The sequence below is a fragment of the Quercus lobata genome, chromosome 1, assembly GCF_001633185.2.
Source record: "Quercus lobata isolate SW786 chromosome 1, ValleyOak3.0 Primary Assembly, whole genome shotgun sequence".
Taxonomy (NCBI): domain Eukaryota; kingdom Viridiplantae; phylum Streptophyta; class Magnoliopsida; order Fagales; family Fagaceae; genus Quercus; species Quercus lobata.
Genome location: NC_044904.1, coordinates 5,768,563 through 5,893,277, shown reverse-complemented (window position 1 = coordinate 5,893,277; position 124,715 = coordinate 5,768,563). Strand labels below are relative to the sequence as shown.

At 35.2% G+C, this 124,715-nt stretch overlaps 3 protein-coding genes, 3 long non-coding RNA genes and 2 pseudogenes across 10 annotated transcripts; 3 read left to right on the top strand and 5 right to left on the bottom strand.

Annotated features, from left to right (window-relative positions):
- Nucleotides 1-7,727: 7,727 nt before the first annotated feature.
- Nucleotides 7,728-20,194, top strand: LOC115994237 (glycine-rich cell wall structural protein 1.0-like). The gene is made up of 5 exons (XM_031118303.1): nucleotides 7,728-7,760; nucleotides 7,855-7,984; nucleotides 19,596-19,718; nucleotides 19,812-19,994; nucleotides 20,040-20,194. The coding sequence occupies exons 1-5, from the start codon at nucleotides 7,728-7,730 to the stop codon at nucleotides 20,192-20,194; spliced, it is 624 nt and encodes a 207-aa protein (XP_030974163.1).
- An 8,838-nt stretch (nucleotides 20,195-29,032) lies between these two features.
- On the bottom strand, nucleotides 29,033-119,094 carry LOC115994228 (annotated as a pseudogene).
- On the bottom strand, nucleotides 63,313-63,756 carry LOC115976017 (annotated as a pseudogene).
- LOC115976041 (histone H3.2) lies at nucleotides 78,639-79,292 on the bottom strand. The gene has a single exon (XM_031097120.1). It carries the CDS (start codon nucleotides 79,218-79,220, stop codon nucleotides 78,810-78,812), a length of 411 nt encoding a protein of 136 aa, XP_030952980.1. The 5' UTR covers nucleotides 79,221-79,292; the 3' UTR covers nucleotides 78,639-78,809.
- Nucleotides 87,333-91,944, top strand: LOC115976024 (glycine-rich RNA-binding protein 2, mitochondrial-like). 3 transcript variants are annotated; one of them, XM_031097103.1, is made up of 7 exons: nucleotides 87,333-87,545; nucleotides 87,663-87,770; nucleotides 89,753-89,909; nucleotides 90,468-90,536; nucleotides 90,635-90,744; nucleotides 90,859-91,030; nucleotides 91,337-91,944. In XM_031097103.1, exons 3-6 carry the CDS (start codon nucleotides 89,810-89,812, stop codon nucleotides 90,904-90,906), a joined length of 327 nt encoding a protein of 108 aa, XP_030952963.1. In that variant the 5' UTR covers nucleotides 87,333-87,545; nucleotides 87,663-87,770; nucleotides 89,753-89,809; the 3' UTR covers nucleotides 90,907-91,030; nucleotides 91,337-91,944. The 3 variants fall into 3 exon arrangements, with proteins under 3 accessions (XP_030952963.1, XP_030952959.1, XP_030952968.1); XM_031097099.1 differs by having other exon boundaries at nucleotides 89,740-89,909; XM_031097108.1 differs by having other exon boundaries at nucleotides 87,335-87,545; nucleotides 89,740-89,909; nucleotides 90,638-90,744.
- On the bottom strand, nucleotides 93,016-95,864 carry LOC115976057. 3 transcript variants are annotated; one of them, XR_004088249.1, is made up of 3 exons: nucleotides 95,783-95,864; nucleotides 95,566-95,668; nucleotides 93,016-93,057 (listed from the first exon to the last, which is right to left on the bottom strand). It is a non-coding gene; the product is annotated as an uncharacterized LOC115976057 (long non-coding RNA). The 3 variants fall into 3 exon arrangements; XR_004088248.1 differs by having other exon boundaries at nucleotides 95,566-95,672; nucleotides 95,783-95,863; XR_004088247.1 differs by lacking the exon at nucleotides 95,783-95,864 and having other exon boundaries at nucleotides 95,566-95,758.
- LOC115976067 lies at nucleotides 107,620-109,018 on the top strand. Its single transcript, XR_004088252.1, has 2 exons — nucleotides 107,620-108,049; nucleotides 108,750-109,018. It is a non-coding gene; the product is annotated as an uncharacterized LOC115976067 (long non-coding RNA).
- Nucleotides 109,755-114,568, bottom strand: LOC115976053. The gene is made up of 3 exons (XR_004088245.1): nucleotides 114,298-114,568; nucleotides 113,545-113,653; nucleotides 109,755-110,069 (listed from the first exon to the last, which is right to left on the bottom strand). It is a non-coding gene; the product is annotated as an uncharacterized LOC115976053 (long non-coding RNA).
- Nucleotides 119,095-124,715: the final 5,621 nt, after the last annotated feature.

Sequence of the window (124,715 nt, the reverse complement as noted above, 5' to 3'; positions counted from 1 at the left end):
GTCTTATAAATTGTTACATAGTGGGTAGAAGGAGATATCTTCAAACTGATTTAGAGTTAAACTTTTTTCGATATAAAATATAACGTTTTAGGCTAGAAGATGGGCAAGGCCATGTACATGATTTTGCAATTGATTCTAGCATTCCAATAGACTTTTAGAGGACAAAGTTTGGTAGCAAACTTTGTTGTAGCTAATGGCTATCGAGTCTCTGGAACTCAATTTCCACTGGGATTTTTTTTTTTTTTTTTTTTTTTTTTTTTTTTTTTTGCAGCTACTTATATAGTAAACCAGATTTCCCTTCCCCTGCAGCAGTAAAGTAGATCCAGAACACATCACATGGGTAGCAGTAAACAACTAGATACAAGCATATGATAGCTCTACATCAGATGCAAACATCACATGGGATTTTTTTTTTTTTTTTTTTTTTTTTTTTTTTGCAGCTACTCCTGCAGCAATAAACCAGATTTCCCTTCCCCTGCAACAATAAAGTAGATCCAGAACATATCACATGGGTAGCAGTAAACAACTAGATACAAGCATATGATAGCTTTACATCAGATGCAAACATCACATGGGATTTTTTTTTTTTTTTTTTTTTGCAGCTACTCCTGCAGCAGTAAACCAGATTTCCCTTCCCCTGCAGCAGTAAAGTAGATACAAAACACATCACATGGGTAGCAGTAAACAACTAGATACAAGCATATGATAGTGGTTAAAGGGCTCTACATTAGATGCAAACAACCGAGTTAAAATAGTTACTATTCATGGGCATTATAGTTGCCCTCTTAGCACACAAAAACATTCAATACTAGCTATCATCACTTCAAAGGAGGGCCCTGTGGTTGGACTTGCCAAAGTAGCAACTACTAATGAGAAAGTAATATCATTGCTAGCATTATAGGAAAAAGCTACACAACGCAACTAAACGTGACGAGTACAATGGATAGCAAATAGTTCAATTACAACATTTAGCAATAAACAAAATAACAACATAGTCTACATAGTCGCCTAGCACTTGTCCATACTGATACAACATACTCTACATAGAATAGATGCACTTGTCCATACTGATACAACATAGTCTACATAGTCGCCTAGCACTTGTCCATACAAAAGATAACCACAAGTCCCACGTACAATGCCATTCCAAAATCGAGTCTCCGCTCACCTGACAAACGTTAAAATACGGTCATTAGTTTCCAAATGTGAAGAATAAAAACCAAATGAAATTATGAGTATATTATATAAAAACAGTGAGGGCACTTGCCTAGTTTGTAGCACTGCCACTTATCGAAGCCCCATGGGAATTGGGACAACATCTGCGGTTATGCCCATCTTGATGACACATTCCACATTGTTGCCTCGGTTGAATCTTCCTCAAGTCTGGATCTTCCCTCCGGCTTCCCCGTTCTCACTGTACCCCATCCATTTCATTCCTTATTCTTAATTTCACAGGACGACCTTTGGCCCACAACAGCAGTGGGCTAGGCACCCACCGTGGTCCGCGAACGTCCCTCCACAATGACTCTAAACTTGGCACCACAAAATGATATGAATATGTGTGAATTGCGTTGTTCAAACTCTAACATGGGTCAATATAGCTAGTCGCATCGAGGTGTGGACCTTGAAGAACTTTAATTGCATGTGAACAAGAGATCTTCAAGTTTTGCCACTTTCTGCAACCACATGTTCTAGCAAATACATGCACTTCATGACTGTAGTTTCCCTCTCCACCTTTATGGTCGTTATATGGGGAAACCACTTGATATACACCATCTTCATGATTAAAAGTCCTTAGAGTGTGTCCTATGGTTTTCTGCTCATTTTTGTTATAGATCTCCATTGCATAATCACTCCACACCTTACCTCGAGAAAGATCAGAAGTAATTTGTTTATGTCGATCGTGGAAATATGCAACAAGTTTGCATCAAATGAACTTAACCATTGCAACAATGGGCAAACTGCGGGCACATTTAAGTACCCCATTAAAGCACTCAAAGATATTGGTTGTCATTCCCGTACCGTCTTCCACCATCATGTGACTGGGTCCATTTGTCTAGATCCTCACTCACTAGATATGTGTATGGCATATAACGTCCAATCTAGTGATCAGTAGGGTCTACACCCCTCGGTAAATTAATCTCGACCTCCTTAATGGTTTGCATTATGGACTCAAATGTAGCTTTATGAGTTGTATATCCAGCTTTCAAAGCCAATGCCTTTAAAGTCGGGTCATCAAAGTGTGTGTTGAAGTTGCTAGTAACATGTTGAAGGGAATATCGGTGAAATACCCGTTCTCTTCCGTCCCGACCTCTAGGCCACTCTCAAATGGTATATTTGATACCTTTATGTCGATCAGAAATAATGCAAATGCAAAACCTTTTGGTTAGCATCGGTTGCCATTGCAATCATCTATACCCCTTTGTATTTACCATACAAATGAGTTCCATCAATACTGATCACTAGCCTGCAATATTGGAATGCAGTAATGCATGGAGCGAATGCCCAATATACATAGTGCAGTAACGCAGTACCTTCGTGTGGCCTAGGTATGGTGTGATAGCTATACTGGGTACCCAAATCTTGATCCAAGTATGCCAACAACAACTTTCGCAACCTTTGGTAAGACTTCTCCCAATCCCCAAATATCTTAGTAATTGCCTTTTGTTTTGCGTCCCATACTTTATAGTAAGAAAGCTTATGCTTATACTTAGTATGTATGATTTCCCAGAGCTCATCAATACGAGCAGTGTGATTTTGTCACAATTTTCCCACAATTTTTGATGCAACAAAATTAGAATCCATCATTTTACCATCTCTTCACATGCCAAAGTGTATACAAGTGTGTGGACCCAAATAAGACGTGACCATCCATAGACCATTAAGTTTAGACTTCATGAATGCCCTAATGTACCACTTGCAGTTGTCGTCAATGCATGCGGCGCACAATTTAGTTTTGGTTAACCTCTGGATTAAAAAATGTCTATTATCATTTGCAACGTATATTATCAATACATGTCTCACTGCCTGTTTATTTGCAAAAGTCAACCCTTTACAAAAATGCATCCCATCTTCCCAAGTAGAAACAAATGGCATCTGAAGACGTGAAGGATTAACCATCTTTTCCCAAGTATTTGCGTAGAATGAGTCGGAAGGAGGTCTATAGCCAGTGGTCGTTTTTGTATCATGTTGAATGCCAATATCATCGTCTGCATCACCTTCATCATGATACTCCATATTTTCCTCTTCAAAATTGAGAACGACTTCATGGTCATCCACATCATTCTCAAAGTCACCTTGCTCAATCCTCTCTTCATACTCATCCACATCATCAATATTTTCACCATCATTCGCAGCATGATCTTCGTCTTCGTCTTCGTCTTCCTCTTCCTCCTCTAAATGTGTCTCTTCAAGATAGAGGGTTTCACCAGTATTGGCAACATGATCTTGAGATGGAAGCATATAACCTCCCATTGTAGTGCATCCATCATTTAGGGTTGTAAATTGTAAAGATATAGTTGTTTGTTGCACCACCTTAGTATCAACTTCTGCAAGCAGCTCCAAACTTATGTATAACTCAGCAGCATTTACTTGGGGCATTTTCTGGATCCTATTAAACATCATCTTTACATGTTTGTCTTCTTTGATTGCCATATACCCGTAATTTATCTGTTCATGAACTTCTTGTGGGTAACGATAGATAATCTTGATGTCATACCAAGCAGGGTTCAAATTCAATTTGTCCATTATTTTCCTCTTCAAATCATTTAACGTCTTCAACTTACGACGTATCATCATGTAGTAGCATTCGATACCCGGCCCTTTAAATGGGAATCCGTCAATCTCTCTAGGATTGTCAAGGGGTCCACCGTAGTATACATTTAAATCAATATTCTTCAAAGATTGTGAACCTATTATAGAGTCAAGTATAATATGTTAGTGACATATTTTATTTCTTTCATTTAACATCAATTACAAAACCTTTTCTATCTACTCAAAATACAAAAATTACAACTTAAGGCCCCCACAATTGCATATACGCACCCCACATCACATACAAATACACTCAATCATTATCATTTCATACTCAAACAAATAAAGAAACTAAAGACAAAACTCACCCCTATTACAAAATTTCAACTCAGCTCTAACAAAAATATAAATAAAAATATCAAACCAAACAACAAAAGTCATGAGGATGTGCAAATGAATGAGTGCAATTATGTAACATCATTCCAGTGCAAGAAAATTCATGGCATACCCTATTACACTACTATTAATGAAATAACATAGAGCAGGGTTCATTAGACACAAAAAAAAAAAAAAAAAAAAAAAAAAAAAAAAAAACACTAATGTGAATATGATCATGAGCAATCAAAATTAGACATATCATCTAATTTCAACATCAAGGCATTAATATACAGTCAAATATACCAGATGTGATATACAAACTCAAATTTACTCCAAATTATGGAGAAAAGGAAGCAGATAACTTCACCAAAAGCTAGCAAAAAGACTTCCTGGATCATGAATAAAAATATAAATATCTTTCTCCTCACTTTCTAAATATATATATATATATATATATATATACACATACCCGTGATAAAAACCTAACAATATTAATGATTTTCATAGTCAAGCCAAAAAAAAAAAAAAAAACTAAAGAAAAATATCAAACCAAACAACAACAAAAATTCATGATACATAACCATGATAAATTTATAAACTACATTTTTTGTTATTTTATTTTATTCTCAACTAAATAAATGAGTTTTTAATCCATCTATATTTTTTCATCTTTTTAATATTTTTCATCCTTTAACCAAATAGAGCCTTAGAGAGAAAATTTGATATTTTTAGAAAGTCTTAATAATAACGAATTTTGTTACTCAACCATTAAAATAAAGATAAGCTTTCTAATTGAGTTGAATTGGCTAATAGGATTTTGAATATTATGATCATGTTCTCAAATTTTCATTGTGTAATGTCCTTATATTTATTTTGGCTTATTAGATGATTACACCTTTGGAAAAAATCACCTACCAAAAAACTTTCAATAATTAGACACTTGGCGTGAGTTTAGATAGTGGCAGATGAGCATTTTCAGCGTTTGTGTCTTTTACTGGGTGAACACAAGTTATTATACATAATTTTACACACATCTTATTTTTAAACTGAAACTGTGACTTAAAGTCATGATTATGGGAATTGTGACTTCAAGTCATGGTTTCAATTAAAATATGCAATGTGTAAAACTATGTAACAGTTTGTGTGTAATACACACAATCCTTTTATTATATAATATTTACAAATTGTGTGAATTTTTGAACAAAAGAAAAAAGAAAGTTAGAAACTTTATTTATTATACAATTGATGTAGTATTAACTACATTTTTAACCATATCAATTAATAGGCATTTTGTAATAAAACTAATAGAAATTTTAGCATTTTCAAAACATTAATATTTCACTAGCAGTACTAGTAGTTATGAGAAGTGGCAAAATCATCAGTAACACACACACAAAAGGAACACTTCCCCTTACTTCATGAATCAGTTGTAAGCAAACATAGAGACATAGTTTGATCATCAATAACAACTGGGATTGACTGTGTGATTTTAACTGCTAGAGACATAGAGAAAGGGCACAAAACAAAAACTAAAGAGAAATATCAAAACCAAACAAAAAATACATACCCATGATACAAATATATCTTAACACTAGCAAAATCCTACACTATATACACTAAACAATCAACAGACCCTTACCTGACATTTTGGATGTGCAAATGTGCTGAGATTGTATGAGTGAGAGGAGGAGTGAAAGAGGAGAAGATTACAAGGAGTTTCTGTTTGATTGTTGCTGAATGTGTGTATGAGACCCATGAGACCCAGACAAAAAATTAGATCTGATATAGGGACCCAGACATGATTGCCAAGTGGAGTAGTTTTTAACCACAATTCAAAAATCGAGTTTCTGAGACTCGTTTTCACTTTTAGCAAACCAAGTCTCTAAAACTCGATTTCGATGTGGCATCTTGTAGCACAGATATCGAGCAACTAAGAGTCGTCTATAAAAATTGAGTCTATAAGACTCGATTTCCACGTGTGCAGTCAGCCACGTCAGGAAGCCTAAAAGCATGAAAACCGAGCCTCTAAGGCTCGGTTTATAAGCTGAAAATCAAGCCTCTAAGGCTCGAGATGTTAGAAATTTATTTAGTTTCTAACGGCGGCCCACTAACTATATAGTTACAAAAACAAAATTAGTTACCTTGATTCCCCACATGAAACCATTCTGACAAATACCCTCTAACTATGTTCACCTAATCACACAATGTAAACGGTTAGAAGCATCCGGAGTTTGCTATACGGTGTGATACTAAAGACATCATAACAACTCAGAGAGGAGAGAGATAGAGTTGTTGTATTCACACATTACAGCTTAAATTAATGTGTAAGTTTGCGCAATGATCAATCAACTAAGTTAGTTTGGGTTGGCAATTGATACCGTTACTCGGGTTCAAAAAATTGACATTATCACTCAAACGAATAGCAACTCGTGTCCATTTTTAAGAAAAGTAAAGTTACAATCAATTCAAAAGAGTAAAAAGCCTATTGTTAAATTGTTTTTGTTTTCCCGACAGTTGTTTATGTAGGGCTGACATGTAACTCTTCTCTATCTTTTGTGACAATTACTTCCCTTGTGGTTTGTTTTCGAGGGCATTTACCTCCCTTTGTAGTAGTTTTCTTTACAGGGCATTTTCACTAATTTTAACAGAATTTGACGTGGCAAATGCTACATCATGTGACTTTTTTTTTAAAGATATGCATGACTTGTCTATATATATATATATATAAAGATAAATTTAAATTACACCAGGTGTAACTCTTATAAACTTACACATTTTTTACACTATAAATTTATAAGAGATCTAATGGTTAAAAAAACACCATTAGATGCTATTGTTTTCCACTTTATTATCTAATTAATAATAGCATTCTCTCTCTCTCTCTTTCTCTCTCTCCTTATTTATTGCTTTCCACCAAATAATATTTTTTTCAACACAATCTAACAAAAAAAAATTGAAAAATGAGGAAAATTATTAGGTACTCCCGGAGTACCTAATAATTCTTGTGAAATTATTACCCACCATTCATTTTGATTTATGCATTAAAAGAAATTGTTGTGAAATTTAGTACAAATTAATCATAGATGATTTCAGCATTCAAAAGAGTATCAAGTTCCATTTTGATATATCATAAATGATTGAGTTGAAATGTATTAAGAAAATTTTATACATACTTTTTTTTTTTTATTAATACTGAATAAGTGAACTATTTATTTTACTTAAAAATGTTATTATATATTCCTTCTTTTTTAATGATAAAAGATATTGTTCATGTTATGGCCTTCCAAATTCAAGTTCATGAATTTTTCCATGAATAAACCGGAATATCAGGTCGTCATTTGCAATAACCATAAGATCATTATTTCATACATACAATACAATTAATATAAATTTTTTAGAACTTGGATTATAAACTCACATCGCTTAATATAGTTTGATAAATTGAGTGCTTCATACACATGATTCACCAAAGATCTATACTAGAGACCTTCATTATTCTATAAGGATGCATATTTAAAAATACAAAGATAACAAATTTGCCACACTTGACTTCCAAAGAGAAGCATTTATTCTTATAAAATATTTAAACAGAGACAATGGTAGACCTTAAGCATAATAACCATTTAGAGGTAGCAGTACATAGGTGAAGCACAAAGTGATTGTGGTGGTGGCGGTGGAGATTTTGGCGGTGGTGGAGATTTTCAAGGTTGAGTTGATGCCAAGGATGTCCGGGGTGGAGGAGTTGAGGATGGCGGTGGAGGAGGTGGTGAGGGTGGCGGCGGTGGTGGAGGTGGTGAGGGCGGCGGCGGTGGTGGAGGTGGTGGTGAGGGTGGCGGCGGTGGTGGAGGAGATGGTGAGGGTGGCGGTGGTGGTGGTGGAGGAGATGGTGAGGGTGGTGGTGGTGGTGGAGGTGGTGGTGGAGGAGATGGTGAGGGTGGTGGTGGTGGAGATTTTGGAGGTGGAGGTGATGTCGAGCGTGGCAGTGGAGGGGGTGGAGATCTTGGCCGTGGGAATGGAAAATTTGGCGGCAAGAATGGTAAGGGTGGAATAAATGGAAATATAGAAGGAATTGTCTTTTGATCACTTGAGGGGTAGGATTCTTTGCCGTGAGGTGGTGGTGACAAATGTTTTGGGGGTTGATGGTCTTCATCATGAGTTTGTGATTGCAAACCAAAAAAGTAAAGCTTATCAGCTACCACATTATTGGCAATGAGGCAAAATGCTATAGCATAAATCATGTGAGGCCAATGCCTCGAGTTTCCAAGGGCACCCATTTCTAGCAATCCAACTTTAATCACTAGAAAGTTAGTCCTTAAGCTTGCATGGTAATAATGGGAGCTGATCCTTTATATACAAATTCATTGACAGTGATATCTTTATTTTAATCCTCTAAAATAGAAAATAAGAATGCTTTAAATTTCATTAAATTTTTGTTTTTAATTTCCTATGTGTCCTAGCTAGGTAGTCAAATTAATACAAAAGGTTATAGGGCATGCTCCTTTTAATAGGTTATGAGATGTCCCATTAGTTGTGTTTGTATCACATAAAGCAAGTGCATCACACAATCGACCCATACATGCAAAGGTATTGTATTTTATCTTAAAAGCTCTGTTGTGCCACATTTACTAGTCAAAAGGATATTCCATAGGTTATGATTGCATCACATACATTGCATGGCACCATGCAATTTATCCATATATGCAAGGGTAGAGTATCCTAGCTTGCAAGCCCCGCCGTTCCCTTTTTACAAGGTTGTTTGGTTTACCTCTTTTACAAGTTCATGGAGGGTATAATATTAAGTTGTACCTTTTATGGGTCATGAGGCTTGCCGCCTTTTACAAGGTCAAGGGTGTTCCATTAATTATGACTTCATCACATACAATTCATCACACAATCTACCTATATATACAAAGGTGTGGTATTTTGTCTTACAAGCTACATTGTGCCCCTTTTACAAGGTCATGGCTCATGGGGCATTCTAATAGTTATGGTTGTATCACAATATATTACGCAATCTATTTAGGTTACAGTGCAAACACGCCCCTAAAATTTAGGGGTCTTTAAATTTTTCTTCCTAATGTTTCAGAATTTGGATTTGTGTCTCCAACATTATATGCCGTTTTGATTGGTAGACCCTCTTTCTATTTCTTGCTTACATGTCTATGAAATGCCTCATATGACTATCTACGTGGCAATTGATCCAATAAAAACATAGCATATGGGTTTATCTATTATTTGTAATTAAATAACTTAAAAAATCTTTAAAAAACTTAGAATAAATCCCTAAAATTATTATTATTATTATTATCATAAAACTGAAACCTTTGATTTTTTGTTAGCCTCTCCAAAGCTTACCACATTATTATTATTATTTTAAAAAAACAAAATTATTTAACTTTTTTACACCTCATTATAATTTATTTTATTTTTTAATTTCTTCAACTAGATTTAAAAAAAAAAAAAAAAAAAAAAAAAAAAAAAAAAACCACCAACTAACCACGTATATATAAATACATTCTCAACTTAAAAAGAGTCCAAGTAAAAATCAAATACTTTAAAATTCTTGAACTCTACGTTAATACTGTGTATATATCAAACTTTTTTTTTTTTTTTTTTGGGGGGGGGGGGGTGTATACATACGGCTTTTTGGAATAGATTTACAATGCCATGATACTAATAAATTCTATTAGCTTGTAGTTCTAAGTTTATCATACTCCTTCGTAATATATATTATGTATATAATTTGATCTTAAGTCTCAACAACAAGTTATTATCCTAGGGTAAACTTGGCGCTAGGTTCAACCCACGAGTAGATTGGTTCATCTAAATAATTCCATTGTGTTTTAACTGCTAACTTTTTGGTTAATTTTTTATTACATTTGAAATTTTCTTGTAGATTTCATCAACAATTATAGCAATGGATTATTCTTTTAAGGGTAGAACATCTTTTTTTATATTTCTCTGTGTAGTTACTTTTTTTTTTGTTTATATTTTGTTTCAATAATTTGTAAGCACTGAATTTTCTAATTCTTTAACTTCATCTAAATTTTTGGGTTTATTTTTTGCATTATCTAAAACTGTCTGGCATATTTCAATGACATCTTTCTCTTATATTTCTCTTTTGTCATATATTTTTTCAATTGTTTCAATAATTCTAGGTTTAGAATCTTCTAAATTTTTAAAATTATTTTTTGGCATTATGGAAGCTTTAACATCTAACTTTTTGCATTAGTTTTGGCAGTATCTGAACATGTTTGGCAGATTTCAACAACTATACCATGGGTTATTCTTTTGAAGATAACTAATTTTTCTCTTATATTTCTCTATTGTGTAGCCTTATATATATTTTTTAGTTTCAACAATTCCTAGGCAATGAATCTTCCAATTCGCTAATATTTTAAGCTTTGACGTCTTCATCAAATTATAACACAAATTCAAGTCAGATATGAGCAATTTATGGAATGTTATAGTTTCATTATCAATTTAATATTTCATAAAATTATTTTAGTCAACCATGCAAACAAGTAAGTTTTCAGGCATTGCATGAGTTAGCGGTTAGTTATTATTATTTTGTTTCTACAAGCTATTATGTAATGGCATGAACCGGTTGATTATTTTGCCCACAAAACAAAATTTTTCTTCAGAAACAAACACAAATAAAAGAGTCAGATCAACAACAACAAAAAATTCCATATCAACTCCTTCATCAGCATGAAACCCAACCAAAAGCTAAAAGAATAGCCGCAAGAGTGAAATGAACAGCCACAACCCACAAGAATAAATCCCCACGGTGCCGATCTATGGAGAGAGAGAGAACGATTTAGTTTAAAGAGCTTAGTACATGGTTTCAATAATAGACAATAAAGCACCGAAGAACAGGGCAGAAACATACCTTAGAGTAAAGTCCTGCCAAACCAGATCTTATGGCATAACAAAAACTGTTTACTGTATTCTAACAAGTGATTCTGCACTAATATGTATTTGCAATGAAAATTACATAATCATAAAAAAATTAAAATTTCTCTATACACTTCATTCACAAAAGCAGTCTTCAGATATCATAGGATCTATGTTTTGAAATTAAAGACCAAATCACATGATAAGAAAACACATACCATTATCCATCTGACTTGTAAATTCCCTGCTCTAATTCTAACAGGAGAGTTAAAATCTATGTAAACATTAAGATCGAAAGAGACATATGTTGAGTTGCATGTTTGGACCTCATGATTAGAACTATTCCCCTACAAATTTGCTATAAGCTTTTTCTCTCATAAGTCCATCATCCAGGTGTAGCAAGAAAATTGTCTTCTCTTAAGTCACCCTCTTTTACCAACCTTGAATGATCAATTGAAGTAAAAGCTATATCAGATAGACCTTTATGACTATCAGACACATGAGCAGTGACAGTATGTCTTGTTCTTAATACCTGCATCAACAAAGGGCAATGAATAAACATTTTCATCATATATTTTGAAAATTAGGATGTTCTATAATGAAACTCAAGTAAAGAAGGAAGAAAGGTGACATAATTTTTTTTTTTTTTTTCTTTTCTTTAAGGGAGCCATCAAATACTTGCAAAGAACCACTACCAAAGGTTTAAGCCAACCTAAAATTGCAAGTCGAATTGAGTCCCCTATGTTGTCTTCAAAAAAAAATTACAATTATGCATGTAGCGTGGAGTGTGGGGTATATGTTACCTTCGAACAAAAAACGGGTTGGATAATTTACACACCATAAGTAATCAGCTTATTAAGTAATCTACAATGGATAAGGTTTCAATGATAGTGCAATGGGAAAATAGAGAACACAAGAAATTAAATGCCTATTGAAGTTAGTTAGAATTTATGATTCTGGAGAGAGTTTTGTGGTAAAAACACAGAAGATATAAGATAATAAGAGAAGACTTCAACTGGTTCAAAAGAGACATATCCAATGCCAAAATAAGAACTTCATTACGTTTCATGGATGTGCAAGCAACTTAAAGATGTGAACAAATTGGATATATATTAAAGTTAAAATTCCATGAGGAAATTAAGACATACAAACAATTACAAGACAGTTAATCAACCCAAACAGCAGATGCATTTTACAAAATGATTGATATTTTCAAACTATAAGCATCATAGAGAGCATATGTTCCTTTCAATTCCAAGTAAGAAATATCATTCATGGCACTAAGGAAATGATAAGCCCAACACTCATAACTAATTATTCACTACAAACAGTACATAATAATTGTTGGCTAAGCATGAAAGTAGAAGTTTAGATTCTATTTTCATTTCTCAAAATATTGAACATAAAAAGGCCTTGAAAGTACAAAATAATTCAAGGATAACGCTTTTGAGCGTTGATGAATGACAAGGGAACTAAGAATGAGAAAGGAAGAGAATAACCTAAATTGATGATGAAGATTTGAGTCATTTGACCACTAAAAAACTAAAATTGATATAGTAGAAGCGTAACCACGACACAACAGTGTTACAAACCTGATCCTTACAAGATAGAAAATGCAAAGAAATTTTAGCATCTTAGGAAAATGGAAATGGCAATTACAAAATTAGTAATAGCCTCTGAAATTCCAATCATCTTAATGTTAAATGCATGCTGGCCTAAAACTTATTTAATTAAGGTAGTGGAAACTGAAAAAAAGTCTAAAGACAAGGACAATTGTGATAAGTGTGTACTTATGAAGCCAAACTTAATGCATCAACTAGGACACAGATACCAACTCACGACACATATAAAAAGAGGTGGTGAGAGGATATTAATCAAATGACAGAAAGATACAAATGGCAGTCTCCAATTAATTGGAAAAAGGATCCATAGAGATAACCCCCAAATTAATAGTGACTGAGGTGTAGTTGAGTTGAGCTGAAATGTCGCGTACAGTTGAAGGTTAGAAATATAATAATCTAAGAAAAAGTAGGAAGAGAAAAAGTTATGAAGTCCTCATTAAGGTCTCTTCTCAATAAGGTAACTAATTAGCCTACTTCACAAAAGAGTAAAAGAGATCAACATTGCATTTATAGACTTAAAATATAAGATTATTCAAATCATAGAGATAACAACCATCCATTAAAAGATTTACCAACTCATTGAAAAGAAATTCCTAAATGATATTTTTTTATGGATAAAATTTCTAAAGTCAGGTTGATAGCAGGGAAGCATTGTGAAAATTTCAATCATCGGTAAAAACATGTGATGTATTCATATACTACAGTGAAATTTCCATCAACAAGCATATCACTAGCGCAAAGGTTGAAATGTGAACTCCAATGCCACAAGCTTTTAGCGTTAATGCAAGCACAGTGACATTCTAGTGCAAGATATCTGGCTCTGGAATGTAGCATCCATAATATATATATATATATATATATATATATATATATAACACTCCTAAATGTATATCAGTGAAAAGAAGCACAGTTGAATCCATACCTCATCTTGGTTAGCACAATTCCAGCGGACACCATCAAGTTGTTTATGTAAATAGAGGTGCATTAAATGTTTAGCTTCATCTTCCTTAAGCCTACCAGGGATTTTTGTTAAAAAGTAAAAAAGAAATAGCTAATATAACGAAAGATTATGTTTCTTCTTAAAGTACACCACAAAGAGATAGTAACCAAAATTTATATGAGTTATGATATGTCAAAATACATAAATAATACCTTCGGGGATAGATATACTGCCGTTCTATAAGAAACTAAAGACATGAAGAAAAAACTTTCCAAGATTTTGTGGACGCGTGGACTAAGTCAAAATTATTGGGTTATAACTATAGAATTCAAATCAGACGGCAGATTGAAATTCCATAACACTAGAGAGAGGAACGACAGGTCATAGTGCAAAAGTTTGATGTACTAAGCAATGCAACTGCTACAAGTTTTAAAATAATATCCAGTTGTATCGTCCAATTACAAAACATGATACATATGGGGTGATTGGTACCAGATATTAAACAACAATTTTCAGTTTTTAAGCAACTTACACGTATTTTCACACACTTTTTCACCCACACATATTTTTAAAAAATACAAATAATGTTACTAGAACAATATTACCAAATAGGCCCATAAAAATCTGGCCACCGAAGTGAGAGTATTAGCTGAATTGGAAAAGAATACGTTCACCATTTTAAAAACTAACATCTAAGAAGATTAATTACTGACTCTCCCACGCATAAGTCAACTACCAGTTGATCAAAGATTACTAGTTATCCTACACATAGGGTTTTACTATGACTTTTTATTGGGGAAAAAAATGACTTTATAGAAATGATAGCTAGCGGTATTCCATGGATATAACATTTGGCACACAAAAACACTGGTTGAAAAATTGATCTAATGGTGATCTCAGAGAAAATCAAGCATCGTAAAGAAGCACAATTTTGAGTTCTTATAATGGCTATGCTAATTTCTGACAATGATGATAAAGAAGAAGATTTCATTCTATGTTTGAAGTGAAAATCAAGCAATATTTCATTGAAGTTTAAGCAAACAAACTTAACAGGATTTCCATTCAAGCTCATCTCATATTTCAGGAAAAAAAAAAAAAAAAAAAAAAAACCTTGGCAATAGAGGAAGCTTTTAGATGCTAACTGACAAACATGTTCAATACACAAAGAAAAACTATGAACATAATTGTAAGTGGCGGCTTCAAGAATTTTTTTTCAGGGTGTTCCTTAATAAGCATAAATTACACAATCTAATAAAAAGAAAGATTTGTAAATTGACAACAATAACAATAAACAAACACGCAAATACATAAAGTTTAAAATTCTACGTGGTTTTTTCATCAAATATTTGTCCATAATTCTAGCAAAAGAATAAACAATAAACTATAAGTTCATTTGAAATATTAATAACATTATTAATTATTTTTGTTTAGTTGTTTCTTTAATTTGTTTGTCTTTTATAAACTATAATTTGTTATATTGCTGTTTCATTAATTATAAAATTATTAATTGTTGTTTAGCCTAAATAATTTAATTTGTTTGTCTTTTATAATGTATTGGTTAATTAAATTATTAATTATTATTTATTAGTTGCTTCTCCCAATTAATTATTGATTAATTAAATTATTGTTTATTAGTTGCACTAGCACACACCCCTTGTGTAGATAATCTTTTTTTGAGAAACAATAATGCAGATAATCTAATTTGACTCAAGCTATATATATATATATATATATATATATATATATATATATCAATCAATAAGTATCAGAAGAGAAAGTGACATGATGGGAAATTACTTGATAAAAGGAAATTATAAATCCCTTAATTACCCAAGCCCAATCCGATTTTTTTTTCCTTTTTTTACCCTTGTCTAGAATGGTTCTCATCCACACATTTAAACTTCTCTTACTTTCCCAATGCCTTGACTTATACCTTCCCAATTCCTAACTAATCAATCATCTACACGTTCAGAGGTTCTCTCTCTTTCCTATCTTTTTTTTTTTTCTCTCTCGCAAGTCTCTTCCTCTCTACCCTTCTCAGTCTCCTCATTCTCTTCCTAACAAATCTCTTCCTCGCCCTCCTTCTCAGCCTCAGTTACAAACAACAAAAATGCAAGATTTTTTCAATGTTTTGTCATAAAAATCTTGCAGAAACATTACGTCGTCATCCGATGTTGGGCTTGATGTTGGGCTTGCCGTCTGTTGTTTTTTTTTTTTTTTTTGAGAATCCGTGGGCTTGCCACTTGCTCTGTTACATTTTTTTTCTTCAGAATTTAGTTCAAATTTTTTTTTTTTAGGTTTTTTTTTTGAAAGTAGTTCAAATATATATATATATATATATATATATATATATAATTTGAGGGTGTTCCTAATTTTGATTGAGGGTGTTCTTAATTTTTTTTTTTAAGGGTAAACAAATAAAAAAAAATTAATTATTATATATAATTTTTTTTTTTCAATTCAAAATGTTCCTAGGAACATCCTGGGTTGAACGTGGCACCGCCACTTAAATTGTTGCCTTTTTTTTGTTGAATAAATGAGAAAATAGTCCCGGTGGGGCTTGAACATGCAACCTTCAAACATGTAACGATACTGGAATATAATATTGCTTCCAGAACAAATGGTGCTTTCATTTTCAATTTCTAAAGGCAGCATATATGTGTATGTAAGTTTCTAGCTTTTACAAATTTTCACAGAAGGAAAAGAGCATTCACATCGAAGTCACTAAATCGACAATTAAACATGCACATTTAGCACGTGAGAAGCAAAACAAAAAATCAATAATCTTACTCTAACCAGTTACCCAATATTGCATAACATAACCACAAACACTAATAATACTAAGAGTGCGTTTGGATTGGGCGTTTTCTGCCCAATCCTGCGTTTGCGTTTTTCCATTTTGCTTTTTTTTTTTTTTTTTTTTTTCACGCGTTTTGGGTGTTGCGGCTACTGTTCAATGAACAGTAGCCGCAAACTTTGACTTTTCAAATTTTTTTGGACCAATCACAGCACATCGTGTACTGTTCACGGACCCACAAATTTCACTTTTCAGCAACTTTTTCATTAAAAATGGGTCCCACGATACTATTCACACATTTAAAAATTATTTCGCTACAGTGTTTTTCAGTTTTCAGTTTCAGTTTTCAGTTTTCAGCTGTATCCAAACGGACCCTAAAGATTAAATATTATTTTCTTTTTCCTATATTAAAAGATAAAAATCAAATCAAGTCATGTAAAGCCGAAGTATTGTAGTAATACTTATATGTCGCCATTGGATTTTAGTTTAAGAGCAAGTGTGCTTCAATCATGTTAAATAATTCACAGTAAATCTGTCCATAGCCTAAATAAGCCTCCATTTGCCTTAGTCAAAACTCAAAACAAGATACTTGCCAAGTGAGGGAAACAGTATAGCAAGTAGCAGTGCAGGAAGTCACTTTGGCAACGACTCATTACCATGGCAATAAAGAGCTTCAAAATCATGTACTGTTAAACACCCTGATTTTGTCACTGATACCAAATATATCCCCTTAAATAAAGTGAATAAGAGATAAAAAGGTGAAATCCCCAAGCTAAAAACAAGTAAATTAAATATAAATAAAAGTACCAATGCAAGACTCAGCCTATGGCTATAGCTTTCACCTATAGTTGTCAACAAGGATCCTATGGTCGCACTTTTCAAACGTGGCCCAAGACTAGGACCTATCGCCACGGTTGAAACGTGGCCTAAGGTGAAAGCTATAGCCATGTTTAAAACGCGGCCTAAGGTTCTGGTCTTAGGCCGCGTTTTAAATGCGGCTACAGCTTTCACCTTAGGCCACGTTTTAAACGGGGCTATAGGCCTGGTCTTAGGCCGCATTTGAAAAAGTGCGGCCACAGGCCCATCAGTCCTATAGTCACAGGTTTTAGGTCACATGAGAAAAAGCGGCCTAAAAAAACCGGCTATAGGCTATAGCCACGTTTTCTTGACATATAGCCGTGTTTTAAAAACGTGGCCATAGAACCTTTTTTTTGTAGTGATATCTAGAAGAGAATAATGATTAGAAGGGGCTTCACTGACCATGACCTCAAAGTGTCATTTACATAAGTATTCTTAAGTTCATTATATGAGAGAGAGAGAGAGAGAGAGAGAGAGAGAGAGAGAGAGAGAGAGAGAGAGAGAGAGAGAGGGATATATTAAAACAAACAAACAAAAAAACTGCTCCATTTAATAGTAGTTTAGCTATATTCTCATGACATGAGCTGAGACATAGCATAACTAAGAGCACTTAAAACTTTTAGAGTTTAATTTTGTTAGAGCAATATTAAATTTTCTTGATAAAAATTTTAAAAAGGCATGCATGAAACTTGATGACAATCATCCAACAGAATTCAGAATATGAATTTATTTGTGCACAAAATTAAAGCCCTAGAGTGCGTGAATTGGAAGCCACAAGTTTTGTTCAATCTAACAAGTTATTCACTTGAATGGTTTGGGAGCCTCATAAACTCTCAGTTTTCTATGGGAAAAAAAATCATTTAATCGAATCATTCAATTCTTCAAGTCTACAATGAGTAACAAAGTTTTCACCCATTCACAGGGGCAACCTCATACCAGGAATCATATCCTTGATTAAGGGTTTAGACTTGATTTCAAAATAGTTTCCTTTTGTCGGAATCATGCAGGACTAATCTTTTGTAATATCAATTTGTGTTTTTTTTTTTTTTTTAGCAATATAGCTATGCACATACACACGCGCCTATTTTTCCACATGTGTGAATACACATTGTTTGTGACATTTGTGGGATGGGGGGCAAAAAAAAATCTAGAATCTAGAAATCATGAGTTGAAAAATTATGACTAGGCATTCACCTTGTTGTCAAACTCCAATGCAGAGATGCCTTACCTGAAAAAAGGACCACAATATGTAAACACAATAAACATGAAACCAGAGCATATAGGGAAAGTGGGGGAGCAAAAGACATGTCCTAGCATCAATGCACCACTCTGACAAATACATTGTAACACCATTCATCTAATCATACATTGTTTACAGTAGAACTGTAAAAGGAGCAAGAGTTTGCTTTAAGATGTGATATTAAGTAAAGCGATACAGTTTAGGCTTTTGGAAGATTTGGTAATCTATATCTATATATATAATAATAGGTAAAGCAGAGAGAAAATCTAATTAATTTTCAAATTGAAATTCAATTAGAATCTAATTTTGCGCTACGTGTCTCGTCTAATCTAAATTTAGAATTTTGTGCCAAATGAGTTAATTTAGTATAAAAATTGAATTTTAATTAGAGTTTAATTTTGCGTCACGTGTTTTATCTAATCTAAATTTTTGTGCTAAATTAGTTAATTTAGTGTAGAAAATGAGGAGTCCAATATAATAAACCCTGAAAAACATAATCATATGACTAAAAAAAATTCAAATTTATAAGTCATATATATATATATATATATATATATATATATTAATAGGTAAAACTTAAAGAAAGTTGAATTAGAATTTGAAATTATAATCCAATTTTGCACATGTCTAAATTTATGTGGGGACTACACCATAATTATCCACTTAAGCATGTGCCATGTGTCTACTTAAGTTTTTTAATCTTTATGTCAAGTGAGTTAATGAGTGGAAAATACTAAGGATCTAATATTAATGAATTATAAAATTTAAAAAAAAAAATTACATATACTCAATAAAAATCACCGCATGTTTCTTAATAAATAAATAAAATAAAAATCACCACACGTTCTATCTTATTAAAAATTAGAAAAGAAAATGATCATTCTTAAAAAATAAATAAAATAAAAATCACCACACGTTCTATCTTATTAAAAATTAGAAAAAAAAAATGATCATTAGTAGTATTAAATTTAGATAGAGTTGTTGTATTCACACATTACAGCTTAAAATAAGGTGTAAGTTTGCTCAATGATTTTGGTGGTGGAGGTGATGGAGATGGTGGTGGTGGTGGTGGTGGTGGTGGAGATGATTTTGGTGGTGGAGGTGATGGAGATGGTGATGGTGGTGGTGCTGGTGGTGGAGATTTTGGTTGTGGTGGTGGAGGTGATGGAGATGGAGGTGGTGGAGGGAATAGTGAGGGAGTTGGTGGCGGTGGTGATGATTTTGGTGGTGGAGGTGATGGCGATTTTGGTGGTGGTGGTGGTGGAGATGGTGGTGGTGGTGGTAGATATTTTGGTGGTGGTGGTGGTGGAGATTTTCATGGTGGAGGTGATGGAGATGGTGGCGGTGGTGATGATTTTGGTAGTGTAGGAGATGGAGATGGTTGTGGTGGTGGTGGAGGGGATAGTGAGGGAGTTGGTGGCGGTGGTGATGATTTTGGTGGTGGAGGTGATGGAGATTTTGGTGTTGGTGGTGGTGGATATTTTGGGGGTGGTGGAGATTTTGGTGGTGGTGATGGTGGCAAAGATTTTGGTTGTGGTGGTTGTGGAGATTTAGGCGGTGGTGGTGGAGATTTTAGCAGTGGAGGTGAAGGAGATAGTGGTGGTGGTGGTGGAGATTTTGGTGGAGGTAGTGGAAATTTTGGCAATGGAGGTAGTGGAAATTTTAGTGGTCGTAGTGTTTTAAAAACTTCAGGCAGAGGTGATGTGTGATAGCTTGGGGGGTGGGGTTCTTGGTCGTGAGATGGAGGTGGCAAATGATTGTGGGGTTGGTGGTCTTCATGTTGGGCCAATGGTTGCAAACCAAAGAAGTAAAGCTTATCAGCTACCACATTAGTGGCTATGAGGCAAAACACTATAGCATAAATCACTTGAGGCCAATGCCTCAAGCATCCAAGAGTACCCATTTCCAATAATTCAACTCTAATTACTAAAAAATTACTCTTTAAGCTTGCATTGTAACGAAGGGAGCTAGTCTTTTATATCCTGATACCCTTACAATGATATCTTTATTTTAAACCTTTAAAATAGGTTGTATTAATGCTTTAAATTCTATTAAAAATCTCTTACTAATTTTGTACCTTCCTATATATCATAGTTAGGTAGTTAAATTTATACAAAAGGTTATAGGGAGAAAATGGGCATTTTTCCCTTTCGCTAAAAAATTTCAGCAGAATGCCCCATATCTAAAACTATTTATGGAAATGCCCCTATTTTGAAACTTGATTTTCTAAAAATCGAGTTTCAATTTAAAACTCGATTTTTGGACAATCGAGTTATAGCAAACTGAAATTTTTTTTTTTTAAAAAAAAAATATATATATATATATATATATATATATATATATGGAACTCAAGTTCCTTTAAAAAATTCAAGTGGAACTCGAGTTCCATGAACTTGAGTACTTTACATGGAATTTGAGTCTCAAAAAAAAAAATTTCTAAGTCCACGTTCGGTATAACTCAATGTTCCAAAAATTGAGTTTTACATTTGAAACTAGATTTTTAGAAAATCGTGTTTCAAAACAGGGGCATTTCCCTACTTAGTTTCTGACATGGGGCATTTTTTTGGAAATCTTGTGAGAAAGGGGTAAAAGCCCATTTTGGCCAAGGTTATAGACATTCTGCATTAGGCATATCCCTTTTACAATGTTATGGGGTGTCCCATTAGTTATGTTTGTATCACATACAACAAGTCATCATGCAAATGTTTGAAATTTTTTGTTACAAGCTCTGTTGTGCCACTTTTACAAGATCAAAGGCTGTCCACCAAGTCATGATTGCATCACATACATTACATGGCATCACATAAAGTATCCATCTATGCAAGGTTATGATATTGTAGCTCGTAAGCACTGCCATTCCCTTTGTTGAAGGTTACCCATTTCACTACTTCATGGAGTTAGGTAGAACATTAAGTACAATTGCATCATATCTAGTACATTACACAATATATCCATATACCATTTACAGAAGGGTGTCAAATTCTCTTGATGACATGTAGCATTTGTTGTGCCCTTTTGACAAGGTCATGGGGTGTACCCTTTTAACAAGGTCATGGGGTGTTACATTAATTATGATTTCATTGCAATACAATACATCACGCAATCTACCAATATTAGAGCACTCACAACAATGAAGTTAAATGGCTATATGGCTATTTTAGCTTCACCAAAATACAAAAATGGCTCTACAGCAGTGGAGGTATAGCTAAAAATTTTAGCTTTAGAGCTACTGGACGCAGCTATTTTTAGCTACATACTGTAGCTTGAAGCTAAAAAAATAAAAAAAAAATATTACACTTCTCTCTCTTCTCTCATTAAACAAATATTTCCTATTTTTACTCTCTCTCTCTCTCCAGCTTCTCTTCTTTCTTCTTTCTTCCTTAATTTTTTTTTATACTCTAGCTCACCGGCCAACTCCCTCATCTCTCTCATCCCTCAACTCGCCGACCAGCTCCCTCATCGCCGATCTGTTCCGCCGACCAACCCTAAGCCCCATCGCCGATCTCCCCAAGCCCCATCGCTGATATTTCTCTCCGTCATTTTGTCTCTCTAGATCGAGTCCAAGCTCAAATGATCTAATGATTTTCGGTTTTAGTTATCTGGTGGGTTTGGTTGTGACAACACAACAGCGGGGGGTTAGCCATGGCGGGTTAACCCTCTCTTTCTCTCTATCTCTCTCTCTCTCTCTCTCTCTCTCTCTCTAGCCCTCTCTCTAGATTGAATCCAAGCTTTATTGATTTGATGATTTTCGATTTTTGCTGGGTTTTGATTGATATGGTGGGTTCAGGTCGTGATTATGTTTTGGGTTTGTGATTGGGTTTTGATTTGGGTTGGTGGTTTTTTCTTTCCTGTTGTGGACTGGAGGTGGTGGTGGATGATGTTTGTGCTGTGCTGGTATTTTTTTTTTTTTTTTTTCTGTGGATGTTATTATTATTATTTTAATGAGTTATTTGTATTTTTTTAATCAAATAGCTAAAAGTATAGCTCCATTGTTGTGGGGTGTGAAGAGGTAAAATAGATAAAGTGACTTTTGTAGGTGTCAAATAGCTATATTTTTTGCTCCACTGCTGTGGATGCTCCTATGGGTCATTCTAACAAACTAATAGTTATAATTGTATATTTGTATAAATGCCTAGATAAGATACCAATACCATATGTGGATTCCAGTTAGCTCAACTGATAAAGTTTCTGATGGTTGAATAAGAGATCTAGAGTTATAACTAAAGACATGAAGAAAAAACTTTCCAAGATTTTGTGGACGCATGGACTAAGTCAAAATTATTGGGTTATAACTATAGAATTCAAATCAGATGGCAGATTGAAATTCCATAACACTAGAGAGAGGAATGACAGGTCATAATGCAAAAGTTTGATGTACTAAGCAATGCAACTGCTACAAGTTTTAAAATAATATCCAGTTGTTTCGTCAAATTAAAAGACAAGATACATATGGGGGTGATTGGTACCTCAAATTAAACAACAGTTTTCAGTTTTTAAACAACTTACACGTATTTTCACACACTTTTTCACCCACATATATTTTCAAAAAATACATACAACGTTACTTGAACAACATTACCAAACATGCCCATAAAAATCTAGACACCAAAGTGAGAGTATTAGCTGAATTGGAAAAGAATACGTGCACCCTTATAAAAACTAACATCTAAGAAGATTAATTACTGATTCTCCCATGCTTAATTCAACTACTAGTTGATCAAAAATTACTAGCTATCCTACACATAGGGTTTTACTATGACTTCTTATTGGGGAAAAAAATGACTTTATAGAAATGATAGCTAGTTGTATTCCGTGGATATGACATTTGGCACACGAAAAACACTGGTTGGAAAATTGATCTAATGGTGATCTCAGAGAAAATCAAGCATTGTAAAGAAGGCCAATTTTGAGTTCTTATAAAGGCTATGCTATTTTCTGACAATGATGATAAAGAAGAAGATTTCATTCTAAGTTTGAAGCGAAAATCAAGCAATATTTCATTGAAGTTTAAGCAACCAAACTTAACAGGATTTCCATTCAAGTTCATCTCATATTTCAGGAAAACAAAAAACAAAAACAAAAACCTTGGCAATAGAGGAATCTTTTAGATGCTAACTAATAAACATGTTCAATACGCAAAGAAAAACTATGAACATAATTGTAAGCGGTGCCTCCAAGAATTTTTTTTAGGGTGTTCCTCAACAAGCATAAATTACACAATCTAATAAAATGAAAGATTTGTATATTGACAACAACAACAATAAAAAAACACGCAAATATATAAAGTTTACAATTGCCTTCCACGTGGTTTTCTCATCAAATATTTGTCCATAATTCTAAAAAAAAAAAAAAACAATAAACTATAAGTTCATTTGAAATATTAATAAAATTATTAATTATTTTTTTTTAGTTGTTTCTTTAATTTGTTTGTCTTTTATAAACTATAATTTGTTATATTGTTGTTTCATTAATTATAAAATTATTAATTGTTGTTAAGCCTAAATAATTTAATTTTTTTGTCTTTTATAATGTATTACTTAATTAAATTATTATTTATTATTTATTAGTTGCTTCTCCCAATTAATTATTGATTAATTAAATTATTATTTATTAGTTGCACTAGCACACACCCCCTTGCAGATAATCTTTTTTTAAGAAACAATAATGCAAATAATCTAATTTGACTCAAGCTATATATATATATATATATATATCAATCAATGAGTATCAGAAGAGAAAGTGACATCATGGGAAATTACTTGATAAAATGAAATTACAAATTCCTAAATTGCCCAAGCCCAATCCGGTTTTTCCATGATTTTTTTCCTTTCCACCATTTTTTAATTCTCTCATCCTTATCTTCTCTTTTTTTCTTTCCTTTTTCCTTTTTCACTCTTGTCTAGAATGGTTCTCATCCACACATTTAAACTTCTATTACTTTCCCAATGCCTTGACTTATACCTTTCCAGTTCCTAACTAATCATCTCTCATCTACACGTTTAGAGCTCCTCTCTCTTTCCTATCTCTTTTTTTTCTCTCGCAAGTCTCTTCCTCTCCACCATTCTCAGTCTCTTCATTCTCTTCCTGACAAATCTCTTCCTCTCCCTCCTTCTCAACCTCAGTTAGAAACAACAAAAATGCAAGATTTTTTCAATTTTTTGTCATAAAAATCTTGCAAAAATATTGCGTCGTCATCCGATGTTGGGCTTGCCAGCTATAGTTTTTTTTTTTTGAGAATCTGTGGGCTTGCTGCTTGCTTTGATACAATTTTTTTTTTTTTTTTTTTCAGATCTTAGTTCAAATTTTTTTTGGGCTTTTTTTTTTTTTTTTTTTTGCTTGAATGTAGAACAAATATATATTATATATATATATTATTTTTTAATTTGAGGGTGTTCCTAATTTTGATTGAGGGTGATCTTAATTTTTTTTTTTTTTTTTTTTAGTTCAGGGTGTTCCTGGGAACACCCTAGGTTGAACGTGGCAATGCAAGACTCAGCCTATATCTAGAAGAGAATAATGATTAGAACGGGCTTCACTGACTATGACCTCAAAGTGTCATTTGCATAAGTATTCTTAAGTCCCTTAAATGTATGAGTGAGAGAGAGAGAGAGAGAGAGAGGGATATATTAAAAAAAACAAACAAAAAAAACTGCTCCATTTAATAGTAGTTTAGCTATATTCTCATGACATGAGCTGACACATTGCACAACCAAGAGCACTTAAAACTTTGAGAGGTTAATTTTGTTAGAGCGATATTAAATTTTCTTGATAAAAATTTAAAAAAGGCATGCATGAAACTTGATGACAATCATCCAACAGAATTCAGAATATGAATTTATTTGTGCACAAAATTAAAGCCCTAGAGTTCGTGAATTGGAAGTCACAAGTTTTGTTCAATCTAACAAGTTATTCACTTGAATGGTTTGAGAGCCTCATAAACTCTCAGTTTTCTATGGGAAAAAAAATCATTTAATCGAATCATTCAATTCTTCAAGTCTACAATGAGTAACAAAGTTTTGACCCATTCACAGGGGCAACCTCATACCACAAATCGTATCCTTGATTAAGGGTTTAGACTTGATTTCAAAATAGTTTCCTTTTGTCGGAATCATGCAAGACTAATATTTTGTAATATCAATTTGTTTTTTTTTTAGCAATATGGCTATGCATGTACACACACGAGCGTAATTTTCCACGTGTTTGCATACCCCTATTTGTTTGTGACATTTTGTGTATGTAAAATAAGATGAAACAGAAACAGTGAAATATAACCTAATTCAATGGGGAAAAAAATCTAGAATCCCGAAATCATGAGTTGAAAAATTATGACTCGGCATTCACCTTGTTGTCAAACTCCAATGCAGAGATGCCTTGCCTGAAAAAAGAACCACAATATGTAAACACAATAAACATGAAGCCAGAGCATTTAGGGAAAGTGGGGGAGCAAAAGACTTGTCCTAGCATCAATGCACCATTCTGACAAATACATTGTAACACCATTCATCTAATCATACATTGTTTGCCGTATCCTTGATTAAGGGTTTAGACTTGATTTCAAAATAGTTTCCTTTTGTCGGAATCATGCAAGACTAATATTTTGTAATATCAATTTGTTTTTTTTTTAGCAATATGGCTATGCATGTACACACACGAGCGTAATTTTCCACGTGTTTGCATACCCCTATTTGTTTGTGACATTTTGTGTATGTAAAATAAGATGAAACAGAAACAGTGAAATATAACCTAATTCAATGGGAAAAAAAATCTAGAATCCCGAAATCATGAGTTGAAAAATTATGACTCGGCATTCACCTTGTTGTCAAACTCCAATGCAGAGATGCCTTGCCTGAAAAAAGAACCACAATATGTAAACACAATAAACATGAAGCCAGAGCATTTAGGGAAAGTGGGGGAGCAAAAGACTTGTCCTAGCATCAATGCACCATTCTGACAAATACATTGTAACACCATTCATCTAATCATACATTGTTTGCCGTAGAGACGTAGAAGGAGCAAGAGTTTGCTTTAAGACGTGATAATAAATAAAGCATTACAGTTTAAGCTTTTGGGAGATTTGGTAATTTAACATGGTATCAAATCTGGAGATCTCGAATTCGACCCCTGCCTCCTTCACTCTACCTACCATTTTAAAATTTGACACACGTGGGAGAGAGTGTGTCAAAAATATGCAGTTAAATGATTAAATTTATCATTTCCAACAACTTAAGTTTTTGGGACAATGTCAATCAATAATTTATCGTGGGATCAAAACAAGAGACGTTTTACCTATCATTATGTTACTTCAGTTAAAAACAAAATCACTCAATAATTAGCAACCTATGACCATTTTTTAGAAAAGTAAAGTTAACATCCTCTATTATCCAACCTTTTTCCAAAAAAAAGCAATTTTAAAGAAATTAAATAAAGATAGAATTTTGAAAACAAAAAATTGAAGAAGATGCGTTGAGAGTGGTTGTACCTTGGAATAGGATTAGGGTTTTTGGTTTTGGGTTGTACCGGAGCGAGCGAATGAGTTTCGGAATTTGGGAAAAGAGTAAAGGAAAGACACGACCGTTGAAAATGGGACTTTTTTTTTTTATCAAATTTTTTTTTTAATTATGTTAATGGCTGGTAAAGGAGTAGAAAATCAATAATGGCCTACTAAATTTTTATGTAGTGGTTATAGTTATATTTAATCTTCCACTTTCTACTTCAAATGATATTTTTTAATCGTATGTTATCAAAACTAGATTTCACAACAAAATGTGGGTTCTAGTTAGTTTAACTGGTAAAGTCTTTAATGGTTAAATAAGAGATTTGTGGTTCAATCACTGCCTATATCAAAAACTGATTGATGTCTTGGTCTAATAATAATACACTATCGTCAGGGGCAGACGTCATAGGTTGAATCTTTCTATAAAAAAAATAAAAAAATAAAAAAAGATTTCGCAACAAAATAGAAGGTGATCAATATTCTAGCAAACACATTAATTTATTTATACATTAAAAGGAAAATTATAGTGAAATGTATTGCAAAAATAATCATAGATGATTTCAAAAAATGAGTATCAAGTTTCAATTTTTAAAATTTTTTTTTATTAGTGTTCCATTTTTTTTTTTTTTTTTTGGTAACTAGAGAGTTCCATTTTGATATATCATAAAAGATTAAGTTGAATTATATTAAGTAACATTTTATATGCAAAAAAAAAAAAAGTGTACCTTTTCATGCATTAATATATTTATTTTTTTTATAATGATAACAAAATTCGGTTCATTTTTTGCCATCCAAAGACATTCATGATTTTTTTCCATGAATGAACTGGAATATCTAATCATCATTTGCAACAAACATGAGATCATTATTTCATGCACGCAATATAATTAATTAAAAAAAAATAGAACTTGAATGGTAAAGTCACATTGCTTCAAATAGTTTGATACATTGAGTGCTTCATACACAGATTCACGATCTCTACTAGAGATCATTATTCATTAAAATACATATTTGTAAATACAAAGATAACAAACTTGGCCACACTTCGACATCCAAATAAGGAAGCATTTATTCTTATGAGATAATTATTGGTGGTAGTAGTAGAGATAATTTAGTGGGGGATTGGTTGTCATTATGAGATAATTATTGGTGGTAGTGGTAGAGATAATTTAGGTTGTGGAGGAGATTTTGGTGGTGGCGGTGGTGATGATTTTGGTGGTGGTGGAGGTGATGGAGATTTTGGTGGTGGTGGTGGAGATTTTGGTGGTGGTGGTGATGATTTTGGTGGTGGAGGTGATGGAGATGGTGGCTGTGGTGATGATTTTGGTGGTGGAGGTGATGGAGATGGTGGTGGTGGTGGCGGAGATTTTGGTGGTGGAGGTGATGGAGATGAGGTGGTGGAGGGGATAGTGAGGGAGGTTGGTAGCGGTGGTGATGATTTTGGTGGTGGAGGTGATGGAGATTTTGGTGGTGGTGGAGGGGATAGTGAGGGAGGTGGTGGTGGTGGAGGGGATAGTGAGGGAGGTGGTGGCGGTGGTGATGATTTTGGTGGTGGAGGTGATGAAGATTTTGGTGGTGGTGGTGGTGGTGGCGGTGGTGATTGGATTTTGGGTGGTGGAGGATGATGGAAGATGGTGGTGGTGGTGGGTGGGATTTTGGTGGTGGAGTGGTGGAGATGTTTGGTTGGTGGAGGTGATGAGGATGGGTGGTGGAGGTGATGGAGATTAGGTGGGTGGTGGTGGAGATTTGGTGGTGGGAGGGATGGAGATGGAGGTGGTGGAAGGGGATAGTGGAGGGAGTGGTTGCGGTGGTGATGATTTGGTGGTGGAGGTGACTGGAGATTTGGTTGGTTGTGGTGGTGGTGGAGATTTGGGTGGTGGAGGTGATGGAGATGGTGCGGTCGTGATGATTTTGGTGGAGAAAGTGATGGAGATGGGTTGTTGTGATGAGTGGGTGGTGGTGGTGGTGGGGGATCTTGGTGGTGAGAGGTGGTGATTTTTGGTGGTGGTGGTGGTGGTGTGGGGAGGTGGTGGTGGTGGAGGGGATAGTGAGGGAGTGGTGGCGGTGGTGATGATTTTGGTGGTGGAGGTGATGGAGATTTTGGTGGTGGTGGTGGTGGTGGAGATTGTGGTGGTGGTGTTGGAGATTTTGGTGGTGGAGGTGATGGAGATGGTGGCGGTGGTGATGATTTTGGTGGTGGAGGAGATGGAGATGGTTGTAGTGGTGGTGGAGGGGATAGCGAGGGAGTTGGTGGCGGTGGTGATGATTTTGGTGGTGGAAGTGACGGAGATTTTGGTGCTGGTGGTGGTGGATATTTTGGTGGTGTTGGAGATTTTGGAGGGGGTGGTGGTGGTGGTGGAGATTTTAGTGGTGGTGGTGGTGGTGGCGGAGATTTTGGTTGTGGTGGTTTTGGAGATTTAGGCGGTGGTGGTGGAGATTTTAGCAGTGGAGGTGAAGGAGATGGTGGTGGTGGTGGTGGAAATTTTGGCAATGGAGGTAGTGGAAATTTTGGTAGTGGAGGTAGTGGAAATTTTAGTGGTGGTAGTGTTTTAAAAACTTCAGGCGGAGGTGATGTGTGATAGCTTGGGGGGTGGGGTTCTTGGTCGTGAGATGGAGGTGGCAAATGATTGTGGGGCTGGTGGTCTTCAAGTTGGGCCAATGATTGCAAACCAAAGAAGTAAAGCTTATCAGCTACCACACTAGTGGCTATGAGGCAAAACACTATAGCATAAATCACCTGAGGTCAATGCCTCAAGCATCCAAGAGTACCAATTTCCAATAATTCAACTCTAATTACTAAAAAATTACTCTTTAAGCTTGCATTGTAACGAAGGGAGCTAGTCTTTTATATTCTGATACCCTTACAATGATATCTTTATTTTAAACCTTTAAAATAGGTTGTATTAATGCTTTAAATTCTATTAAAAATCTCTTACTAATTTTGTACCTTCCTATGTATCATAGTTAGGTAGTTAAATTTATACAAAAGGTCATAGGGAGAAAATGGGCATTTTCCCCTTTCGCCAAAAAATTTCAGCAAAATGCCTCATATCTAAAACTATTTATGGAAATGCCCCTATTTTGAAGCTCAATTTTCTAAAAATCAAGTTTCAATTTAAAATTCGATTTTTGGACAATCGAGTTATAGCAAACTGAAAATTAAAAAAAAAAAATATATATATATATATATATATATATTTGGAACTCAAGTTCCTTGAAAAAATTCAAGTGGAACTCGAGTTCCTTGAACCCGAGTACTTTACATCGAATTCGAGTTTCAAAAATAAAAATTCTAAGTCCACGTTCAGTATAACTCGATGTTTCAAAAATCGAGTTTCAAAACAGGGGCATTTCTCAATTTAGTTTCTGACAAGGGGCATTTTGTTGGAAATTTTGTGAGAAAGGGGTAAAAGCTCATTTTGGCCAAGGTTATAGACATTCCGCATTAGGCATATCCCTTTTACAATGTTATGGGGTGTCCCATTAGTTATGTTTGTATCAAATACAACAAGTCATCATGCAAATGTTTGAAATTTTTTGTTACAATCTCTGTTGTGCCACTTTTACAAGATCAAAGGCTGTCCACCAAGTCATGATTGCATCACATACATTACATGGCATCACATAAAGTATCCATCTATGCAAGGTTATGATATTGTAGCTCGTAAGCACTGCCGTTCCCTTTTTTGAAGGTTTCCCATTTCACTACTTCATGGAGTTAGGTAGACAATTAAGTACAATTGCATCATATCTAGTACATTACACAATATATCCATATACCATTTACAGAAGGGTGTCAAATTCTCTTAAAGACCTGTAGCATTTGTTGTGCCCTTTTTACAAGGTCATGGGGTGTACCATTTTAACAAGGTCATGGGGTGTTACATTAATTATGATTTCATTGCAATACAATACATCACGCAATCTACCTATATTAGAGCACTCACAACAGTGAAGTTAAATGGCTATATAGCTATTTTAGTTTCACCAAAATACAAAAATGGCTCTACAGCAGTGGAGGTATAGCTAAAAATTTTAACTTCAGAGCTGCTATTTTTAGTTGCATACTATAGCTTGAAGCTAAAAAAATAAAAAAAATTAAAAAAAAAATATTACACTTCTCTCTCTTCTCTCATTAAACAAACATTTCCTATTTTCTCTCTCTCTCTCTCTCTCTCTCTCTCTCTCTCTCTCTCTCTCTCTCTCTCTCTCTCTCTCTCTCTCTCTCTCTCTCTCCAGCTTCTCTTCTTTATTCTTTCTTCCTCAATTTTTTTTATACTCCAGCTCACCGGCCAACTCCCTCATCTCCCTCTTCCCTCAACTCGTCGGCCAGCTCCCTCATCGCCGATCTGTTCCGCCGACCAACCCCAAGCCCCATCGCCGATCTCCCCAAGCCCATCACCGATATTTCTCTCCGTTATTTTCTCTCTCTAGATCGAGTCCAAGCTCAAATGATCTAATGATTTTCGGTTTTAGTTGATCTGGTGGGTTTGGTTGTGACAGCACAACAGCGGGGGGTCAGCCATGGTGGGTTAACCCCCTCTTTCCCCCTCTCTCTCTCTCTCTCTCTCTCTCTCTCTCTCTCTCTCTCTCTCTCTCTCTCTCTCTCTCTCTCTAGCCCTCTCTCTAGATTGAATCCAAGCTTTATTGATATGATGATTTTCGGTTTTTGCTGGGTTTTGGTTGATATGGTGGGATTAGGTTGTGATTATGTTTTGGGTTTTGATTTGGGTTGGTGGTTTTTTCTTTCCTGCTGTGGACTGAAGGTGGTGGTGGATGATGTTTGTGCTGTGCTGGTGTTTTTTTTTTTTTTTGTGGATGTTATTATTATTATTATTATTATTATTTTAATGAGTTATTTGTATTTTTTTAATCAAATAGCTAAAAGTATAGCTCCATTGTTGTGGGATCTGAAGAGGTAAAATAGATAAAGTGACTTTTGTAGGTGCCAAATAGCTATATTTTTTGCTCCACTGCTATGGATGCTCTTATGGGTCATTCTAATAAACTAATAGTTATAATTGTATATTTGTATAAATGCCTAGATAAGATACTAATACCATATATGGATTCCAGTTAGCTTAACTGGTAAAGTCTCTGATGGTTGAATAAGAGATCTAGGGTTATAACTAAAGACATGAAGAAAAAACTTTCCAAGATTTTGTGGACACATGGACTAAGTCAAAATTATTGGGTTATAACTATAGAATTCAAATCAGATGGCAGATTGAAGTTCCTTAACACTAGAGAGAGGAATGACAGGTCATAATGCAAAAGTTTGATGTACTAACCAATGCAACTACTACAAGTTTTAAAATAATATCCGGTTGTTTCATCCAATTACAAGATGAGATACATATGGGGGTGGTTGGTACCTCAAATTAAACAATAGTTTTCAGTTTTTAAACAACTTACACGTATTTTCACACACTTTTTCACCCATACATATTTTCAAAAAATACATACAGTATTACTAGAACAACATTACCAAACATGCCCATAAAAATCTAGGCACCAGAGTGAGAGTATTAGTTGAATTGGAAAAGAATACGTGCACCCTTTTAAAAACTAACATCTAAGAAGATTAATTACTGATTCTCCCACGCTTAAGTCAACTACTAGTTGATCAAAGATTACTAGCTATCCTACACATAGGGTTTTACTATAACTTCTTATTGGCGAAAAAATGACTTTATAGAAATGATAGCTAGTTGTATTCTGTGGATATGACATTTGGCACACGAAAAACACTGGTTGGAAAATTGATCTAATGGTGATCTCAGAGAAAATCAAGCATTGTAAAGAAGCCCAATTTTGAGTTCTTATAATGGCTATGCTATTTTCTGATAATGATGATAAAGAAGAAGATTTCATTCTAAGTTTGAAGCGAAAATCAAGCAATATTCATTGAAGTTTAAGCAACCAAACTTAACAGGATTTCCATTCAAGTTCATCTCATATTTCAAAAAAACAAAAAACAAAAACCTTGGCAATAGAGGAAGCTTTTAGATGCTAACTAATAAACATGTTCAATACGCAAAGAAAAACTATGAACATAATTGTAAGTGGTATCTCCAAGAATTTTTTTTAGGGTGTTCCTCAACAAGCATAAATTACACAATCTAATAAAATGAAAGATTTGTATATTGACAACAACAACAATAAAAAAAACACACAAATACATAAAGTTTACAATTGCCTTCTACGTGGTTTTGTCATCAAATATTTGTCCATAATTCTAACAAAAAAATAAACAATAAACTATAAGTTCATTTGAAATATTAATAAAGTTATTAATTATTTTTGTTTAGTTGTTTCTTTAATTTGTTTGTCTTTTATAAACTATAATTTGTTATATTGTTATTTCATTAATTATAAAATTATTAATTGTTGTTTAGCCTAAATAATTTAATTTGTTTGTCTTTTATAATGTATTGGTTAATTAAATTATTATTTATTAGTTGCTTCTCCCAATTAATTATTGATTAATTAAATTATTGTTTATTAGTTACACTAGCACACACCCCCTTGCAGATAATCTTTTTTTAAGAAACAATAATGCAGATAATCTAATTTGACTCAAGCTATATATATATATATATATATATATCAATCAATGAGTATCAGAAGAGAAAGTGACATGATGGGAAATTACTTGATAAAATGAAATTATAAATTCCTAAATTGCCCAAGTCCAATCCGGTTTTTCCATGATTTTTTTCCTTTCCACCATTTTTTAATTCTCTCATCTTTATCTTCTCTTTTTTTTCTTTTCTTTTTTCTTTTTTCACTCTTGTCTAGAATGGTTCTCATCCACACATTTAAACTTCTATTACTTTCCCAATGCCTTGACTTATACCTGTCCAGTTCCTAACTAATCATCTCTCATCTACACGTTCAGAGCTCCTCTCTCTTTCCTATCTTTTTTTTTTTTCTCTCGCAAGTCTCTTCCTCTCCACCCTTCTCAGTCTCTTCATTCTCTTCCTGACAAATCTCTTCCTCTCCCTCCTTCTCAGCCTCAGTTAGAAACAACAAAAATGCAAGATTTTTTCAATTTTTTGTCACAAAAATCTTGCAGAAACATTGCGTTGTCATCCGATGTTGGGCTTGCCGTGGGCTTGCCAGCCGTTGTTTTTTTTTTAGAATTCGTGGGCTTGCTGCTTGCTCTGATACAATTTTTTTTTTTTTTTTTCAGATCTTTAGTTCAATTTTTTTTTGGGCTTTTTTTTTATTTTTTATAATTGTGGGTGTTCCTAATTTTGATTGAGGCGTTCTTAATTTTTTTTAAGGGTAAACAAATAATAAAATTTAATTATTATATACAAATTTTTTTTTTTTTTTTCAGTTCAGGGTGTTCCTGGGAACACCCTAGGTTGAACATGGCGCTGCCACTTAAATTGGTGCCTTTTTTTTTGTTGAATAATGAGAAAATGGCCCTGGTGGGGCTTGAACTTGCAACCTTAAACATGTAATGATACTGGAATATGATATTGCTTCCGGAACCAATGGTGCTTTCATTTTCAATTTCTAAAGGCAACATATATGTGTATGTAAGTTTCTAGCTTTTACAAATTTTCCCAGAAGGAAAAGAGCATTCACATTGAAGTCACTGAATTGACAATTAAACATGCACATTTAGCAGACGAGAAGCAAAACAAAAAATCATTAATCTTACTCTAACCAGTTACCCAATATTGCATATCATAACCATAAACACTAATAATATTAAAGATTAAGTATTATTTTCTATTTCCTATATTAAAATATAAAAATCAAATCAAGTCATGTAAAACCGAAGTGTTGTAGTAATACTTCCTAATGTACACACTAGTTATATATTGTGTACGTGCATCGGTGCATGGCTATCTATTAGTAGTGTTATGTCGCCATTGGATTTTAGTTTAAGAGCAAGTGTGCTTCAATCATGTTAAATAATTCACAGTAAATCTGTCCATTGCCTAAATAAGCCTCCATTTGCCTTAGTCAAAACTCAAAACAAGATACTTGCCAAGTGAGAGACAGTATAGCAAGTTGCAGTGCAGGAACTCACCTTGGCAATGACTCATTACCATGGCAATAAAGAGCTTCAAAGTCATGTACTGTTAAACACCCTGATTTTGTCGCTGATACCAAATATATCCCCTTAAATAAAATGAATAAGAGATAAAAAGGTGAAATCCCCAAGCTAAAAAAAAGTAAATTAAATATAAGTTGATGGGATTGACCAACCCAACTTACCTGGACGATCTCATCCAAACCAACGAGGTAGCATTGACAGACGGATCAACCAGGTGCCTCCGACGAAGTGGCCACATTACTGACGAATATAAAGAAGCCATTTAATGCAGTCAAATAAATGCCTCAGACGGTTATAGGGACAACTGTACAGACTGTTGGGAGCCATCAAAGCTCACATGATTGACCACGAGGTGTTACCAAGAGAGGCATTAAAGCCGCCATAACAGCCACAACGGCTAGGAGCTACAGGAATGTATATATACAACCCCCCCCCCCCCAACACCAACATAAGGTACATAGACACACTTAGAAATATTTGTTGTTGTTCCACTACATTGCTTTATTTTCTAGAGCTTCCTTGTATTGACTTTGGCATCGGAGACGTTGTGGCAGGCACCACACCGATGACCACTCCGAGGAAGCCACCTTACCATTTCTACTGTTACAGAGACGAGGGCTTGGCTCCATCTAGACGCTTTCTCTTCGACTGGCGAATTTGCACTTCATCATAAGTAAAAGTAACAATGCAAGACTCAACCTATATCTAGAAGAGAATAATGATTAGAAGGGGCTTCACTGACTATGACCTCAAAGTGTCATTTACATAAGTATTCTTAAGTCCCTTAAATGAGAGAGAGAGAGAGAGAGAGAGAGAGAGAGAGAGAGATATTAAAACAAACAAACAAAAAAAAACTGCTCCATTTAATAGTAGTTTAGCTATAGTCTCATGACATGAGCTGACACATAGCACAACCAAGAGCACTTAAAACTTTGAGAGGTTAATTTTGTTAGAGCAATATTAAATTTTCTTGATAAAAATTTAAAAAAGGCATGCATGAAACTTGATGACAATCATCCAACAGAATACAGAATATGAATTTATTTGTGCACAAAATTAAAGCCCTAGAGTGCGTGAATTGGAAGTCACAAGTTTTGTTCAATCTAACAAGTTATTCACTTGAATGGTTTGAGACCCTCATAAACTCTCAGTTTTCTATGGGAAAAAAAATCATTTAATTGAATCATTCAATTCTTCAAGTCTACAATGAGTAACAAAGTTTTGACCCATTCACAGGGGCAACCTCATACCACAAATCTTATCCTTGATTAAGGGTTTAGGGACAAAATGGGCTTCTGCCCTTTTCAGCCAAACTAATTAGTATTTTGCCCTTCTTCCCAAACTAATTAGGGAAATGCCCCTCTTTTGAAACTCGATTTTCTCAAAATCGAGTTTAAAAAAAAAAAAAATTATGGAACCCTATAGTGACGTTTTATAACTTGATATCCATGAAATCGTAACTCGATTTCATGAGTATCAAGTTATAAAACGCCACTATAGGTCTTTAAAAACGTCACTATAGGTCCTTGAAAACGTCACTATAGGGCTTAACTCGATTTTGAAAAAGTTGAGTTTCAAAAGAGGGGCATTTCCCTATTTAGTTTGGGAAGAAGGGCAAAATGCTAATTAGTTTTCCCGAAATGGGCATTTGGCAATTTTGTCCGGGACTTGATTTCAAAATAGTTTCCTTTTGTCGGAATCATGCAGGACTAATATTTTGTAATATCAATTTGTTTTTTTTTAGCAATATGGCTATGCACGTACACACACGCACGTAATTTTCCACGTGTGTGCATACCCCTATTTGTTTGTGACATTTTGTGTATGTAAAATAAGATGAATCAGAAACAGTGAAATATAACCTAATTCAATGGGGTAAAAAATCTAGAATTCAGAAATCATGAGTTGAAAAATTATGACTCGGCATTCACCTTGTTGTTAAACTCCAATGCAGAGATGCCTTGCCTGAAAAAAGAACCACAATATGTAAACCAGTGTTGTTGATACCGTACTGTACCGGCCGATGATCCGGTACGGTTAACCCCTACGTTTCGTACCGGTAAAAATACCGGCCGTACCGGCCAATACCGGCCGTACCGGCCTCGTACTGGCCAATACCGGCCGGTACAGAAAAAAAAATTTTTTATTTTTTAAGTTTTGTAATATTTGAATTTTTGTTAGGAAAGAATGGTAACTTATTTGCATTAACTTATTAGTATTATTTGTTTTTTTAGTATGCAATGGTAACTTTTAAGCTTTCTATTTTTTTTTTTTCCCTTTTAATTGATACTAAAGTTTAAAACCATGAATAATTAGTTTTGAATTGAGGAAATGTTTTATGGTAAACTTTTATATTTATTATAATATATATATATATATATACAAACACATACATACATATATACATATATATATATATATATATATATTTATAAATATAAAAAATAGCGGTAAACCCGAAACGGTACACCGGTATTGACCGGTATCCGAAATATATCGTACCGGTAGCCAAACCGGTACGGCCTCCAGCACAGTATTGACATCCTTGATGTAAACACAATAAACATGAAACCAGAGCATTTAGGGAAAGTGGGGGAGCAAAAGACTTGTCCTAGCATCAATGCACCATTCTGACAAATACATTGTAACACCATTCATCTAATCATACATTGTTTGCCGTCCGTAGAGACGTAGAAGGAGCAAGAGTTTGCTTTAAGACGTGATAATAAATAAAGCGTTACAATTTAAGCTTTTGGGATATTTGGTAATTTAACATGGTATCAAATCTGGAGATCTTGAATTCGACCCCTGCCTCCTTCACTCTACCTACCATTTTAAAATTTGACACACGTGGGAGAGAGCGTGTCAGAAATATGCAGTTAAATGATTAAATTTACCATTTTCCAACAACTTAAGTTTTTGAGACAATGTCAATCCATAATTTATCTTGGCATCAAAACAAGTGACGTTTTACCTACCATTATGTTACTTCAGTTAAAAACAAAATCACTCAATAATTAGCAACCTGTGACCATTTTTAAGAAAAGTAAAGTTAACATCCTCTATTATCCAACCTTTTTCCAAAAAAAAGCAATTTTAAAGAAATTAAATAAAGATAGAATTTTGAAAACAAAAAATTGAAGAAGATGCGTTGAGAGTGGTTGTACCTTGGAATAGGATTATGGTTTTCGGTTTTGGGTTGTACCGGAGTGAGCGAATGAGTTTTCGGAATTTGGGAAAAGAGTAAAGGAAAGACACGACTGTTGAAAATGGGACTTTTTTTTTTATCAGATTTTTTTATTTTAATTATGCTAATGGCTGGTAAAGGAGTAGAAAATCAATAATGGCCTCTAAATTTTTATGGAGTGGTTATAGTTATATTTAATCTTCCACTTTCTACTTCAAATGATATTTTTTAATCATATGTTATCAAAATTAGATTTCGCTACAAAATGTGAGTTCTAGTTAGTTTAACTGGTAAAGTCTTTAATGGTTAAATAAGAGATTTATGGTTCAATCACTGCCTATATCAAAAACTGATTAGTGTCTTGGTCTGATAATAATACACTATCGTCAGGAGTAAACGTCATAGGTTGAATCTTTCTATAAAAAAAAAAAAAAAAAAAAAGATTTCGCAACAAAATAGAAGGTGATCAATATTCTAGCAAACACATTAATTTATTTATACATTAAAAGGAAAATTATAGTGAAATGTATTGCAAAAATAATCATAGATGATTTCAGAAAATGAGTATCAAGTTTCAATTTTTTTTAACATTTTTTTTATTAGTATTCCACTTTTTTTTTTTTTATTATAACTAGAGAGTTCCATTTTGATATATCATAAATGATTAAGTTGAATTATATTAAGTAACATTTTATATGCAAAAAAAAAAAAAAAAAAGTGTACCTTTTCATGCATTAATATATTTATTTTTTTATTTAATGATAACAAAATTCAGTTCATTTTTTGCCATACAAATACATTCATGATTTTTTTTCCTTGAATGAACTGGAATATCTAATCATCATTTGCAGCAAACATGAGATCATTATTTCATGCATGCAATATAATTAATTAAAAAAAAAAATTGGAACTTGAATGGTAAAGTCACATTTCTTCAAATAGTTTGATACATTGAGTGCTTCATACACAGATTCACGATCTCTACTAGAGATCATTATTCATTAAAATACATATTTGTAAATACAAAGATAACAAACTTTGCCACACTTCGACATCCAAATAAGGAAGCATTTATTCTTATGAGATAATTATCGGTGGTAGTGGTAGAGATAATTTAGGTGGTGGCGGTGGTGATGATTTTGGTGGTAGAGGTGATGGAGATGGTGGCGGTGGTGATGGAGATGGAGGTGGTGGAGATGATTTTGGTGGTGGTGGTGGAAATTTTGGTGGTGGAGGTGATGGAGATGGTGGCAGTGTTGGAGAGATAAACACCTTGGGGAGCTTCCTTGAATAATTAATATAACATATAGAGACACACTTTAACCCAAAAGGCCTAAGCCCAATGGGTATGTGCTCAATTATGTTATATTAACCACTCATTCTTCTCATCTTTATTCAATGTGGGACTTCACTCACACGTGTAACCCAACAATCTCCCCCTCACGTGTGAGTCTCTGCCTCTCTGTGGGCTTCAAGACCTCTCTATGGGCCATGAACAAGTCCTACTTACTCCTCCTTGCCTAATGGGCTTTTCACTTCATCAATGCATCATCCATGAGTCTTTCGTACGCCATCCATGGGAACCACGTGTCAACCCCGCACGCACATCCATGGGAACCCCGCACGTCCATGTCCATGGGAACCTTGCATCACACCATTATTTAGCACCATTAGCAATATTCATTTGTTGGGCTCTTTTTTTTCTTCTTCTCCAGGATCTTTATGTGTGGGCTATTTAGGCTTTCTCTGTCCCCGCTAGATAGGGACCATGAACACCTCACCACCTTCGCCGCACACCACCATGGGCTCTGATACCACTTGTAGGGGAGAGAAACACCTTAGGGAGCTTCCTTGAATAATTAATATAACATATAGAGACACTTTAACCCAAAAGGCCTAAGCCCAATGGGTATGTGCTCAATTATGTTATATTAACCACTCATTCTTCTCATATTTATTCAATGTGGGACTTCACTCACACGTGTAACCCAACATATCTCCCCCTCACGTATGAGTCTGCCTCTTTATGGGCTTCAAGACCTCTTTGTGAGCCATGAACAAGTCCTACTCACTCCCCCTTGCCTAATGGGCTTTTCACTTCATCGATGCATCATCCATGAGTCTCTCGTACGCCATCCATGGGAACCACGTGTCAACCCCGCACGCATATCCATAGGAACCCCATACGTCCATGTCCATGGGAACCTTGCATCACACCATTATTTAGCACCATTAGCAATATTCATTTGTTGGGCTCTTTTTTTTTTCTTCTCCAAGATCTTTGTGTGTGGGCCGTTTAGGCTTTTTCTTTTCCCGTTGGGTAGGGACCATGAACACCTCACCACCTTCGCCGCACACCACCATGGGCTCTGATACCACTTGTTGGGGGGATAAACACCTTGGGGAGCTTCCTTGAGTAATTAATATAACATATAGGGACACACTTTAACCCAAAAGGCCTAAGCCCAATGGGTATGTGCTCAATTATATTATATTAACCACTCATTCTTCTCATCTTTATTCAATGTGGGACTTCACTCACACGTGTAACCCAACAATCTCCCCCTCACGTGTGAGTCTACCTCTTTATAGGCTTCAAGATTGAATAAAGATGAGAAGAATGAGTGAAGTCCCACATTGAATAAAGATGAGAAGAATGAGTGGTTAATATAATATAATTGAGCACATACCCATTGGGCTTAGGCCTTTTGGGTTAAAGTGTGTCTCTATATGTTATATTAATTACTCAAGGAAGCTCCCCAAGGTGTTTATCTCCCCAACAAGTGGTATCAGAGCCCATGGTGGTGTGCGGCGAAGGTGGTGAGGTGTTCATGGTCCCTACCCAACGGGGAAAGAAAAAGCCTAAACGGCCCACACACAAAGATCTTGGAGAAGAAAAAAAAAAAAGCCCAACAAATGAATATTGCTAATGGTGCTAAATAATGGTGTGATGCAAGGTTCCCATGGACATGGACGTACGGGGTTCCCATGGATGTGCGTGCGGGGTTGACACGTGGTTCCCATGGATGGCGTACGAGAGACTCATGGATGATGCATCGATGAAGTGAAAAGCCCATTAGGTAAGGGGGAGTAAGTAGGACTTGTTCATGGCCCACAGAGAGGTCTTGAAGCCTATAAAGAGGTAGACTCACACGTGAGGGGGAGATTGTTGGGTTACACGTGTGAGTGAAGTCCCACATTGAATAAAGATGAGAAGAATGAGTGGTTAATATAATATAATTGAGCACATACCCATTGGGCTTAGGCCTTTTGGGTTAAAGTGTGTCTCTATATGTTATATTAATTACTCAAGGAAGCTCCCCAAGGTGTTTATCTCCCCAACAGGCAGTGGTGATGATTTTGGTGGTGGAGGTGATGGAGATGGTGGTGGTGGTGGTGGTGGGGATAGTGAGGGAGTTGGTGGCGGTGGTGATGATTTTGGTGGACGGATGATGGAATGTAACTAAATTATTACTAAGTCAGCAAGAAGGACGGGTGAGGAAAACTTGAATGTATCTGATAATTACTGGGTCCACAATGTGGACGGATGCACCCGAAAAAGTTTATCACTTGTGCAATGATTGTCGGTTTTATCTTCATGAAGAATGTGCCAAGTTGGAGGATGAGGTCGAACACTCGCACCATCCATTTCAATCTCTGAAGCTGCACGGTATTGTAGATGATTGGGATTTCTATTGCAATGTGTGTCAAATGGGTTGTCGGGGCTCTAGCTACCGTTGTACTGACTGTAATTTCAAAATGGATCTTTTATGTTCATTCAAATCAAAGATTCAGTTACCAATTCACAACCACAAGCTAGAGCTACAGGTTGGTAATAATACTGAAACTGAACCATTCTTTTGCGATTTCTGTCATGCTAGATGTTACAGTCATCGAGGACGGATTAAAGCACTCAAACACTCAAGCATAGAAACTGAAGCCTCAGAATACAACACCACAGGCGAACTGACTCGCATGAACTGGCTAAAAGCTGGGAACAACCCAGTAGAGCTCTCTTCCTTATCCTTGGCTTGAACCCTCTGGCTAGACTCAGCATTAGTTAGAAAACTTGGTTTTACCCTTTTCTCTCAGCTTGGCCGTCTCACTAGTCCACATATCCACCAGCCCAGACATGACTAGAAAAATCTTAGTAACAAAAACAGACAAATTGTGAAAGGAGGAAAAGTTGTCAAAAGTTCCTCGAAAATATTTGAAGCTTTTGGGTGGATGATATTTTTGAGATGTGGAGTCAAGTTTAAATTAGAAGGCTGAGAAGTGTAGAAGGGTTGCAATAATTGATATACAAAGCGCACACCTTCTTGTTATCTGTGTGCTTTACTGCTTATAGACACAGTTTGGCCGGTTAATTTTAGTCTATCTTCTTTGTCCCCACAGCCACAGGAAGTTCCAAAACTACAGCAAGCCGGTGGCATATTAAAATAATGTTGAATCTCCAAGTTCAATGCATATCTGATAAGGTTCAGCATACACCGACTATTATATTGTTAAAAAAGGGCAAGTTTGTCAAGAGCTCCACTGGACGGTTACCATGATGACATGCATACTTTTGACGCGTCATCATCCCGTGAAAACCCCTTGTGGTCAATACAACTTTAGCTGACCCACCAAGGAGGTCTCAATGGAAGAGTAAAAAAAAAAAAGGGGGGGGTGGGTATTGGCAAGGAAAAGGAAACAGAGAAATCTCTTTCCCTTCCTTAACTCAGTCACGGCTCCAGCTGAAAAGCTCATCGCCAAATTCGGGGAAGTCTTCTCTACTTTATCTATCCTCTGCTTTTACTTTTCTCTTGAAGCTTGACCTCATTTGGTCATATCAATTTGAGAACCAATGTGTAAATTTGGCTTCACGCATGGTTGCAAGACATTTTTATTATATATTAAATATGGTCCTTGCTTTGTTACAATCACTATTAGCCTTTTCAAAGTCAGCTTATTTATTACGAGCACCTTCAAGAAAGTGTTATGTTCTTTCTAAGCCTTTTGGGCGATGCCTAAGCCAGACTTTACTACCTTCTGCAGCTGAGAGCTTTCATTGGCTTATATTTATTTTCTTCCTCAAGATTCTTGTGAAGCTTTAAGGTGCTTTTAATCACATTCGCACCTGGGTTAAAAGTAAAATATGGCTGTTAATTCGTTTTGAAGCTGATGTTGGTTGGCCTAACGAGTAGCCACTAGTTTTGAAGATGTTTATGTAGTGGACATGACTTATATTACGCGCTTCTATTTGCTGAAATAAATATATATACTCACAGTACACTCACACCATAGTTTTAAAAACCGAACCGGACATAGAACCGTTTTTTTTGAAATTTCCGGTTCAACCCCGGTTTTTGGCCGGTTTTCCGGTTGTTGACCGGTTATTGACCGGTTTTGGGGTATTTAACCGGGTCGGATTGGCTCCCGGTTCCCGGTTGAACCGGTCGGACCGGCCGGTCCGGTCCGGTTTTTAAAACAGTGACTCACACTAGATATTCGCTGTCAAGGTGTTTAGCTTAATTGCTTAAAGATGGTCTCGTCTTCCACATCATTAACAGCGGGAACACTATGGGATTGCTTGCAACAAGCTTTATGTGTGCAGCAACAAGCTCATCACATTTGGCATTATTTCACCAACAGAAGCTGAAAGGAGAGACAAAGATACTTCCCATAGAAAGCTAGCATCCACTTAATGTGAGGGCAGGTTCTTAAAATCTCCAATCTGCGTTTCGAGGGAAGTTTCTTCACTTTGATATTTTCTCATATACGGCTAGAAACATGATTGTTTGAGTTGAGAGTAATGCCTAAACAGTATTTTCTCTCAAGACAAGTTTTGACAAGCTTAATATATGATTACAAGATTTAATTTTTCTCATTATGGTTTGCTGTCCATGGACCTGTATCTACACAAGGCTAAATGGCTGATTTAGCTTTATTTAACTGCAAACTAGTTGTAGAGAGGGAAAATTCCCGACCTATTACATTATCAAGTCCACAAAATACAGCCGATTACAGAACACCATGTATTGCTGCTAGGTTTTGCTATCACTATTCAGAAGCCAATAGAAATTTGCCAAGTGTCATGCAAAAACCAATCACGCATCAGTGCACGTGTAAGCAATGACACAAGCAGCCTCGCACGTGTAAGCGATAACTCAAGCAATCTAGCACGTGTAAGCGTGATGACATAAGCGGACTAATCAGGCTGTGACATGTGTCACCAATCAAGCTCCACCACGTGTCGCTCACCCACCCCCAAACTCCTATAAATAGAAGCCTTCCTAAAGATTCAAGGGGGACCAAGATTTAGAAGTGAAAAAGCTCTACTGGAATCAAATCCTAAAGCCTCCAGGAACTTCAAGAACTTCAACCCCAAAATCGGAGAACATTCGAAACAGAATCATCCAAACCATCTGCCTAGATCCTAAAGTTTGCGGGAATCAAGCTCAAAGGTCCGAAAACATCAACAAATCACAAATTAGTGAAGCTCTACGGATTCAAGCCTCTAAAACCCCGAAGAACTTCCACCACAAACCTTCAAATACAAAGAACATTCGAAGCAGAATCATCCAAACTGCCTGCCTAGATCTCAAAGGTCACTGGAATCAAGCTCAAAAGCCTCCAGAAACCTCAAACAACCACAAGTCAGTGAAGCTCCACGGATTCAAGCCTCTAAAACCCCGAAGAACTTCCACCACAAACCTTCAAAGACGAAGAACACACGAAGAACACGAAGAACGTGAAGAACAAGGGATTTCCAACAAGCTCATAGCCAGAGATTCATTGTAATTCTATTCCAAAGATCTTCGATCCATTCTTCAACCAAATTGAAGTACATTGGGTGTTCAAATCAAAATCACATTACTACAAATCCAATCAACAAGTCTTTTAAGGAGATCGAATCAGAGGATAACTGTTTTGTAATTATAGAGAATTGTACCACACAATCATCAATACAAATTCGCATTTGTGAAACTATTTCACTTGTTTGACTCATTTCGAAATGAGAAATTTAGTCGCTTACACTAGTCATTTAGTGGTACTAATCATGTTCTTGCAGGTTAAGTAAATTATTTTTTATGCCTTATGGCTAATCTCTAATGACGTTACAGGACACTCACAAATATTTTGACTATCTAGTTGTATTGCTTGGATGTCGCTCTGAGCCAATCAATCTAGCTTGGGAAAGATAGTGACAGTACAACTTGTCAAGGCATGAGCCCAAATGGCCTTAAGAATGCAATTAGTGACTACTAACCCAGTGGCAGCATTGTGGAACCTTATCGCCAATAATGGGAATGATCTCTAGCCTCCCGAGCTACAAATTCAGGGAAGTTCCTTGACTCTTTCTTAAAAGCATGAATAGCTTTCTATTGAATCATGGTATCCCTTTTTGCTTAATCGGAGAGTAAATCCTCCCATTTCACATGTTTGGGACAATGTATAGATTTGACTACATGACTGCCTTCAATAATTGCAGTGGCTGATTTACTTGCTGATCTTTCATCACTAATGAAAATTATCTTCGCGAAATTTATACTGGATGAAAGTAATTCAGTCTTGTCTTTTGGCAGTCCCATGGAGGCTTTTTCAAAATAAATACTTTATTGAACAAATTGATTCTGGGTAATTACTAGGGGGCAAATTTAGTTTACCCCTAGTATCTTTCATGAAGGCCTAGATTCATCTACTAACCATATATGTGTGGTATACAATTTACTTACTCCTTGAAATGATATTTTATCAAGCCATTAAGGACTACTGTGTTATACAAAATTTTCATGACAGCCATGACTCGTTTAGCAAAGCTAATTCTTAGCCATTATGCAAGGCATGACCTTACGTTGCCTCTTGGAATTCTATGGATCAGACATGATTTACTTTGAATGGTCATCATACTTGATGCATACTGGTGGCTAAAATGGCTTATTATCATCGCTATCTAGCTTGTCAAGGTGATGGTGATCCCATCTTCCATGAGACATAGCAAACACAAAGGAGCTCCTTGCAGCCCTCTGGGCTCATTGTAATCTCAAGTTACAAGCCACAGAAGCTTCGCCTTTTCTCTCTAGTCTATGACATGGAAGCTATCATCCCCACAGACCTCCATAAGCTAGCTATAAAGCTAGCAAGGATTTCAGGAATATCCAGGGGGGCTACCAACGGCGCTATTCTCTCTTGAACACTTCAAATGATAGCACTTACCTCATTGGTATTCTCAAAAGCCATACAACATGCCATTGGATTGATCAGATGGGAACCCTTACTCGGTAGGGATCTATATGCTCATGCATTGTGCCATCTAGCATGATATCGACAGGATCACCTTAAGCTTAAAAGAAAAGGGGGTGCATATTTCTTAGGCACCACAATTGCCAATGCAAACTTGGGTGATATAAGCCAAGGCGACTAGTCTCACTTTCGATGAAGTCAAAGACTTTGTAAAGGCTTCGCCCTCAAGAACAGGGCTCAGGTTTATATAGAAGGAATGACACGTAAGACGAAGGGACACTTTGTTCCAAGTGATGAGCCACTAGATAAATGCCACGTGTCCTACGACATTAATGACCCTAAGCCAGCTTGTCAAGCTAGGTATGTTTTTCAGGAGACAAATTGAATCGTCACTCCATGGGCCCATCCACTTAGAGATCACGAACCCATGGAGTAAAGGGCAACTGAAGAGGGTAAAATTAGGGATGACGGATCCATTTAAATAAACTTGACGGTGCTAGATCAATGGGCTGATAGTGAACGAATCTAAAGGCCACGTGGCATCCACCTAGTTTTAGTGATCTCCAAGGAATCCTAAATGGAAATAACTTGCATCTCACGATTAACCCTAGCCTATAGAGTCCCAATATGAATAGAATCCTAACATAAGGAGGATCTCATAATATCCGCCCATTAATGATGATCTTCTCCATAAGGAAACATCTTGCTACACAAGAAACGAAGGTCGGTTCTATACTACTACAAAAACCCAAAGGCCCTCAGAAAATAAGGTACGCACAATTTCTCTAAACTTAAACTCTCAAGCATTGTTGGAGCTCTCTTCTGACTTAACCTTCGGAGGGTCTTTGGCCGGTACCCCACCGGTGCCCTTTGATTGGTTCTTCTCTTTTGTTCTTCAGGTGCACCCATTGACGTGTGTGGATGATCAACTCACTGACGATTTTTTGTGCATCATCAGTGAATAAGGTATATCTTTAGAAAGGTATGACAAGTTTCATTTCAAGGGGCCACAAGTGGGAAAAATCCAAGGAATGAACCCAAAAATAATGGAAACAAGTAAACTTTAAAACATGTGTGGTAGCAACGTTATCACACTCATAACTCCCCAAAAACAAAAGCCTTTGTTTTTGTTATTTTTTTCAAAATAATCTAGACGAAAAGTTCTACAACTTGGTTTAATTTGACCCTGTTGATGTGGGCCGTGTGGCTTGAATTGCCAAAGCCCAATTTGGTCATCTAAACCAAATACAAGTTGTAATAGGAAACCTCTTCTGCCGACTTTAATATATATATATATATATTGTATTAAGTGTAGCTGTGTGATGAGTAATTCCTAAAACCCTAGCAGTAGCCGCATAAGAAGAAGAATAGAGTTTTCTTGTCTTGTGGGTGTGAGAGAGAGAGAGAGAGTTAGGGTGTAATTGGGATTTGGGTTTCTTGAGAGTGTTTTTGTGCACTATTGTATCTCCCTATTTTTTTATAGTGAAATTTCTCCATCGTCTCCGTGGAGGTAGGCAGTTTGCCGAACCACGTAAATTCTTGTGTTCTTTGCGTGTGCTTATTATTTAATTTCCGCTTATATACTGTTATTGATTTGAGTCCTGGGGTGCTATCTGCACAACAAGTGGTATCAGAGCAAGGATAGGATTCAATCCTTTGAATACAGTAAAGATGTCAAGCACAAAGTATGATGTAGAGAAGTTTTGTGGTAAGGGAAATTTTTCACTTTGGCAAAGACGAATGAAGGATCTCTTAATTCAACAAGGAGTTCACAAGGCCTTGCTTGGAAAGGAGAAGAAACTGGAAACGATGAAGGATGTAGAATGGGTAGAGATGGATGAGAAAGCAGCTAGCGCTATTTGTCTCAACCTAGGTGATAAGGTCATTCACAACATCTTAGAAGCAAAGACCGCAAAGGAGGTTTGGGAAAAACTAGAAGGTCTTTATATGAGAAAGAATCTGACGAACAAGTTGTACATGAAGAAGCAACTGTATAGTTTGCATATGAAGAAAGGTTCAGATCTATTGGAGCATCTCAACACATTTAACATGTTGAACACCTAACTGTCAAGTTTTGGGGTGAATTATGAGGATGAAGATAAAGCGTTACTCTTATTAGCATCGCTTCCTACTTCTTTTGATCATCTAGTGACTACGTTGATGTATGAGAAAGAGACTATAGTACTCGAGGAGGTGACTAGTGCTCTCTTGTCACACATAAAGATGAAGCAAGAAAGTGATGGTTCTCAAGCTGATGGACTTATTGTAAAGTCTGAGTCGAGCAATAGGGGTAGAAGGAGGTCAAGAGGACGGAACTCCAATAGGAATAGATCACAGTCTAAATCACGTGCAAAGAAAGATGTAGAGTGCTTTTATTGTCATAAGAAAGGGCACTACAAGAATCAATGTAAAGAGTTGAAAGAGCATTTACAGGAGAAGAAGAATGGAAAGAAGCCCCTAGAATCAGCTAGTGCTGCTGAAGAAATATCAGATGATAGTGAAGTTGGTGCAGATTTACTTTCAGTTTCATCAAGTAACAATGTTCTATTGGAATCTTGGGTTTTAGATTCAGCATGCTCATATCATATAACTCCAAAGAAAGATTGGTTTGACACATATAAGCCTTACAACGGTGGTATGGTCCAAATGGGTAATGATGCTACATGCCCGGTTATTGGAATTGGTACCGTGAAGATCAAGATGTTTGATGGAGTTGTGAGAGTTCTTAGTAATGTCAGGCATGTTCCAGATCTTAGAAAGAATTTAATTTCTTTAGGAGTATTAGATGATTTGGGCTATTCATACTCATCAAAGGGTGGAATCATGAAGATTACCAAAGGTGCTTTGTTGGTGATGAAGGGACAGAAAGTAAGCACGCTTTACAGATTAATTGGGAACACAGTTGTAGGAGGAGTTGCAGTCACCACTCCAATGGAGTCCAGCACTGACGACACAAAATTATGGCATATGCGACTTGGCCATATTGGTGAACGTGGTATGTTAGAGTTGCACAAGAGAAATTTATTGAAAGGGGTGAAGACATGCAAGCTAGACTTTTGCAAGTATTGTGTGTATGGGAAGTAGCATAGAGTCAGTTTCAAGACAGGTTCTCATACAAGTAAGGGTGTTCTTGACTATATTCATTCAAATGTTTGGGGTCCAGTATCAGATTCTTCTTATAGCGGTGCTCAGTATTTTGTCAATTTAATTGATGACTACTTTAGAAAGGTATGGATTTATTTTATGAAGCATAAGTCTAATGTGTTTGGCATATTTAAAAAATGGAAAGCACAGGTTGAGAATCAAACTGGCAGGAAAATAAAATACCATAAAACAGATAATGAACTAGAGTATAGAGACAAAGAATTCATAAGATTTTGTGAATTAGAAGGCATTACTCGTCACTTCATAGTTAAAGGAACTCCACAGCAAAATGAGGTTGCAAAGAGAATGAACAGAACCTTAGCAAAAAGAGCCAGATGCATGAGAATGAATGCAAGGTTGCCTAAGGTGTTCTGGGCAGAGACAGTTAACACAACAAGCTTCATTATTAATAGATCTCCATCTTCAACCATAGATTTTAAGATTCCAGAAGAGGTTTGGTCAGGTAGACCAGTTGATTATTCGAGTCTAAAAATTTTTGGTTGTTTAGCTTATGTGCATGTGCAGAGTGGAGAGCGTTCTAAATTGGATTTGAAGTCAAGAAAATGCGTATTTCTTGGTTTTGAAAAAGGTGTTAAAGGCTATAGGCTTTGGGATCCAATCTCAAAGAAAACGGTGACTAGTAGAGATGTCATATTTGATGAAGCCTTTATGTTGAAACAGAATGAAGCAAAGACTTGTGATGATAGTACACAGGCGAAATTAACTGTTGAGGTGGAGTTTGACGAGAATAGTTCACCCAATGATAAGGGTGATGCTGAGATTGATCCACAGCAGCAACAAGAAGAGTCTTATTCAATTGCTAAAGGCAGAGAGAAGCGGGTTCACAAAGCACCACAGAGATATGGCTTTGAAGACATGGTTAGCTTTGCTCTTATAACTAGCGGTGGAGATCCATTGTCTTATAGGGATGTAGAAGAGATGGGGTCACTACAGAAGAATTAGACTTGGGAATCCTCTAGTATGTTGACAAAGTCAGTTCCAACAGATAAGTTCAAGAGTTACTTGGACTTGGTTGATGTTTGTAGCTTATAAGCCCTTAAGGGCTAAGGTGGAGGAGATGCAGGAGTTTGCTCGTGTAGCTTGATCAATTCAAGTCAAGGTGGAGATTTGTTGATGTGGGCCGTGTGGCTTGAATTGCCAAAGCCCAATTTGGTCATCTAAACCAGAAACAAGTTGTAATAGGAAACCTCTTCTGCCGACTTTAATATATATATTGTATTAAGTGCAGCCGTGTGATGAGTAATTCCTAAAACCCTAGCAACAGCCGCATAAGAAGAAGAATAGAGTTTTCTTGTCTTGTGGGTGAAAGAGAGAGAGAGAGTTAGGGTGTAATTGGGATTTGGGTTTCTTGAGAGTATTCTTGTGCACTATTGTATCTCCCTATTTTTCTATAGTGAAACTTCTTCATCGTCTTCGTGGAGGTAGGCAGTTTGCCGAACCACGTAAATTCTTGTGTTCTTTGTGTGTGCTTATTATTTAATTTTCACTTATTTACTGTTATTGATTTGAGTCTTGGGATGCTATCTGCACAACAAACCCTTTCCAAATAATCTCTCAATCCTCGAGTAAAATTGAGTGTAAAGCGACAATTAGAATTGGTAACTGAGTAACGCATTTGAGGTACCAACTTTGCTCATGATTCTTAATCATATGTACAAACAAGCTCTACAACTTCATACATCACTTCCTCGTTGAATCAACACATATCCTCATATTTCAGGGAAAAAAAAGTACATTAAGAGGAATCAAATGTGCAAAGTTATACTAGGATAAGCATACCACCACACACAATTGGCGTGATAGTCACTCCATAAGTATAAATGCTTGTGAGGTTTGAGGGGGTAAGAGCTGGGGTTTAAGTCTTCAAAAGGAAGTTTCACACACATATACATTTAAATTAGACTATAGTAGAATTTCTATCTTATAAGAAAAAAAAATAAACAAACAAACAAATTGAAACAAGCATTAAATGTAGAAAATTCCAAATTCTTTGCGAGAAGCCCAACTTATGGGGGCCATAACTTTTGATTTGGAAATTTGGTTTATGCAAATTTGGTGTTATTGTAAAGATAATTTCATAACATTTGTAATAATACCAAATTTTAGAAAATATATATCATAAAAAATCTACAGACATGGGCAAAATAGGAAAGTGCTGAAAATCATTACGGAAAAATGAATAAAAAAGTGTGGGAATTTGGCATATGATCATCATGGAAGCCCTAAGCCCTAATTAGAGCATTCACAACCGGAAATTCTATCCCATCCTATTTTACCATCCCAAAAAGGCACTTTATCAATTATACAATACAATTTTACAATACTCCCAATATCCCAACTTTTATTTTCCTATTCTACTCATTAAAATAATATTTCTACATAATAAAATAATATATCCTACAATCACCATCATTTACAATACAACACATTATTTATTCTTTCTCTTTCTTTCTGTTCAAAAACCACAATCACCACCACCACTGCACTGCACACACCTGACACCACCACCACCACCACCAGCAAAACATAAAAAAAAAAAAAAAAAAAAAAAAAAAAAAAAAAACACCACAACCCACAATCAAAAACCAAACCCATGCCGCTACAAAAAAAAAAAAAAAAAAAAAAAAAAAAAAAAAAAAAAAAAAAAAAAAAAACACCACAACCCACAATCAAAAACCAAACCCATGCCGCTACACCTACTGCCCAAGTCGTTGCACCGCCAGACCCACACCGCTGCATCCACTGACCACGTCATTGCCCACCAAAATCACACCTATTGAAATCAACCCACTGCCACCCACCAACCCAAAACCCACTCCCACACAAATCACAACCCACCTAACCCACACAACCCACGTGACCCAACACTACCCACCGCGATCTCCATCGCTAACCACTGTGAAGCCACACAATCTTCACCCACAAACACAACAACAATTTATGAAAACCAGATTGCTCAATTCGCCACTGGGTAGCTCGATTTTGTTGAAGCTCGAAGGAAGCGGATTCGCCGCTAGGAAGCTTAAAGGAAGTTGATTTTGTCAGTTTGAAGAGAGAGGGTCATCTACACATGCAAGAATGTCAGTTTGAAGTGAGAGTGATGGAGTGAAAAGTTAAATGGGTATCTAGAGTGTTGGGTTTATGAGATGAGTGAATCGGTAAAAAGGATTTGGAGAAGGGTGAGGGTGAATCAGCATTCGGCAGAGGCTTAGTGACAGCGGCTTGGTGATTCGGGGAGAAAAGCGAGGCTTGGTGACAGCAGCTTGGTGATCGGAGAGAAAGAGAGAAGCTTGACAATGACGAGAGAGAGAGAAGGGATGAAAGAGCAAAAACCCGATACTGTACCAAGAGTGAGAGGGGCTTGAACGGATTAAAATACACTAAATTTTTTTGGCATAGCGCTACAGTACCATCTCATATGAGATGGTACTGTAGCTCTACGCCAAAAAATTTGTCCTCTCCCCGTTTTAGCCATCTAGTTATTGAGTGCATTCTGGGCCTATATGCCAAATGTACTTTACATTTGGCATTTGACAAGCCCATTGCTGATGCTCTTATATATGATTCATTTACCAACTCTCTTTATTTGTGTGCCAGCAAGAGCAACACTTACAATATTCGTTTACCATGAGAAGGTTTTCCCAATCATCAAGACACTTACTCATAGCAGAATAGTCCTTTCTCTATAAGCAGAGTCCACCTTTTGGGCTTAAAGAGTTGTTGAGGTGAGGATTGGCTAAATGATTAGTGTGAAGGAACACAATTGCACCCATTGAGATATTTTCTCCCAACCTTTTTGGTTATGTCTCAGACCACTACTTTGACCACAACTCGTCCCATGATGAGTTATAGTAAAAGTTGTGTAAAAAATTATGGTTCTAGCATTTTTCTTTGTCTCATTGTAAGTGTGTTAGTGGACTTGATTGTGCACATTAAGGCATTACTTACTCACGCCAAGCATATGTGTCCCTTGTGTTAATGTCCACCAAAAATGAATAGTCTCAATGAAGCATGTGTCGTCCCCTATCAATAGTGCATGCATTGTGTACCAAAGATGGAATGCACTGGGACAAAATTGGCAAATGACCTTTTCGGGCAAAAAAAGCAGCATTACGTCCCATTTCCCAAACTAATTAGGGAAATGCCCCTCTTTTGAAACTCAATTTTCTAAAAATCGAGTTAAGCCCTATAGTAGCATTTTTAAGGAGCCTATAGTGACGTTTTCAGGACCTATAGTAGCATTTTGAAACTCGAGCTCAATGAACTCGAGTTATAGGTAAAAAAAGAAAAAAAATTTCATGGAGCTCGAGTTCTAAAATGCCACTATAGATCCTTAAAACGTCACTATAGTCTACTTAAAACACCACTATAGGGCTTCAAAAAAAAAATTTTTTTTTTTTTTATAACTCAATTTTGAGAAAATCGAGTTTCAAAAGAGGAGTATTTCCCTAATTAGTTTAGGAAATGGGGCAAAATGCTGCTTTTTTTGCCTGAAAAGGGCATTTGCCAATTTTGTTCGAATGCACTGTGTGAATGTTGTGCACATTTTTCGAAATATGGTTTTGATAAGTGTTTGGAGTTAACTTTGTGCAAAAATAAGTGGAACCACACATCTTTTAAGGCATGTGTAAGTTGAGATGTTCTCCACGAGGAGATTAATATTATGTGGCCACTTGGCCAAAATTATTAAGAGTGAGTGAGAAATTGTTTCCAAAAGTGTCTTTATGACTTACTTTGAAAGTAGAATTTACTTGAATCTTAGGAAGGAAAGTAAATAGACAAATTGTAGTGTTATATTACCTATGTGTTGGACATTAGGTTGAACCCCAAGAGTCATCCCACTTTTATGGAAGGGAGAGAAGGAGGAGGACTGATGTAAGTGGGCCTCTATACATGATTGTGTTGTTGCCTACACTAAAACTGTTAGAATTCACGCATGTAGCAAACTTCATCAATGGAGTGATCTGCTCAAACATGAAGAAGAGAGGGATTTCTGTATATGCATTGAATTCTCATTGATTGAAATAAACAAGCTCTGCTTCTTATATAGGAAACAGATTGGAGGGAAAAACTATAACCAACTAACAAACTAACCAATGAACAAGTGCCATCTGTCAACTACTCCTAACTAACTCTTCTATACAGTAAAACTATATGTAGCCTAACTACTAATACATAAAACAACATGTAGTTTACCTTTATGTACACACTTTAGACTACTATCTTTACATTACAGATTTACACTAAGACTATATTGATGAATTACAATCTAACATCTAACAAAAACAAACCTAATCAGGTTGGGACGGGCATGGCGCAATTGTGGGTTGGTCCATGTTTGTCTAGTATTAAATATTTGTGTGTTTGTAAATGGACATCCCTCATTTTATTTCAATCATTCTCACATTCTCATTACCATGCATAGAGTAATTAATCAAGAGAAAGATAGAGAGTTTTCACTACAAAAAGGTCCTCTGGCCGCATTTTTAAAACACAGCTATATGTCAAAAAAACGTGGCTATAGCCTATAGCTGCGTTTTTTTAGGCCGCGGTTTCTAATGTGGCCTAAAACCCGTGACTATAGGACTGACGGTCCTATGGCCGCACTTTTTAACCGCGGCTCAAGCCCAGGTCCTATCGCCCCGTTTAAAATGTGGCCTAAGGGTGCAGTCTTAGGCTGCGTTTTAAACGCGACCTAATGTTGTGGTCTTGGGCCGCATTTTAAATGCAGCCCAAGGTTGAACCTTAGGCCACGTTTAAAACGCGGCCCAAGGCCAAAACATTAGGCCGCGTTTAAGAAGTGCAGCCATACCTCCCATGGTGACGGCCTCTGACACTTCTTTAAGCCGCGTTTTAACCGTGGCCTAAGGTTCTAGTCTTAGGCCACGCTTAAAACGCGGCCCAAGGTTTTGGTCTTAGGCCGCATTTAAAACGCGGCCTAAGGTTCTGGTCTTAGGCCTCGTTTAAAACGCGGCCTCAGTTTAAATCTGTAGCCACGTTTTAAGTGCGGCCTAAGACCCCTGAATTCCTATTAGGAATTTGTTATTTCCCTTCTCCTAAATATTAAATGCAAGAGTCTGACTTTAGCTCAATAATTGTATATAATGGTGAAAAAAAAATTGTTTAAGCACTTAAGCAAGAGAATCTGAGGAAACTAGCCAACCAGGCCACAGACCACAAGCAATAACAGCATATTAAATAACATTAAGTATTGAATATAGAGCCAATTACTGCAATTGAAAACGCAGAAGAAAAAGCAGAAGAAAACTTCATTTTCGGAATCGCGAAAATCTGCGGAATTGAAAACGCAATCGTGCAGATATCACCGAGCCAAACACAATCCCGAAATCACGATTCGCGAAACAGCCATTCCGTGCAATATAAACACCTAAACAAATGGGCTCTAAATAGAGAGAAACAGAGACAGAGAGAGATGTAGCTCGAAAATAAACAACAAAATATCAAAGAATCAACAAAAGCCTATACCTTTCAAAATAAAACTATTTCAAAACCCTAGAATTCAAATATACTAACCGCGAAACAAAAAAAGAAACAAAAAATAATCAGAACCGAAAGAACTTTGCCCTAAATTTCTATTCAAATTAAACACAGAACTTAAAACCCTAAATTCAAAAATTGAAAACAAAAAATAAAAACATAATTACCTCTCTTAGCTTCCCTCTCTTTCTCTTCGGCTCTTTGCGTTTCGCTCTCTCTCTCTCACTCTCTTTCTCTGTGAAACAACCGAAGCTTTGAAATGTTCAGAGGTTGGAGATGAAAGGTTTGGAACTGGAGGGTGACGGCTAGCTTGGGATCAGAGAGATGGAGGGTGCGAGTTGAGATCAAAGAGATCGAGGGTGAGGGTTGAGATCGGGATTGAGAGATGGAAAATATTTTTAGTTCAATATTTATACAAATCCTAAAGCCGCATTTTTAACATGTGGCTATAGGGAAAACCTGGGGGTGCGTTTGGAAAATGCGGCCCCATCCCAAACTAAAGCCGCGTGTTTAAAACGTGGCTTCAGACAAAATTTAAAGCTGCGTTTTAAACACGCGGCTTCAGACCAAATTTAAAGCCGCGTGTAAAAAAAGCGGCTTCAGGTATACTAGAGCCGCATTTTTAAAATGTGGCCACAGTGAAGGGGAAAAAAAAAAAAAAAAAAAAAAAAAAAAAAAAAAAAAAAAAAAAAGAGTTTAGCAAAAAATTAAATACGCGGCTTAAAAAAACGCAGCCTCAGGAACATGCTATGGCCTCGCGCATAAAACGCAACTTGAACGTTTTCTTAAGCCCTGTTTTTTAAAAATGCGGCTTCAGTCTATCTTGGGCCGCGTTTTTTATAGCCACGGCTTAAAAAACGCGGCCCAAGGCCCTCGCGTTTTGTAGTGTTTGTTCGTTGTGCTCAAAGATTACCGTGTCTCTTATGTATGTTGTTGATCATTGTTCTTGGGAGATAGACATCCAAAAGACTTAAATTATCATTGTGAGGGGCGAAATCTATCTTTAAGAAATAATGTCAAACACTAACCTTGATCATATCTTAGTTTTTCAATATATATTCATCTAGTCGTTAAGTTTATTTACTTGTTCTATTTAATCACATATTAAAACCTTTTTCTTTTTTTTTTTTGCTTGTTGCTCTTGTTAACAAAGTCATAAGCAAATTATATATTTTATGCATTATACCCAACAATATTAAGATCAATTTAGTTTCCTTAATTTATGATGTGGTTTATGTTAATAAATTTAGCCTGTGCTTAGTAATTCATTTTTTGAGTGTTTTAATATCTCTGAATTGTATGTGTTTTAAATAGTTCAAAATTTTCATGTTCTACATAATTCAATTTTTTACGGTCTCTAAGTAATTCAAATTTTTTGTGTTTTTCATAAAATAATTTTTTGTGTGTTCTATTCTATTTTTGAGTGTCTAATATAATCAAACTTTAAAATATTTTTTAATATATTTTGTTTAACAAAATTGTCCAATAATAATTATGATATGTCAGAAAACTGTTACTGAGGTTAATCCTGTTGTAGTGCCTATCACTACTCCTATTTATATTCCCAATTATGCCACAATTGTGAGGTTCCTGATTTTTTTTCTTTTTTAATTTTATAATTTAAAAGAAACCTAAAGCTTGGTTTGGAGAATGGAGATCCTTTGGGAAATATGTTGTGTGTGTTTATATTTAAAGCAATCACTTATTTTATTATGGAAAAATAAGAAAACTTTTATGAAAATACCTCTTTATTGAATCATCCAAGTAATTACATCATGAATGAATAGTAGAAACAAAAATTTACATGGGTTTGGTCCTAAATACAAGACTATCTATGGTCCTAGTTACATTTTAAGGAAAGTAAAAGTTACATTGTTTTGTTTCTTAGTTACAATCTAATTAAGAAAATTGTAACTAAGAAAGCAAAAATGAGAAAGACTTGGTCTACAAATTTGAGATTTGAATCCAAAGGTAAAATTACGGGATGAGGTATTAAATGCTTATTCTGCTAGATTCATTGATTGGTTTTCAGGAAGTTGATGGCTAGGTTATTTTATGCACTTTTTTTCATTTAACAAGTCATTATGCTAGCCTCAAAAAAAAAAAAAAAAAAAGTCATTATGCATGAAATGCTTGAATTTCAATAAAATTAAAACCAATAAAACTAAAAAACCATAGTGGTGTATGCAGTAACTATGCACGGGTATTAAGTATTAACAAGGTTGGAATGCCTAGATATAGAACCATTAGAATCAGTTCATACTTTTTTTTTTTTAAAGGGTAATTACACTAAACCCACATGTGGTTTGGCCCGAAATCACTTTGCCTACCTGTAGTTTAAACAGTGTCACTTTATCCACTTGAGGTATGTTCCGTTTGTTTTTTGTAACCCACCTCTATTAAAATCAGGGGTAAATAGATATTTTTCCTCAAATTTCATGTCTCTCTCCTCCCAAAAAGAAAAAAAGAAAAAAAGAAGCACAAAAATGCAAGAGAAATAAGATCAAAAAGTGGTGTTGGTCTCTCTCTCAATTCACATAAATCTTGAACATGAAGAACATACCCAAAAAAAATAAAACCCAGATCAACCTACACAAATAATCGAACAATACAATATTGCCCTTCAATCAACCGAACAATACACTATGACCTATCTCAATCAAATATATTATATATACATGATTTTCTCATCTCATTTGTGGGTTTAGTGCAGCTTACATCGCTGAAGGAGATCCTATATAGAAATAATGTTGATGAAATTCATAAATCAAATGGAAAGCTATATCGAGCTCTACTGAACGAAGAAGCGCAATATGTCGTAGTTTTGAATACATTGATGATGATGGAGATAGAAAAGGTAATCGAAAGCAACGATGGTGATATTCTATTCACTCATCCCTTTCCCTGAGTCTCTCTCTTCCTCTTCTGGCTTTCTTTGATTCGAATTAGAAGAAGATTAAAATAAATAAATAAATAAATGAAGAACACGACTTTGCTCAGTGAAAAAAAAAATTGAACGAAACCCAACAACAAACGATCACCGACGACTAACCAACAGTAAAATCCACGAACCCAAAACCACTGTCCACAGACCACTGACCACGAACCATCAACAAAAGCCACAAACCCATCAACAAAACAACAGCATCGACATCAGTACACAAACCCAGAACTTTGTAACCATCCACCACCAATAAACCCAGAATCAGTGATTCAAACCAAAACCCCCAGTGATTCAAACCAAAACCTAGAATCAATGATTCAAACCAAAACCTAAAACCAGTGATTCAAGCCAAAACCAAACCAAGAACTAGTGATTCAAAACAAAACCCACAAAACCAAAACCCATAAACCTCCAAAGCCGACCCACAACAAAACCGAAATCCTCTAACACCGATCCTAAATAAAACCCACAAACCACTGCGAACCCACCACTACAAAGGCGAACAGAGGAGAAATCTACAAAGTGAACCCACTAAATCAAATATTAATTTTCACAAAACCCTCCATTTTGATCTTGTTTCTCTTGCATTTTTGTGCTATCTTTTGTTTTGGGAGGAGAGAGACATAAATTTGAGCAAAAATACTTATTTACCCCCTATTTTAACAGAGGTGGGATACGGAAAACAAACGGAATATATCTGAGGTGGATAAAGTGACATTTTTTAAATCACGGGTAGGCAAAATGATTTCAAGCCAAACTACAAGTGGATTTAGTGTAATTACCCAAAAAAAAAAAACCATTAGAATCATAATATAGCTCAGTTATCGAAACATTATTAAGAATTTTATCTTTGCACAAAACTAATTAAATATATAACACACTTCAAATGAAACAAAGGACGGAGAAAGTATACCATGTTTCGGTAATACCAATTCAGCATCTGTTTTGGTATTTCCTACCCAATAAATGAGTGACACCTATTTCAAAAAACCACATCAGACTACTCCAATAAATAATTAATTTATCTTCCCGATAGTATAGAAGATTGTGATTAATTTATTAGAGTAGTCTGATGTGGTTTTTTGAAACAGATGTCACTCATTTATTGAGTAGGAAATACCAAAATAGATACTGAGTTGGTATTACCGAAACATGGTATACTTTCTCCAAAGAACATCGTTAATTTGTAAAAACCATATGAGCACTTACTCATGCATTTAACACAGTGAGTAATAAAGCCTTTTTAGAACTTGAAATGCAATACAACAGTTGATACAATGATTGTTTCATAGTCCTAGACTCTCATCGTTCATAAGGTCGACATATATTTGAAAATACAATGCTAACAAACTTTTCCACATTTGACATCCCAACGGAAGTATTTATTCTTACAACAGTTCAAATTGATATAAAAGATGACCTTAAGCTTAATAACCACTTGGAGGTGAAGATCACTTTTTGTAGCTAGGAAGAGGATTGAAGTAGTGGAGGTGGAGTAGAAGACAAAGAAAGTTATAGTAATACAGAGGACTTGAGGACTTATAGTGGAGATGGAGGTGATTTGTAGTAATAAGGAGGTGGTGGTGGCAGCGGGGATTTGTTAAGTGGAGGAGGTGGTGGTGATCTATAAATGTAAGGAGTTGGAGGGAGTAAATGGTGATGGAGGTGGAGGTGACTTTTGGAAATAAGGTGGTGAGGGTGGAAAAGGTGGTGGCAATGACTTGTAAACATAGGGAGGTGGAGATGAAGCAGATGGTGGTGGTAGGGATTGGGAAATGTAAGGGGGTAGAGGGGATGGTGATAGAGGTGGAGATGATGGAAAATGTGGTGGTGGTGGTGGTGGTAACTTGTAAACATATGGAGGTGGAGATGATAGAGATGGTGGCGGTGGGGATTTGGAAATGTAAGGAGGTGAAGGGAATGGTGAGGGTGGAGGTGGAGGTGTTGATTTGTAAATGTAAGGAGGGGGAGGGGACAATGGTGGAGGTGGAGGCGATGGGTGGAAATAAGGTGAAGGAGGTGATAGAGAAAGTGGTGGTGGTGACTTATAAACATAAGGAGGTGAAGATGATAGAGATGGTGGTGGTGGGGATTTGGAAATGTAAGGAGGTGGAGGTGGTGGTTTGTAAACATAAATTGGAGGAGGTGATTTATGATGGTTCGGTGGGTAGTGAAATTGGTCGAGTGGTGGCCGCTAATGGTTTGCGGGGCAATCATCTTTGTGGTGGGCTGGTGGTGGCAAATGGTCTGGGGGGCAATTGTCTCTGTGGTGGTCTGGTGGTTGCCAAGCATAAATGTCAGGCTCATTAGCAATCACACTAGTGGCTACGAGCATCCTCATCAAAGATTTCAAAAAATTTAGCATTTACCATCTCAAAAACCTACTTTATCAATTTTAACTTCACTTTACAATACACCCAACATCAAAGATTTTATATTTTTGACCACTTCATTAAAATATTAATTTTTTATTCTCATTCACATCTCTTTCACTACTAACAAACCCACTGTCACTCCTAACACCCGCTACCACCACCGTAGACAACCACAACCACCACCACAACCACAACCTCATCTCCCAACCACCAAAATAAAAAAATAAAATAAAACCCACGGCACAAACCGCATAATCTATTTGGATAGCTGTTTTTTGCCGATTTATTTTAATATTTAATTTATTTTTTATACTATTTATGAGTCTCACTGCACTTTTTAATACTATTTATAGACCTCACTTTACTATTTCAACTAACTTTTACATTTATCTACAATAATTTCAACAAAAAGTTTTCAATTTCCACAAAATAAATGTGTTTGGATTGATGAAAGTTACCAGCTTATTTTACTATTCAACTTATTTTTACTACTATTTATAAGTCTCACTGCACTTTTTGGTATTATTCTTGATTCTCATTGTACTATTTTAACTAATTTTTACTTTTATTTACAATGGTTTTAACAAAAAATTTTCAATTTCAACAAAATGAGCAAATCTCATACAGATCCTAGCAAATTCCAAACAGACCCATACAAACTTTCACATTCATAATAATTGAGTTAACAAGTTTTTACTAGTTCTTAATTTTTTATTTGAACCAACCACTTACATTGTTCTTTTACATACCACTAACAATCTGTCAAACCAGTTGTGCGTAAAAATTTTGGTTAAATTCTTTTTGTCTATACTCATTAAACTTTCTCTTTTTTTCTTTTTTAGAAATTAAACTTTCTCTTATTATTTTGCCAGTTCCCCTCAAGTAGATCTCTATCTCATTAGTCAAGATGGAGAGGATGCTAGGGGGTTATTTCAAATCATTTTTAAAGCATATATCCTGAAAAATATAAACTGATCTGAATTTTTCTTCAACTATATTAGAAGACAAAAATTCAAGCTTGCTATAAAATATAAACTCGTGTCCGTAAGACTTTGCTCCTTCAGGCACATTTTTCATAAATTCATGTCTGTCAGGATGTGTAATTAAGCTAGCAAATTTTTTCGAAGTTGTCTTGATTGACCAACCGTCAATTGCAATGATTGTAAATTTGCAAGTACTGTTTTTACAAATAGCTACCCTACCAATACATTTTTCCGTAACTTGCTGCCTAGATTAGCATGAAAACATTGAAAAGTATCAATTTTCTAACACTCTTTTATGTGACTCCTGGTGAATGCAATGGTTGTGAATCTTGTGATAATTTAAAAAATAAATAAATAAATAAATAAATAAAAACTTGGTAGTAGATTAAATGTTTGCACCGTATTAGATTTGAACTACCAAAGAAAATCTTACTTGCCAAACAAAATTTAAGCAATTAGAAGATTCATCGAGTCATGCAGTTGAGGTTGACACAGATTTTTCACTATTAATCTCATTGATCTTTGAAAATTTTTAAATATTTACAAATTTCCTTCTATTTGTTCTCTATGGAACAAATAATCAATAGAACATTGTATCAAAGCCGTGTCCCATTTCAAAAACCCAATGTTTAACTAAAAAAGCTCATCTCAACCCAACATAAATGGCCTCTAAACATTCATGGTAAAAACAATCTTTTAAACATTTCGTCAAACACACAAAACACAATATAAAACACGAAACTTCAGTTTTTTTTTTTTTACTAAATTCAAACATTAAAAAACCATTACATTTTTTTTCCCAAAACAGATTCACATCATCACAAACTACACAAACACCTAATCAAAAAAAACGACAAGTAGTAGTTTTTTTCAAAATCTAACCCATCTATCTAATCTTAAGCCCTCTCGCCTCTGATCCTCCGAGCGAGCTGAATATCCTTAGGCATGATGGTGACTCTCTTGGCGTGAATGGCGCACAGGTTGGTGTCCTCGAAGAGCCCGACCAAGTATGCCTCGGCGGCTTCTTGTAGAGCTGAGACGGCGCTGCTTTGGAATCGGAGGTCGGTCTTGAAGTCCTGAGCGATCTCTCTCACCAGCCTCTGGAAAGGGAGCTTTCGGATCAGAAGCTCCGTGCTCTTCTGGTACTTCCTGATCTCTCTCAATGCCACAGTTCCTGGCCTAAACCTGTGTGGCTTTTTCACACCTCCGGTCGCCGGAGCTGATTTACGAGCGGCCTTTGTTGCGAGTTGCTTCCTTGGCGCCTTGCCTCCGGTGGACTTACGAGCTGTCTGCTAGGTACGGGCCATTTGGAGGAGGGTAAGACCTGTTCGGTTGGTGGGAAAATGAGGGAAAAGTGAAGAGAAAGTGAGTTTGTTTGTTGTGATGTGAACAGAAAGGGTTTGGAGTATTTGTAGTGTTGTTTTTGGGGGTATAGAGAGGCGGGTGATTGTGAAAAATTTTGGAGCTTTGAAAGTTTGAGACAGAGTGAATTTGGAGCGTTGATTTGGGGGAGTAATGTACGGTGAGGATTTGTTTGGAGGGGAGTGACGCGGATTGTAATCCGTGGCACTTACGTTTGACCAATAGGATTTGTTTGTGTAATCTATTCGCGGGATTTATTATTAGGCTGAAATTTTTAACCTTTTGAACTGGCGGTGAAATTGTATGAATTTTTTGGATTTTATTTTTATTTTGGTAAGAACATCAGTATCAGAAAATGCTACTCTATTATATTTTACCATTTCAAAAAGTCACTTTATTATGTATATCATACCATTTTACAATACTTCCAGCATCCCAAAACTCTATTTTTATTAAAATATTATTTTTTAATCTTTCTTTATTATTTCTTTCTAATTGTCGCTTTTTTTAAAACTTGGTTTTCCTAGACTTTCCAACAGTCATTTTTTCTCTCTCTTTCTCCCTCAACCTCTAGCACCAGTTCAACACACAAAGTCACACACACAGAGACCCATTATACACCGATCAACCTATCCAAACCCGGAACCACACACACACACAAACATAAACCATCAAACCTTCAATAAGGTCACACACACAAAAACCTTCAAAACAATTGGAGCCAACAACAGCCACTACACCCACCACCCAAGCCACCGATCAACCTATCCAAACCTATCACCACACACACAGAGCCACACACACACAAACACAAACCTTCAACAGAGCCACACACACAAAAACCATCAAAACAGTTGGAGCCAACAACGGCCACCACACCCACCACCCAAGCCACCGATTAGCAAACCCACACCGCCGATTTGAAACCCACACCGTTGAAAATACCTAGAAAAACGCGGATGATCAACCCATAAAAACGTCGAAAATACCCAAAAATACCCAAGCCACCGATCAGCAAACTCAAGCCACTGATCAAAAACCCACGCCGTCGATTTGAAACCCAAGCCGTAGAAAATACCCAGCAAAATCAAAACCAAACCAAAACTAAAGCAATGCCACCAGAGCAAACCCATTCAAAAAAAATCATCACCGGAGCCACCATCGGAGCTACCGATGATCAACCTAATCGATCTACCCATCGATCAACAGATCCACCATTTCAAACCCACCGATCAACCGATCCGAACCCAGCTCACTGATCCACGCTGATCCAACCTTCAAAATCCAAAACCCAGCATCGATGAGAGACAGAGAGAGGAAGTGAGAGTCAGAATGAAGGGGGGAGAGAATAAAATATTGTTTTTGGTTTTACAATTGTGCTACAGTACAATTCTAAAGATAGAATTGCACTGTTGCAGTATTGCAAAAAAATTTGCAATACTTGAGTTTAGAATTTTCTGATGCAGTGACATTTGGGGTTGCAAATGCCAAATTCTCCTTACATTTGGCATTAGCATTCCCCAATGCTAATAATCTAACACATTAGCAGTGACACTTTCAGTTTTCAATTCAGGTTTTGGGCATATGACGAATTGACGATTTTTTGGCCCAGTTAGGTTTGGACCCTTCAAGATAGTCCGTAAAAGAGTTAAAGCCTCAACCCCAATTTATTTCCTTTTTTTTTTTTTTTTTTTTTTTGGTCCTTTCAATTGATAGTGATGAAAAATGGGGATTTTAAATTTTGAATTCTAGTTCTCTCTTAATTTAGGAAATCAGTTTATGTTACTAAACTACAACAATCTTGACCTCAAAGAGTTTAACACTAATAAATTAGTTAAAGAGGAAATAACAATGAAATTAACTTTTAGATAACCCATGTTAAACTTGCAGAATTACAAATAATTTTTCAGATAAATTATACTATTCTCCGTTAAGGTTTTGCAAAATAAACTCCCTAGGGTCCGTTTGGTAATTGAAAAATATGGCTTAAAATGTCATACCAAACGGCCCTCTAACATTCCAAGAAATAACACTCTCATCCTTAAGATTTATATATAAAGGCTATAAACAAGTCAATACAATTTCGTAGCGTTACTTTTCTAACAAAATATTTCATTTCTTGAAAAAAAAAAAAAAAAAAAAAAACTTACCTAGACTTGTTTATAGGTTTGTAAACATATGGTACTCCCATTTACAAACTTGTACGTCATTTTTAAATATGAAATATTGTGCTGGGGAAGTAATGATGTGAGAGGGCATATACTTATATGTTTTATTTATACAAATCTCAACTAGAAGGGTCATTCCAAGAAATGTTTGGAAGTGGGGGCAAGTGTCATTTTATGAAACATTTTGCAAAAGTATGAGTCATTTATATATATGAATAAAAGAAGTTAGTACCAATTACTTTTCTTTACTTTTTCAATTAATCTAATAAACACACTCAAAAGGTGAAATCTGCTAGTCTCACCACTAGCACAGTAAAATTTCAAAATTATGGTATCACATCAAGTTAGGCAATTTACCATCTCTCATATACAAAGTCGATTTCGCCGCATGCAAATCACAACCCAAATAATCACATTGTCACTTGCTCAAAAAAAAAAAAAAATCACATTTTCAACCATTAGTCAAAGTGTTGCCACTAAAATATATCATTATAGTTTTATTAGAATAATAATTTCAACACTTCAGATGAAAGTATCAAATACTTTGCAATAAATCTCCACAAACTCAAGTAGAAATCAGAATTCGCAAATGAGTTATCAATAAAAAGGAGTTTTATTGTACTTATAATTTGCACACTACACAAACTCTTCACTTTACTGGTACGGGATGCAAGCCATTAACTCCTATCACCTAAAAGCAAAAGAGAAAACTCATAGTGCTTAGCCTCCGTTTGGATACCAATGAAAAATGAAAATTATTTCGCTATTTAGATTATTTTTGATACTTTTGATAGGCTCCATTGTACTATTTCAGCTAACTTTTACTTTTATTTATAATTCTTTCAGCAATAAATTTTCAGTTTCAACAAAATAAATGATATCCAAACAAACCCTTAGTACTTAGATATCCAAGCCAAAATATTTGATAGTCAAAATTGCAACAAAAGAAAGAAATGTTTCCTTCTCATCCTAGAGAAATGAAAAACATGAGCATGCAATGAAACCAAATCACTGTCCAATTAAGTATTGCCAATATGATTTTGGCCTAATCATATGAAACCAAAACTCCCTTGCCTGCGATATCCAAACACTGTCTCCTTCCAATCCAAACATCAGTAATTGCCACTTCAAGTCAATCAATTAGCAATCACTGGAGTTTAAAGACTTTCTTATAAGTGACTATCATTTCTATTATGAGGGAAACTCTTCTCTCCTCTTTCTCAAAAAGAGGTTTGAGACCCAATTCAAGACCATTGGATTAAAACACTTTCAATTGTCTAAAAAACAAAAAGAAAGGATATATAAGCATAACCAGTATTTTAGGGATACATTGCATTCAGCCAATGCCATAATTGCCATTAGAACCCAACACACATGCATCAGCAACGAACACAGCTTTTCAAGGCCTCTATGCAAACTCCAATTTTTTACAGTTCCACCAGTTCCACATCAATTCAAAATTAACTTCCAAGGACATGTTTCATTCAACCCCAACTTTACCCAAATTCCAAACCTTTTGATTTAAAGCAACTACAATAATAACAAACTACATTCGCTGTTCACAAATTCATTTGAAACAACCATTCCTTAATGATAATAAAAACCATAATTAACTAAAGCACAATAATAGACCATATAAAACGTGAAATTGATATTTGATATTGAACACAGCTAAAGCAATCTAATTAGATATTAGATTTCCACAATTCTACACAAACTTAACAAAGAGATAAAATCAGAGATTCCAGATCTAAACAACGAAAACCTAAACACAGATCTAAATCGACTACACCAACTCTCTCTCTCGCCTCTGATCCTCCTAGCGAGCTGGATGTCCTTAGGCACAATGGTGACTCTCTTGGCGTGAATGGCGCACAGGTTGGTGTCCTCGAAGTGTCCGACCAAGTAAGCCTCGGCTGCTTCTTGTAGAGCCGCGACGACGCTGCACTGGAATCGGAGGTCGGTCTTGAAGTCCTGAGCGATCTCTCTCACTAGCCTCTAGAACTTTCAGATCAGAAGCTCCGTGCTCTTCTGGTACTTCCTGATCTCCCTCAAAGATGGAGATCAGGAAATACCAAAAGAGCACGGAGCTTCTGGTGAAGGTGATAGAGATGGAGGTGGCGGAGGGGATGGTGACGGTGGTTGTGGTGATGAAGATGGTGGAGGTGGAGGTGGAGGTGATGGTGAAGGTGGTGGTGGTGCTGGTGGTGGGGATGGAGATGGAGATGGTGGCGGTGGAGAAGACGGTGAGGGTGGTGGTGGTGGAGTTTTTGGCGGTGGAGGTGAAGGAGATGGTGGTGGTAGTGGAAATTTTGGCAGTGGAGGTAGTGGAAATCTTAGTGGTAGTTGTGTTTTAAAAACTTCAGGCGGAGGTGATGTGTGATAGCTTGGGGGGTGGGGTTCTTGCCTTCTTGGTCATGAGAGGGAGGTGGCAAATGATTTGGGGGCTGGTGGTCTTCATGTTGGGCCAATGGTTGCAAAGTGCAAACCAAAAAAGTAAAGCTTATCAGCTACCACGTTATAGCATTTACATCTGATATCTAAAAACCATTCTATTTTACCATCTCAAAACCTATTTTATTATTTATACCAAACTATTTTATAATACTCCTAATATCACAATTTTTATTTTCCTATTCTACTCATTAAAATAATATTTCTACAAAATAAAATAATATATCTCTCAATCACCATCATTTACAATGCAACACATTATTTATTCTTTCTCTCTCATTCTTTCTGTTCAACAACCACAAATTTACTGAAACCTTCGTCACCACATGCCCAACACCACTGCACTTCACACACCTAACACCACCACCACTAGCAACCCATAATCTACCATCAACACCCAAAAAAAAAACAGCAACCCATGACGACAAACCCAGGCCCACGGCAAACCCAAACCCACACCCATGACAACCAACCTAGACCCATACTAGTAAACCCACCCCTTCACCACCCACGGCTCCACCATCATCAATCACTACACCACCACCACACCACCACCAAACCAACCCAAACCAATCAATCTGAATCCAAACCAACCCAGTCATGACCCACCTAATCTCCACTACTCGTTCAAAACTCATGAACCACGCCGATCTCCACCACCAATCAAAACCCACAAACCACACCGATCAAAACTCACGAACCACGCTAATCTCCACTGCTCGACGATCTCAACCCACTTGATCAACCACCACGCTGAACCCAAACCCACAACCACACCGATCCATGTCGCCACTGTCAACTAGAGAGAGAGAGAAAGCAAGCCACATCGCTGCCGTCAGCCAGGCCGATCTGCAACAAGAAAGAGGATAAACAATGGGAGTGGTGGCTCATTGTGGTGTGGTGGCTATGGGTTTTGGGTCTGAAGAGAGAAGGAAGAGAGCAGAGAGAGTGAGAACCAATTCGAAATTGTTTAATAAAAAGTAGGAGAGAGAGAGAGAGAGAGAGAATTTAATATTATTATTTAAGTTTAGAATTGTGCTACAATGCAATTCTAAATGTAGAATTATACTGTAGCACAATTGCAAAAAATTTTGCAATACTTGGTTTTTACAAGTTCGGATGTGGGGGAGATTTTGGGCTTTTATGCTAAATGTACCCTACATATGGCATGTGGCATGCTGGGTGTGAATGCTCTTAGTGGTTATGAGACAAAATGCTATAGCATAAATCACTTGAGGCCAATGGCTCAAGCGTCCAAGAGTACCCATTTCTAGTAATTCAACTCTAATTACTAAAATATTACTCCTTAAGCTTGCATGGTAACGAAGGGAGCTAGTCTTTTACATTCTGATATTGTATTAATGCTTTAAATTCCATTAAAAATCTCATACAAATTTTGTACTTTCCTATGTAACATAGTTAGGTAATTAAATTTACACAAAAGGTTATAGGCAGTAGGTATATCCCTTTTACAATGTTATGGGGTGTCCCATTAGTTATGTTTGTATCACATACAACAGCTCATCACATAATTGATGCATGCAAATGTTTGATATTTTATGTTGCAAGCTCTGTTGTGCCACTTTTACAATATCAAAGGCTGTTCCACCAAGTTATGATTGCATCACATACATTACATGGCATCACACAAAGTATCCATCTATGCAAGGTTATGATTTGTAGCTATGATTTGTAGCTCGCAAGCCCCGCCGTTCCCTTTTTTGAAGGTTACCCATTTCACTAGTTCATGGAGGTAGGTAGAACATTAAGTACAATTGCATCACATCTAGTACATTACACTATATATCCATATACAGAATTTTCTCAAAAAAAAAAAAAAAATATATATATATATATATATATATATATATATATACACAGAATGGTGTAAAATTTTCTATTGTGCCCTTCTTACAAGTTCATGGGGTATACCCCTTTTACAAGGACATGGAGTGTTCCATTAATTATGATTGTATATCGTATATATGCCTATATGGTATCTTTTTTTTTTTTTTTTTGGGTGCTAAATGGCCTATATGGTATATTATCTAGGCTAGCAGACCTCGTTGTAGCCTTTTTACAATACAAGGTGATGAGGTTCGCATGCGGCACACAAATTTATGAGAGGTACAATATGGAATCTATATGTATTCATGAATATTACAAAAAAATTCATTCTATAGAGATGTGTATCTGGCTTGTCATACTGATACATGGATCAATCATATCTAAAATCATGGATGAATCATCTCCTCCACAGCTCCACTTCATATCACACGAGTGTTATGAAAAGATTATATATTTCTTTTTATTTTCAAACTGTATCAATAAACAATATTGTTGATTCTCTCTTAAATATACATCATTTGTTGAATATATATATATAAAGTCTAAGATCCAACCAAGGACATTTTCAATGACTTTTGCGCCAAATGACTTATCTATCTATATAATATCTTTAGGCGATAGCCTAATGGGTGATGTTAAGGGAAGGGTTCAAACTTGATTTCCTGGGTTTTCGGGTAAATTATCCAAAACAAAATAATAATAATAATAATAAAATAAATAAATAAAACAGGTGATAAGAAACATAATAAAACACAACATAAGGTTCAAAGAATTAAAAGCATATTTTTACTGAATGGAACACAGTTTGCATATGCGGCATATTGTAAAATTAACATGTGTCCTAACCCAAAATCATTTAACTCACTTAACCATAGTTAGCACACTTAAAAGGAGATATTAGGTCAAAAAACATGCCAATTTGGAGGAATTCCTCCAAACTGAGTTGCATATAAACTTTTTCCTTTGAGTTTTGAGTTTTGACCGTATGCTAAACAATAAGAGCAATACCTTAGTTACTTTAAATGTTAACCTCTTTTATTATTTTCTATAGGCAATTTTTGGTCCCAAACAAAAGGAGGGAAGATTCGAATTAATGACCTCCGCTTCATGATGCACTGTTATCAATCAATTGTGCAGCCTCTAGGGGTTATGAATGTTAATATCCCACATCATGCACTGAGCCAATTTTATTGATCCAATTTAGCATCAAAGCAAACATTTGGTTAGAAATTATCAGCCTGCTATGGTACATACTGTCTAAAACTTTTGTAGGGTAGGTATAAAAACCATCAGAATCCAACTAAGGCCAGTTTAAGTTGAGGTGTTTGCAATGTCAAAGAAACAATAATCAATTCACCATTTAATTTGCCAGCACCGTCTGATTCCCATATAAGTGTCAATTTTTTCCAATATCCTTTTATTTATTCGACTCCTGGAGTGGTGTATGCATAATGCAATGGTTGTGATGAGCTAAAACTTGGCCTTAGACTCGTAGTAGATTTAAAGCTAGGCTTCTAGTGTCTGTCAAAAGCTTGTGTAGTTTAGCTCCACCAAAAGTTACTTTATCTATTATACCTACACACATGTTACAGCAGTAGATCTATTTTAGCTATCAACGCAATAAAATAATATAAACATCACAATAAAATAATATATCCCACTGCCCAAAAAAACAACCTAGCACCAACCACAACCACCTCTACCATCAGCCTCAGCCACAGCCACAGCCACAACCACCACTACCACCACCACCAGACACAACCAAACCCACAAACAAAATAAAAAATCAAACCACCATCATAGTCACCAATCCACCACCACAGCCACCAAACCAACAGAAAAAAAAAATCAAACACCGTACCAACAAACCATAGCCACAACAACCACCATCGCCACCACCACAGCCACCAAACTCACAGGAAAAAAAAATCAAACACCGTACCACCAAACCATAGCCACAACAACCACCATCGTCACCACCACAGCCATCAAACCCATAGAAGAAAAAAAAAATCAAACATCATTCCACCACCACAACCAAAATCCACAAACCCACTGTCAAAATCATCCACCACCACTACCATAGCCAAAATCAACCACCACCACCATAGCCACCAAACCCATATGAAAATACATTAAAAAAAAAAAAAAAAAAAAAAAAAAAAAAACTCAATCACAGCAAAGAGAAAGGCACGGACTGGGCGATGGGGCTTGGGGAGATCGGTGAGCTGGGTCGGCGATGGGGCTTGGGGTGGGTCGGCGAGCTGAGAGAGAGAGGCACGGACTAGGCGATGGGGCTTGGGGAGATCGGCGATGGGGCTTGGGGTGGGTCGGCGTGCTGGGTCGGCGTAACATATCGACAATGAGGGAGCTGGTCGGCATGCTAGAGAGAAAAAAAAATTTGAGGAAGAAAGAAGAGAGAAGAGAAGCTGGAGAGAGAGAGAAAAGGAAATGTTATTTAATGAGAGAAGGAGAGAGAAGTGAAATAATTTTTTTTTTTTTTTTTTTTTGGAGCTACAGTGCACATCTAAAGATGGATGTGCACTGTAACTAAGCAGCTAAATCTTTTAGATTTAGCTCCACTGCTGCATCGTGAGTTTTTGGTGATTGAGAGCTAAAAAATACCATTATACCTATATAGCACCACTGTTGTGAGTGCTCACAAACACAGATTTTTCACTATTAACTCATTGATCTTTGCAAGTTTTTAGACATTTATAAATTTCTTTTTATTTTTTTCTCTATGCAACAAATAATCAATGGAGCAATGTATCAAAGCCATGTTCCATTTTAGTCTCTAATTATTAGACCATTTGCTCTCTAGTATAATATCCTAAATTTAATCAAAAATCTTATGTTTTACATCAAGCCAATATAAATTGCCTCTAAACATTCGTGCTAGAAACAATCTTTTAGACATTTCGTCAAACACACAAAATACAAGTCAGAGACAATCAATATATAACACGAAACTTCAATTTTTTCCACTAATTTAAACATTAAAAACCATTACAATTTCCCAAAAAGATTCACAACATCACAAGCTACAAAAACACCAAATCAAAAACGACATGTAGTTTTTAAAGAACCCATCTAATCTTAAGCCCTCTCTCCTCTGATCCTCTGAGCGAGCTGGATATCCTTAGGCACAAAGGAGAGAGAGAAAAATATTTATAAAGTTGTTAAGAAAAGGGGAATGAAAACATAAGACTTTGTTAGTAAAAGAATAACGTATTAAAGAGAAATGTAAAAGTTATTTTGATAAACTTTTTCATGGAAGTGAATTGGAGCAAATTTACCAAATGAAGCACCAAACACAAGTCATTTGAAGGGAATAATAATAATAATAATAATAATTATTATTATTGACAAATATGTTTTAAAGTTCATAAAAAGTAAAAAAACAACACACATGACACAATCTATATACTTGGTCTCACAGTGCACAATCATATGAATGTGATGCATAACTTTTTTATTGGGTTGTTTTGATCAATTTTAATTTTTGAGGGCCAAAACAGTAAAGGTGGTAATGTCTGCGCAGGCATATCTAGAGCGTATGCGGCAGGTGAACAGTCATTAATTCCTAACCAACTGTTCTTAAAAAAAAAAAAAAAAAAAGTTCCCAACCAATTGCGTTTCTTGCGTGGAAAGCATGGTTAACCGGATTCGTGTATCCCATTTTTTATGTTCTACTTAACATACTCTACCAATCATAATTTGTTACATTTTTTTTTCCTTATAAAATAAACTTGGTTAGAAATTAGAAAACAAAAAAAAAAAAATTAACATGTAACATATTACACTTTTTTTTAATAAATATTTTCAACTTGTAGCATCTGCTCATGATATTATCAAACTAAAACACTAGTTGATTTTTTGTATAGACAGAATTAGAGAAGGCAAACAACTTCTCATAAAAGCCAACCAGCAAACCCAAAAAAATATGCTCATCATTCTACCAAACTCCCTCCTCATCCCGCAACCCTTTAATGAAGTTCTGCCTCTTCCTTTGGGTAGCAATCCCATGAAAAAACTTCGTGTTCTTATCCCCAATCTCAAGCCATTGCACTCGTGATCTCTGCTGCCACATCTTCTCTTCCTTCTCTAATAGTTTATTCAACTCTTTTTTGATGTTGTTAACATCCTGATGAGCCCCACTTCTCACTGATGTCTCTTCAGCCACCCACAGTCTCTCTCTTGTCTCCTTTATTCGTTTCTTAATGCTTCCAAAAGTCTTTCTGCTCCACTTTTTCAATCTCTTCTAACACTTCTTCAATTTTGTTGTGGCGGCAAACATGGGATTTCCCACCACCGGTTCAGCCCAAGCATCATTAATCACGGCTTTACAACCTGGATCAACCACCCACATAGATTCGAACCTGAAAGGTTTTCTTCTCCACTTTTGTTTCTCACCATTCGAGTTCAAAGATAGCACAATCGGTTTATGGTTTGATGTATAACGGTGTAGATGTTGTACCCTAGCCATAGGAAAACATGTTATCCATTCATAGTTTGCCACCCCACGGTTTAACCTCTCCCAAATCAATTCCCCTCTCCTCCAACCATGCCAAGTGAAATCCGGCCCCGAATAACCATGGTCCACAAAGCCGCAATGATCCAACACTTCCCTAAACATCTACATTTGTGAATGAGGGTGTGGTGCACCACCTCTTTTATCACTTACCTCCAAAAGCTCATTAAAATCACCAACACAACACCATGGAAGCTTTGGTTTTGAACTCAGCATCCTCAGCATGTCCCACCCCTCACCCCGATGACTAGTAACAGGTTCTTCAAAAAATCCCGTCATTCTCCACGCACTATCCAAACTACCATTCACTATAACATCAATATGATACTTTGAGAAGCTATCCACCCACATCGTATCTCTACCTTTCCACATAAGAGCCAGTCCACCGCCCCACCATCACTATGGACAATGAACAAACCATCAAATTCTAACTTATTTTTAATCAGTTCTATTTGTGACTTACTTGACCATGTTTCCGAGGGAAACACAATCGTGGGATCTTGAGCTTGTATAATGTCACCAAGCTCTCGTTCTACACGGCAGTTCCAAAGCCCTTAGCAATTCCATGCTAAGAGATTCATTGTGTCCGACAGGGCTAGGAACCAGCCTCCACTGATATCTCACTGTCTGTCACAGTCCTCTTCTTTTTACAGCCCCAAATCAGACCTGGTCCTTGTTGAAGTCAATAGGCCTGGCACTAATACCTTGTTAGCCCATTTGACCAGGCCTATTTAGCCCCAAAGGATGCATGCTGGCCGGCCCCTCCTCTACGCTTCCCCCCAGAGTTTCAAACTTAGCCAGATCATTATCTATCTCCTCTAATTGCGCTTGAAAAGATACCTCCGAATCAATGCTAACTGTCACCCGGTTTGCTTCCCTAGGACCGTTGACCCCCGTAATTTCCGTACCTTCCATAATCATTTCCTCAGAACTCGGTCTTTCTTGGAAAGGAGCTTCCTAGTCAACTCTCTCCTCCCCGAATCACTGCCAGGTATGCTCTACCGCCCCTCCTCACTTCCTGCATTGCCCGTCTCCGTGACACCAGCATTCAAGTCTCCCCTCTGATCATTCGCGTTAATTCCTGTGTCGACGACACCTTCATCACCACTATCTTCTTCATACCCCTCGACTTGGATCACACTCTTCCTTGATGGATGTGGGGTTGTTGCACGAAGCCATGACCCGAACTGCTTATCCCCTACATTCTGTGGACCTTTTATCTTCACCCCCGAATTGCTATCCCTATCACTATGAGTAAGCCTACCACACCCATAGCAGATGATAGGAAGCTGCTCATATTTGAAACTGCCCCACCCATCCATACCTCTTGCCATAGTAAATTAGTAATTCTCTGCCCTTGACATAAAGGTTTTGTGATATCTATGGCAACCCGAAGTCTCATGAAATTGTACTTGTCTTGCTACCCCTCATCAAAAACATCCTCCACCACCTCACCAGCAAGGGAGACAATTTCCTTTGCCATATCCATCAAGGCGCTGCGAATCGGAATGTCGTGAACCTGAATCCAAAAGCTTGTTTTATCAAAGGCCACATTCTAGATGGGAGTATTCTTCTCTACCTGTTTCAAGGCCACAAGGTGTTTATCAAACGACCATGGTTCACCCTACATAACCCGATCTATATCTTCTTCACTAGTAAAAACAAACAACACCCTATGATTTCCCATGTCCCGGACTTCAAAACCTTTTTTCGTTTGCCACACCAATCTAAAAGTTCAAGCGACAGCCTCAATACTAATAGCCCTCCCTGTGAAAAACCTTGCTGCAATTAAATATTCCTCCCCCAGGGGTTCGTCTCAGACCTGATACTTGCCCCCTTCACTTTCCGACAAAGAGAACTTCCCCCACATATCAGAAAGCTTCTCCATCGCACCTGATACTATAAAGTTGGTTTTTCAGATGTTAAATGCTAACATTTCTAAAACCCTTAATGTGATACTATTAAGATTTGCATGTTAACTGTGTGAGCTAAGCCCTTATATACTGCTAACTTGACAAGAATATATTTGTTTAATCCTTTACAACAACTACATTTTATACTAGTATTTTTCTTTTCTCTATGGGTGAAAGTAGGTTTACTTCGGTACAGTTTTCCTTCTTTTTACTTTCCTGTTTCATGAATTTCAGTTGCTTGTCTTTATACTTTTTCTTTTCTTTTCATTTTTTTATAGAATCGGCGATCTGCCATTATTTGTTGCAATGATTGTGACTGAGATCACGAAATGAGAGTGTGCCTATGTGAGAACTAAGAAGTCACTCATTAGGTAGGGTTATATTTGTTTTTACTATAAAATGTTTTTATTATATTTTCGATTAAAACATTTTAATCAAATTATTTCTAGGTTTTTGGAGTGGAATAAAATTTTCAAAATGCTAACCACTAAAACGGGTGCCTCCTAGCCACCATCTACGTTTTCTACCACCAAATTGATAGTCCCAGCCACTGAATGGGAGGGGGATTGTAACATTGTACATATTTTTGTAAAATGATTTACCAAGTAAAGTATTTTACAATCAATTGAAATTTTTTTCAGTTTGATCAACATTTTACAATAAAACAAACACAATAAAATGCTGAAAATATTTTCTGTACAGCAAAACAAAGCTAAGAGTTTCTCCAGTTTTTTCTAAAGTTGTCTTGACTGACTATCAGAGTCAATGATTGTGACTTAGTATTTAGCTACCATATATTTTATGTAACTTGCGGTCTAGATGAGCATGAAAAGTTACCAATTTTCTAATGTACTTTTATGTGACTCCCGGTGTATGCAATGGTTGTGATAAGCAAAAAACTTGGTCATAGTTGCTTTAAAGCCAGAATTAAATTGCCTATCAAATGATTATGCTTTAAAAACTTGTATTAACTTTCAAATACGGAATCATTATCTTTTATTCATCCCCAAAGGAAACAAATGAAAATACAAGAGGTGATATCCTAGTACAAGACACGGTATTGTCTTTAAGATTTGAATTGTAATGTTTCGTGCCATTTGAATATTGAATCACTCAAAACTAAGGGTCCGTTTGGATACAGCTAAAAACTGAAACTGAAAAACACTGTAGCAAAATAATTTTTAAATGTGTAAATAGTATCGTGGGACCCATTTTTAATAAAAAAGTTGCTAAAAAGTGAAATTTGTAAATCCGTGAACAATACACGATGTGCTGTGATTGGTCAAAAAAATTTGAAAAGTCAAAATTTGTGGCTACTGTTCATTGAACAGTGCATGAACAGTAACCGCAACACCCAAAACGTTCCAAAACTCGTGAAAAAAAAAAAAAAAAAGCAGACAAAACGCAAACGCAGTTTTTTTCAACCAAATCCAAACGCTCTCTAAGTTGCTACCAAATCTTTTTTAATCCAAATCTGTTTTAGTTGCTACCAAAGAATTCGCAAATCGATAGACTTTGCATACAACCCAAGTTACCCAACTTGGAGGAATTCCTCCAATTGGATTATGTGGCATCTTATAAAATTGACATCTGTCTTACTCCAAAATCATCAAACACACTAAACAATAATTAGTACATTAAATAGGTTAGGTGATATTGAGTCAGGACACATGTCAATTTTTTAGACTTGATACCTTAGTTACTCTTAAAAACATTTCCACTCAAACTAGTGACCTCCACTTCATGAATCACTGTTGTCAATCAATTATGCAATCCCTAGGAATTATGAATGTTAACATCCCACATCATGCACTGAGCCAATTTTCTTTGAATCAATTTAGCATCAAAGTAACATTTGGTTAGAACAATCACAATCCAACTAGAGCCAGTTTAAGATAAGGTGTTAGCATTTTGCAATAAATAAATAAAAACCACGAAACTTCAATTTTTTTTTAATACTAAATTCAAACATTAAAAACCATTACATCGTTTTGCCCAAAACAGATTCACATCATCACAAACTACACAAACGCCTAATCAAAAAAACGACAAGTAATAGTTATTTTTAAAGATCTAACCCTCTCGCCTATCTAATCTTAAGCCCTCTCGCCTCTGATTCTCCGAGCTAGCTGGATATCCTTGGGCATGATGGTGACTCTCTTGGCGTGAATGGCGCACAGATTGGTGTCCTCGAAGAGCCCGACCAAGTAAGCCTCGGCGGCTTCTTGTAGAGCCGAGACGGCGCTGCTCTGGAATCGGAGGTCGGTCTTGAAGTCCTGAGCGATCTCTCTCACCAGCCTCTGGAACGGGAGCTTTCGGATCAGAAGCTCCGTGCTCTTCTGGTACTTCCTGATCTCCCTCAGAGCCACCGTTCCTGGCCTGAACCTGTGTGGCTTTTTCACTCCTCCGGTCGCCGGAGCTGACTTACGAGCGGCCTTTGTTGCAAGTTGCTTCCTTGGAGCCTTGCCTCCGGTGGACTTACGAGCTGTCTGCTTGGTACGGGCCATTTGGAGAACGGTAAGATCTGTTTGGTTGGTGGGAAAAATGAAGAGAAAGTGTATTTGTTTGTTGCGATGCGAAGAGAAAGGGTTTGGAGTATTTGTAGTGTGGTTTTTTTGGGGAATAGAGAGGCGGGAGATTGTGAAAATTTTTGGAGTTTTGAAAGTTTGAGAGAGAGTGAATTTGGAGCGTTGATTTGGTGGAGTAATGTACGGTGAGGATTGGTTTGAGGACAGTGACGCGGATTGTAATCCGTGGCACTATGGATTGACCAATAGGATTTGTTTATGAAATCTATTCGCGGGATTTATTATTAGGCTGAAATTTTTAACCTTTTGAAGCGGTGGAATTCTATGAATCTTTTTTTTTTTTTTTTTTTGGGGTAAGTGTTTATGGGCTAGAAATCCTGAGCTTGAAGTCACTAGGATGACTAGGTACCATTTAGGCTAGCAGACCCGGTGGTCTATGAATCTTTCGATTTTTGTTTTTATTTTGGGAACACATTGGCAGTGGCAATTTCAATTTTCAATTCAAGTTTTGGCCATTGGCCCAGTTATTTTTGGACTCTTCAAGATGTCCCCGAAATAGTTAAAGCTTCAACCCAAATTTCTTTCCTCTTTTTTTTTTTTTTTTTTTTTTTTTTTTTTTTTTTTGTCCTTTCAATCGATAGTGATGAAAAATAGGGATTTGAAATTTTGAATTCTGGTTCTCCTTTAATCTAGGAAATCGACTTATGTCACTAAACTACTACGATCTTGACCAAGGCCTCAAAGAGTTTAACACTGATAAATTAGTTAAAGAGGAAATAACAATAAAATTAACTTTTAGGGCACCCATGTTGGACTTGCAAAATTACAAATAATATTTCAAATAAATTATACTATCCTCCGTTAGGGTTTTGCAAAATTAGACTCCCTAAGAGCACTCACAATAATGGTGCTATATTGTTGTATTTTAGCTCCACCTCCACCAAAATCATGCTCCAGCAATGGAGCTAAATCTATTTTTTTTTTAACTCCATTGCTATAGTGCACATCTATTTCATGAGAGCTAAAAAAAAAAAAACATTATTTTATTTTGTCCGGTGATTAAAAAAATGCCACTTGCTCCTTCTTCTTTTTTCATTCTTTTATCATCATGCCTCTCTCTCTCTCTCTTTCTCATCTCATCTCTGAAGCTCATCTCTCTCATTCACTCTCATCTTGAAGTTGCTTTCTGTAGATCAGAGTGCTTGCTCGTGGTTGTACTTGCTCGTGGATCAAAGTGGTTATCATTGTGGTTGTGCTTGCTCGTGGATATTGGGTACCTGACTGGGAAACCCATGGAGCTTGACGACCCATTCCTTTTGCCGACCCAGCTCGCTGACGTTGTGATTGGTGATTTTTTATTTTGTTTGTGATTGGTAATTTTGTTTGGTCTGGGTTGAGGAAAAAGATTGGAGATTTGGGTTGGTGGTTTTTTTTTTCCTGCTATGGACTGATGGTGGTGGTTATGGCTGTGGTTGATGGTAGAGGTGGTTGTGGTTGGTGCTGTGGATATTTTTTGGGTAGTGGTATATATTATTTTATTGTAGTGGTTATATTATTTTATTGTAGTGGTTATATTATTTTATTGTGATATTTATATTATTTTATTGTGTTGAAAGCTAAAATAGATCCATTGCTGCAGCATGTGTGTAGGTAAAATAGATAAAGTAACTTTTGGTGAAGCTAAAAAACTAAATTTTTAGCTCCACTGCTGTGGATGTTCTATATTCACATTCCAAAATTCTATCTCATCATATTTTACCATCCCAAAAAACTACTTTATCAATTATACCATACCATTTTATAATACACTTAGCATCCCAACTTTTATTTTACAATACAACACATTAAAATAATATTTCTACACAATAAAATAATATATCCTAAAATCCAAATAAATCCAAAAAACCAAAACCCAGTGAGAGAGAGAGACAAGAATTGATAAAGTGAATAAAATATTAGTTTTTTTTTTTTTTTTTTTTTTTTAGAATTGCACTATTGCAATTTTTTTTGCAATAGTTGGTGTTTGCAAGTCATGATGCTGGACTTGTTTGGTGCATTAATGCTAAAATTCTATTACATATAGCATTTGCAATACCAAATGCAAATGCTCTAACATTCTAAGAAATAACACTCTCACCCTTAAGATTTATATATAAATGCTATAAATAAGTCAATGCAATTTCAAACTGTTACTTTTCTAACAAAATATCTCATTTTTGAAAAAAGGTTTTTACCCAAACTATGAAAGTGGGGCAAGTGTTATTTTATGAAACATTTTGGAAAAGTATGAGTAATTTAAAAAAAAAAATTGTGAAGTTGTAGGTGTTTGAGAATCAAAACCTTTAATTAATTATTGTTTAGAGGTTCATGATTTTAGTGGTGTTGTATAATATTCATAGAGGGAATTTAGTGTTCAAATTAACCCTCCCCACTTGTTGGGAGAGAAAAGAACAATTGTTGGAAATGCAAATTTTAAAAACAACAATTGTGGATAGAAGAAAGGAAGTAAATTGATTAAACCGGAGAATTTAAGAATAAAATACTAATTTGCAAATTGACAGTTTCTTATAACTTTGTTCACTATGTATGTTTTATGGAGAGGTCAAATGAAATAATATTAGAGTTTTAGGATATAATTTATTAATAAAACATAGAATGCAATTATATTTTCATAATGATACTTGTTGTATAAAATTATGACATTGACACAATCAATATTTAATTTAAATTTAAATCTTTGATTTTTATGTCAAATCTCTATTATAAATATATGGATTCTATTGAAATGTGCAATGAAGAAAATTGCTTGACATATGATGACTTGAGATTAGTAGTAATATACTAATATATAAAAGAATACTTTATGCACAATTGACATTCTTTTTCGCTAAAGAAAAAAAATGATAGGTGGCTCTGCTGTGTGAATGATCTTGTCTCAACAATCAGAATGACCATAATAACATCTATTCTTCCTCTTTTCCAGCCTGTATCCTATATTTTTTTCAACAACATTAAAATTTCGATCTTTTATCTCAAAAGAAGAAAAAAAATATATACCTGGCATCCTGAAGACTCGCAAGCTTGGAGGTCATCAAAACATGGTGCAGACTGCAGAGTCTTCATCTCCTTATACATTGAAATCCTACCTTTTCATCTAATTCTGGCACAAGATAGTTGAGAAAAAACTAGTTTTATGTTTTAGATATTAATTTTTATTAACTACTAAATTATATTGACTTGGACTTTTAGTGATGCAGTATAGACACATAAATGTGATCATTCAGCATGTGAATAAACGGGTAATGAGGCACTCATCCCAAACAAAAAACGAGGGTAATGAGGTATTTCATTCTAATCAACTATTCAATTTGATTCAGCTGAGGCTGTCAGAACTGTAATTACAGTTCAGATTAGCAATGTCACTATGTCAGCATCAACCAATTGAGCCTACATCAACCTATATAGCCAATTACCTATAGATGATGGTAGCATTATTGAATTCTTAACCTGGTAGAAATAAATGTAGTGGAATGAAATGTATAGAATATAAAAAAAATGGAAAGAAATTGAAATGAATTATAGAGAGATATCAAAGAAAATACAAGTATGAGGAATACCGTATTTTGGCTGAAGAAATCTTTGCAATTTCTCATAAAGATGAAATCTCAGCACAAAATCAACACACACACACACAAACACAGCACAATTTAGACCCTTTTTTTTTTAAGGAAGAACATGTCATTGTTTAAAAGGTTGTTCAGCATGGTACTATAAGAGGAAGCCAGAAACTTGAGGTCCCCCTCACCCTCAGAATACACAGCACTCCCTGGAACACTGCTGGGTGCGTAAATCTGGGACTGCGGACTGCCAAAAAAACAAAATTATGAGCTTCTAAGTTCTTGGTAAAAAAACAAATGTGAAATACCTTCATGTTATATTCAATTACCAGCCAAAAAATCTTTAAGTCGCCAACGGCAACAGAAGACTCATCATCCCTGCATGGAAACATATTATAGTTTAGTGATCAAGCCAGCCTCACAAATAATACAATAACATCAATCCATAAAATAAAAAAAAAAAAAAAAAAAACTCACAAGTAGGGGTTGTTTTTCTTCACTTTTTAATCCGATCCATCTATAAAGTTCACAGCATCCCTGCAGCAGTGTTCATAATATCAATATGATTTTCTAGAAAAAAAGAAGAAAAAAAATAGAGATATTAAAACTTACATGAAAAGAAATTTTTTTCCGGTTTTTAAGATTTTATTAGAATAAGCAGCTTTCACCTGAACCATAAAATAATTTAGTTAAAAGCATATGCCTCATGTTAGAGAGTGTGAGGTTATGACATGTGGCACATTTCTTAAAGTTCTCTTTATATAAGATTCTAAATCAACAAAGTTTGTATTTATATCAAAGTATTAATTCATCAAATTAGCCAATAGAGTAAATGCATATATTAATTATCTATAGTTGTGCATTAATTATTTATATCAAATGAATTTATATGATTATTTTTATAAACTATATATAAGATCATTTTTAGTTGGAATAATAATAATAAATTTAGAATATGACTTTCTTATTCATGTTTAGTTGTGTTGACAACAATTGACACAAAAACCATAAAAAATTAAATATTTATGAATTCACTAAAATAAATCTTAGTACTTCAAATTTCCTAACTCCTTCAATCACACGTAATATATATATATATATGTGTGTGTGTGTGTGTGTGTGTGTAATAGAATAAATATATTTATTTTGTTATAGCATAATGAAATTTTAATATAATTTTTCTAAGATTTATATGAGAAACAATTTATTTTATGTGAGAAACAATTGAAACACTATATCATGCAACAATTGAAGCAATGTCCAATAGAAAGGGGAAAAAATTAGTAACACATAATCATGAATGTAAAAAAAAAAAAAAATGAAGGATATATGCATTTTTTATTAGGCGTGAAACATGCTTATCTATTAACCACTATATCATGCAATTTTTAATTTGTGAACACACATATATATATAATGTGATTTCTATTTTGTCTATAAAATAACTAAATATTACAATTTTTTACAAGGAAATTTATTCAAAATTTTTTTATACATCGATAGTTGGGGGGTTGAATCATGAATATTTCTATAGGAAATTGAGATGCCAACCAATTAATATACAAAATTCTTGATATATTTATTGAAATATTATAGAAAACTAATAATAAGTTGCATCGCACATCGTGCGGAAATTTAGCTCATTTATAAAATGAATGGATTTGTAAGAATAAGAAAATGTTACTTACACATTTTACTCCCAATACTTTGTTGCACTTCAAGCAGTACACATTGGAAGTTGCAGCAGTTTCAAGTACATACTGTGTAGGGCCATCTATTATAGAGTCAACACTACCGACAACAAATTTTATAAAACTAGGAATTAAAGTCTAGATCCTGTAAAGAGTAAACTGCTCATTTTTTGTCTAGAAATCATCGACAAAATAAAGTTAAAAAATAATCTTATATTTTGTTACAGATTGCAAATAGCTTTGATTCATGTCCAATTAAAATGCCGGTCTGTTGAAAAAGGGAAAAAAGAAAGTCATATATATGTCCTAACATAAACTGCACTACATCTACTTCACAATCTACTTCTAAGAACATTGAAGGAATAGGTGGAGTGTGTGGAAACACAGACTCATTGGAAATGGCATGGCGGGTGATATAAATTTTATTAGAAGAGAGATCTAGACAAATGTATCCTTGGTAGCCCAAAAAGACACTTTTGTGAACTTAGATTAAAGCTTATGAGAAGTATAAGGTTTCACTTCCATATTTGATTCTAAGAATTTGGTACCAAATTAATTTCAAAAAGTGTTTTGAAATGTAGGAAAACAGAAAAACTTCAGATTTAATCTTTTTAACAGAAATATCCAACTAAAATTGCTCTCCTACTTTTCTCTGAATAGCTCTTCAAACATGCATCTACTTAAAATCTTATGTTCCACTTTTTGTAATAAATTGATCATTTTTGTTAATTTTTTTTCTTAAAATTTTAAAGAAGATGACAAAATTGTGCTTCTGTTAGTTAGCAAAAGAAGGAACGAGTTTGCCAATTAGAATGGTTTATCCCCATTGGAAAATTTGCCAATTATGAAAATTTATCCCTATCAAATTATTTTTTTCTTTTTCTTTGAGTAAAAACATTTTTACACCAACTGGAATAAGCACCTTGAGCAGCAAATTATAGGAACAAAGAAAAAAATTAAGACAAAGCACAAAACCTAGAAACAACACCAAAAAACAACAAACACAAAATACTCCATTTCACACACAATTCCTCTAGAAATATGATACAAACAAGTGGAGAATTCAATAGTCATAGGCCCAAAATTAAAAAGGAAAACAAGAATTATGTATGGGAACTTTTTACAAATATAGGTACTCCTAGAGAGTGCCATATAATCCTTTTCCTTATAGCCATCTATCTGAAATGGCACTAGGACAGAACTGATTCCCTCCTCTTTAAAATGGTCTATTTCTAAACCCTTTGTACCACTCCAAACTCAAAATGCAATAATACCCAAAATGCTACATAACAAAATCGAGCAAATACATATCATACTATAGGTTTCATCAAATGCCTAAAAAAACTATATCTCATCAAGAAACCAAGTATATACTCAGGGTCTGTTTGAGATCCGCTTATTTTATTGAAACTGAAAACTTTTTGTTAAAAGTACTGTAAATAAAGGTAAAAGTTAATTGAAATAGTACAGCGGAACCCATAAATAATACCGAAAAGTGCAGTGGGACCCATGAATAGTTTCAAAGATAAGTTGAATAGTAAAATAAGTTGGCAAAAATAATTTTTGCCAAACTCACACTCAGTATAAGAAGATTAAACTATTTATCGAGAAGATTAAAGGTATGAAGCAATGTAAAGAATTTATTCATCAAGAATTTATAGCTATTCATCAAGAATTTATTAGCTATTCATCAAGAATTAAACTATGAATACAAGAAGATTAAACTATTCATCAAGAATTTATTAGCTGAACACAAATAAACAAATTTTCGTATATTTTAGTGCAAAGGAGAAGCAACAAAAAGTATGGATTTGAAAATCAAACAAACAAAACGAAAATTAAGGGAAAAATATATCATCTACTGTATCAGGGTTTTCTCTCTAATATAGATCTTGTGTCTGTGTCCGATACTCAAAATAAAAATCACAAGCATTTCTTGATTTTTAGTTCCAAAGGGATTGTGATAGTTTCTTAATCCAACAAGCGAAGCCAAAGTATTTGTAACATCTGCATATCTACTGGTGGTCACTTCTCATATCTCCTGGAATAGTTCCTAAACTATCCCAGGATCCATATTGCACGATCTTTAGTTCCTGAGATCATATAAACACATCATTACAAATTAGTGCACGTAAAAATGTTAAAACAAAGCAACATAACCATCAAGAGACTACAATACATTATGAAATAAAATAATAAAATAATAGTAGATTTGTGGAAAGAACTTGAATGTTGCAGCTCATACTTAAATTTCAATAGCATTAGGACTAACAATGATCTAAGAAAATTATTGTTAAAAAGAAAAAGAATTTCACCAATGTTCAAATTCAAGGAAGAATGACTTCTGTTGAGGCAAAGTTCATTATACAACTTTAGTTTTTTGGCTACATCATTACATAAGTCCTAGGTGATAACCATAAGAATTTAGATAACATAATTCAACAGAATCATTATAATACTATTTATAATTCAATACGCCGGGATATGCATTAGATACATATCTATGTATGTACACATTGTATATGGCACAAATACAGCCAAGGTACAAGGGATACTTTTTTTTTTGGATAAGTAATTCATGGAGTTTTTTTTGAAAAAGAGAGTTACTTCATGTTCAAGATGATGAACATAAAGTATCTTCAAAAATTACAAAGAATAAAACTGAAAATCTAAGATAATTGTGAAATACAAAAATAAGAGTACAATGTGTAAAACCCCAAGCCCAAGACCACTCAAAAAAAGTACGGATCAATAATGATTTCAATAAAAATAAAAAACGCGGCTCAAAGTCGCGTTTTTTGTAGCACAATAGAAAAAAACCGTAGGCTCTCGATCTGAAAAAACTCTCAAGAGACCACTCTCAAAAAAACTCTCAAGCTACCTCTCGATCCAACCTCTCTGAAAAACTCTCAGACCACTCTCAACTCTCAAAAAACCCTGACTTCCACCCTCTCCGAATCCCCTTCCTCCCTCCGCTCTTCCCTCCTCATCGATCGGTAACACACACACTCTCTCTCTCTCTCTCTCACACACACACACACACTCTTTGCACTGTCTCTGTATGCAATGACTTTTTATAGGTTTGATTCACTGATTTTGAGTTGGGTTTGCAGGCATTTGTCCATAGAGAAGAATCGGCGCCGACAAAGCCTTGGGTCTCTCCCTCTCTCTCTCCAACTCTCAATCTCACTCAAGACACACTCTCACAAGGCCGACTAACAGTAAGTTTTGTAAATTGTTTGTTTTGATTTGTGTTTTAGGGTTCCCATTTTTGGTTTAATTCATTTTTGGATAGATCTTTCATGTAAAATCTGTATAGATCTTTAAACAACTAATTTACTCAAAGGGTCTGATCTTACTTGTTACATAATATCTTCAATTACTATTTCAATGACACTAATTTCTCTTTCAATCCCATCCTCCTCCATCAAAGTGAATAAAGTTTATTTTGATGTTGGATTCTGATTCAATTTTCTTGTTAAGAAAGGTAGTTAATTTTTTATTTTATTTTTTTACGAATATATACTGGAGAAAAAAATTAAAAAAATTTCCAAGTTAGTGTGTAAAAAGATCTGAGATTGCAAAGGCTAAGAAGTTTGCTATAATCAAACAAAATAACTCAGTCTGCTTGGTCATAATACATGCATGTGTATGCCCCTATTATACATTACAAACATATTCCCATTTTTTCACATGACAATCTATCACTGTGTTACCCAAAATTCCCATAATATTCTACCTTGATACCATAAAATACAAATGTTTGTGATACATGTTCCTATGGATTGGAGTAATGGGGGTAGAGGTAATCACTTAGAGTCATATCACCTTCCTCTGCTTTAAACTATCTCATCTTTTTTACCACAAGACTAATTGCATCATCATTTACTTTGTTAATTATGCTTCTGGACTTGGTTCAACCCAAGACATCATTCTAGTTGCATAGGTCATCGTTGACTGTGCTTGGGTCATTTTTTAACCCATATTTACTTAACATATGTTAGAAAAAGTGAATTAAACACAAAGGACTAATGCAATACAACACCAAAGACTTCAACTTGCAAACAAACCGCTGGTAAAACTTCTAGTTCTATGTCCACCCCAACGTATATAAGAACCAAAAATCAAGCAACTATAATAAAATTCAAACTTTCCTCTTTCTTTTTTTTTCTTTTTTTTTTTTTTCAATCCATTAAAGTTTCCTCATCAGATCTTCACAAAACCGGTACAAACTTATCAAAATATCAACTCATAACAAATTGAAACATAACAATTACAAAAAACCAACTAAATAAAATCACTAAAAAAACACAAACTTATAAACAAAATCACAAAGCATAAACACAATCACATTAAAAAAAAATCCCAAAAAACAGACACCAAAGAAACATAATATTCAGTTGAGTCAACTATAAATTGAAAAGGGTGTAAGGAAACCAAAAAAACAAAAAACAAAAACAAAAACAAAAACAAAAAACAAAGAAATTGGGTCCAACTATAAATGAACATAGAAATGAAAAAACATAACTTAAAAATTGAAACTTGGGTGCTCTATGGGGTGTTACAGAAAGACAGAGATACCTATACACAGAAAAAATCTGAACTTTTGTTAGTGGAACATATATAAGCCTGGGATGTTGAAAGGAGACAAACAAGGAGGGATTTTGACAAAAAGGTAGGGACAAACGGGATTTTGACAAAAGAGTAAGGTTAACGGACTTTGTTCTTATAGAGAGGGGATGACTGAGGGTTTTCTGGCCACCGATGAGAGGAGTGTCTTTGGTAGAGTAAAGGTTTGGGTGTCTGAAGGAGGAGAGTGTTTTGTGTTTGAGTGAGTGTCTGAGTGAGTGTTTTGTGTTTTTGAAAACGTGTTTGAAAGTGTTTGAAATTTTGAGATTTTGATTGTTGAGAAATCGAGTTTCTGTAACTCGAGTTTGTAATTCCACATGGAAAATTTGTCCACGTAAGCTGTTTTAGAACTCTAGAACTCAAGGATTAATAGCTTGAGTTCCACCATTGAAATTGAATTTTAAAAACTTGAGATGCTAGTTTTCCAATTTGTTTTGAAATGTGACAACTAACAAAATTCTTAGAGATTTAAGGTTAAATGGGAAAAAAAAATTCAAATAAAATATTTAAACGTTATCTTATTTATTTTTGCTACTTCCTTTGAAATGACCACCGTTTTAGCTTTACTCTCCAGTCAAAACGTCAGCGTTTTCTCCTCCGGTAGTGTTTGTCTTTGCAACGATAACAGAAAATGAAGTGCTCAAAAGATGGTGTTCGTATTTGCCGTATGACGTTCCGTTCAGGCAGATGGTTGTGGGCCCGCCACTCTTCCACCAAGTTATTTGTTGGAGGTCATTTCTAACTTTCACTTTTCAATTTATCTTTATCTTTTTTTGAATTTTCAGTATCAAACTCATATTCCTAAAATTGCTCGATTGAGAAAATTATTAATTTAATTGAGATCTATTTGCTATCAATTTTCTCTAGTATATGTTATTCTAGGATGCGAATATAAAATATGCAATAGTTTAAAATTTTGACTGAGCGCACATAATTTCTGTTGGTTTGGGTTCCAAAATGGTATAAATAATTAGGTTCAGTGGTTTTAGCGTTCATTTGATATATTAAGTTTCTGGGTCCTGTGTCCTACACTTAATCAAATGAGAGAGGCCAATTGAATTCTCACATGCCCAAATGGAATACACAAATCAATAGGTTTGGCATAACAAGTTTTTCGGGATCAGGATTCTCTATAGTTAACTCCTTCGTGGAGTTGTTAAAATCCTAGCCAGTCATGAGATTAAATTAATGGTTCAGATTTTGGGAGTCTTTTTATTTCCTGGTCTCTTGAGAATATCAGTACTTCATGGCCGAATTTTGTAAGAGTAATGTTAAGTTTTGGATTATAGGACTTTCCTATGATACTAATGAAGCTGTTCTAAAGGATGCTTTTGGACGACATGGCGAGATAATTGAAGGTAATGTAGTAGATTATTTGGTTGTAACTTATTACTTATGCTTTTAGGTTTGATGACCATGAATTTACTTGAGGGTGTTATGCTTTTGTCATATTTAGCAGTTAAAGTTATATGTGATCACGTCAGTGGAAGATCAAAAGGGTATGGGTTTGTGCGGTTCACTTCTGAAACTACTGCCACCATAGCTCTAAAAGAAATGGATGGTCAGGTAAATTTACTTTGGCATGATATTATTTATTTATGCCTTGCAAAGAGCCCTGTTAAGGGCCTAATCTCAAAGCGAAATTAATGTGATTTACTAGCATCTTATGATCCTCTTCAGATGTTGGATGGCAGAAATATCCGTGTGCATTATGCACACCGGGGGTAGCAACTTGGATCTCAGGTACAAGCACTTTGAGGCATGGAGGAAGGTTGGGACTCAGTTCCGCTAACATTTTGTGGCTCTTGCCATGAGATTAATTGATGAAGCTATAAGCTATCTCATCTGTTGGGTAGGTCATTTTTTATGCATTAGAATTTAAAACATTGAAAGGGTATCAAAGTTGCAGTATCACATTCTAAATGTCAAATAGCTCTTTTCATACTTCCTTGTGCCAATTAAATACTGAAAAAAGAGGAAAGAGGGTGGGGGTGGGGGGTCACTGGCTGAGTTTTTGTGCCTACCTCACTGCTATGGCCATTTGCTTGATGGTATGATGGAATCTAGGGATTCAGATCGTTATCTTTGGTGGTCGGCTAGGAGGTAGAAACTTATCATAAATTCCTTTAATTTGAGCTTATGCATGTATTGTATGTAGGTGAACTGTCATGGTTGCATCTCCAAGTCTTCATGTGTTTCAGAAGTAAATGAGAAGTTGGATGCTGCTAAAGGTTGACTCAATTCAGTGGACTTGCAGCTGGATCCTATACATGTTACAGCCTTGGCATATTGTTAACTACAAACAAACAAACCTGTTTCTTAAAGAGACACTTTCAAGAGGATGAATTTTTTCCATCCTTTTTGAGGATTTTAGAATTTGGAGTGTCAAATCTCCCTGTGCTAACGGTTTATCTGTTTGTCGGCCAGGAGGTAGAAACTTATCATAAATTCCTTTAATTTGAGCTTATGCATGTATTGTATGTAGGTGAACTGTCATGGTTGCATCTCCAAGTTTTCATGTGTTTCAGAAGTAAATGAGAAGCTGGATGCTGCTAAAGGTTGACTCAATTCAGTGGACTTGCAGCTGGATCCTATACATGTTACAGCCTTGGCATATTGTTAACTACAAACAAACAAACCTGTTTCTTAAAGAGACACTTTCAAGAGGATGAATTTTTTCCATCCTTTTTGAGGATTTTGGAATTTGGAGTGTCAAATCTCCCTGTGCTAACGGTTTATCTGTTTATGGAAGTGGTTTATCAATAATTCCTAAATTGTCCATTTTAGCTTAAGGGTTGAGCACATAAAGGGCTCTAAGGTTTTTGAAAGTTTAATATAATATTTGGCATTTAGCATGTTTTATTCGCAACTATATTCACTGTTAGCGGTGAATGAAAACTTATTTTGCTCATTTCAGCAGGGATAGTTGTGTTGAGGCGAATCACATCATGGCCTGAAAAGTCTTAGGAGTTATACCTAGTGTTGATAAATTTATTTATTTCCTCAAGAAATTAAGTGAAATTTGTGTTCTGAATCTTGTATTGCAATACAAATAGCATAATGTTAAAGCTACCAAGTACGGTAAAGCTATTCCCCATTCCACCTTAATTTTTAATTTTTTTGAACCCGGGCAAACGTGTGGGAAAATTTTAATGATTTCCAAATTTGTGGCAATTTGAAATACATTTCATAAGTCACTGTACTAATATCCTTTACATGTACAATTAGTGAGAACTTTAGCCTGCTCAAAGTCGGGATAGATATCCATCTCTTGATGCAGTAACCTCATAACTACTACATTTCTATTTCCAATCAAGATGTTTTTGCACTCCTTTATCTTAGGGTTTACAGTTTACTACCTTAAGGCTCCTAAGATCATCTAGACTTCGGAACACCATTTCCCCCTTTATATTCCAAAAGCATAAAAATCATGAGTAGATAAGGTGCCCCACTTCAACTGATCTTTAACTCAATAAGAACCATATCAGTATTTAATAAACACAACAACTTGCTTTTTGGTAAATAATAAGAATCAGACGATATTGCACATTGCTTGTGTGGTGTTACAAGTTCAAGCAAACTAAAAGTTCTGTTCTAGAAAGAAGAAACTAACTAGCATGCATTCTAATTTCCAAAGAAATATGCATATTATTTCTTTCTTTTGGTAGCAAGAAGAGAAAAGAATTGAAAAAAATTGGGGGGCTACTTTGTTTTACACTGTCTATTATTAGTCATTTGACACTAAATCTCAACGGCATTTGTCACACAGATCTCTGCATTGAGCAAAAAAAAAAAAGAGCCTTATTATTGTGAGGTAGCATCCTCTCCAGGTTTTTCAGTCTTTGCAACTTCCACAAATATCAGTCTTCCATCAACTATCTGTGCAAGAGTAAAGAAAATAATAAGATAAACTGGCATTTGGTGCTTGGAAGACATTAAATATGAAGTTAAGCACAAAATGCAGCAATGTTGATAAAATTTGAGCTTTTACTGCATATTATGGAAGGTTAAAAGTTAAAACTCGAAGTAGTTGCCATGTAGACTGAAAAACAAACAAACAAAATACACTATACTCCAAAATTATGGGATTTCTTTTTATTTTTTATTTTTTTGCTGGATAAGAAAATTTGAGATGAAAAAGCTGCTACAGGCTAATTGAAGTAATGATCTTGGTAAGGCTATTTCCATCAAGACCATACAAACAAAAGAGATGCAAAACAAAATCTAATACATATTACTCTATAATTACACTTCAGCAAAAATACATAATAACACCCACATCTACTATCAGTCAATCACTAGGGCTTGAACTCTTTTAGCCTTCGTGAATGAAGTAACATAAGTTCACATGCCCACCTTAAAGACGAGATAAGATTTATTTATTTTAAAATTTTTAATTTAATGCCTACTTACAGTGAATAAATATTCAATAAAAGTCCAACATTTTTCTATCTTAAAAATCATTACGAATGATTAAAAATGATGGAACAACATTGAACAGCCATTACGTACTAACATTTTAAAGCATAATGACCCGTCGCCTCCGATTGTTAAATAAGTACATATGTTCAAAGTTACAGTACTCCAGAGGTCTCATCATAGGTGAAAGGATATCCTGTGCCTGCTGTATACAGCAGGTACTCTCACAGCACATGGGCCTCATACACTAGTGGGCCTCACATGTTGTGAGAGACCTGCTGCATGCAGCGGGCATAGGATATACCTTCTCCTCATCACAGTCGTATTCATGGATTATACAATAATGACAAATTTTCAAACATAATTAGCCTTAAAAAAAGAAGTGTTACCATGTTTTTGGTTCTGGTATGCATAATGCTCATCAGCAGAAGAATGGAAATCAACTACCATAAACCAGAACGTTATGACAAAAATTTGTTCTCACTTAAATGTGTGCCAATTTATTGGACTTTGTATGTAAGATTTCCATTTAGTACAGATTGGCACAATTTAAATATTTAAGTACAACATAAATGTTTGCCAATTTATTAGACTTGGTACGTAATGTTGAATTTTCTTTTCTTGAGCAGATAAGATTGAATCATTAACATCTTTGAATGATGATATAGACCAACAAAAAGGAAATGAAAGTAAATACTTACATACAGAGATACAATTCCTAACAAGATAAGTTGAGGGTATCTGGGGCTCTCTTCTTTTTATTTTTTTTTAATAAGTAAATGTTTCAATGATTAAACACAAAGGGGGCGTAATCCATGTACACAGGTACACCAAAATTAAGCACTACAAGTATAACTGTCACACATCTCAGCATATGGGCAAAATAGAATAGAGCAGAAGCATTCATTTACTCAAATAAAGATTTAAGGAACAAAAGCTTCAGATTGAGAATGAGTTTTTCACATCCATCAAATTTCTAGCATTTCTCTCGCTCGTCGCTCCAAATGCACCACATGAGACAACTCCAAATCACAATATTGCTGCATCTACCAAACCTGCCTTGGCAACTTGCTAAAAGCTCCACAACGCACCCCCCTTGGCATAACCTGGTGGGCCCCAAAAAGAAAAAACACCATACTCCAACTCCTCTTAAATGACTGAATATCTAAAATGATTGGACAAGCACTCAAAGCAGAAGGGTGCATCCTTTCTCACTTTCTCTGGGTCCAGACACCAACTACAGTTCTCTGTGGTAATACCAAATTACTAATTAAAAGATCATATGAATCTTCAAAAGTCTAATCCGGCATGAATAAGCTCTTTCATCTAAGTTGGACATTAAAGTTTTTTTTTTGGATAAGCTCGGACTTTGAGCTAAATTCATAGAAGAAAAACCCCTCCATAGCTATTGCAAACCTCAAATTGCTATGTATTGCACTAAAACAAACACGACAATGCATTTGCTCTAATCATAGTTAAATACTTGCAAGAGTGTCAACCTCATTTTCTCAAAGACCTTAATTATGTGTTTTGACTTCTTAAGAATTTCTTCTGATCATCCATTTTCCTTACCTTCATCTTCCCCTAAAATATGATTATGAACCAAACAAACGTTCAAACTACTCTTCCTTTCATTAACCATAGGCAAACACATCTCAGGCACCCATACAGATGAACTTCATGACCTAAAACTTCACCCTCTTTTATGGGGGGAAGAGATCATTCGGTCCAAATTACTAAGAACACCAATCAATGATAAACTAAAAAAGAAATTCCCTATTCCTAACTATTGGAAAAACCCCATCAATTTACTATTATACGCAACACCCAATCAGTAATTTGAATATTTAACCCAGACATTCTAATAAAACCAGATTAAATTACATATGGATTTGCATTAGAATTAATTGTAATAGTATTTTAAGTTAAATAATGGAGTTCTATAACGCAGAGAGAGAAAGATGATACCCTGCCATTCATGGCCTTCAAAGCCTTCTGAGCCTCTTCCTCTGATTCGTATGTGACAAAGCCAAAACCTTTGGGCCTTTGGGTTCTTGGGTCTTTAACTAACCTAGCTACAGAAAAAGGTTAAAACAATCTCAGAGAGCAAAAACCAACCAAATAATATTCCTCACACACAAACACTAAAAACAAAAAAAATCAGTGACTTGCACACATAACATACCTTCGGCAGTATAGGTAAAATGCTATAATGCTATATTTTACCTACACTAATACTAAAATGGTGCTCCAACAGTGGAGCTATATCCATTTTTTTTTAGCTCCACATGAATAGTGCACATCTATCTATAGATGTGCACTGTTCATGTGGAGCTAAAAAAAAAAAAAACATTATTTTATTCCAGCTTTTTATTAAAAAAATGCCTCTCTCTCTCTTTTTCACTCTCATCTCATCTCTCTCAATCTCAACTCTCTCAACTCCGGTATCTCTCTCAACCTCACTCTCTCAACATTGTGCTCCGGCCGTTGGGTCGTGGTTGTGCTCCAACCTCGTGGATCGAAGTGGCTTCCCTCACCTCCACTCCGCCGCTGGGTCGTGGTTGTGCTCCGGTGTGCGTTGGTATCGGGGTTGAGATCGGTGTGTGGTTTTGACATTTTCAACGATTGGGTTGCTGGATTTCAGGGGTCATGGTGGAGATGGTGGTGGTGGTGGGTCGTATCGGCGTGGGTTCAGTTTGTGATGGCTGGGTCCGATTTGTGATTTGTGGTTGTGGGTTCAATTTGGGTTGGTTTTTTTTTTTTTTTTTTTTTTCCCTGCTGTGGACTGGTGACCGGTGGTGGTGGTGTTGTGGGTGTGGCTGATGGTAGAGGTGGTTGTGATTTGTGGGTTCGATTTGGGTTGGAGTTTTTTTTTTTTTTTTTTTTTTTCTTCGTTGTGGACTGGTGACCAATGGTGGTTGTGGATGGTGCTGTGGAGGTTTTTTTGAGTAGTGGGATATATTATTTTATTGTAATGGTTATATTATTTTATTGTGATGTTTATATTATTTTATTGTGTTGAAAGTTAAAATAGATCCACTGCTGCAGCATGTATGTAAGTAAAATAGATAAAGTGACTTTTTGTGTAGCTAAAAAGCTAAAAATTTAGATCCACTGCTGTGGATGCTCAACTACCCCAAATCGCGAAAACAACCTCTTCAGATGTTCATTTGTGGTGTACGATGATAATCCTACACAGACAAAAGCAAGAATTATCACAGCCCAAATTATAGTGAAATGTAGTGCAAAAATAATCATAGATGATTTCAGAAAATGAGTATCGAGTTTCAATTTAATTTTTTTTTTATTAGAGAGTTTTATTTTATTTTTTTTAATTTTTATAACTAGAGAGTTCCATTTTGATATATCATAAATGATTAAGTTGAATTATATTAAGTAACATTTTATATTCAAAAAAAAAAAAAAACTGTGTACCTTTTCATGTATTAATATATTTATTTTTTTATATAATGATAACAAAATTCGGTTCATTTTTTGCCATCCAAAGACATTCATGATTTTTTTCCATGAATGAACTGGAATATCTAATCATCATTTGCAGCAACCATGAGATCATTATTTCAAGCATGCAATATAATTAATATAAAAAAAAAAAATTAGAACTTGAATTGTAAAGTCACATTGCTTCAAATAGTTTGATACATTGAGTGCTTCATACACAGGTTCACGATCTCTACTAGAGATCATTATTCCTTAAAATACATATTTGTAAATACAAAGATAAAAAACTTTGCCACACTTCGACATCCAAATAAGGAAGCATTCATTCTTAGAATAAATTTGAAACAACAGTAAACTTTAAGCGTAATAACAATTTGGAGGTAGTAGTAGGCACGTGGAGGAAAAGGCAACAGTGGTAGTGGGGGATTAGTTGTCATTATGAGATAATTATTGGTGGTAGTGGTAGAGATAATTTAGGTGGTGGACGAGATTTTGGTGGTGGCGGTGATGCAGAGGGTGGTGGTGGTGGAGATTTTTGTGGTGGAGGGGATGGAGATGGAGGTGGTGGAGGGGATAGTGAGGGAGGTGGTAGCGGTGGTGATGATTTTGGTGGTGGAGGTGATGGAGATTTTGGTGGTGGTGGAGGGGATAGTGAGGGAGGTGGTGGCGGTGGTGATGATTTTGGTGGTGGAGGTGATGAAGATTTTGGTGGTGGAGATTTTGGTGGTGGTGGTGGTGGTGGTGGAGGTGGTGGAGAACAAAAACAAGAACAAAAATCTATCTATACTAACAAAAGAATAACAAATCATTTACCAAAAAAGGTTCTCTACTCAGCCAAAGCAAATGACTCGTGCATTGTTACTATGCGTTTAATATAACATTTTGGTTGTTTATTTGTGACAGAAAATTATATGTTTGGGACTTTAGGATTTGGATGTTGTTCTGTTGTCTAGCTCTATCAAAAGATCAAAAGATCAAAAGATTTAAAATCAACAAACAAATTAAATATAACAAGTTAAAGAAACTATATTAAGAACTCATGTAAATCATGTTAAGCATAGGAGGAGTTCACGAAAAAAACACTCGCCCTACTTAGGATCATGAGTTCGAAGTTTTTAACCGACCTCTCAGTGCCTACAACACAAAGATTAAATTGAAAGAACAAAGATAATAAACACAATAGTTTTGCGTAATCACAACTCAAGAACAAGATTAGTTTCGAAAAAGATTTTGAAAAAAATTAGAAAACAAACTTTTTGCCTTAGAACTAACTAAAAAGAGGTTTCTTGATGATTTAGAAACATGCTAAGGTCCATGTGAGTGTTTAAGAAAATATGATTAGATTTTAGAAAAGTGGATTGGAGGCACAAAAATAACTCTCTCCAGCTAAGGTTTAGATTGGAGACATAAGGTGAGTATTTATATATGTAAACTAGGGTTTTTGAGCCTTTTTGGAGGGTCTTGGACGTTACAAAGAATAAAGTTTTGAGTCCTTAAAATTTAGTTTTTGAGGTTCTAAAATTGAGCATGCGCACATAGAACCCTAAATTCCACTGCACTGCCGACCCAACTTCAATCAGCCATTACATACTCATTTTAAATCCAAATTATACAAAATTTATGTTAAAATTGAAGCTGAAGATGTATTCTTTCCAATGAAATAAAAAATCACTAAATATTATTTGTGTGTCAAAAGTTATAACCAAAATAATGAGTTAATGTCATTTTTCAGCATCGTTTTCAAAGCGATTTGAACACTTTTGAGTTGTGATTACCTCCAAACTATTAAGAACTCTTTAATTACCATTGGTTGAAGTATGTCAAGCTCATCATTGTGGTCGGGGACCAAATATTATTAACAAGTACAAAATGGAACTTCACCATTATAAGTATAATGTAGTTCAACATCTAGACTTCTAAAAATTTGTTAATTATGTTAATTGCTAGTAAAGAGTAAGAGCATCTCCAATAGGCTCTTTAAAGCCAATTATGGAGAGTAAACACACAAAAAAACCCCTCCAACAGCCTCTCCATCTCCAAATTTTTTTTTTTTAGATTTGCTACAGTAGCTATCTTGAACTGGAGAGCATTGTAGCAATTACTGTAGCAACTCCAAACATATTTCACTCTTAAAATAATCACTGGTTGAATAAAATAATAATTCTTTCTCTCTCATCCCTTTTCTCTTTTGTTCTTCACTCTCTCGTGCTTCTCCTTCTCTATCTCAATGGTTACAAACTAAAACATACCACAATCAAACCAGAACCAAAAAAAAAAAAAAAAAACTAATCAAAACAAAGAGAAAATACACTCTTTCATATAAAATAAAACTAATCAAACCAGAATAAATAAATAAAAACATGTAGAACGCCGATCTGACCAATATGGTGATTAAGCTGCATGTTCTTAGAAGTGGGGAGGAGGACGAGTGGTGATGGAGCGAACCAAGCGGCGTGCATGAACACAGATTTAAAAGGCCAACTCTCTCTAATCTTTGTTCTCTGCCAGTGATCTATGTGTGTATTAGAGAGAATTTGTTTGTGTGATATAGAGGGAGAGAAATTTGTGTGTGTGTGTATAAGAGAAAGAGAAAGAAAGAGAAAGGGCGAAGTGGAGATATATTCTGGAGATCAAGAACTAGAAAAATAAAAATTCAAAAAAAGAGAGAAGATAGATATAGGGGTAGGTGTACGTGTGTGGAAGAGAAAAAAATAAAGAAAAAACGTATGGATGAAAAATAAAAACTAAAGAAAGAAAGGAAAAATAATATAAGGAATAAGATATCAAAATTGAGTAACATTACAACGATATTTTCACAATACTTTCATAATAAATTTTAAGTGATAGATTGTTATTAGTTGATATTGGTGAGTAAAAAAATAATTTAAATGGTGAGTTCAAATTAAAACTAGTAACAACTTACCATATAAGATTTTGTTGTGAAAGTATTGCAAAAAAAATGTTAGAAACGCAACATTCTCATTAAAAAAAATATAAAATTGTTAATGTTGTTTGGAATTTGAAAAATATAGATGAATGAAGAAATATTAAAAAAAGAATAAAGAAATAATATTTTAATGGAATAGAGAAAAATATGGAGAGTCTGTTGGAAAGTATATTTAAAAAAGTGAGTAGGTAAAAGGAAAAGTCACTGTTCATTCTCCAAACAGTACAAAAATTTAGATGGACTGTTGGAGATGCTCTAAGGACTATAAAATCAATGACCTACTATTTTGTTTATAAAGTAGTTGTACTTGGAATGTATTTACTCTTCCACTTACTACTGCAATTATTTCAAACAAGCATTTTCAATCATAAATATTATACAACTAAATTTCACAACAAAATGGAAGGTGCGATTCTAGTCTTTCTAGAGGGAATTTTGATTTATGCATTAAAGGAAATTGTTGTGAAATTTAGTACAAAATTAATCATAGATGATTTCAGCATTCAAAAGAGTATCAAGTTCCATTTTGATATATCATAAATGATTGAGTTGAAATGTATTAAGAAAATTTTATATATACTTTTTTTTGTTTATATTTTATTAATACTGAATAAGTGAACTACTTATTTTACTTTCAATGTTATTATATTCCTTATTTTTTTAATGATAAAAAATGTTGTTCATGTTATGGCCTTCCAAATTCAAGTTCATAAACTGGAATATCAAGTCGTCATTTGCAACAACCATAAGATCATTATTTCATACATACTGTTAGGTTCTAAAGTTTAGGACTTTATGTATTTAGAACTCTAATTTGTATTGTTGGCAAACCATGATCAAAACAATGTGTTTAGAAGTGTTTAAAGCTAGCTCAAAGTTGCATGTCAATGTAAAGTTGGAATCGAGTGTAAAGTAGAAAGCACTGTGGCTTTCGGCCTGGCTCGATCGATCGAAGCTTAGGCTCGACCGATCGAAGCTCGGGCAGATCGCATTTCTGCAGAATTTTCCAACTCAGCCCTAGTTGTTTTAAAACGTTTTTAGGGTTTCTTATTTGTCCTAAGTATAAAATGCAAACCCTAGTCACGTTTTAGTGTTGCTCATATTGCGGTTTGTGTAAATCTCTTGTGAGATCTAGAGGAGCTTTCCTTTACACAAACTTAGGGTTTTCAAGGAGGAGATATTTTCTACACCTTGATGATCAATTCAGTTGTTGCCATTAAAGCTTAAAGAATACACAAGTGGGGGTGCTTGTAGCTAGTGGGAATCCAAGAAAGAAGGAGTCCGTGAATTCGGAGCTTGCACGTGGTCGTGTCAGTAAGTTCTACTGGTTGGTAGCATTAGGAAGTCAAGCGGGGGTGCTTGTAAGTCCTTTTGTATGAACTTCGATTCTTTCAAGATAGTGGATTCAAGTTTACCTTGAGGATAGCTAGGTCAAATCCTCCCCAGGTTTTTACCGGTTTGGTTTCCTGGATGATCATATCATGTGTTATTTATTTTCCGCTGTTGTGCATGATTTGATCTTTATTATTGTGATAACCTAGACTTGTTTAATTAGACTAAGTAACAACTTGGCTAATTACCTAGGTTTAATCAATTGTTTAAGGGGTCTAAAAACTGTCACATACAATACAATTAATATAAATTTTTTAGAACTTGGATTATAAACTCACATCGCTTAAAATAGTTTGATACATTGAGTGCTTCATACACAGATTCACCAAAGATCGAAATTAAAATCAATCAATGACAAATGAAATCTACAACTAAATCCAAGAGAGAGTTAAAAACAAAAACCTAAATTTGTACTTGATAAACGCGGAGTGCGGAGTGAAACGATTGGAAGCCGGATCCACATCAACAACATCCCCTGCTATAGGCAACGGCTACAGTGCTCTTCGCATCGAAATCGACGGTGGTTACAGAAGGCTGATCTGAAGCCTCATCGGTTGGTTCTTCCTCTTCTTCTTCTTCAAGGCGATCTGATGGGCGTGACAGCAGTAGTAGTGTCATCGTCTAGGGTTTGTTTAGGGTTTTCTTCTGTAGTAGTAGTAGTAGGGTTGGGGTTGAGTTGGTCTGATGAATCGATGGCCATTGTGTGAGAGAATTGGAGATGGCACCTCTGATCGCTTACTTCTTTCTAATCTAAGGGTCCGTTTGGATACAGCTAAAAGCTGAAAACTGAAAAATATTGTAGCAAAATAATTTTTAAATGTGTGAATAGTACCGTGGGACCTATTTTTAATGAAAAAGTTATTGAAAAGTGAAATTTGTGGGTCTGTGAACAGTGCACGGTGTGCATTGATTAGCTGAAAATTGTTTGACAAGTCAAACTTTGCGGCTACTGTTCATGAATAGTGCATGAACAGAAGCCGTAACAGTAAAATTTGTCCCAAAACGCATGAAAAAAAAAAAAAAAGAACAGAAAAACGCAAACGCAAATGCATTAGCTGGACCCAAACGCACACTAAGTTTTGGATTTTGATTTTTCTTCTACTTCTTTTTCTGGAAAAATCAAAAAGAAAAAAGATCTTTTTAGCGTAACTGGAACCAAAGAGTTTTTTTTTCTTGATCGGAAACTATGGGTTCTGTGTAGTTTTCTCAGATTTTTCTCTCTGCGCCTAATCGACTCCTCTCTCGCTCTCTGTTTATCAGAGTCTCTCTCAGTCTCTTTCAATTTAATGGTGTTTTTGTTTTTAAACCGTGTGCACGGTAAATGGATAAAATTTAAAGCGCTCAAACGGTACAACGTACGCTGTTTTGTAACTTTAAATTGCACACGTGTCAGGATTTTAAGTGGCCATTTTTCCTAACATGGCACCACCTCCTTAAAGGCTTCTGCTATTATATATAGGATTAGATTAAATAACTTTAAAAAACTTAAAATAAATCCCTAAAATTATTATATATATATATATATATATATAACTGAAACCTTTGACTTTTTGTTGACTTCTCCAGAACTTACCACATCATTATATTATTTTTAAAAACAAAATTATTTAACTTTTTTACACCTCATTATAATTTATTTTATTTTTTAATTTCTTCAATTAGATTGAAAAAAAAAAACTTAAAAATACAAACCCAAATTGTATCAATCCACAACAGAGTTCTAAAGAACTATAAATTTCATCCAAAAAAAACACCAACTAACCCTGTATATACATACATTCTCAACTTAAAAGGAGTCCAAGTAAAAATCAAATAATTTAAAAATCTTGAACTCTACGTTAATACTATGTATATATCAAACGTTTTTTTTTTAATTTTTTGGAGGGTGTATAGATACAGCTTTTTGGAATAGATTTACAATGCCATGATACTACTAAATTCTATTAGCTCGCAGTTCTAAGCTTATCTTACTCCTTCGTAATATATTATGTATATAATTTGATTTTAAAGTCTCAACAACAAGCTCTTATCCTAGGGTAAACTTGGCGCTAGGTTCAACCCACCAGTAGATTGGTTCATCTAAATAATTCCATTGTGTTTTAACCGCTAACTTATTGGTTAATTTTTTATTACATTTGAAATTTTCTTGCAAATTTCAACAATTATAGTAATGGATTTTTTTTTTTTTTTGAGGGCAGAACATTTTCTTTTATATTTCTCTATGTGTAGTTGAGGGCAGAACATATTTCTTTTATATTTCTCTATGTGTAGTTACATTTTTTTTTTTTGTTTATATTTTGTTTCAATAATTTGTAGGCACCGAATTTTCTATTTCTTTAGTTTCATCTAAATTTTTGGGTTTATTTTTCGCATTTTCTGAAACTGTCTGGCATATTTCAATGGCATCTTTCTCTTATATTTCTCTTTTGTCATATATTTTTTCTATTGTTTCAATAATTCTAGGTATAGAATCTTCTAATTTTTTAAAATTATTTTTTGGCATTATGGAAGTTTTAACATTTGACTTTTTGTATTTGTTTTAGCAATATTTGAACATGTTTGGCAAATTTCAACAACTATACCATGGGTTATTCTTTTAAAGATAACTAATTTTTCTCTTATATTTCTCTTTTGTGTAGCCATATATATTTTGTTTTGTTTCAACAATTCCTAGGCAATGAATCTTCCAATTCGCTAATATTTTAAGGTTTGACTTCTTCATCAAATTGTAACATAAATTCAAGTCAAATATGAGCAATTTATGCAATGGTATAGTTTTATTATCAATTTAATATTTCATAAAACTATTTTAGTCTACCATACAAACAAATAAGTTTCCGTGCATTGCACGGGTTAACGGTTAGTTATTATTATTTTGTTTCTACAAGTTATTATGTAATGGCATGAACCGGGTAATTGTTTTGCCCACAAAACAAAATTTTTCTTCAGAAACAAACGCAAATAAAAGAGTCAGATCAACAACAAAAAAAATTCCATATCAACTCCTTCATCAGCATGAAACCCAACCAAAAGCTAAAAGAATAGCCACAAGAGTGAAATGAACCGCCACAACCCACAAGAATAAATCCCCACGGTGCCGATCTATGGAGAGAGAGAGAGAACGGTTTAGTTTAAAGAGCTTAGTACATGATTTCAATAATAGGCAATAAAGCACCGAAGAACAGGGCAGAAACATGCCTTAGAGTAAAGTCCTGCCGAACCAGATCTTATGGCATAACAAAAACTGTTTACTGTATTCTAACAAGTGATTCTGCACTAATATGTATTTGCAATGAAAATTACGTAATCATAAAAAAATTAAAATTTCTCTATACACTTCGTTCACAAAAGCAGTCTTCAGATATCATAGGATCTATGTTTTGAAATTAAAGACCAAATCACATGATAAGAAAAAACATACCATTATCCATCTGACTTGTAAATTCCCTGCTCTAATTCTAACAGGAGAGTTAAAATCTATGTAAACATTAAGATCGAAAGAGACATATGTTGAGTTGCATGTTTGGACCTCATGATTAGAACTATTCCCCTACAAATTTGCTATAAGTTTTTTCTCTCATAAGTCCATCATCCAGGTGTAGCAAGAAAACTGTCTTCTCTTAAGTCACCCTCTTTTACCAACCTTGAATCATCAATTGAAGTAAAAGCTATATCAGATAGACCTTTATGACTGTCAGACACATGAGCAGTGACAGTATGTCTTGTTCTTAATACCTGCATCAACAAAGGGCAATGAATAAACATCTTCATCATATATTTTGAAAATTAGGATGTTCTATAATGAAACTCAAGTAAAGAAGGAAGAAAGGTGACATAATTTTTTTTTTTTTTTTTTTAAGGGAGCCATCAAATACTTGCAAAGAACCAGACTACCAAAGGTTTAAGCCAACCTAAAATTGCAAGTCGAATTGAGTCCCCTATGTTGTCTTCAAAAAAAAAATTACAATTATGCATGTAGCGTGGAGTGTGGGGTATATGTTACCTTCGAACAAAAAAAGGGTTGGATAATTTACACACCATAAGTAATCAGCTTATTAAGTAATCTACAATGGATAAGGTTTCAATGATAGTGCTATGGGAAAATAGAGCACACAAGAAATTAAATGCCTATTGAAGTTAGTTAGAATTTATGATTCTGGAGAGAGTTTTGTGGTAAAAACACATAAGATAGAAGATAATAAGAGAAGACTTACTTCAACTGATTCAGAAGAGACATATCCAATGCCAAAATAAGAACTTCATTACGTTTCATGGATGTACAAGCAACCTGAAGATGTGAACAAATTAGATATATATTAAAGTTAAAATTCCATGAGGAAATTAAGACATACAAACAATTACAAGACAGTTAATCAACCCAAACAGCAGATGCATTTTACAAAATGATTGATATTTTCAAACTATAAGCATCATAGAAAGCATATATTCCTTTCAATTCCAAGTAAGAAATATCATTCATGGCACTAAGGAAATGATAAGCCCAACACTCATAACTAATTATTCACTACAAACAGCACATAATAATTGTTGGCTAAGCATGAAAGTAGAAGTTTAGATTCTATTTTCATTTCTCAAAAGAGAATACATTCTATGCGGAGGTGGCGTAAAGCAGCTATTTTACGCCACCAATAATAAGTGTCACGTCAGCCAATAACTTTAAACTTAATATGCCTTATTACACACAATTATAACCCACGTAATATCCCAAAATTTTTCCCAAACTCAAGCGCATATTCTCTCTGATCCCTCACATCCCCGTTTCTTTCTCCCTTTCAACAAAACTCAGTGTCGATCTGCCATCACCCACACCACCTCCGATCTGCCATCACCCAATGATGATGCTTCAACAACCGGGTCCAGAAAAGCAAGAAGCACGACAACGGAGTGCGAGAGCGTGAGGTGAGCGTGTTTTTCCAGAAAAGCTCTCATGTTTACTCTGAAGTTCTGCTCGTCCTTGGTTTTGGTGGTGGTAGTGGTGGGGAAGGTATGGAAGTCGTAGAGATAGGCAAAGATCCTCCTCTTCATCGGCCTCTCGTTCACTACCATTGTCACCAACTTACTAGATCTGCCACCAACAAGAAGAAGAAGAAGAAGAAGAGGAGAGATTTGGGACTTTGTTTCTTCTTGTTTTTTGCTAAAATTTGGAGGTTCGTTTCACTTTGCATTGGGGTGGGCGCTATATTTTTATTTTTGGCCAAAACCCTTTAGGTCTTGTTTTGTTTCAGTTTTGATCCTTTTGATAACTGGGTTTTATTATGGACTGTAAAGCTTTGATCATTTTTCTTGGGTTTGAAAATTGGGGTTGGGTATGGCCGAATGTGCTGTTATTTTGTTGGATTTGCTGGGTTTTTTGTTGGTTGGGTTGTTGGGGTTTTTGTTGCTAGATGCACTGAATGATTGGGGGTTTTGTTGATTGGGTTTGTTGGCTCAATCCAGAATCTATATTGCCAAAACAAGAAGGAAACGTGAGATCTGTGCTTGGCCTTCCACAGCTCACAAATGATATGTCAGAATCTGGAATGTAGAGCTCAAATGCTTTGGTCAAAGAAGCTTTGGCAGATCGGCGCTGGGTTTTGATGAGAGGGATCAAAGAGAAGAAAGTGCTTGAGTTTGGGAAAAATTTTGGGATATTATGAGGGTTATAATTGTGTGTAATAAGGCGAATTAAGTTTAAAGTTATTGGCTGATGTGGCACTTTATTATTGGTGGCGTAAAATAGCTGCTTTATGCCACCTCCGGACAGAATGTATTCTCTTCTCAAAATATTGAACATAAAAAGGCCTTGAGCATTGATGAATGACAAGGGAACTAAGAATGAGAAAGGAAGAGAATAACCTAAATTGATGACGAAGATTTGAGTCATTTGACCACTAAAAAACTAAAATTGATATAGTAGAAGCGTAACCACGACACAACAGTGTTACAAACCTGATCCTTACAAGATAGAATATGAAAAGAAATTTTAGCATCTTGGGAAAATGGAAATGGCAATTACAAAATTAGTAATAGCCTCTGAAATTCCAATCACTTAATGTTAAATGCATGCTGGCCTAATTGGTTTCGGATCCTCTCCATTTCTCTTTGAAATGGAGAGTGTCCAGTTAAGGGCTAAGATTTAATTAAAATCAATCTATGGTTTGAAATATGCCACGTCATTTAAAAGACGCTAACCTAACATTTCACGGAGAGCCATGGGCAAACAAACGTTAGTTTCACTATGTTCTGTCTTTTGACTCTTGGCTCTCTCACTCATCTCAGTTTCTTTCTCACTCTCAACAAAGTCCAGCCATGGCCGACCTCTCCTTGCACGCACATCACCTCCATTGACAAATCTTATGACCGGAATCACCCCGAATATCTAGGTTTTCTTCTCTAACTCTCTATCCCTCTCCTCTCCGTTTCTCTCTCCCTCCCATCAAACCCAGCGATGGTCATTGGTCATGCTTCTCCAGTTCTCCATACCCACACACAGTTGTGCATCAACTGTATTTCAGCCATTCACCTCTCTCTCTCTCTCTCTCTCTCTCTCTTAGGTTTCTCTCTCTCATCGAACCTAATCGAATCAAGGGGGGAAGGGAGGAGGGGTGTTTGTTTCTCGAGAATCCGAGAAAGATTTTGAATCGGTTTTTGGTAAATCCCCTTTATTAACAATTCTCTGATTTTTTTTTTACCCTTTTCCAGGCTCCGATTATACTCGGATTTGCGAACTTTGTTGTTCTGCTTGTTATTGTTGTGTTGTGTATTTGGGTGGTGGTGGTGGTTTGTACGGATCGGCTTCAGGAAGCTTGTGATGTAGTAGTTTAATTCAAATTTTGGAACTTTTTGCTAATTAGGGTTTTGGGCTTTGGCTATTTTTGAAAATTTGTTATTGTTGTGATGTAGTGTTTTGTTGGAAATGGTAATTTGGGGGGTTTGAGCTGTGAGAAAAAAAAAAGGCGTTTTGGATATGGGTTTGACTGCTTTGTATGAACTCAAATGATAGTGAATTCATTTGCTTAATGCTTGTTGTAGTTTATGCTTTTGTTGTTTTTACTTTACAGTTAAAATTTTGAAATTGTTGTGAAATATTGATTAATAGCAGAAATCTTTGTGATTGAGTAATGCAGCTGAGTTTAACTCGCTGCTACTTCTGTTTCTAAAGGAAGTTTTTAGTTTATAATTATCTAGAGGGAGTCTATGTATGCTACTTGTATATACTTATCCAAAAAAAAAAAGTATGATGCTTGTATATAAACGGTTTACTAATACAGTTTGTATCACTTGATTCACTTGTCAAATAATAAGGCTTACAGGTATCATCTCTTGTCATGGTTTCGTTTTGTGTTTGCAGGAATTGATTATTTGAGGAATCCTCTTGGTATTGATCAGATCCATCTTGTTGCATGACTGCCTATTTGCAGTTGAACTCTACTCTCTACCAATTGAGCCAAATATCTGTGAAATTAGTCTTAAGTGGATTGTATAGGATGGTGCACATAGTCAAGCCATTTTTCTAGCTTAGGATATTGTTTTTCTAATTTAGAATCATGTTTTGTAATCTTTGACACAAGTTGTGAACAAATGCTCTAATGGTTGTTTATATACCAATTGGTTTGGTAATGGTGTACTAGTGTTTCGAGTATACTTTGTACATTTGAATATATGGAATTAAGATACATTTTACGTTCATAGCTTGTTTTGAAGCACAAGATGACCATAAAAAGAAAAATCCTCCAAATCCGATTTATGAATGGAAACAACAGAAGTTACTACCAGAAACCTTGCTTGTTAAATACATAAGATAAGTACCTCTTATCACTTATACAAGAGTTGCAAAAGAAATTCAACATGAAACCATTCAAGGTTCACGTTTTCAACAAAGAGAGCAATCTTCAAATCAAATACGTATAATGATTCCTGCTAAGTTACAAATACTTGCTCATTTGATCATTTAAGAGGGAAAAAGAGAGAAAACATGTATTTGTACGTTAATTCTTGTAGTGGACGATTTTTTCCAACATCATATTATATTGAAAGATTACATATTCAAGTCTTACCACTACCATGATTAATATGGATTTCAGCAGTATGTTAAGCACGAGATGATTGAAGAGCAATGTGCCGGGTTGAGTGGTGAACTTTGTCACCTTGTGATTTTAGTTTGAAGTTTGAACAAATTGAAACAGGATTATGCTTCATAGCTTAATAAGAATTTTGAACATTGAAGTTTGTCACATTGTATCAGGGGTAAGTTACATAAGCTATGAAATAAAATCAACGACATTATCTGTTTGATTAAATATCAAATTTTTTGCTAACAAACTCATTCAAATTTTACACTAGTACAAAGGAAATATTGAATTTAAGAATCTTCATTGAAAATCTACCTAGGCAGTGAGTGATCCAAAAATGAACAAAAGTTTATTAAAATGAACATATTGATCACAAGACCATGAATCCATGATAACAAGAGTTCTATTGAAACCATAACAACATGATTGTTGACAATAAACAACTTTCACCACTATAATACATGATTCTCATAGAAAATTGGGCAAGAAAAAGAAGAAGAAAATCTTGCATCCTTGAAGATCTACTTTTTGAGAAGATTTTGCAGATTTGGACAATTTCTGATGGCTAGACTCCCCAACAATTATACCAAAATGATGCCCTATAGAAAGGAGAAAATAAGAAAGAAGGCATGTTAGATACAAAAAATATCAATATGCCTCACAGCATATCAATATGTTAGAATTAGGAATTCAGGATCCCATCTATCATCTCCACCATCTTGATCTTCATCATCCTTGTTGAAACTAAAAAAAAATGTGTGCCACAAAAAGTGTTATAGGTACATACACCTACACAATGTGCACTAAATAATATGATGAGACCAAAAAGTATTATATATATATATATTTTTATATATATATATATATATATGCATGCATTTAAGAAAAAAAAAGGAGTCCACGTGAGGCTTAAAAAGCCACCTAACCTGCCAATACCTATAAGAAAGGATTGAAAAGAGAAAAATAAGGAGCTAAAGGAAAGCTAGTCTGCCATTATCCAATAAAAAAGGGATAAGGGCTGAAAAGGAGGCCACGACAGGAGCAAAGATTGAATTAAACAAAATAAAAAAGAGATCACGTGAACTGCCTAGTACCTATGAAAAGAAAATTCTGGAAACAAAACAAACCAAAAGGCTGAAAAGTGAGTGATGGCATGAGCACGTAAAAAAGATAATGGTCCGTGAAATTGCCCATTAACCAGTCAGTTGAGTAACAAAAAAAGAGGGAACAGTTTCTCAAACTTCTCTATAAATAAAGAGCCTTCAGCAAGCAAAAAAAGAGGAGAGAAAGAAAAGAGGAGAAAAAAGAAAAGAAAGCAGAGACACAAAAAGAGAGCAAGTGCACACACACACGGCAAAGACATAGAGAGAAGACAAAAAAAGAGAGGCACAGACAGAGAGAGCAACATCAAGCAGAGGAGAAATACGCAGCATAGGTTCGTATATGGGATTTTACATCAGTCCCTTTCTTCTCGAAATCTCTTTCTCCCTCATTCTCAAACTTGAATTTTTGCTTGGTAATGCAAATAGGATCGGGTTTCATGGAGAGTTCCTAACTCTATACATGAAGCTTTAAATATGAGTCCTTGACTCATAACTCCTATTTGTACATTACCAAATAAAAATTCTCTCATTACCAAAATCTTTCTCTCAACCTTCTTCAAATAATTTTTGTTTGGGAAAACAAATAGGGTTGGGTTTCATGAGGAGTTCTTGACTTCATACATGAAGCTTTATACAAGAGTCCCTGACTCTTAAATCCTATTTGAAAACTACCAAATAAAATTTCTCTCAATTTGTGTTGTAATGTCTTTTCTCTTAAAATTGGAGTCATTGACTCTATCTCATTATTTGAGTCCTTGACTCTACCTTAAAATTGGAGTCCTTGACTCTACCCCAAAATTGGAGTCCTTGACTCTACCCCAAATCGGAGTCCTTGGCTCTACCCCATTATTGGAGTCCTTGGCTCTACCCCATTATTGGAGTCCTTGACTCTACCCCAAATTGGAGTTCTTGACTCTATCCCACAATTGGAGTCCCTGACTCTACCATATAATTGGAGTACTTGACTCTACCATTTTAATGAAGTTCTTGACTCCATCATCAAATTAATGGAGGCATTAACTCTACCAAATTAATTGTGACTAATTCTTTATGATTATTAATTCTTTAAACAAGATCAAAGTTAGTAATTCTTAAAGGAAATTTTCTAATTCTCAATGTTCATAAAAAATAATTATTGCTTCAAAGGAATATTCTTTCCATTAATTAAATTTGGAAACTTCGATCAAAATATTATCCTTGAATCAATTTCCATAAAATCATGGTCATTGACTTATCCTTGAGATTAAAACCAATTATCTCACCCAATGCTTAGTTAAAAGCCAAAGTATTGACTTAAAGATCCATCATTTAAAATGGGAACAAAACCATATTCAAAACTTTGAAGCTAAAACCTCAAATTAAGAACTACGAAGTGGCTTGATCCTCGCCAAGGGTACGTAGGCAACCTAAATAAATTATTTGGTGCAGCCACAAATAAATAAAGACATATGTCCTCTTGAACACACAAATAAATAAAGATGACATGATTGGAATCAAAAGGTCTTCCCTTGAAACAAGGGATTGTAATTAAGAGATACATTATCTTGAATGGGTACAACTCACATCAATAAAACCCATATGCCGAAAGGCCTATGGGTGAAATTATATTTGATGAATTTGACTAATTTGACAATATTTGTTAAACAGAATTTGACGACGTTTGTTAAAACATAAGATGATAACGTTCGTTAAACATAAATTAACAATTATTGTTAAACATTGGTTAACAATTTTCGTCAACAATCCTGAAGACAAAATTTTTTTTAATCTTTAACTTAGACAAATTCCACCTATATATTGGAATGTGGGCAATGACATCAGAGTATTATAAGAAATCTAATACCAGATCAAAATAATTGCGACAAAAAGAATGGCAAAAAACATGAGATCGGGAAGGAAAATGGGGTTTGAAACAAGACTGCATAGTGCTAACTCACACCCAAAAGAGCAAATGAATAACAGTTAGATGTTCTGCTTTACTTTTCTAGAAACTCACACTAATCTAGTGTGCACATGCATAACACTAACATTCCACATATTTGCATACTCTTTACTTCTCCTAAGCTTGGATTAGCCAAGTATGACTATAGCAGGCTTTAATATAGCAGCATCCAATGCACGTGATTGTTTGAAATTTAAAAAGAAAAAACAAAAAAGAAAAAAGAAGAAGAAAGAATTAACATCCAAATTCCTTCCCATTGCATGCTAAGCCATAAAATGAGAGTGGCACAAAGTAAGCACTCTAAGCAACAAACAAAAAGGAACAAAAATATTTTGAAATGAGTAGCCATAATGAAGTGCATTCTAGATGGGTCAAGTCAATCAAATAGTGTTTTGGTTCCTACCATGAGGATATTTTGGGACTTCCATATCTTTTATGTATATTTGTGCTAACAAATAAGAATTTCTCAATTATGCAGCAAAATTTCCTGCACCAAACATTAAACACAAGTTTCAAAGCACTCTGTACCAGTTTCCACACACATATTTTCAACTAATTTCTACTCCTTTCCTCATTAACACCAAAGCCTTCAGATTAAGCTAAATGTATCACTCCACAAATAATAAATTGCAAATCCAACATCCACAGTTTAGAATCATAATACATCATCATAAAAGACAGAAAACTTGAATAATTACACTTATTCTAATCTAACATCCACAATGGTAGAATACTCAGTTGGAAGAACATAGAGAGTTACATAATTATTAATTCTGAGATTTAAGCTCTATAAAGTGGTTTTCATTTTTCATTCCTTCCTTTTTTTTTAATCACTATTTCAGAGAGAGAGAGAGAGAGAGAGAGAGAAACTAAGATTTATTTATTTATTTTTAAGAATGTCGCATAAATGAACAAGGATTTATCAGTTTAGTGCTCATAATAGAACTTACTGGAAAATGTTAGGCAGAGAAAAACGAGGACAACATATACCATGGAAATATAATGATAATAAGAGATGCAAAAACAAACCTCGAGAAGCTGTGTATCAGGTGGGCACTCTTGGAACTGGGCACTTAGTGTAGCTTACATATTATTGGCTTAAACAATGACTGGTAGCTCTCATCATCAATACCATCATCTAGCGATAACCATGAAAACTCATTTCAAATTGCAATTATCATCCTGATGGCTACCAAACTTACGTTAAGCATTCAAATCAGTCATGTTTTCCCCAAGATAGTTTGCATAGATTTTATATTTTGAAACTTCAAAGTTTAACAAAATTTTATATACAGTTTATTCAACATATTATTATTATATAAATATATAACTTAAATGAAAAAAAGATTTTACGATTTTTTCAATAAACTGAAATCAGAACTTACTCTTAGTTAATGCCAAAGCCTAGAGACCCATAAACCCCAAATTTCAAATTCAAGCAAAATCATCAAGCTTTACACTCAACAAGAAAACACAGTCATCAAACTGATCAAAACTAAAACAAAATGAGATCCAAGGGTAAAAAGAGAGGGAAACCAAGATGAGAGAAGCTCATATACACCTACTACAGTTACCACAGATTTATAGCAAGGAAAGGAAAAAAAATTCAATCAAAGTAAGGGATAATCTTTAGTGCTTTAAATGAAACATAAGGATGCTATTGACAAAGAAAACAAGAAAAGAAAGAACAAAACCATATATCAGATATCAAATTTTGAACTACTCAGATTTTTTTTTTCTTTTTGGGTGGGGTTTAGAAAGCTCATATCAAAACTTCCTTACTAGATATTCGGGGTGATTCCGGTCATAAGATCTGTCAATGGGGGTGATGTGCGTGCAAGGAGAGGTCGGCCATGGCTGGACTTTGTTGAGAGTGAGAAAGAAACTGAGATGAGTGAGAGAGCCAAGAGTCAAAAGAAAGAACACAGTGAAACTAACATTTGTTTGCCCATGGCTCTCCGTGAAATGATAGGTTAGTGTCTTTTAAATGACGTGGCATATTTCAGACCATAGATTGATTTTAATTAAATCTCAGCCCTTAACTGGACATTCTCCATTTCTAATGAAATGGAGAGGATCTGGATCCGGCCTAAAACTTATTTAATTAAGGTAATGGAAACTGAAAAAAAGTCTAAAGACAAGGACAATTGTGATAAGTGTGTACTTATGAAGCCAAACTTAATGCATCAACTAGGACACAGGTACCAACTCACAGACACACATAAAAAGAGGTGGTGGGAGGATATTAAACAAATGACAGAAAAGAAACAAATGGCAGTCTCCAATTAATTGGAAAAAGGATCCACAGAGATAAACCCCAAATTAATAGTGACTGAGGTGTAGTTGAGTTGAGCTGTAGTGTCGCGTACAGTTGAAGGTTAGAAATATAATAATCTAAGAAAAAGTAGGAAGAGAAAAAGTTATGGAGTCCTTATTAAGGTCTCTTCTCAATAAGGTAACTAATTAGCCTACTTCACAAAGAGTAAAAGAGATCAACATTGCATTTATAGTAGACTTAAAATATAAGATTATTCAAATCATAGAGCTAACAAGCATCCATTAAAAGATTTAGCGACTCATTGAATAGAAATTCCTAAATGATATATATTTATGATATACAATTTCAAAAGTCGGGTTGATAGCAGGGAGGCATTGTGAAAATTTCAATCATTGGTACAAACATGTGATGTATTCATATACTACAGTGAAATTTCCATCAATAAGCATATCACTAGCGCAAAGGTTGAAATGTGAACTCCAATGCCACAAGCTTTTAGCGTTAATGCAAGCACAGCGACATTCTAGAGCAAGATATCTGGCTCTGGAATGTAGCATCCATAATGTACATACATACATATATATATATATATATATATATATAACTCCTAAATGTATATCAGTGAAAAGAAGCGCAGTTGAATCCATACCTCATCTTGGTTAGCACAATTCCAGCGGACACCATCAAGTTGTTTATGTAAACAGAGTTGTATACCAGGGATTTTTGTTACAAAGTAAAAAAGAAATAATTAATATAACGAAAGATTATGTTTGTTCTTAAAGTACACCACAAAGAGATAGTAACCAAAATTTATATGAGTTATGATATGTCAAAATAAATAAATAATACCTTCGGGGATAGAAAGACTGCCGTTGCTATAAGAAACTAAAGACATGAAGAAAAAACTTTCCAAGATTTTGTGGACGCATGGACTAAGTCAAAATTATTGGGTTATAACTATAGAATTCAAATCAGATGGCAGATTGAAATTCCATAACACTAGAGAGAGGAACGACAGGTCATAGTGCAAAAGTTTAATGTACTAAGCAATGCAACTGCTACAAGTTTTAAAATCACTCAATAATTAGCAACGTGTGACCATTTTTAAGAAAAGTAAAGTTAACATCCTCTATTATCCAACCTTTTTCCAAGAAAAAAAAAAAGCCATTTTAAAGAAATTAAATAAAGATAGAATTTTGAAAACAAAAAATTGAAGAAGATGCGTTGAGAGTGGTTGTAACTTGGAATAGGATTAGGGATTTCGGTTTTGGGTTGTACTGGAGCGAGCGAATGAGTTTTGGAATTTGGGAAAAGAGTAAAGGAAAGACACGATCATTGAAAATGGGACTTTTTTTTTATCAATTTTTTTTTTTAAAATTATGTTAATGGCTGTTAAAGGAGTAGAAAATCAATAATGGCCTACTAAATTTTTATGGAGTGGTTATAGTTATATTTAATCTTCCACTTTCTACTTCAAATGATATTTTTTAATCATATGTTATCAAAATTAGATTTTGCAACAAAATGTGGGTTCTAGTTAGTTTAACTGGCAAAGTCTTTAATGGTTAAATAAGAGATTTGTGGTTCAATCACTGCCTATACCAAAAACTGATTGGTGTCTTGGTCTGATAATAATACACTATCGTTAGGAGCAGACGCCATAGGTTGAATCTTTCTATAAAAAAAAAAAGAAGATTTCGCAACAAAATAGAAGGTGATCAATATTCTAGCAAACACATTAATTTATTTATACATTAAAAGGAAAATTATAGTGAAATGTATTGCAAAAATAATCATAGATCATTTCAAAAAATGAGTATCAAGTTTCAATTTTTTTATTAGTGTTCCATTTTTTATTTTATATTTTTATAACTAGAGAGTTCCATTTTGATATATCATAAAAGATTAAGTTGAATTATAATAAGTAACATTTTATATGCAAAAAAAATGTGTACCTTTTCATGCAGTAATATATTTATTTATTTTATATAATGATAACAAAATTCGGTTCATTTTTTTCCATCCAAAGACATTCATGATTTTTTTTCCATGAATGAACTGGAATATCTAATCATCATTTGCAGCAAACATGAGATCATTATTTCATGCATGCAATATAATTAATTAAAAAAAAAAAAAAAGTAGAACTTGAATGGTAAAGTCACATTGCTTCAAATAGTTTGAAACATTGAGTGCTTCATACACAAATTCACGATCTCTACTAGAGATCATTATTCATTAAAATACATATTTGTAAATACAAAGATAACAAACTTTGCCACACTTCGACATCCAAATAAGGAAGCATTTATTCTTATAAGATAATTACTGGTGGTAGTGGTAGAGATAATTTAGTGGGGGATTAGTTGTCAGTATGAGATAATTATTGGTGGTAGTGGTAGAGATAATTTAGGTGGTGGAGGGCGGTGGTGATGATTTTGGTGGTGGTGGTGGATATTTTGGTGGTGGTGGTGGTGGTGGAGGTGATGGAGATTTTGGTGGTGGTGGTGGTGGAGATTTTGGTGGTGAAGGTGATGGAGATGGTGGTGGTGGTGATGATTTTGGTGGTGGAGGTGATGGAGATGGTGGCGGTGGTGATGATTTTGGTGGTGGAGGTGATGGAGATGATTTTGGTGGTGGAGGTGATGCAGATGGTGGTGGTGGAGATTTTGGTGGTGGTGATGATTTTGGTGGTGGAGGTGATGGAGATGGTGGTGGAGATTTTGGTGGTGGAGGTGATGGAGATGGAGGTGGTGGAGATGATTTTGGTGGTGGAGGTGATGGAGCTGGGTGGATGTGGGTCGAGATTTTGTGGTGGAGGTGATGGGAGATGGTGGTGGTGGTGATGATTTTGGGTGGCTGGGAGGTGAATGGAGAATGGTAGCGTGGGATGATTTTGGTGGTGGAGGGTGATGGAGATTTTGGTGGTTGGTGGTGGTGATGATTTTGGTGGTGGAGGTGATGGAGATTTTGGTGGTGGTGGAGGGGATAGTGAGGGAGGTGGTGGTGGTGGAGGGGATAGTGAGGGAGGTGGTGGCGGTGGTGATGATTTTGGTGGTGGAGGTGATGAAGATTTTGGTGGTGGTGGTGGTGGAGATTTGTGGTGGCGGAGGTGGTGGAGGGGAATAGTGAGGGAGTTGGCGGCGGGGTGATGAATTGTGGGTGGTGGTGGTGGTGGTGTGGAGATTTTGGGGTTGTGGCGGTGATGGAGTGGTGAGTGGTGGTGGCTGGTGGTGGAGATTTTGGTGGTGGAGGGTGATGGAGATCGGAGGTGGTTGGAGGGGGATACGTTGAGCAGGAGTTGGTGGGCGGTGGAGATTTTGGTGGTGGAGGTGATGGAGATGGTGGCGGTGGTGATGATTTTGGTGGTGGAGGAGATGGAGATGGTTGTAGTGGTGGTGGAGGGGATAGCGAGGGAGTTGGTGGCGGTGGTGATGATTTTGGTGGTGGAAGTGACGGAGATTTTGGTGCTGGTGGTGGTGGATATTTTGGTGGTGTTGGAGATTTGGTAACACTCACCTGATGATTTTGGTGTGGAGGTGATGGTGGTGGTGGTGGTGATGATTTTGGTGTGAGTGGAGGGGATTTTGGAGGTTGGTGGTGGTGGAGGGGGTGATGCAATGGTGATGATTTTGGTTGGTGATGATTTTGGTGGTGGAGGAGATGGAGATGGTTGTGGTGGTGGTGGTGGAGGGGATAGTGAGGGAGTTGGTGGCGGTGGTGATGATTTTGGTGGTGGAGGTGATGGAGATTTTGGTGTTGATGGTGGTGGATATTTTGGTGGTGGTGGTGGTGGCGGAGATTTTGGTTGCGGTTGTTGTGGAGATTTTAGCGGTGGAGGTGAAGGAGATGGTGGTGGTGGAGATTTTAGCAGTGGAAGTGGTGGAAATTTTGGCAATGGAGGTAGTGGAAATTTTGGCAGTGGAGGTAGTGGAAATTTTAGTGGTGGTAGTGTCTTAAAAACTTCAGGCGGAGGTGATGTGTGATACCTTGGGGGGTGGGGTTCTTGGTCGTGAGATGATGGTGATGTGTGATAGCTTGGGGGTTGGGGTTCTTGGTCGTGAGATGGAGGTGGCAAATGATTGTGGGGCTGGTGGTCTTCATGTTGGGCCAATGGTTGCAAACCAAAGAAGTAAAGCTTATCAGCTACCACATTAGTGGCTATGAGGCAAAACACTATAGCACAAATCACCTGAGGCCAATGCCTCAAGCATCCAAGAGTACCCATTTCCAACAATTCAACTCTAATTACTAAAAAATTACTCTTTAAGCTTGCATTGTAACGAAGGGAGCTAGTCTTTTATATTCTGAAACCCTTACAATGATATCTTTATTTTAAACCTTTAAAATAGGTTGTATTAATGCTTTAAATTCTATTAAAAATCTCTTACTAATTTTGTACCTTCCTATGTATCATAGTTAGGTAGTTAAATTTATACAAAAGTTTATAGGGAGAAAATGGGCATTTTCCCCTTTCGCCAAAAAATTTCAGTAGAATGCCCCATATCTAAAACTATTTATGGAAATGCCCCTGTTTTGAATCTCAATTTTCTAAAAACCAAGTTTCAATTTAAAATTCGATTTTTGGACAATCAAGTTATAGCAAACTGAAAATTAAAAAAAAAAAAAAATATATATATATATATATATATATATATATTTGGAACTCAAGTTCCTTGAAAAAATTCAAGTGGAACTCGAGTTCCATGAACCCGAGTACTTTACATCAAATTCGAGTTTCAAAAATAAAAATTCTAAGTCCACGTTCGGTATAACTCGATGTTCCAAAATTCGAGTTTTACATTTGAAACTAGATTTTTAGAAAATCGAGTTTCAAAACAGGGACATTTCCCTAATTAGTTTCTGACATGGGGCATTTTGTTGGAAATTTTGTGAGAAAGGGGTAAAAGCCCATTTTGGCCAAGGTTATAGACATTCCGCATTAGGCATATCCCTTTTACAATGTTATGGGGTGTCCCCTTAGTTATGTTTGTATCACATACAACAAGTCATTATGCAATTGTTTGAAATTTTTTGTTACAAGCTCTGTTGTGCCACTTTTACAAGATGAAAGCTATCCACCAAGTCATGATTGCATCACATACATTACATGGCATCACACAAGGTATCCATCTATGCAAGGTTATGATATTGTAGCTCGTAAGCACCGCCGTTCCCTTTTTTGAAGGTTACCCATTTCACTAGTTCATGGAGTTAGGTAGAACATTAAGTACAATTGCATCATATCTAGTACATTACACAATATATCCATATACCATTTACAGAAGGGTGTCAAATTCTCTTGTAGACATGTAGCATTTATTGTGCCCTTTTTACAAGGTCATGGGGTGTGCAACTTTAACAAGGTCATGGGGTGTTACATTAATTATGATTTCATTGCAATACAATACATCACGCAATCTACCTATATTAGAGCACTCATAACAATGAAGTTAAATGGCTATATAGCTATTTTAGCTTCACCAAAATACAAAAATGGCTCTACAGCAGTAGAGGTATAGCTAAAAATTTTAGCTTCAAAGCTACTGTATGCAGGTATTTTGAGCTGCATACTGTACCTTGAAGCTAAAAAAATAAAAAAAAAATTATTACACTTCTCTCTCTTCTCTCATTAAACAAACATTTCCTATTTTCTTTCTCTCTCTCTCTTTCTCTCCAGCTTTTCTTCTTTCTTCTTTCTTCCTAAATTTTTTTTATACTCTACCTCACCGGCCAACTCCCTCATCTCCCTTATCCCTCAACCTGCTCCCTCATCGCTGATCTGTTCCGCCGACCAACCCCAAGGCCCATCGCTGATCTCCCCAAGCCCCATCGCCAATATTTCTCTCCATCATTTTCTCTCTCTAGATCGAGTCCAAGCTCAAATGATCTAATGATTTTCGGTTTTAGTTGATCTGGTGGGTTTGGTTGTGACAGCACAACAACAAGGGGTTAGCCATGGTGGGTTAACCCTCTCTTTCTCTCTGTCTCTCTCTCTCTCTAGCCCTCTCTCTAGATTGAATCCAAGCTTTATTGATCTGATGATTTTCGATTTTTGCTAGGTTTTGGTTGATATGTTGGGTTTAGGTTGTGATTATTTTTTGGGTTTGTGATTGGGTTTTGATTTGGGTTGGTGGTTTTTTCTTTCCTGTTGTGGACTGGAGGTGGTGGTGGATGATGTTTATGCTGTGCTGGTGTGTGTGTGTGTGTTTTTTTTTTTTTTTTTTTTTTTTTTTTTTTTTTTTTTTTTTTCTGTGGATGTTATTATTATTATTTTAATGAGTTATTTGTATTTTTTTATCAAATAGCTAAAAGTATAGCTCCATTGTTGTGGGGTGTGAAGAGGTAAAATAGATAAAGTGATTTTTTTGTAGGTGCCAAATAGCTATATTTTTTGCTCCACTGCTGTGGATGCTCTTATGGATCATTCTAATAAACTAATAGTTATAATTGTATATTTGTATAAATGCCTAGATAAGATACCAATACCATATGTGGATTCCAGTTAGCTCAACTGGTAAAGTCTCTAGTGGTTGAATAAGAGATCTAGGGTTATAACTAAAGACATGAAGAAAAAACTTTCCAAGATTTTGTGTACACATGGACTAAGTCTAAATTATTGGGTTATAACTATAGAATTCAAATCAGATGGCAGATTGAAATTCCATAACACTAGAGAGAGGAACGACAGGTCATAGTGCAAAAGTTTGACGTACTAAGCAATGCAACTGCTACAAGTTTTAAAATAATATCCAATTGTATCATCCAATTACAAGACAGGATACATATGGGGGTGATTGGTACCACAAATTAAATAATAGTTTTCAGTTTTTAAACAACTTACACGTATTTTCACACACTTTTTCACCCACACATGTTTTCAAAAAATACATACAACCTTATTAGAACAACATTACCAAACATGCCCATAAAAATTTGGACACCAAAGTGAGAGTATTAGCTGAATTGGAAAAGAATACGTGCACCCTTTTAAAAACTAACATCTAAGAAGATTAATTACTAATTCTCCCACGCTTAAGTCAACTACTAGTTGATCAAAGATTACTAGCTATCCTACACAGGGTTTTACTATGACTTCTTATTGGGGAAAAAAATGCCTTTATAGAAATGATAGCTAGTTGTATTCCGTGGATATGACATTTGGCACACGAAAAACACTGGTTGGAAAATTGATCTAATGGTGATCTCAGAGAAAATCAAGCATTGTAAAGAAGCCCAATTTTGAGTTCTTATAATGGCTATGCTATTCTCTGACAATGATGATAAAGAAGAAGATTTCATTCTAAGTTTGAAGCGAAAATCAAGCAATATTTCATTGAAGTTTAAGCAACCAAACTTAACAGGATTTCCATTCAAGTTCATCTCATATTTTAGGAAAACAAAAAACAAAAACAAAAAAAAACAAAAACCTTGGCAATAGAGGAAGCTTTTAGATGCTAACTAATAAACATGTTCAATACGCAAAGAAAAACTATGAACATAATTGTAAGTGGTGTCTCCAAGAATTTTTTTTACGGTGTTCCTCAACAAGCATAAATTACACAATCTAATAAAAAGAAAGATTTGTATATTGACAACAACAACAATAAAAAAAAACAAGCAAACACATAAAGTTTACAATTGCCTTCTACGTGGTTTTCTCATCAAATATTTGCCCATAATTCTAACAAAAGAATAAACAATAAATTATAAGTTTATTTGAAATATTAATAAAATTATTAATTATTTTTGTTTAGTTGTTTCTTTAATTTGTTTGTCTTTTATAAACTATAATTTGTTATATTGTTGTTTCATTAATTATAAAATTATTAATTGTTGTTTAGCCTAAATAATTTAATTTGCTTGTCTTTTATAATGTATTGGTTAATTAAATTATTATTTATTAGTTGCTTCTCCCAATTAATTATTGATTAATTAAATTAATGTTTATTAGTTGCACTAGCACACACCCCTTTGCGGATAATCTTTTTTTAAGAAACAATAATGCAGATAATCTAATTTGACTCAAGCTATATATATATATATATATATATATATATATATATCAATCAATGAGTATCAGAAGAGAAAGTGACATGATGGGAAATTACTTGATAAAATGAAATTGTAAATTCCTAAATTGCCCAAGCCCAATCCGGTTTTTCCATGATTTTTTTCCTTTCCACCATTTTTTCATTCTCTCATCTTTATCTTCTCTTTTTTTCTTTTCTTTTTCTTTTTTCACTCTTGTCTAGAATGGTTCTCATCCACACATTTAAACTTCTATTACTTTCCCAATGCCTTGACTTATACCTTCCCAGTTTCTAACTAATCATCTCTCATCTACACGTTCAGAGCTCCTCTCTCTTTCCTATCTTTTTTTTTTCCTCTCGCAAGTCTCTTCCTCTCCACCCTTCTCAGTCTCTTCATTCTCTTCCAGACAAATCTCTTCCTCTCCCTGCCTCAGTTAGAAACAACAAAAATGCAAGATTTTTTCAATTTTTTGTCATAAAAATCTTGCAGAAACATTGCGTCGTGGGCTTGATGTTGGGCTTACCAGCCATTGTTTTTTTTTTTGAGAATCCGTGGGCTTGCTACTTGCTCTGTTACAATTTTTTTTTTTTTTTTTTAAAATTTGAGGGTGTTCCTAATTTTGATTGAGGGTGTTCTTCATTTTTTTTTAAGGGTAAGAAATAAAAAAATTTAATTATTATATATATATATTTATATATTTTTTTTCAGTTCAGGGTGTTCCTGGGAACACTCTAAGTTGGGCGTGGCGCCGCCACTTAAATTGTTGCCTTTTTTTTTGTTGAATAATGAGAAAATGGTCCTGGCTTGAACTTGCAACCTTAAACATGTAACAATACTGGAATATGATATTGCTTCCGGAACAAATGGTGCTTTCATTTTCAATTTCTAAAGGCAACATATATGTGTATGTAAGTTTCTAGCTTTTACAAATTTTCCCAGAAGGAAAAGAGCATTCACATTGAAGTCACTGAATAGACAATTAAACATGCACATTTAGCACACGAGAAGCAAAACAAAAAATCATTAATCTTACTCTAACCAGTTACACAATATTGCATATCATAACCATAAACACTAATAATATTAAAGATTAAATATTATTTTCTATTTCCTATATTAAAATACAAAAATCAAATCAAGTCATGTAAAACCGAAGTATTGTAGTAATACTTCCTAATGTACACACTAGTTATATATTGTGTACGTGCATCGGTGCATGGCTATCTATTAGTAGTGTCATGTCGCCATTGGATTTTAGTTTAAGAGCAAGTGTGCTTCAATCATGTTAAATAATTCACAGTAAATCTGTCCATAGCCTAAATAAGCCTCCATTTGCCTTAGTCAAAACTCAAAACAAGATACTTGCAAAGTGAGAGAAACAGTATAGCAAGTTGCAGTGCAGGAACTCACTTTGGCAATGACTCATTACCATGGCAATAAAGAGCTTCAAAGTCATGTACTGTTAAACACCCTGATTTTGTCACTGATACCAAATATATCCCCTTAAATAAAGTGAATAAGAGATAAAGAGGTGAAATCCCCAAGCTAAAAAAAAGTAAATTAAATATAAGTTGATGGGATTGACCAACCCAACTTACCTGGACGATCTCATCCAAACCAACGAGGCAGCATTGACAGACAGATCAACCAGGTCCCTCCGACGAAGTGGCCACATTACTGACGAATATAAAGAAGCCATTTAATGCAATCAAATAAATGCCTCAGATGGTTACAGGGACAACTGTACAAACCGTTGGGAGCCATCAAAGCTCACATGATTGACCACGAGGTGTTACCAAAAGAGGCATTAATGCCGCCATAACAACCACAACGGCTTGGAGCTACAGGAATGTATATATACAACCCCCCCCCCCCTCCCAACACCAAC

What these genes read in the sequence shown, in the direction of transcription:
- LOC115976024 (XM_031097103.1), top strand. Translation starts at nt 89,810, where the DNA reads ATGAAGTGCTCAAAAGATGGTGTTCGTATTTGCCGTATGACGTTCCGT. An exon ending in CACCAAGTTATTTGTTGGAG is followed by an intron (nt 89,910 to 90,467) that starts GTCATTTCTAAC and finishes TTTGGATTATAG; the next exon opens with GACTTTCCTATGATACTAAT. An exon ending in ACATGGCGAGATAATTGAAG is followed by an intron (nt 90,537 to 90,634) that starts GTAATGTAGTAG and finishes TGTCATATTTAG; the next exon opens with CAGTTAAAGTTATATGTGAT.
- LOC115976041 (XM_031097120.1), bottom strand. Translation starts at nt 79,220, where the DNA reads ATGGCCCGTACCAAGCAGACAGCTCGTAAGTCCACCGGAGGCAAGGCT.
- LOC115994237 (XM_031118303.1), top strand. Translation starts at nt 7,728, where the DNA reads ATGGTAGACCTTAAGCATAATAACCATTTAGAG. An exon ending in AGCATAATAACCATTTAGAG is followed by an intron (nt 7,761 to 7,854) that starts GTAGCAGTACAT and finishes GTTGATGCCAAG; the next exon opens with GATGTCCGGGGTGGAGGAGT. An exon ending in CGGCGGTGGTGGAGGAGATG is followed by an intron (nt 7,985 to 19,595) that starts GTGAGGGTGGCG and finishes GAGGTGATGGAG; the next exon opens with ATGGTGATGGTGGTGGTGCT.